Raw genomic sequence first — 133,058 nt, 5'->3', positions numbered from 1 at the left:
AAGTAGATAAAGCCTACTTCTATTCCTTTTTATTGTAAGTATCCAAGCAATAAAAAAATATAAATTAAATAATAAATTTTAAATTTATATACTATATATTTATGAATGATTAATACAAGTCAATATCTTGGTTGAAATTTCCTATTTGAATCAATATGATGAACCATATATTGCTATAATAGTTACAACTTTTTTTTTCTACTCTCTTAAATTTGATAAACTTGCCTCTCTCTTCAAAAAATAAATAGATTTTAGGCAAACAATACATTATACATGCATAGCTGTGAAATAAATATTTATGTTTGTTGACTTATTTAACGCTTAAGATTTCATCCATCATATTGTGCATGTGATAAGATCTATATACAAAAATTTTGCTATATCGACAGGCGATCAATATATGCCAAAAAAAAAAAAAAGCATTCCAATGCTATAAAAAATAGTCAAAATATATCAATATGACTTTGCATTGCTCTCTTGACTAATTTTTATATATTAATACGCTATTAATATGGCATTATTACTTTAATAAGAATTGTAGCTAATATTATATGTCACAAAAAAATAAAATACATCAAAAAACTAAAATTTCCATTATATGCCAGTAACATGTTCCAAAAATAATTTTTTTGCATTTGATTGGCTCAAAGATAATTTAAATTTGAACAACAACTTTTACCATTATCTTCAAAAATTACTCTATTTGTTTATATATAATAAATAATAGAAAAACGAGGAAAGGACAATGATATCATTTGTTTAAACCATTGTTTATTAAATTTAAAAGAATCATCAATTTTATGGAGGTTAATTGTGAGCAGTACTATATCTATATGAAGGGTGAAATGATTAAATAACGATTACTGTTTGCATTTAATACAGTTTTTATAATAAAAATAAAACAGCTGGCGAGTGGCTAAAATTATTAGTTGTGTATCTAACGGAACAGGAAGCCTCCAGAACCGTCAAAGCAGCCGCGGACAGAGGGCTCGGGAATCGAGAAGAGGAGCAGCGGCCGAAAAGGGTGAAAGAATTGAATGGATTGGGGCTAATGCCCGATGGGACATGTCCGAAGCATTTTGGGGAAAACGACAGCACAACCACCGCTCGATTCGTTCATCCCCTTCAGGTTAATTCCCCTCTCCTTTCATCTCCGTATATACTCTACGGCCCTGATCGGTGTACTCGGTATTATAGCAGCCACGTGTGATCCAATCGTGCCATAGATAAGTTGACTTTGTAATCGAGGGGCAAGTTCACCGTGCCGCGAAATACAAGCTCCAGAGGCAATCACGGCGAGTCTTCGTCGAGTAATCTCATTTTCTCTCAAAGGCCCCAAGCTTTTGATAGACCAAAAGAATATTTTTTGATTTTCCAAAATATTTTTAAATCAAATATGAATATTTGATAAAAAACTATAAATTTGTTTTAGTTTTATCAAAAATCTAAAATAGCTTTCCGAGAGAAATTTAAAATGAAGCTTATTCGAAAAAATACTTTTAGCATACATCAAAAAAATATTTTGGTTTATATTTTTTACCAAAATATCCATAATAAAATATTATAATTATACAAATATTATTTTTTTATATTTATTAATATATAATAATAATAATTATAATATTTTATACCTTTTATTATACTATAAATATAATATTATATTATATCATAATACATTGATATATTTTGTTATATAATATCAAATTATATTATATTATTATGCTATAGCATATATTATTATATTATAATAATATTATATTATATTACAATAATATTATACGATATCATATATTTATGTATTAATATATATTATATTTTATTATACTCTATTGTATAATATTATGTAATTTTTTTTACGGTCATTCTATCATGTCAAAAATATTTTTTAAATTTATTTATCAAATATATATTAAAATTTTAGGGTATTTTAGAATTGTAGTTGCTAAATAGTAAATAATTTCTTATATAAAGCTTTAGAACAGTACGTCCACCCGTTTCATTTGACCCTCACAGATTGATTACGCAGCCTTCCGTGCCGCTGGGTTTTTTTTTTTTTTAATGATGAAAACGGCATCTCAGGTAGCTCCAACTTTTTCTTCCCTTCCATCAATTTTGTGGATCTTGTAAAATAAAATTCGTGCTTTGATGATCCCTCATCACGATATTCTATTACGGTAAAATTGGATGGCGGCCCAGACTTCTCCGCGAGACAGCCGTCGGAAATTTGGACATTGGCTCCCTTGTTGGTCTGTCATTTCACGTCTAATCACGAAACTAGCGGCAAGGAAACGCCGCGGTTTTCTAATGCATAAAAATATAATAATATTGTTACCCATCATGTGTCATCATCATTAAAAAAAAGAGATTGAATTTCACAAAATAAAATTCTTGAATTTCAAATATTTAATTGTTGTCATGTAACAGGGAAATGGATCGACAACGTAGATATATTATTCATAACTAGAAAATATTCTTGTCGCGTATCGGAAAAATAATGTATAAACATGCTTTCCAGTGGCCGAAAATTTTAAAAAAATCCAGCATGAATTAACTAACTACAGTTCACCTTCGCAAAAAAAAAAATATCACCTTAAATTTAACTGTATAAACATTAAAGTTTTGCGAACCACATGTAATATAAAAATTATAGACCATATCGAATATTTTTTTAATGGCAAAAGTATAAATAAATCTACCAATTCTGCTATCCCGTGGTGACTTTAAGCACTAACATATCTATTAATTGTTGAGTCAATTTACTAAAAATTACATCATTCGTAGTAATATTGGTTCCATTCGTAATAGTTGCATTAATTTTACACCTTCAAAGAGATTAAAAAAATTATTTTAATTATGAGCTTTAAACCTTTTTTGTATTTAAAAATAATAATAATAATAAAGCAGGAACAAAATAATTTTATCATGATACGAAAGGGTGTTTTTGTTGCCACACTTATTGCACCAAAAACTCTCCATACATTTTTGAATTCAATTCCAATAAATTCTTGATTATTTTTCTATTAGCCATTGCTCTTTGTTGTAGTTCAAAAGGAGATATGCATCCTATCAATAGAATGTAAGGAGATCGAGACTCACCTCTCTACCTATCCTTACTCCCTCCACATTTCTCTCTATCAATCTCTGTACCTATAGCCGATCCACAGAGATCCTCGCGAGATCGATCGGATGGTGGTATCCGCGAGCTTAGTCCGGCATCCACTGAAGCAGCCACACGATGTAAAAATAATGCGGACATGCATTGCATAGAGCATGCCTTTGGATCACCCTTTAATGTAGTTTATATTTGCATCAAGATCGCCGGGTATGATTAAATGTGACCAAACCCAATATTTGAAAATTATGCATGAGGTTTAGCCCTCGTGGAATAAATAATGAAAGATAGATGGGCTAATACAAATGATTGGATCTAAAACCTGACAGCTTAAGCTTTTTGATTAAATTGCATTGAGTTCTAACTTCTATATAAAGTCTTTCTCATATAAAGACTTTCTTATCTTCCTAACAAGTAGCTGCATCAAAGTCATTCAGTGGAATAAAAACATGCTAGCCAGTACAGTCGTAATTTATCGATTTAGGTCTGGGTTTGAGTGAAAATTTCAACATGGTTCTTGAAAGAGCAAGCACCTGTAGGGATACTACGAAACTTAGCTCCTGAAGGGTGGGGCTCTCAATTGTGGCTCTTGGAGAGTAGGCACTCTGATTGAAAATGTCATGCTGAATTCTTCCCAACTAGTATAGCAGTATGGGTGGTCCTATCTTTATGAACCGCTCAAGATTTTGAGTCGCATAACGTGCAAGGTGGTATCGATCAGGGTTGAAAAGAGCTTGGATCTTCTTTATAATCATCAAATTTCAATCTAACATTCGCATAATAACAAAATATAAAGCTGGTATTTAGTCATTCGTGCTCAAGGATCATGTGCTTAGGTTTGAGCTTGGATCATGTTCTAACCACGAGTGGTTCTTTTGAGCAAAAAACACCCGAGTATTTTGAACTCAGAAGTGGGAAAAAGAAAAGAAATATAAATAAATAACAGAAGAAATTAAAGGTTATATGTTGAAGACATAATTGCTCGGCCGGTGTCTTGAAAAGTTGCCACGGTTTCTCTCTTGGTCTAAGAGCTTAACGGAGGAGACGGCGACAGACCGATCCGTTTTGTCGGCTGCGGTAATGTTTCAATCGTTCTGCCGGCGTCGGTATAACTTTTCCATCGCCACAGCCTCGCATGTCAAAGTTTCGGATCTCCGCCGGTGATTTCATGTTTTGTGGGGAAAGGGCTCGGACTTTGACTCCGTGTCTGTCGAAAAGTATTTATATATGAGATTGAGCTTAGAGTTGATTGGATTAATGTCGGATTAAATGTCAAGTGGAACTCGATGATAGGATCAAGGGTATCCACAGGATGACATGGGCTGCCAAGTTTCAAACCTTGTGTCAGATCCAGGGCTATGTAATTGGACTTGATGCTATTAATGGCATGTTTGGTTGGACGAGATGGACACTATAATAGAAATGAGAACGAGTAACTTTAATTCTAACTATTCGGTTGAGGAAATTTTCATTCCTATTTCAGTTCCAAAGGAAAATAAGAATGCTTGAGTCCTCCAAAATCCAATCTCTACTCTAGTATTAAAATCCTATTTTTGATTTTTGATTCCGGTCACGAATCAAACACATGATGATTATGGCCATTTCGATTTCTATTTCAATTCATTTCTATTCTGATTCCAATTCTAATTTAGACCGCGGACCAAACGTATCCTTATATTTGTATTTTTAACAATACAAATATATTTGCTATAGCCAAATATTTTTAAAATATAAATATGATGGCCGAGATAATCAAAATAGTGGAGATAATAGAGGCAATAATGGTGTTGCTCGCGACAATAACGATTGAGTGTCGGAGATGCAATGATATACACAGTAGCAATGGCGAGAATAACAGAACCTGCCTAACAATGGAAGAAATGGAATGACCGTCAATGCAAGCATTGACTAGTGCATTTTCTCACTGATTCCACTGGTTCTCGATTGCTGTACACAACCACATCTTCTTCATTAACCCTCGCGCGGAGGAGAGTGAGCTAGGTAAGAATGGTGGCGATGAAAATAATGACGGTGAGAATGGTGGTCGAGATGATGATATAGAAAACGTTAATAATGGTGATAGTTAAAGATATAAGAAATAATTCTTTTACTTTTGTTTTTTTAAAAAATAATGGATATAACTTCTGGAAGTAGCAATAAAAATAATAGCATGAAATATATTTTTTTTAATCTCAGTTTATATGATTCTATTTTTATAAAATAAAATAAAAAACAAAAGCGTTGTCAAGTAAAATACAATCAAATAATGTCCAAACCTCATCTGACAGGAAAATGGTTAACAACACATACCATGGGCGATAGATTCCGAACTATTTTTTCACCTATTCCTAGAATCCGTAAAACGTGTCCAGCTGCAGTCTTTTAGAAATTCGCAACTTTCATTTGTGAATGATGTTTAAAACCATAAAACATCATGATTTTGCGTTACGTTCAAATACATTGCCAATGTGATTTAACATTTTTTCCAAGCAAATTAATCTGTTCGTATCTGTCTGGATTTTTTATTTTCATTTTTTTTTTAGGCTCTTTTCTGTCCTTCCTCACCGCTGCTACCGTCAACCCTTCATCACAGTAAATAAGAAAAGACAATTAAAACCGAACCCATCGAAGAGGTATTTTAGGCTGTCATTATGGCATGCAAATTAAGGGCAGCAAAACTAATCGGTCGCTTTAATCCCGTCCAAATTTTAGGTGCAATCATGCAGTCTAATGGGCTCTAATCAAGACAAACGGTTGGTCCCCTCTTTTTCCCCCATTGTTTCCAGTCTTTCTCCGGTAATAGCTTAATTACAAACAAAACAACGCGGCAGATGGAGAGTTCCCATCCCTCACATCCTCTCTCTCTCTCTCTCTCTCGCCCCTGCGCGCGCGCGCATTTCTTCCCCTACCCCTTGCCTTTTCTCCCATGGAAGCAATGATGCTCCCTCACTCTCTCTCTGGGTGCATGCAGACTTTGGGGGCCTACTTCGCTCAAATGCACGGGGCCTCCATGTCTCCGGTTGCGTGAAATGGAGGGTTACGAGAGTGGGCCCATGAAAACATGCATGTACGGCGCAAAAAGCCATCCATCCAGGGAGGGGGAGCCGGGGAGGGCATGGCTCCCCAATAAATAGGATACACTTAAAACTCCCTCAAACAGCTGATTTACTCGTACTCATGTTTTCGCTTTGGGACCTTTCTCAGCTCCTTGATGATTGTTCGACACGCCTCCGGAATGTACGTCTCTTTCTCTTTTGCTGTACCTTTGATTGCTTGACACACTTCCAATATTTTGCACTCCCAACAGGAGGGTCACCTTGGCACGCGTACAATTAATGTGGTGCTGCCAAACTTATGCGTGAAGAATGACCTACATTCCTCAGCGGGTCCCGCGGTGGGACCATGCAAATTGACAGTACTCCCTTCCACCAAACTGGAATGATCCTCTCTCATATGTATAAATCTCTAGCCTGTGGTTGAAGTGCAAGGGTCTCGGTATTGTTTGTCCGTCCATCCATGACACGATCGATACACTGCCTCCTATATGGGCTAGTCCTGGCTCGAGGCTCAGTTGTCGCACCTCGGACAGCAATTGGCCCTCCGTGTTAATTCATGGGTCGCAACTAGATCGACAGCCATTGTTTGGTTCCCGGTCATGTCGGATGGGAGACATAGAATAATCTTTATTCGTGCTCAAATCATAATGGAGTGCTCTGTGCTATCTGAGATGGCGATTGACACAGCGAAGCTGCACCCGTCTTCTAGGAAAAAAGCTGGAAGAAATGCATGCACGCTGTCTGCCTCATGGCCTGAATTGATGGTACACTGCATGAGAAGTAAAACGTGCTACCAAACGATGATGAAACAAAGTCAGATCGACGGCCATTAATCTATCTGAGACGGCTGAATTGTACACGTTAACGATGATCGAACAACACGAATATTCTTTCGAGTCTCATGCATGGCTAGCTACTAGTTTCGAGACTTGGACGGTAATAAGATTAATTTCGTATGGTAACCCGAAGGGAAGATTTCCTTATGGCACGTTGCTCAGGGATGAAGTCTCATGTATTTTAAGACATCTCTCTGTGCGTGTTTGTGGTGGATTGTTCGTGCTTATGCCCTTTATTTCTCTCCTCTTCTACAGTATCATAGTTGCAGGGTCGAGTTGTCGTCGTGGCGGTTGTTGGCTCTTGACAATTGGATCGGGGGACAATGAAAGGAGACTAAAAGGACAGGATTTCTAATTGCACCATATGGACTCCGTCAGCGACCAGCTACCCGATTAAAACATCCTACCGAACGAGATAAAGCTAACGATCTCAGCATATATCTTGCCAGTACGTGCATGCTGGTCCTTGGTTGGGTAACGATTACGTCTGTGGCCACATCCTGTTTCCGTCTTTGAATTTTTAGCACACTGTAGCTGGAAGCCAGGGACCGAGCGTCATTACCGTTTTCGTGAAAAGATGGCAGAACCGGCGACAAAAACTGAGAAGTGTGAAACGAGCTTTTAGAAAGCGCGTGGAAAGCACAAACGATTGCATGGTAGATCTTGGGAAGCTACCATGGCAGTAATTACTCCAAAGTGGGTTCTTATGATTTTAAGCTTATCCACGTAGTGCCGCTAAATTCCGGCCTGGCTGGCGGGGTGCCTTAAGATTTGTGCCGATGAGGCCGCTCGAGTTGGACCCGCAAGGTTGGTCCAAGACGACTCCAAGTTTCCATTGTAGGGGCTCGTTCAATATTCATGTTTATCAGTCTATGTTTTACATGAGACTCATATTCAGCATTGATATTTTGTTAAATATTATCTATAATGTTCCAAACAAAGTGCAAAGAAACCCTTCACTTGGAGTGCCAAGACCAGCTAAAACTCAAATGACAAATCATATATTTAAGAAAATAGCATTCAACAAGGAATAGTAGGAATAATGCACGTACCACCTTATGCTCTATTATATTTAACCCCCCGACGAAGACAGATATTAGATATAAGTTTCTTGTCTATCTCTTCGCAAGATGCCAGTCTCCATTCCTCTCCCACTGTCCCTAGCTCTCAGCTCGAACTCGTTTCCCTTTCTCTCCATCCTCTCAAAACCCTAGGGTAAAAGGATCCGAGGGGGCAACTTGATCACTAGTTGTCGATGGCTTGAGGGCCACCTACTTGGCACCCTCTCTTCTCCTCAGAAGTTATTTTCCATTGGAGTTATTTTCCATTTGGTAGATGAAGTCGGAAGCTTGGAGATCTTTTGGATGCATCAACGCATTTCTTTAGGAATTAGAAATTGGAAATAGGGACATAGTAGTACTTGAAATTATATGATTAGATATGCATACTTATTTTCATAAGCTTATAGATGATAAGGGCTAGGAATCCTTGGTGCTGTCCTGCTGGCTTGCATCCAAGTCAAGCAAGAATCGTGTTATGGTCTCAATCAGTACTTCATCAATGCGTGTTTGTGTTTGTTGTGATGAATCTGCGGTCTTCCCTTTCGAGCTCTGCAAGAAAGAAAGAATAACATCATTTAGTTACGTACAGAAAGTCTTTCTAGTTTTTACTCACAATACACACCTTGTTGTTTTTTGCATTGTAATCCATTTTTGTTTCTCTTATATAGTATTTATTATAAGAGTGGGAAGGGAACGATTGGTGGTGGAATAAACAAGACAAATAGATGCTGAAAGTAATTATAATGGTGAAAACGTGAGAGAGTTGGAAGTGAGTTTTTTCATTGTACATCTTTGACAAGGTGATCCCTAGCTAGATGGCAAAACTTTTAGTGGATCGATTGCAAACAATCTTCCAAACACCTAAAGAAAATTTCTTTCGTCGGAGAAGTTTTTAGTTGCACGATTGCTTTAAATACGTTGCACAGTATCAAAAGGAAGCAGTAAACTATATTTCTCATAAAATATAAGCTAGCATGAGACTTGTAATTAAATGATCGAGAAATGCATGCCAGAAACGTGTCCTCACGTAGTTGGAATAGAATCCCTAACTCACCAGGTGTGCTATTATTTGAAAATTAAATCAGACTAGATAAAGATCCAACTCAGGTGACGACTCCATATATGGGGCAAGAGTTTAGTTGGTACGTAGCGTCGTATATAAAGTAAGTTAAGAGAATATCAACACACAGCATTCATATATAAAAAGATCAAAGACTCATCATGGAAAAAAACTAAAGGAAGATTAATTAACAATTTTAGTAATACATTATCTTTAAGAAAAGTCTTTCATGGATAATGAGATATCATATAAGAAGAGGCATAATACATAAAAAGTGTAATAGTGATGGTGGCTCTTGAAAGCATCATGCAAAACATTATCCACAGTGATTGGCTACATAATTTACAACATGATTTTAATCTAAGATGCTGTGAGCTTGAAGGAATCTTGAACTTTATTTGCAAGAGATAACTTACTGATGCTACCCTGCATCTCTTGGATGGCCTTATTCTTGTATCCACCATGCCGATTAGCTCATCAAACCGAAAAAAAAAACATAGACATCTAATCAGTTGCTTCAAATAGTAATCTTATTTAGTTTTCTTTTTGTCAAAAGAAAAGAAGTAGATAACAACCTTGTAGTCTAAGCAATTTTTATGCCATAAGAAAGAGGTACAACAGATGTACTTTTGTGATAAGACAGCCAGCTAAGATAAACAAATTTCAAGAATTGAAATGCTCTATTTCCATAACTTCATAATTATAACCTTCACAAACACATCCATCATTGCCTTCTTTTGATGGATTTTATGGATTGTCCACCGTACATTATTGTTAAAAATGAATCCCAACTTTTCTAGGCTAGTAAAATTATTCGGCTTGCGGAAGACATTAACTGGTGTCACCATGAGAGTTTGGTGATAGAAGCAGAAGCCCATATGAAACCATCCATGAAACATAGACCATTGATGCTCTCATTAAGTTGTCTAAATCCTTATCTTGGTTCAATTGAGTAACACCTTATAAAGGGCAAAGGTATGCAGGACATCATGAAAGGTTCATGCACTATATAAATTCTTCCTAAAGTACAAAAGTCGAGAAGCCTAGCAAATCGTTTTTTCTTCTTCTCCTCTCTAGTGGATGATATCCGTTCATTGCTTTATTTCTATGAAATCGTCTTTATAGAATAATTTTACCCTTCATTTTATGTGAAAGAAGATGATTTTGAGAAACTGTGCACATTCAATTACCACGATCACTTGTTTTATCACGATGGCTTGGCCCAAAACATAAAGATGAGCTCTAATGCAAGCATAAGTAGTCATTTTTTCCAAAGCATACAACATTTGGAATATGACCATCATTCACATCACACGATAACATATTCAGAAAACTAAGTGGGTTTAGTCACCATAGAAGTTATGATGCATGAAAACTTACTGCATAGGTTGAGGAACTACAAGAAATGAATAGAAAAATAATCTAATGTTTCATATATTTGAAGCAAGCTTTTAGAATTTCAAGGCAATTGGTCTTCAGCTAGTTTCCTTTGCATCCCCAGTTGTAGTTTCCAATCAGAAATCCACCTTTCTCCTATTTTTTACAACTTCTTTTCACCTTGCTACACAACATGGCCCCAAGTACAACGAAGTATGAGATAAATAATGCAAGCAAATGCCGAATTCAATCCACGAAAGCCTTTGAGGAACAAAAGCTGAAGAATAAACTAACGCCATATCAATTTAACTACGGCTAAAAAGTATGATACAAATTAGCAAATGATTATTAAATGCGACGGAAAGAGGCATGGGAGAATCCACATCCATTGCAGGCAGCAAGCTACCTGTTTAACAATAACTTCGTACTTTCTTAAGCACTGATATTGTCTCTTGTCATCCTCCATGGACATTCTTCGAAGGCCCTCTCTCTCTCTAGGAATGTATATATCTAGGTATATGGTGGGATATCTGCAATCTACCTTTGAGGATGAGAGGGTGCTTTATAGAGGAGGAGCCAAAAAGTATGGGATTGGCATGAGAAATGAGGATGCTGTTAGAATCTTCTTCTTCCTTTCCTTTTCTTTTCAAAGCATTTTTAAGAGGATAACTAATGTATGTCAACTGAAAAAAGGTGCCGTTATGACAGGAATGGCTTTTGGAGAAGGCTGCAGAAAAGGAAAGGAAACCGTTATTCAATGCTACATTTTAATTATACTCTCCTGGGAGCAAGAACACAACACGCGTGATGGCACCAGGTGAACGGAAGGAGAGGGAAGGGATAAAGTGATGTCAAAGAAAACTCCTTTGACGGGAGGTGCAAAAACATAACTGCTGCTCTCACAGCTTTTACCACCACTGCTTCAGAAGCAAAGGGAATTGAGATTGCTTGAACGAGAATTATCATGACAAACTTTTGATATCTGATGAGATAGACATTGAATGGAAGATTCTCCTTTTCCCTTCCTTTCTTCCTCTCTAAATATAGTGCAAATGCATGAAAGCCACCAGAGACCGTTGCATGAAGTGCCAACATGTACATCTATCTGTCTTGAGAAATTGCTGGGGAATCATGCACGTTCCATAGAGATAAATGCATGCTTCCGAATCTGTCACCTTGATCTTTCAAAACACATTCATTTTTGACGTACAGAGATTTCTGCAGTGGTGTTGGTACCTTAGATTTGTCTAGTTAGAAAATAGTTTCTATTTTTATTTTAGTAAATATTTTTAAAATTTATGGCAAAAGACTGTTTATGCTCTTTTATCCTCTGTTAAACACTATGGAGGTGTATTTCTGATGATTTTATTCGAAGCACTTTCTAAGTCCGTGTTTTCAACCTCTAATTTTGAATGACCATCAGCTTTGCTTAAATTTTGCATCGCCACAATAATGTCATTTCCTTTTTTGAAACATGATAAGCGTTAGTCATCTAAAAATGCTAAGCATTGAAAGAATGGTAAAAAATAAAGGCTAATTCTTGATGATCTTACTCGAAACTTATTTTAGACCAATATTAAAACTTACATAACCAAGTTTTGTTGTGTAAGTTGCTTTAAGTAGCTACCTTAAAATAAACTAGCACTCAGTTACTCCAGATACATGTTAGATTTTTTTTTTTTTTCGAGTGTTATAACATGGATGGACATGTGCCCTTCTACTATATGTCCTTCTTCTATATAAAAGAATTTTAGAAAAAGCAGGATTTTTTATGGGTACAAATTGGAAATCTTAAAGGACTTGATATAGGTACATTTTTAAAATCTTATGTTCCTTATCTCGCATTCTTGATCAATTCATGGCAGCTAATATAGTTGCTCTTATTGTATGAAATCTGATCCTTTTGCATATATCCTTGTCCGGTCTCCATGCTACCTATTTCTTTTTTTTCTTGATGTGAAATCCACAAATCCTTTTGATCAATCAAGAGATAGGTGCAGAGATGCAAGATTTGAGATTTATATTTTTGGATCACGCTAAATTTAGAAAGGTATTGGATTATTAAGCCAACTTTATGGGTTATATTGAATTCAATTTCTAATGAGACGTTTCTAGCTCGCAACCCAAATCTTTACCCATATTATTATGTAAATTGAACTTGCCCCTTGTTTTGGTCTGGGCAAATATGGGTATTTCTCGGCAGAGATGGGTATTATATTTGAGATGGGTTCAAAGGTGGGATATATATATCTTAAGATGCGGGTCTGTCACTCAATTATACATGTCTCAAGGATAGAAGGACCTATTCTTTTTTAAATATTTATTACTTTGCCTACTTATTTAGATCTTTATGTCGATATGACTAGTTAGGAATTCGATATTTTTGAACTAAATAAAGTGTCATTTTTTTTAAAAAAAAATTAGTGCTAGCAATATAGGGATGCATGATAAAATGGAGAAATAAAGATCTAGAACAGGTAAGTGGAGGTCAAGAACCATCAGTCATATGTATGCATTTGGATGAATTTTAATAATAAAGAAAATGGATGAATATGGCTGCTATGGATATAATCATATAGATGCAAAATAATAATATTAAAATAGTTCCGAGGCTTCTAGAACTTTCCCTATAATTTAGCCAGTTCAGTGTATAATTTATCAAAAAGGCTAATTATGTACCTAAACCTAACCGATGTTGTTTTTTGCGGTGAAGAAAAATGCGAAATTGATGTTCTCATAAATTTACGATCCTCTTTCTCCGCATTACCGCCGTTAATTTATAAATTATTTTTTTAGGCACGCGTACATAAGCACGTGCACCATGAGCAATAATAAGCTGGAAAACACGGTGGGCGAGCCCACGCGAAGAAGAGCGAAAGAGGGGCTAGGGTTTTGATAAAGAAAAGGTGGGGGTATCGAAGGGCGAAGGTCGGCGAAGATGATCGAGGTGGTGCTGAACGATCGGCTGGGGAAGAAGGTGCGGGTGAAGTGCAACGAGGACGACACGATCGGCGATCTCAAGAAGCTAGTGGCGGCGCAGACCGGGACCAAGGCCGAGAAGATCCGCATCCAGAAGTGGTACAACATCTACAAGGACCACATCACCCTGCGTGACTACGAGATCCACGACGGCATGGGCCTCGAGCTCTACTACAACTAATCGAAGGTGATCTTACCCGATCCCTCATCTCCGTGGTTGTCTATTTTTCTCTGAATTTCTAAGTATTTGGTGTGTTTGGATGATAGCCTGACTGGGTTTTTGAGAATTGGGGCTGGAGTATAGAAAATCTGGTCTCTTAGAATTAAATTACCCATCCTTCCAGACTGTTTCGGGCATTTTCTTTCAAGATTCTGCTTTTTATTTCGTGCAGTGGTATGTCTGGATGATGAACCGACTGGATTCAACATGTGACTAGAAACGTGGGTTTTCAAATTAATTTAAAACTTGTTTTAGATTCTTTTTCGTATTTCATCTATTTGGGATGAGGTCCTTTTGGATATTACTAGCTTCTGGTTTTTATCTTCTGGAACGGTGTGCTTGTTTGGATCGTAGTTTGAGTGGGTTCGCGAATTGGGTCAAGCACGGTTTGAAGAAAAAAAGAGTAGAAAGGTGGGATCTTTGTAATTAAATGAGCAAAATCCTGTCGTCTAACAAAATTTGAGTGCTGCAAGTTGTACCTTGCAAAGGTGAAGAGAGTATTACAGATGTCCATGCTAAGAGAGATGCGCGGAGCATAGTAATTGGAACAATGGCTATATGGTTTGATTTGCCAAAGTTGACACAATCAACCCTTGAAAGAATCATTTCATTGATCCATCAAATATAAATCCATATTTACCCAAATTACCATAACCATTACCATCAAACCTGATTTCTGTGAAGGGCTACTTGTGATGTTATTGCGAGCTTTGTATAAAATCCTTTCTCTTAACTTCCATCCATCTTATTCTTCTCTTCCGAACTTTGAGATTCAAATACCTTTCTTCATGAAATTCAGATAATTGTTTTTATGTGTTCATACCATCTCAACAGGAATTTTTTCGGGTTCTTTAATATGCCTTATTTATTAAAAATCCTGATTTTTCTAGTTTGATCACTCATTCATCTTGACTTTCCTATTTTTACTACACCTTTTTAAGCCTCCTTATTGCACAACATTTTGAGCTGTATATCATCGTGGCCTATATTGCCTTCCGTAGTTTTTTTAAATTGAGTTGCTGACATATACATCCATTACAAAAACACCCCAATAGCTTCTTGCAACTTCAACCATCCAACTCTAGTTTTATGTATTTCTCATTTATCTTTCCCTCTGGTTTTTTACTAATAGTTCCTTTAGAACAAATCAATCAAAACTCTTACTATTGTCATCCAAATTGCAATTGTATTGTACTTTCTTTATGTTTAACAGAGTTTAAACCATTAACATGTAAGATTTATTTTTATCTCAATTTAGCATTTATTCTTATTCTCTTCCTATCAATGAATACTATCACTCTGGATCGAGAGATTTTGTGTGTGTGTGTGTGTGTGTGTGTTGGGGGGGTGAGGGTAATGCTAGAACCCCTCATTAGGTTAGGGGGTGAAGAGAAAGTCAGAATCTCTTGTTTGGATTGTAAAATAAGGAGAGAAGAGCAACGGAGAGAAATCTCTTCTCTCCTAATCCAGCTTTTTTTAATTTCTTTGAGCCTTGTTTGGATTGAGGGAATTGGAGAGAAGAGAAAGAGACGACAGAAAGCAAGAATTCCCTGTTTGGTTATAGGAGAAGTGGGTGAAAGCAGGACTCGCTTGTTTGTTAGGAAAAGAAGAGAAGATCTAGCCAGTTTCTCTCATTTGTTTAGGAATTTAGTAAGGAGATAAGGGAAGAGAAAATTAAAATCCCTTGTTTGGATAGACAAGTTAGGAGAGGAGAAATAGAGAAGTGTTTTAACTCCAAACCCTCTTTTTTGATCTCTCCAAAAGTGGAGAGATTTGGAGAGAAGAGAAACTTAGTGGAGAGATTTGGAGAGAAGAGAAGCTTACTTCTCTTTTGTTTCCTCTTGCTTCTAGAGTTCTTTGCTTTTCCTTTCTCTTCTTGTCTCTTGGATCCAAAATTCTTTTCTTTTTTTCTCTCTCTTCCTTTCTATTTTCTCATGTTAGAAATTCTCCTCTCTTCCTTTCCATTTTCTTCACTTGTCCCTAAACCATCTGCAGATAGTAAATACTATGGTACATGCTCTTGGATATTGAGAACATTTCCATGGATGACTTGCATAATGATATGAGCTTACTGTTGATCCTTGATATAAGCACTCTGTGACTGAAAATACACACTGTTTGATAACTACTCCTAATGCTTTCCACTTTCCTAGCATGAATTTACTTAATAATTTAAATGTTGTAATTCTGCAAATGTAGGTACTTCGATACCCTGGCAAACAATGCATGCACTTAAATTATTGGAATTTGCTGGTGCAAACTTCTAATCACCTCATTTACTGATGAATGAAGAGGAGAAATGGAATCCTTTCACATTGTCGCATCATGCAATCTCTAAATTTGAAAAATTTATGTTAGAGGCACTTAGTTGACTTTGTGGTAACCTAATTCAGAATCAACCTTATGCATGAAGCCTGGTATTATCGTCCATAGCACACATCAAATCTTTTTTCGGCTTACAATGTACAACATATACGGAATACTTCTAGTACATGCTGATTTATTTACAGGATCTCTAGAAATTATTCTCTTTAAGGAACCACCTTTTCACGAAAGCATCTTATTTGCTGAAATGATGGATCTCAGTTTTGATTTCTCTTCCTTCAGCTTAACAATGATGCTTCAGTTATTTACTTATAAGCCTGTTGGCCTCTTACGTTAAGAGTTCCATCATCCTAAGTAGGCTTATTAGAGAAACAAGTGCTGAATTAATATACTAAGAAGGAACTTTCTTGAGACCACATTATGGTAAATAAATCGATGGCATCTTCAGAACATGAAATAATTTTTGCAGATCTTGGTTGGCACTAAAATAAGAAATGCTATTCAATTTGCATGACTATATCAAACTGTTGCAATTTTTTTAGCAAGCTCTGCTTAAAATGAGTCCCAATGCACTGTTATCATGCTGTTTCACTTGCCTTTGCAATTGTCAAAATCAAAAACTGAAAGACGAATTGCCAATTAAGGAGTCACTCATGAAAATTGTTTGCTGGAAGATCTGATATGCGACCATGTGTGGTATTAATAGTATAACATACTTTTTACAAGTGACTGTCAGATTACCACTGTGAACATTATATGCTATTTGTTGTCAACTCTAAAAGAAAAAATATCAATTCCAGTTTCCGAATGTGCTTGCAATGGAGATGCGATGCAATGTTGCTTCTAAAACAAATCTTTACAATAAAGTGTGTACATATAATGCATTGGCCAGAACAATACATATCATGGTGCGTGCCATACCAACACAAGGCATGGGTTGGCACCTGTTTGATCAGATGAGAAAAGGAGGGGAGGGGGGGGGGGGTCGCAGAAATAGGATGCATTGTGGTTCACCTGGAAAACAGTGCTGGGGTTGTTGGCTGACAAGTTGTAGTTGGTACTCAGTACTGCTTCGACTGGCCAGTAGAGGTTAACAGGGTAAGAAAGCTGAGTCCAAGGATGGAAGCTGAGAATAAAAACTACCAAGAGTAGCCTCTCTCACAACATTTAGGTGTTCACTTGATCCTCTAATCTTCATAAATAGTGGAATGGAATACCCCCCAGACTCTTTCCTGCATTCTCATCTTATTATTAGAATGCCTATCTTTCCAGCCACACTGGCCACGTGTCACCAAAGTTGTCATGTACTAAACTGGCTGAGCTTTAGGTTTTATCATATCCTCTCTCTATGAGGATGACTTTGAAGCAACTGTACAACAAACCAGCATTTAAAAGATTTATCCGTCCTAACTTGTTTCTTGGAAATAATTATGCAAAAAGAAAATGATGATCCTAAGAGGAGTATTAGCCTTCCAGATAGTTCTGATGTTTCTGCTTACCGCCTTGCTATAACTTAAGAATTGGTAAGCATTGAATTCCTATACTTGAAATATAGAAATAGGCACGTCTTGATTTCTTTTGAAGTTTTGGGTCTCAGAGATCAGCCATAAATTAGCTCGTCTTTCAGCTTTGAGTTCTTATTCAAGTGTTGGATCACACTTGTCGGGAGCAAGATAAGAGAATTTTTAAGGATTGCCTGTCTTGAAGCACGATTTCAACGAATGCATTAGTGTATACCAAAGGCGGAACCAGTTGGGCAGTAGATTAATAGGAACAAACCCAGGCTTGGTCTAGTAGTTTCATACCATCCTCATGGAGGACTTTTAAGGTTCAAGTCCCTTTGATGTGTATCCAGGATATCAACTGAGTGGCTGCATCAACACCCACTCAAATAGAAACCACATCTGAGTAAGTCAGATGGCAGATTGTCTGCTTTTTGCAAACTCCCTGTTGCGGTATGATGATTAATTGAGATATGGATGATTTGCTCATCACAGATGATTCAACAAGATCCGATGTTGATCTGAATGATGTCTAAAGAAGTTGATCCATGGGTTGAATGTCTAATGGATGAAAATTTGTCAGGCTAGGGAAAATTGCCTGGCTTGCATCGATGAATTGCTAAGAACATATTATCTGTTGAAAGAGAAGTCATTCACCAAACCAATGTCATAGGTGGTTGTGATGATTGCCTAATAATCAAGACGAGTGATCTTAGGCCTGTTAGAATATCTCCCTGCAACTTGCAGAATTTGTTGTAGGATGTGATAGTCATTTGTGCCAAAGCCTTGAGTGTCTACTGTTCTGTATTTCTAGTTATATCATCTGCTATCAATATATAAATAAAGCACTACTAACTGTTGAGAATTGATAATGTGGTGCACACTGGAGATCTTAAAATTTGTTGCATGCGGTGCACCGTTGGTCTCGTTAATTCTCTCTCTCTCTCTCTCTCACTCTCTCTCTCTCTTTCTCTCTCACTTGCTGGTAGCAATTGGTTGAAATCCATAAAATAGAAATTTGGCATGGCATGAATCCATAGTATTCAGTGATGTCATGGCTGTAATTATGGATGTTCATTTCTATCATTTGTTCGATTATTTCTGCATTAGCTTGTATTACTTTTTATAGAATACAGTTATTTGGCTTCCTCTCTCTCTCTCTCTCTCTCTCTCTCTCTCTCTCTCTATATATATATATATATATATATATATATATGCAGGGTGATTCAGGCCTTGTTGTTAGAGGAAGCTTCTGGTTTTTTGGTTTATAAAATTCTTACTGCTGTAAAAGCGAAATGTCTCACGCGATTGATGTGGTCTCGTATGCAGGTGAGTTGGTTGTTCCAAATGCATGCAGGCGTCGCTTATGGTAAAAATGTATGCAGTTTGGTAATTGATACGAGCCATGAAGTCGGCAACAATGACTAATGGGTACTGTTGTATGCATGTTCGATCTGGAAATTTAATTAAACATATGATTGATATCTCGTTTGTTTGTTTGTGGACATATGAGTGAGTACTGGTGTTCCTGGACATATGATTGATATCTAGTTATGAGGCATTTTACTAGTTTGCTTGTGGTAATGTCAGCCATGAAGTTTTGCAGTTGCCTAAACTGAAATGAAATATAGCTCGTGGTCTACTTGTGAAGCAGTAAACGACTAAAGGCTGCTATCTTGATATAATTCTTCTCGAGAAGTGTTTTAACTTACAACATGTGTATTTTAGTTTAGTTAGACCAGACTAAAATATACATGTTCTAATTTAGACTTATTTGCAACGTCATATTAAACTTGCAATATCAAATTTAGTTAGATGTCATCTAAACATGTAATGTCTAAATTGTGGTCAACTTCGACATTTTGGATTGGTTAGATGAATCAGCATGATTTGCCGCGTAGTCTGTTCGAAACAGACACCCGAAGGGTCTGAATTACGTTCCATTTAAATGTGGTCGTCATCTTCTTCCTTCCTTCTTTTTTTTTTTTCTTTTTTTTTTTTTTTTTTAATTAGACCGGATGATTCATACAAAACACATACGGATGCATTCAATAAAATGTCCTCACTGGAGCAAGCAAACGCGGGTTGTATATTTCTCTTACCATCCAGTTTTTTTTAACCGAGTCGATACCCTATGAGAGAATAATACTGAATCTTAAAAGCTGAAGGGGCAAGTGAGGGCAAACCCAGAAACCGCAATTCCATTAACAAAAACTCTGTCGAACGGTAGCATGCGATGTGGCAAAGGGGATCGAGTCTTTCGTATACCACTATCGTTCTTTTAATTTTTTGTGATTGGTACGGTGAAGTCGCTCCCTGGGGAAGTCTGAGGTCTAACAGCGCGCTGAGCATGCCACTCACCTTCACGAATTGCACCAGCTCTATTTCTAGGACCGTTCTCCTTGCGCCACGAAGCGGGGCAAGCTGGTGTAGGATAACATAGGAATCTCATGAAAAAAAGGAGGGGAAAAGCTAAATAGTTGATGGGTAACTATTCCAGTTGCATCACTTACAGTCACTCATGCATAGTTTGCAAGGAAAAAGTGAAGTACTTTAATCGTACCTGAAGCTTCATCTGCGACTCTCCCTCCTTTGCGAATCTTTTTCTTTTCCGGTTTTCATGAACATATTTATATTATAGTCGTGTAATATATCCACTTTATAGAAAAATTACATTACTTTACACAGCATGTTTATGGCTGTTGATGTTAAAAAAGAAAAAAGTATTACGTCTCTCCTGGTCTCAGATGGTGAGGCAGCTCACCGGTGCACGAGTACGATGACTGGACGTGCAGGCCACTGCTGTTTTATCCGCCTGTTCTGCAGACGAACGTCTGTCTCGTTACGCCCGCTCTGGGCCTTTCTTTGTGCAACAAGTACCAACCAAACCACACGCAAATTGATATTATTAATAATCTATTCCAGGCCCGAATGCTGGACTTATTCAAGCTGTCTCAAGCATGAGAATAGGATCTGGAATAGGTTTAACACCAGCAAACATGCATGTTAACAGGAGGATAAAAACTACATTTTTTCAAGGGTACACACGAAAAAATTTAACTCCTTCCCCTTTTTATATGGATAAAAAATATCCTGAAAAGTCACTCAATTTGCCTAGCCAAAGACAAAGTTATTTGACCAAATCTATTCTATTATATAATGCCAATTCTCTTGATATATGCATGCATGAGGTATGTCCTTCTACTCCTATCCCGCTTTCCATTACGTTTTTACTTACCCCGCCTCTTCCTCTCAGATATCTATGTTTTCTATATATATATATATATATATATATATATATATATATGGCATATTCTAGTATGGGAAGGAATATGTATTCTTGTTTTAACTTTTCCATATTCTTGTGCCAAATTTGGCCATAAATTGTGGTAACATTTTAGGATGCTTTTTAGTCTTTGTCCACTGGCTTCTCTTCACATATGGTAAGTTTAAGCAACTGACACAAGTGTTCGAATGGATGAACATTGGATCCCATCCAAAAACATTGATTTTTGTGATAATTAAAATAAAGCTCACAACATAGCGCTCTCTCTCTCTCTCTCTCTCTCTATTTTTTTTTTCCCCTTTGAAATAACAAAATTATTATCTTTACCTTTCATATTAGATGTGATCAATGAATTAAACCAAATTTCTAGCATCATTATAAGAGATTTTACCCATTTGACCAATGTGCATGCTTTACTCAAGCACGTCGACGTATCTAAGTGCAAAACAAGTACAATAGTTAGAATATTTAACCATAGGAAGAGACCAGAGTTACGTCTTTCATGCGAAAGATGCTTAGATCTCACGGCACTTCGAACTCCATCATTTATCTATCTGCACATATTTTAAAGCGGGCCGTGGATGATGCAAAGGTGAATTTGCACGAGCGAGGGAAGCAGAATCACTTTCTTCGCTCGAGAGATACATGCCCATCCCCAGGGGAATCAATAGACTGTAATAAGCCGGGAAAGGAGACTAATTAATCACGACCAAATGGCAAAAGGAGATTGATAGCCAGTCCGCTCCACGCCATGTTCCAAGTATTTGTTGTTCGAGCCGATGCGGAAGAAATGGCGGGTTTTAATGACCGGAGCGAGTCAAAATCCAGAAACCGGATCGGGAGGAACCGGCCTGCAGTGACGACACATGCCTCGAGAATCGCGTCATCTTGCCGTCTCTTTACAAAACGGTTGCACCCCTTGTTTCCACGAGAAAAATATATATTCTAATGAGCGCTGAAAGCAAGGAGTCCTTCCGTTACCATGAGGTCCTCGGAAGGCCGGTAAAACTCTTTTTTTAAAGACATTTATTATGTTGCATTTGATCGTTTTGACTGGATTTGTCCCATTTGAAGAGATATTGGAACGCTTTTCCATAACGAGGGGATTAATCTCAGGGTCCTAGTTTAATGCTCGCTAAGTCCCGGCGTCATCCAATTACATCTGAAATAGCAAGCATAAAACTGAAAAAAATTAGTTTTATTATTTCTTCATATAAGTAGTATAAGCATCTGCTTTGATATATTCTTATATAGCAAAAGCTAGGTGTGATTGTCATGCGGTCGCTCAATCCATAGATTGGATGTAAGAACTGGTGATTAGTAAACCAGAAGATGGGATCCGATCAATACTACTATCTATTCATTTATTGCACAAATCCTGAACTGCCATATGAGTTCATAAGCTTAGCAATAATCTGTTGGATGCTTGGTAATAATAATCCTATTTATGAGCTAGGCAAGAAGGCTCTTATATTTTAAAATACAGTAATTGTGGTAAGAAGTCCATCCATATGTGCTGGAATTCCATGCCAAACATTATTAAAATAAAAGGAAAAATGAAATAAACAGAAAGCATAACCTGTTTGCTAGCTTAGAAGAAAATGATTTCAGAATCAGTTAATAATAATCCAACCAGGTGTTACCGGCTTGAGAAATAAAAAAGTGGAGAGGTAAAGGCAAATTCGGAATTTCTTTTCTCCTCAACGTTCCGGTCAATAACAAGAAGGTGGGATCCACGAGATGGCACAGCAATGGCAAGCGTATACCGCACGTGATGGGGTTCATGGCAGCGTCTCGGACCCCGACACCCATGTGGGCGAATGTGTCACAAACGAAACTTTTTTTTTTTCTTGGGCCCTAAGGCCGACGGTGTTGCGTCTAGAAACATATTAAGCGTGCTAATTATTGAATATTTTTTGATTTTGAATCTAGCTTTAGATTTTAGTTTTGAGTCGGATTGGGATAGAAAAAAATCACCAAAACCAAAATTGTAGTCAGAATCGGACACGAAATAAAAAAGTTTTAAATTTTTAAAAATATTGTTCAAAATATTTCTATTTAAATTCAGTTAAAATGACTGAGGATAGGTAAAATATTTAGATATCCGATCCGTTGTGTCGTGGTGGCTGTCCCTCTCATCTGGTCTAATCTCATTTCACGTGGATCGACGGGCAGACCGGACAGGCAGTCGACCCGATGCTGCCCCGCGCTGACCGCTCCAAGTTTCTCCTTTTTATATCACTAAAAAAATATTATCCGTACGTCCTTAGAATTAAAATCCTTTTATGGTACTTGGGGTTTGTTCGGCAATCCCAATAACCACGTATCATAATCATATTCCTTTCCCCTGCCGCAGGGTGTGGAATTGTATACACATTGTGAGTCTAATGCACACGAGGGCGTACTTTATGGGCACTCACATGAGATGATTATTAATCTTTTTATTTATATATATATATTATTATTTTTATTTTAATACGAAAACACCTCATCAACCAACCAAACCCCGAAATAGGCAAGAAAAATTTGCCAGCTACCTTGATGAGATGATTCCCAAGGACTCTCATTGTATATATTCATAATAAATTTAAATAATATTTTTACCTGGTCATCATTCATAAGCACCAGTTTTCGTTTCAGCGATGCCATCGTTCCATAAAAAAAAAAAAAGGTCAAAAACTTAACTTTTCATACTAGGTATAATTTCTTTCTTTTTAAGCGATGAATCAATCGGGCAACTTATCCCTTTGCTTTCATCTTTCGAATCCAAACAAGTGCTGGAATGAGTAACAGTTTGATTTTTTGTTTCAAACAATTTGATGCACCACGACCATCCTGTTCGGCAGGAATAATAATGGATGCCGGAAAGACGAGCACAACGAAAATGCTTGGGTGCGCGACGCCTACCATTTGAATGCGACCGATGCCGACCAGCTTGGCCTTTTTGACTTGGAGGTAAAGGGATAAAAGAGCAATAATTATACGCGCGCCCAAAAGGAAGGGTCCTTTATCTGAATGCAAAGCAAAGCAGCACGCCTTTTGCTTGCTGGAAAAATAACATTAATTGCTTGATTTCTACAAGGATAAACCGACCAATGGTTTGATGAACCTTTGCATAGCATAAATTATATTAAGTTGGGTGAAAACTTGTTCGATCTAGCTTTGGGATTACATGGAGAGCAAGGATGCCAGTTTCCAACTATATTTCGTACATGAAGCAGGGGTCTATATCACCGGCTTTACCATTAAATACAAGTACAATAAAAGATGCAAATCCTGATGAATTCAGACAGTCACTGCACGCATCGGTACAAAGACGAAAAAGATCAACAATAACAATGGAGTGGCAGTTCTAAAATGTATCAAAGGAATCCGACTTTAGGAAAGTAAGCAGGCCCCAGTACCACACCACCAAGCGTCGGCTTTCCTCGCTGTAAATTGCAGCAGCTTTCGAGAGGCCAACTTCGTTCCAGTACAAACATCTAATGATCGCTCGTGCAATAATAGCTACATTGGGGACTCAATTCCACCATCGGTCGCTTTACCATCTTTGTTCCCAACGATCTAATTCTTTTGAATTATTATAATAACTGACTTCTTTCATTATGAGCATTACCTACCAGGAAGCTCGCATTGGCAAAAGACAGGCCACCAAATCCAGCAAAAGGAGGAAAAACCATTAATAAAACAATAAAGATATAAAGGTACGTCACCAAGCTTCTGCTCCTTTTTTTTACTTCTCATGATAGAGAATCTCTGATATACCAGCTACGGTAGAACCAAACCAGGACTTGCAAAAAATAGTCTTAAAAAGGGTTGGATGCATCAACTGCAGCACTGAAATATGCAACGAATGATGCAGGTAGTACTTATCTGAAAATAACATTAAATGTCAGTATCGAGGAACAAGACCCCAAATTTCCTTTCGAATCATCATCACCATGTTTATAACCACCTCAAACATGAACATAACCGTCGCGCCCTGTGCACAACCATTTAGGTTGGGGTTCATAAAAGACGTAATTAACTATGTCCATCTTCTTACTAGATAGGAACAGGCGCTAACGACCAGTCATACAAGTCTATTAAACAATTTCTGCAAAGGCTTTTTGCAACTCCATACTACGCGCATTCTGAAACATCCTTTTGGGGGCATCACTGCATTCATTCCTGATAAAAGTGCAAAAAGCCTATGAAGGGGTTGTGGTTCTGATGACAAATGCATGAAGCAGCAATTTCCAGGAAGAAACATGAGAAGAAAAATCCTTCTATTAATTTAAGATGATAAAACAAAGTCTAGAGCCAGAGCCCATTCCGGGCATTGAAATAACAGAGAAAACTGTCTCCGGGAACTTCAATCAGCATTCATAAACAAAAGGGTCCATGAAGATGGTGCTAAACAACACTTGCTCGCTCAACTGTACATTTGATGAGAGAGTTTGCCTACCTTCCTAAATTGTCGCTGCCTGAATCTGCTAATATCGTCAGCCTCCGTGCCGTTTTCATGAACTCGCTGCAATAGTAGAAACTAATAGCTGTCAGAGAAGTTAAATTAAATTCTCAGACACTCCAAAGCTTTCAAAACAAGTTAAGTTAAGTCAAAAGGATGAATATAAGAAAGATAAAGTGGTGGAAAGCAACATACTACCACCTACACCAATATAACCACCAGAAATGCAGGATTTCCGATTATCATAGGAATAGCTAAGGTCATTTTTCAAGTTCAGATATGCCATCGGAAGCAGACTGCCTTTCTCGCGAATGTGCTTATCTGAACTTCATGGTTAGACAGAATAAAATGGATTATGTTTAAGTCACAACTCAAAAATGTAATATCCGAGATGCAATTATCTAAGAAACATCATTTTACAACTACTAGAGGTCTACCACACAACATACACAGATTGCAGCTGGGTATGATATATTTAATATTAAGATAGAAGCCATGGAAAGCTTTATTTAGTTCATCTAAATATCAGGGAAAAAGGAAAATGCTACTAAAAGAGAGAAAGGCGCACTGCTACGGTATCTTGTAAGGGGACACACCGGACTCAAAACCAATTACCATAAATTTCCATCAGCAAGAGAGGCAAACTCTAGGAACTCCATATGCTATAAGCTCTGATTGTATTCCTCACCTGAACGGTTCATCTCCAGTTTGTTTAACTGCGCCCACTGCATCTCGGTAGAGCACATGGCTCATCATCTCCGATTTATCAATCCCAAACATGTCAGCAAGCCTCCCATACAGCTCTTCATATGAGCCAAGGACAGAAAGGTCCAGCGTGCGACCTACATCCTCTGATTCCATGAACACCTTGCAATGTCCAGTCTCCAGACCAAGCTCAGATGCTTGGCGATCCCTGTACCATGGAAATCCCTCACATGACGAATTCTCTGCAAGCCCGTTTTGATGAACTGCAGAGCCAGAACCATCTGATACGTTTGTGGTCCTTTCAGGATTACCATCCAGTGAACTGTTTCCAGTAACTCCAGGGGAGACTGTGTCCCCAGAATTGCTCAAAGATATCTGCTGTTCGGTGAGTATCGGCTGCCCAAAGAGGACCAACTGAGGTGACTTTCCATTGCATAATTTCTTTGTTCTCTGAGATGGAGTGGCAGTGGTTAACAAACAAGACACATTGTCATGAATGGCAGGATTGCCAATGATAAGTCCTGTAGAGATTCTAGAGTGTGCAGTGGCTTGATCAAGCCGGTGAAGCCCAGCATGGAACAGATCTGACTGCAGTTTGTTGAGGCGGAGATCTGATAGAGCTAAACCAAATTGAGCATGCCTGGCTCCCTGTATGCCTGCAGGAGTGCTGTCCGGGAAGCAGCACAAGGGGCTGCTGCTGGGCCCAAAGGGGTTTCTGGGGAAAGACGGAGTTGGAAGCTGGCCTTCAATGGGAAAATCAGGGCGTTGGGGGATGCAAATCTTCTTCCGCGGTGGTGAGAAGGGTGCTAAATGGATAGCCGGCATGTTAGAAACCAGTTCTACCAGCCATGGGCTCACACGTTTCACATTCTGCAATAAATCTGGTTCATCCCATGTCACCTGCAGGCAAAACCATTTCAAGGGAAGGTTACAGTCCAGCAATGAATTAGAGAAATAAATGAAAAATGAGAAACAAAAACAAAGTTTCAGAGGTTGTGATGCTGAAAAACAAGAGAGCCATTTGTACAATGCACAGAAGGAAAAAAACAGATACTTAAGGAGGTCATGAAGAAAGTATGTCTATGAAAATACAACCCATTAAGTTATTCATGTCTAAGGTTATCTTTTGTATAGCTCAGGAAAGAAAGGTACGCGTATCATCAGCATGTCGAATATCATATCAAAGCTTCAGTCAAATGTTGATTAGAACTAACAAGAGGAGCTTCAAAATAAATATTTCTCTCGTCTATTTTGTCTACTAGAAATAGTTGGTTTGTGAGTGAGCCATATAATTCACAAGGTTCAAACAAAATGAAGAAAAAAGAGGTGCAGAAAACATGGTAATGCAGAGACTTCAAAAAAATATTTTAATTTGTTTTGAATAAAATGAATCATTTAAGAGTTAGTTGTTCAACAAAAATACACTCTTACATTGAAAGCAATACATATAAAGCACTCATCTTTTGAAAGCAAATAATGCTAGGCTTCTGCCGGATTTCTATGCAAACACCTTTAGTCTATATCCTGCTTAGATATACATGTTCTTAGCCAAAAGCGCAGACAAAATCCTGAGCAAGGTCTTCCATAATTAAGTTGATGCTAAAAAAGGATATACTGTGATTATTCATGATGATCCGAATTTGGAAATAGAAGCAAGTAATATGAATAGATATTCTAATTTGGCAGGTAAGACAACTATTGATGCATGATTCCAGAAGAAATCAATCATATCAATCAAACTCAGAAGAAAAGAGGATTCTTTACAAAACATACGTAGCACAAATCTACAAATAGCAAGCATGATTTATATTCCAGAAGCAAAGCTCCAGGCAATGTCTCATTGTAGGGAAGGCAAAATTAGAGCAAAACATAATACATCTGCATGAGCACTAACAATACATACAAGCATACATCAGGTTTCATAGATAATAACTTGAGCATAGGTAGAAAAAATAGTACACAAATGATTGCGGCAAAGTTCCTTTGCAGCTCATGGTAGATAAGTAAGAACACATGCAGGCTATAAAAATGGTCGGTATACAAGTTCACCCTAAAGCTGTCCCTCTTCTACAATGAAAGAAGCAAGAAATCACAAGTAAAATGAATGGAGTAATGAAAGGGTAAACAGAACTAGATTGGCACCCAAAACGTAAGGTTTTCTTCTTCTATGCCAACAAAATTTGCTGGTCCAAAACCAACATTATAAGTTAAAAGGAGACCAGAGTTTAAAACATTGAGGCCAAACTATGCACAGATAAAGGAATTACTACATAAATAACACAAAATAATAGAATGCATAATAATTTCCACAGTCCATGTATGCTGCATAGAAAGGATACCTGAAGAAGCCTCCAAGGTGAATTAGGCCATCCTATCGGATCTGCAACCTGAACAGAAGATATCGTCCCCATGAACCAGCTGATCCTCGAGGAGTCCTCGGTTTCGAAAGCCATCTTAAATCTCATCCCCGGGCACCACCGGATTCTCATCGCTGCCTTCACCGCTGCAGCTTTCACACAGAACTCAGGTGTACCAGCTCTTGGGTAGTAGATTACCTCGAGAGGCTGCCCATTAGCGGCAAGTGTTGCCGCCTCAATAACGGAATCGGCCCTCACTCGACCCCTTCCCCTCATATTACCACCAGAATCCAAGTTACCACCATTTCCATTGCTTCTCATCAACTTATTCTCTTCTTCCCTTAGGAAGACAGAAAAACCCCCATAGGCTGAGACACAGTTTCCGGTGGGGGGATTCCACCCGGACGGAGACTCATGCCCTCCACCGACCCCTCTTTTGGCCCGTCTGATCCCCACACAGAGATCCCCATTCTCTGCTCTCAGGAACACGATCGAATCGCCAGCGACAAGCTTCTTCTGGTTCACAAAAGTGCTCCACCCAGTGGTAAGCAAGTGGCGGCGAGGGGTCCCTCTGTATATATGCCTGAACTTCCAAACCTCGCCATGCACATCCTTGGCAAGAACAGTCTGGACTGGAGGGTCCGCCGAGTAGTCCAACCGCGGGAAGATGGTCTCGGCGCAGTAGCGAGGAACAGAGAAGCCCCCACCGTTGTTGGCGTCCGACTGGGTCAGCGTCTTGGCAAAAGAAGCAGGCTTTTCCTGTACATCAGCCGCGTTGCTACCGAGGCCCATTCCATCATCATCGCCAGAGTCCGGCTCATTGGATCGAACTGGAACCATGTGGATCTTGGCAAACACCTCGTCCGTCTCCGGATCTGCCATGAATTTCACAACAGTCACCCGGCAAAGGACGAGCGCCGGGACACGGGGAAAGCTCCCAAAGTCCACGATGCCTTGGGCGTGCTCTGCGTGGCCCTGGGGGAAGTAGTACACCTTGGAGTTCACCGCCGGCATCTGAACCATCCCTCCGGCGCATGCGTGCCAGAGCTGGGAGTCCAAGCACTTATCAGCGTCCTTCATCGATTCTTTGACAGGTTCGCTGCTGAATGTGATCATGGTTCTGATTAGTCTCCGACTAATTTTTTCAGCGAATGCTGTGAAGGAAACAAGATTTCTTTTAGTTTTGGACATAAAAACCACTTCGCCTAACGATAATTCCGGCAGTGAAACTTAGAAAGCTCTCACCTTTTAACAAAGCAAAGCCATCGAATCTTCTACCATCAACAATTCCTTCTTTCGCAAATTCCTGAAGACAACGACTCGAAGCAAAGAAGAACTAAAAATTAGCTTTAAGGCATGCACTAAAAAAAAAGATCCACGATAAACATGAAGGTCATCGAAAACTCTTAAAAAATGGAGGAAATTTGCTAAAGAATCAGAGGGAAGCGAACACAATTTTTAAAAAGAAGGGAATAAATTAACGAATCAATCCAATCTCTTACCTTTCTACGAGAAACACCGCTACCAGAGAAAGAACCAGAGAAATCCCAATTCAGTTAAGAGAATCCGAGAAATCCCACCTGTCTGCAAGCTTCTTTTAGGAATTTCCTTGAAGATCAAAACCCAAACCCCAACTCGCCTTAATGAACACTAGGAAACCCTAAGCTAAATAAAAGAAACTTACCCTTTCCCCCGAGGAAACTTCAAAGCTTCGACAACAGACACCCTATACTCTCAAACTCTAGAAACCCAGTCCACAGCGCGATACAACCTACAGCCTTTTAACTGAAAAACCACAAGACCAGAGCACCAACAACGCAATACCATCTCCCAAAATCCCCTTTCTTCCCCCAAGAGGTGACGGGTTTCTCAGCAAATGCTCACCATTTCTATACCACCCAGCTCCAAATCCAATCCGCAAGCCCAAATCGCCGCAGAGACCTCTTCATTCAGCAGAGAATCCTCGCCAAGTTGGAATCTTTTCTCTTCTGATCCCCACTCCGCCCTCAGATCCTAAGAATTCCTGCACAGATTCAGAGGGAATCGCCTCATTCTCCGGTGGTAGTGAGATTCCCTCCAAACAGCAACAAAAGCGCAAGGAGAAACAGAGAGGACGACTACCTTCACACCATTCCTCTACTCCTCCCCCCTCCCCTCTCTCTCTCCCTCCCCCTCTTCTCAGATCTCTTATAACGTCTCTCTCTCTCTCTCTCTCTCTCTCTCTCCCTCTCCCTGACAGGCTCACACACTCTCTCACCACATTTTTCTTTCGTTTGTCTAGAGAAGAAAAAAAATATAAATATAAAAGGCAATGTTGCCGGTGCTAGTAGGTCGGGTGGACCGGGATCCGAAACCAACGCGAATCTGACCTGAAACGAGACCCAACCTCTGGCTCAAACCCGTCAAATCTTGCATCGACCCGACCCACTTGGGTCTTCAAAAAGAAAGAAAAAAAAAGAAGAAAGACCCTAAAAATAAATAAATAAATAAATAAGAATAAGTAGCGGTCATAATTTAGACTTATTCATGCGACATTGATCTGCTGCAGCGGCAGTAGGAGGATGGGTGGAGGATCGGATACATGTTGTGAAACAGAGCACATGGTTTTGATGAGGTGACACGTGCAGCGATAAACGGGGTTCGTTTTCGGATAAACCGGGGTTCGGAAGAAGAAGGATAGATGGGGGGTTTAAAAAGGCGGTTTACGTTGTACCCATAAAATAATAATAACAACAATAAAGGTTGTTTACGAAAGGAGCGGCGATCTGACCGGCCTCGTGGGTTTTCCGATCTTTTGGTCGGGCGACGGGATCCTCCACGCGGCGACGTCGCCAATTCATCGCCCACGAGATCCGTGCTGTTTGCCCTTACTGTTCCACTCATTTACAGGAGGGCCACTGCACTTCCTCGCCCTCCGATGACGGATATGCCCTCGCTTGAAGAGCAAATTAGTTTGCCGTAAACGGTCCCGCTATGTTGCTATAATGGTGCCGTTGATTAATGACGGTTCTGTCAACTTGCGTTACATTTATGGTTGTGTTGGGGGAATAAGATTTTTCCCCCCAAGTGACATAAATGCCCCCAAGAAGCCGCACAATCGCCGACCCTGAACGGCCAAAGTCGGCGTCCGACCTCGAAACGCCCGACCTCAAGACATCCGACCTCGAGACCTCCGACCTAGGAAAATCCTGATGCTCAAGGTCTACCCTTGTCAGCCACCTACTACGGCCGTACTCCTCCGAGGTCCAACTGAGGACCATACCCTACCGCTGCTTCAGCATTTATTGCGCATGGCTACTGTAAACCTCCAGTTCACTCAACAATCAATGCGGATCTCCGGCTTACTCGACAATTAATGCGGATCTCCGGCTCACTCCACAATTAATGCGCATGGCTCCTGACATCTACGGATCCTCGGCTCTCCACGGCAAGTTAGCCCAGCAGAGTCTAGTCAACCATGATAAGTCCCCGATCTCGGCCATACCTCCGACACCGATGCAATAATTCGCCTGGCAGCGCCCCAATTCAGGTCGTACGACGACCTCACCGCCGACATCGATGTAATAATTCGCCTGACCGTGCGCCGACCTGGACAACAAGCCAAGCCGTACTACGGCCTCGCCCCGTTACATCACAGGTACACCGACCCCCGCCTATAAAAGGGAACCTTGGCTTCTCAGGCGGGGGGGGGGGGGGAAATTACACGCTCTACAAACACTTTATCTCCTCTTCAACACTATTTGCCCCCTCCCTGACTTGAGCGTCGGAGGGCCGGCGCCGGAAGACCCAGCCACCGGCTTGTTTGCAGGCACACCGAACGGAGGACGCCGCTCGCCGACGGATCGCCGCCCCGCCGTGAGGACCCCCAGCTCCCTCTCTCCGGCCACCCCAAGCGGAGGACGCCGCCCGCCGACTGATCGCCGCCCCGCCGTGGTGACCCGCAGCTCCCTCTCCCTCGACCGAAGATTGCCCCCGGGTCCAATTTCCAGCAACGGTTGGCGCTAGAGGAAGGGCCCGAGTAGCAGTCATGAAGTTGAGAAGTAAGGGAGCCTCCAACGTCTCCCGGCGTCCCCCGCAAAGTCCTGGACGCTCCGTCCAGAATTCTCCAACTCCGGCTGACCCAATTCCTCAGGTCCAGCCGGAACAGTTCAACGCCTTAGTACAGCAAGTCCAGGCCCTGGCCGCCGCCGTTCAGGGCCTGCGACGCGAGGAAGCTTTACCAACGCTCCCCCCGCGGGCCCAGTTCCCGCTGGAATTTCCTCCCAACGGCCCGGTTCTCCCCGGCCAGAATTTACATGGCTCCTCCAGAGCCAATAACGAGGAGCGGACTTCTCCCCAGAGAGAGCTGCCGGGGGAAGATCTCGACAGAAGACTCCAGCCTTCTGAGGCTGAGTCAGCTCCGGACCGCCGTGAGCCGGTGCAAACCACGGCAACAATTCCGCAGGCAGGGGAGCTCGACCGAAAAGTTGAGCATCTGGAGCGCCAGATCGCGGCACTCCACGGCAAGAAGGAGACTTTGAGTTCACTACCAAGTCTCCCTTCTCCTGCCAGATCGAGGATGAGCCGGTTCCCGCAAGGTTCAAAATGCCTCAGGTGGAGCCCTACAGCGGAATCACCGACCCTCTCGACCACTTGGAGAGCTATCGGGCCCTCATGGCCCTACAGGGGTCCTCGGAGGCCATACTTTGCAAGGCCTTCCCAGCAACCCTCCGAGGGACCGCTCGGCTTTGGTTTTCTGGACTGAAGCCGAACACGGTGTCCTCTTTTGAGCAACTCGGCAGGCAGTTCGCCACCAACTTTGCTGCCAGCCGGCGCCAGCGACGGACGTCAGACTCCCTCCTCGACATCAAACAGAAAGAGGGGGAGTCCCTCAAGGAGTACCTGGACCGCTTCACCGCCGCCACATGGGAGGTCCGCGAGCTCGACCAGTCGATAGCCATGTCGGCTCTGAAGACTGGGGTTCGCTCCTACCGATTCCTCTTCTCCATCGAGAAGAGCTTCCCGGCCGACTTCACTGAAATGTTGGCCCGGGCCCGGAAGTATGCCAAGGCCGAGAAGGCAGTCGCCTCTAGGCGGGGAGCAATTGAGCCCGCCTCGAAGAAGCAGAAGAAGCACCGCGAGGAGCACGGCCAATAGAGGAGCCGATCCCCTCGCCATGAGAAGAATCTCCCCCGACTGAGGAGCCCGCCCCGTCAGCAGGGGCGACCTCAGCAGAGGACACCTCCCCGACCGAGGTCCCCGCTACGGCCTCGGACGCACCCAGGGAGGTACGATAACTACACACCCATCAATGCTCCCCGGGCCGAGATCCTGATGGAAATTGAGGGTCGGGACTTCTTCCGACCCCCGCCGCCTATGCGAGACACGGGATTTCTCCGTAATCCCAGGAAGTACTGTCGCTTCCACCGAGACCGTGGGCACGACACGGAGGACTGCTTCCAGCTCCGGGACGAGATAGAAGCACTCATCCGTCGAGGAGTACTCAACCGGTTCGTGAGAAACCGGCGCGAGGAAAGGAGGCCGGCGGAGGATGTCGTACCAACCGAAAATCCGGACGACAACAGGCCCATTGCCGGCACCATCAACATGATTGGAAGGGCCTCAGCAGGAGCAGCCGCCCCGGGAGCACCCCCGAAACGCCCACGCACTGATGAAGTCATCTCGTTCTCGGACGAGGACTTAGAAGGGGTCGAGACCCCTCACGATGACGCTGTGGTCATCTCAATGATTGTAAATAAGTTTGATGTAAAGCGTGTCCTAGTTGACAATGGAAGCTCAGCCAACATTTTGTATTATCATGCCTATCAAAAAATGGGGTTGACAGAAGGACATCTCCGGAGGATCAACGCCCCACTGGTCGGGTTCACCGGAGATTCGGTCCCGGTCGAAGGTGAGACCAGCTTCCTTGTCACAGTTGGCCTCGCCCCCCGGGAGAGCACTGTGAGGACGGACTTCCTGGTGGTCCGACTGCCCTCGGTCTACAACGCCATCCTTGGGCGGCTAGGGCTGAATGCCCTTCGAGCCGTAGTTTCAACCCACCATCTGCTTATGCGGTTCCCCACCGGCCAAGGAGTAGGCGAGGTCCGAGGAGACCAGCTGGTCGCCAAGCAATGCTACACGGCGGCCCACGGAGTAAAGCAACCGACCGAGGCGACAATTCAGCCAACGGGCCCTTCATTGCCCATGGAAACCCTCGATGCGAGGGACACCCTCTGGAAGAAGCAAGTAGAGCCCGGTGAGCTTCTTGTTCAAGTTCCACTAAAAGAAAATTTTTCCGAGCTAACCGTGCAGGTCGGCTCCGGCCTCGGCGCCCGCGAGAGGGATCGCCTCGTCAGCTTCCTGCGGGACAATGCTGACGTCTTCGCCTGGTCGCCTGCGGACGTGCCGGGAATTGACCCCGAGGTCATGGTTCGACGACTCCAGGTGAGGCCAACCAGCAGGCCTGTAAAGCAGAAGAAAAGGGGCTCCGCCCCGGAACGGCAACGTGCTGCGGCCGAGGAGGTGGACAAACTCCTCGGAGCCGGCTTCATCCGGGAGGTCTCCTACCCGGACTGGCTCGCCAACGTAGTCCTCGTAAAGAAGGCCAACGGAAAATGGCGTATGTGCGTAGACTACACCGACCTGAACAAGGCCTGCCCGAAAGACAGCTTTCCCCTTCCAAGCATCGACCAGCTCGTCGACTCTACTTCAGGGCACCAACTGCTAACTTTTATGGACGCCTTTTCAGGGTACAATCAATCCGAATGGCGCCAGAAGACGAGGAGAAGACGGCCTTCATCACCGACAAGGGCACCTACTGCTACAAGGTGATGCCCTTTGGCCTGAAAAACGCTGGGGCCACCTATCGGAGACTGGTCAGCCAAATTTTCAAAGACCAGATCGGCCGAAATATGGAAGTCTACGTGGACGACATGCTGGTGAAAAGCCGAGCGGCGGAACACCACATAGCCGATCTCGACGAGACATTCGCCAAGCTCAGAAGATACGAAATGAAGCTCAACCCGGCGAAATGTGCGTTCGGGGTCACCTCGGGCAAGTTCCTGGGTTTCATAGTGACCCAGCGCGGAATTGAAGCCAACCCGGAGAAAATCCGGGCACTGCAAGAGATGTCGCCTCCGAAGACAGTTAAGGAGGTGCAGCGGCTCGCAGGGCGAGTTGCCGCCTTGGGAAGGTTCGTCTCTCGGTCAGCCGAGCGCTGCCTCCCTTTCTTCAAAAGCCTCAAACGGCCGAAAGACTTCCGGTGGTCAGAAGAATGCCAGCGAGCCTTTGAAGAGCTCCGGAGCCTTCTGGCCTCTCCCCCGCTGCTCACCAAGCCCCAGAAGGGCGAGGTTCTTTATCTATACCTGGCCGTCTCCCCGGCCGCAGTGAGCTCAGTCCTCGTCCGGGAAGAGGACAAGCTCCAAAAGCCGGTCTATTACACCAGCCGGGTTCTCAGGGATGCTGAGACCCGATATTCTAAACTTGAGAAGACCATCTTCGCTCTCATCATCTCGGCTCGGAGACTCAGGCCTTACTTCCAAGCCCACACAATAGCTATATTGACCGACCAGCCTATGAAGCAAATATTGCAAAGGTCGGATCGTGCGGGGAGGATCGCCAAATGGGCGGTTGAGCTCGGAGAATTTGACCTCGAGTATCGGCCCAGGCCGGCTATCAAGGCCCAAATACTCGCCGACTTCATCATGGAGTGTACTCTGCCGGACGACCCCGAGTTGCCACCCGTATCCGCGGAGGAAGCCCCGAGGCAGCCATGGGTCCTGCACTCGGACGGGTCTTCAACCTCGGGGGGTAGCGGAGCCGGACTCATCCTCACCAGTCCAGACGGAGTAGTGGCCGAGCAAGCCTTGCGCCTCGAATTTCCGGCCTCGAACAATGAGGCCGAGTATGAGGCTCTCATCGCCGGGCTCAAGCTGGCGAAAGAACTGAAAGTGGAAGACCTGACGGCCTTCAGCGACTCCCAGCTGGTAGTGAACCAGATCCAAGGAGACTTTGAAGCTAAAGAGCCATCCATGCAAAAGTATCTCCAAAAGGTGCGGGAACTTACGTCTGCCCTGAATTCTTTCAATATTCAGTACATTCCCAGGGCGGAAAACTTCGGGCAGACCAGCTGTCCAAATTGGCAACCTCCCGCATGAGCGAGCTTCCCAAGGGAACAACGCTCGAGTATCTTCAGATCCCCAGCACGGAGGAACCCGAGCCCACCATGTGCATCGACTCCGAGCCAAGCTGGATCGATGGGCTCGTCTGCTACCTCCAAGACGGGACCCTACCTCATGACGAGACGGAGGCTCGCCGAATCAAGCGCCAAGCCCCCCGGTATGTCCTGTACGAGAATAGACTTTATCGTCGATCATTCACTTCTCCCCTTCTCAGATGCCTCCGCCCCTTCGAGGCGGACTATGCCCTCCGAGAGGTCCATGAAGGGATCTGCGGAAATTACATGGGGAGTCGGGCACTGGCCCACAAGATCCTGCGGCAAGGATATTACTGGCCCACACTCCAGAAGGATGCGACGGATTTCGTCCGGAAATGCGATCGGTGCCAGCGAAACGCCAATATCCAGCGCCGACCTTCGGCCCTGCTGACTTCTATCATCGCCCCCTGGCCATTTGCCCAATGGGGGATCGACATCCTGGGGCCCTTTCCCCAAGCCTCCAGACAAAGAAAGTTCCTGCTCGTCTCCATCGACTACTTCACCAAATGGGTCGAGGCCGAACCTGTCGCCCGGATCACCGAGCAAAAGATGCGGGACTTCGTGTGGAAGTCCATAATCTGCAGATTCGGACTACCCCGTATCCTTATATCCGACAATAGTCGACAATTTGACAATGTTCATTTCAGGAAATTTTGCTCCGAGCTCGGCATTGATCACCGCTTCACCTCGGTTGCTCACCCCCAGACAAACGGGAAAACTGAGGTAACTAACCGCACTATTTTGCAGGGACTCAAGGCTAGGCTTGATCGGTCCAAAGGACAGTGGGTCGAGGACTTGTACAATGTCTTTTGGGCGTACCGGACCACGTTCCGACTGCCCACGGGAGAGACCCCCTTCAACCTAGCATACGGCACTGAGGCCGTCATCCCGTTGGAGATCGGCCTGCCTTCTCCAAGGGTGGAGCATTATGACCCCGACACCAATTCCTCCCAGCTCAGGAGCAACTTGGACCTCATCGAAGAGACACGAGAGGTCGCCCGGGTCCGCATGGCAAGATACCAACAGCGAACAGCCCAATACTACAACTCCAGAGTCAAGCCCAAGCTCTTCAAAGTAGGGGACCTCGTCCTCAGGAGAGCCGAGGCTTCTCAACCGACCGAGCAAGGAAAGCTCGCCCCGAATTGGGAAGGGCCGTATAGAATCGCCCGAGTACAACGACCAGGGGCGAACAAATTGAAGTCCCTGGAGGGGACTCAGATCCCGCGAAGCTGGAACTCCGAGAATCTACGAATATACCACCAATGAAACCCCTAGGGGTTCAAGACAATTAGGACAATGGATTCAGCTTCCTTTTTGCAAATAATTCTCTCATTTTGATGACTGTAATTCTCTTCTAATGTTGGGTCGTCTGTGATCCTCAGATTCTCCGGCCAAAATCGGGATGCCCCGAGGCTCGACCGTAGAGTCCCAAACTCCCTCGACCTCGAGAAGTATCGCAGGACGACCAAACGTCGACCGGCGCAAGATTCCCTCGACTAAGGTCGGGATGCCCCGAGGGTCGACCGTAGAGTCCCAAACTCCCTCGACCTCGGGACGAAGCCGTGAGGGGTGGAAAGGGTGGTTCCACCCGGGGCGCCATAAAGTAGACCCCCGGGAGCGGTCGACGATCCCCGATCCCCTGACAAACGATTCCTCGACTAAGGTCGGGATGCTCCGAGTGTCGACCGTAGAGAACCAGACTCCCTCGACCTCGGGAAGCGTCGCAGGTCGGTAGAGCGTGCCCAGACCCACCGACCTGACGAACGATCCCTCGACTAAGGTCGGGATGCCCCGAGGGTCGACCGTAGAGTCTCAAACTCCCTCGACCTCGGGACGAAGCCGTGAGGGGTGGAAAGGGTGGTTCCACCCGGGGCGCCACAAAGTGGACCCCCGGGAGCGGTCGACGATCCCCGATCCCCTGACAAACGATTCCTCGACTAAGGTCGGGATGCCCCGAGTGTCGACCGTAGAGAACCAGACTCCCTCGACCTCGGGAAGCGTCGCAGGTCGGTAGAGCGTGCCCAGACCCACCGACCTGACGAACGATCCCTCGACTAAGGTCGGGATGCCCCGAGGGTCGACCGTAGAGTCTCAAACTCCCTCGACCTCGGGACGAAGCCGTGAGGTGTGAAAAGGGTGGTTCCACCCGGGGCGCCACAAAGTGGACCCCCGGGAGCGGTCGACGATCCCCGATCCCCTGACTAACGATTCCTCGACTAAGGTCGGGATGCCCCGAGTGTCGACCGTAGAGAACCAGACTCCCTCGACCTCGGAAAGCGTCGCAGGTCGGTAGAGCGTGCCCAGACCCACCGACCTGACGAACGATCCCTCGACTAAGGTCAGGATGCCCCGAGGGTCGACCGTAGAGTCTCAAACTCCCTCGACCTCGGGACGAAGCCGTGAGGTGTGAAAAGGGTGGTTCCACCCGGGGCGCCACAAAGTGGACCCCCGGGAGCGGTCGACGATCCCCGATCCCCTGACTAACGATTCCTCGACTAAGGTCGGGATGCCCCGAGTGTCGACCGTAGAGAACCAGACTCCCTCGACCTCGGAAAGCGTCGCAGGTCGGTAGAGCGTGCCCAGACCCACCGACCTGACGAACGATCCCTCGACTAAGGTCGGGATGCCCCGAGGGTCGACCGCTGAGTTCCAAACTCCCTCGACCTCGGGACGAAGCCGTGAGGGGTGGAAAGGGTGGTTCCACCCGGGGCGCCACAAAGTGGACCCCCGGGAGCGGTCGACGATCCCCGATCCCCGAAGCGGACGATACTTTCTGAAGCAGAGCTCTGCCATTGAACTAGCGCGCACCCTACTTCGGTAGAGCGCCCACAGGCCCGCCGACCTGACACAAGACTCCTCGACTAAGGTTGGGGCGCCCCGGGGTCCGACCAGAGGGTCTCAAGCTCCCTCGACCTCAAAAAGAACTGTAGATCAATAAAGCCTCCCCAGATCCTCTCAACTTCGGTGGGTGTCGTCGGGTCCGTGAGAAGCCCGAGCCCCCTTACAAGTCAAAAATGACTCCGGAGGACGACGAGGAAGGGAAGCAACCTACTCCGCCATGTGAAACACAACTCCGAGAATGCAAGAGGTACATCTAATTCGATGCCTTCCTTGTCAAATTTTATCTACATACCGCTAATCATCTAACGTTGGAGTCCTATCTCGCCCCAAAGTCGGGCTACTCCAATGGGTCGGCTTAAGACCGATCTCCTAACTACATTATGCATGCTCCGTTCGACAAGTCTCCACTCGTCAAGTCTCAACTTGAGCAAAGTCTTCGTAAGTTAGGGCCCAACTCGGCCCCCATACATAGACTCCGATGTCTAGCTGAGAAAGCGGTCCCGGCCGCAAGTGCACCAGCCGAACACAGATACTAAGGCGATCTTCAGAGATTCCAGCCTTACTCACTGAAATCTCGGCAGAGTCCGAGAACAATAACTATGAAAACCTTCGGCGATAATTCGACTATTAGCCCGCGCTCCCTACAAAGGACCCGGAAGTCAAGTTTGGAAACCCGACTAGACTCCCCCGAATAGCGGCACGAACAGACCTAGCCCGGTCCTACTCGAAGGGCTAAGGCCCGACCTCAATGCCTTGGGATTTTCCTAAAGGCCAAACGTGACGACTTTCGCGATTCTAAGATCCGAGTTATAGGACTTAGAAAATTTTCTGAAAACCTAAGCTCGGAGCTCCCTTTGCTCGGAATGACTAAGATCCGAGAAGGCTAAGGTATAACTCGGGAAAAGGGCAACTTCGTTAAGTAGCCCGAAAACTAAAATGCAAAGTTAGAGGTCGTCGAGGCGGTTAGCTAAGGCTCTAGCCTCATTCACGACAAGAAAGGGAAAGACGAACACAGAATGACAAAAGTATTTTTCATTGATAAAGGGCCGGAAGGCCAATTACAAAATTGGAGGTCGGCTATTCAAGAGCCGACCCCGGATACAATGAAAAAGGAAAAATACGCCAAGTCTTAAGCGGCGGCAGCAACATCCGCGGGGTCGTCCACGGTGATGGCCTCGGGACCTTCAGCCGGCATAGGCTCGGGGTCTTCTCCAACTGGCTTAGCACTTCCCAGATCATGCCATCCCCCTTCCCGTTTCAAGTCAGCACCTTTCTTTCTCCCTGACTTGTCTTGCCCACGCTTCCTTAGCATCTCTATCAGGGAAGGATCCATCTTCTCCACCTGTGCCTCCACGATCTCGTCCGCTGACATGAAAAAATGCGCCAAGCCCTAAGCGGCGGCAGCAACATCCGGGGGGTCGTCTGGCACTGTGATGACCTCGGGATCTTCAGCCGGCACAGGCTCGGGGTCGGGGGCAGGGGCCTCAGGTGCCGCCTCCAGGACGTCGTCCGTCTCGGCCGCCGGTGCCGCCTCCGGGACGCCGTCCGCCTCGGCCCCCCTCGTCGAAGGCTCGGCGGGGTCTTGTTCGTACAATCCCGCCTCGGATGTCAAAATGGCAGGAATGTCTTCCGTGTCGGACCTGTAGCCCAGGTTCATCTTCGGACGGATCGTCGAAAAGTCGTACTGGGGGCAGTACCGGATCAATAAATCGGGTACGAAATCGAAGCCCTGTCCCATCGGATCTCGGGGCCTCATTATGGGTCCGCAGAATCGAATCGCCTTGAAGAACGAACGGACGGCACCTCCGCTCCCCTCATTTAATAAGGCCCTGGGGCACGTGGAGCCCCGACGTAGCCTTCACCTCGCCGGATCCATGATCCAGTAATACGAGATCGGAAGCATCCGATCCTAGGTCATGCCGCGTGTCCGTTTTGAACCCCGTAACGGCACACTCATTCATGAGCGGAGAGTCTCGATTACGGGATCGAGGCGTCGCCTCGTCGAGCCCAAGGACCCTCATCATGGGTCCGCCGCACGAAGCGATCTTGGCGATCCAAGAGACGCCACCCCCGTTACACCCGCTCCGAGAAACGTAAAGACACGAGCTCCACCATAAGTTCGCTGAATAAAGCAACCTCGAAACGCCCAAGGGCGCGGGTCTCGCCATAAACACTCCGAGAAACACGAGGGCGCGGACGAGATTCGCCCCCCAACTTTAATGATAGACTTTACTTCCCACGTCCGAGCCCGCAAGCCGCTCGAACTCGGAAGTCGGGGGGTAGTGTTGGGGGAATAAGATTTTTCCCCCCAAGTGACACAAATGCCCCCAAGAAGCCGCACAATCGCCGACCCTGAACGGCCAAAGTCGGCGTCCGACCTCGGAACGCCCGACCTCAAGACATCCGACCTCGAGACCTCCGACCTAGGAAAATCCTGATGCTCAAGGTCTACCCTTGTCAGCCACCTACTATGGCCGTACTCCTCCGAGGTCCAACTGAGGACCATACCCTACCGCTGCTTCAGCATTTATTGCGCATGGCTACTGTAAACCTCCAGTTCACTCAACAATCAATGCGGATCTCCGGCTTACTCGACAATTAATGCGGATCTCCGGCTCACTCCACAATTAATGCGCATGGCTCCTGACATCTACGGATCCTCGGCTCTCCACGGCAAGTTAGCCCAGCAGAGTCTAGTCAACCATGATAAGTCCCCGATCTCGGCCATACCTCCGACACCGATGCAATAATTCGCCTGGCAGCGCCCCAATTCAGGTCGTACGACGACCTCACCGCCGACATCGATGTAATAATTCGCCTGACCGTGCGCCGACCTGGACAACATGCCAAGCCGTACTACGGCCTCGCCCCGTTACATCACAGGTACACCGACCCCCGCCTATAAAAGGGAACCTTGGCTTCTCAGGCGGGGGGGGGGGGAATTACACGCTCTACAAACACTTTATCTCCTCTTCAACACTATTTGCCCCCTCCCTGACTTGAGCGTCGGAGGGCCGGCGCCGGAAGACCCGGCCACCGGCTTGTTTGCAGGCACACCGAACGGAGGACGCCGCTCGCCGACGGATCGCCGCCCCGCCGTGAGGACCCCCAGCTCCCTCTCTCCGGCCATCCCAAGCGGAGGACGCCGCCCGCCGACTGGTCGCCGCCCCGCCGTGGTGACCCGCAGCTCCCTCTCCCTCGACCGAAGATTGCCCCCGGGTCCAATTTCCAGCAACAGGTTGTTTAGTGATTAATTAGCTTAAACGGCCGTTGTCTAACGATAACAACCATTGCTATGATATTTTCCATTATTCATCTGAATAGAATAAAAATCATTAATTCTACTCTCCATGTGATCACGTTTATTGAAAAGAAAATAACTCCATTGATTTATTCATTTTATTGTTAATATCTACTACTTTCTGTTACATAAATTAATTTAATAACAGATATTTTTTGTCTTTTTAAACATTGGCTGTTACAACTTACAAGGGTTGCCTTTAGTTGTAATCACAGGAAGTAATAGACAAACTTATTTTTCTCCCAAAAAACATAATTTCCAAGAAAATTTAGTTCGAGCTGAACTTGGTAAATAGCCATCGGAATTTCGTTGCAATAGAAAACAATGGCTTCAGAGGGGTGCATATATAGGAAGACAAATATGTTGTCTGATTTATCTTATTTTATTTGACAAATAAGCCAAACGCTAATACAACTTTTGTTAAGGGCTAAAATCTCAAATCATCTTATGATGTCTCAAAACATTCTAGAAGATCTTCAGAGAAATTAGCCGACTACTTTTCAGACACTCGATCAGCCATACCCTGATAAGCAAGCTAATGAGCAACTTCATGGAATTCGCTGATCATGAGATATACATGTCTTAAAGCCTAACAATATCGATGAAATTCTGCCTAAGAAGTCATTAACTTCATCATCCATAAATTTGAACTGGTTAAGGCATGAAGATTCTTTAGTAGGAACATTTCACGAATTGTTAGTACTGTATCCGATGATTTCTTAATATCATTCTTTTCCACTTAAAAACTTTTTTTTTGCTTTCTTAATTATTGGCTCGGAGATGTGCTAATATCGGCTATTCTCCAGCCATTGAACTGAGCTGAATTATTTGCAGTTGAAATGTCTCCCTCCATCTGCCGTTAGGAAAGCAAGGCTTGACCCATTGCTTCTATTTTGGCGAGAAGCTACCTCCGTGGAAGAGAGCTTAGGACCAGTTAAACAAAAACACCGAAGTCTTGTCGGGATATGAAGCATTCTATATCTTTGTCGTTTGATAATTTTTTGATGGAGAAGCCATCACTTCTCGACAAGTCCACCATTCACAAATAGTCTTGAGCTTTGTTTGAGTTTCTCTTTACCAGTGGCACTAACAAACCAGTGTAGATGTCTTACAATCTAAATCATTTGCTCTTACTGGATCGATGCACTTCTGTCTTCCTCCTCTCCTCTTCCTAACCTTCTCCTCTCCGAAAACAGATGTACCGACTCCACAATTGTTTGCCTCCTCCCCAAACCACATGTTAGGCCTCCTCATTACTCACTATCTTGCAACAGTCTTTCATGAAGGCCCCTCAATGGTGACTTCTATGGCGCCAGCTCTTTTGTTCTTATTCCCCCAGTAATAATACCTTCCGGGCTTGGAAGTCAGATGGACCATGAGATCGATAAATTACATAGGGAGTGTTTGGTTTGCGATTGGAATGAAATTCAGAATGATTATATTCCTCGATATGTTTGATTTGTGATTAGAATCGGAATCGAAATAGAATTTGAATACTATGAGAAAATCCAAATTAGATCTTGGAGAATTGAAGTATTTCTGTTCTCCTCTGAAATCAAAATGGGAATAAAACTCTTCTCAATCAAATAGCTAGAATGGAAGTCAGTCATTGCCATTTCTATTGTAGAACCTAACTCTCTCCAACCAAACATGCCTTTAAAGCTAAGTTTTCCTTTCATTCTTTCGTTACCATGGTCGCCTATGTCAACCTTTGGTCGGTCCGGCCGGTTGGGTCAAATTTGACTAGTATTAGAAGTAAAAGATTAACTCCACCCAATTATTGTCAAGTGGGAACAAATAGAACCAAATCCAACGTCATCATCTGAAAAACTCCCTACCTTTAACCCAATTATATATATATATATATATATATATATATATATATATATATATATATATATATATATATATATATATATTAAGCAAGTTTAAGTGTATGAATCACAGCAGGTCAGGTTCAATTTGGACCATGCTGCAGAGCTGTTCAACTATCCTAAAGACAAGCCATTTATAACAAGGTTTGGAACAACCAAACAAGCCAATTAGATTCCAATCCCATAGCAAGAGACCTTTATCCAAACCCAATTACTTTAGGTGCCGCCAAACATGTAGGCCAAAAACTGCAGCCTCTAAAATGAGGTTGGCCTTTGCGCAGGGGCGGCTCAATATATTCTGGGGCCTAAGGCGAATCCAATGAATGAGGCCTTTTTTTTAATAATAATTTTTTTTAATAATAATTTTTTTAATAAATATAAAATACTTAAAAAAATATATGAAAATAGATAGCTATCAAGTACACTATTTCAACCATGAATCTAACAAAGATAGACAAGAAGCCTTTTCAATTTAATATAATTCTTGAATGGAAGCACATAAAAGTAATTATTCTAAATGAAGGGCCATGAAACTGATTAAATAACTGAGATAATACTTGGCAATACTGTTTACCATGTCAAGCAAGAGTCGGATAGGAAAAGGTCATCTCATGGCACTTCATGGTCAAGGTAAAGAAAAGAATTTGTCCATAAAGAAACCTCTCAATAAGAGAAAGTAGGGTTATTATGGAAAATTCACTCCATCAAATTAATAAAAGTCCCATCCCACCATCTCCCCTTCAAGTGAGTACCCAAGCAGCAACTGCAACATCACGGCACAGCAGCCATTCAACCCCCTCCCTCCTTTTCTCTCTCTACCACCCAAGAGGGGAGAAGAAACCGAGAGGAGAAAACTAAAAGAATCTCCACCCTCCAAGACGTCCATCTCCAATCCCCCTATCTTTCTTCCGGATGGCCCAGCTGGATCAGGAGTAATGTGAGGGAAGGAAAACCAAGACCAAAACCAAAAAAGAGAAGGGATGAAAGGTAAGAGTGGCTTCAGGCGTCTATCAAGCCAACCAAATCCCTCCTCTCTCTCTCTCTCTCTCTCTCTCTCTCGCCCCCCCCCCCCCCCCACCCAAAACAAAACTACTGTCCCCAACTTCCAAATTGCCCCTCTGCAGGCCAGTAAACTCTCCACCGATGGAGGGGGGAAGATTCGTAGCCAGCTCCTGATCCCGTTTATATGGGGCCTTTGCTTCCTTTTGGTCAGCCTCCCGGGGCTTTAGGCGACCGCCTCAGTCGCCTAAGGCTCGGGCCGGCCCTGCCTTTGCGCATGGTGCTAAGAAAATCCTTCCAACTTATATGCAGGTTGGAGGATGTAATAGCTGTCGTCTTGTTGTTTTTGGCAGGAGGAATAGAGGCTTCCCGGTACGAACAGTCTACTTATCGCGGAGACGTACAGCTTAAGCCCTCTTCTCCCTCGACAGGTACAAGGAGCACTCTCATCAACGACGAAGTCAATGAATTCTCGGGCCATACGGAATTGAGATAAGATTAATATACCCGCGACACAGAGTGCTTGGCTGCACTAATGCCGATCTCGATAAGGCGTGTGCATAGATTTAAGAGGGGAAACGTGTAGGTTGGCCTCTCGACATCACATCACAGGTAGCACGACCGAGAACGTGATACAAGAGGCAGTGGGTCAACCATCGCTGTCCCGAAATTTCCTGGTGTTCTCCTGCATTGTTGACGCCCAAGTAAACTTTGGCGGAAGCCCCGGCATCTAAGAAAACGGGGACCGATTCAACGAGTGGGTGCATGGACGCCCAACGCAAGAATAAGACGAGCACGTAGCATGACGAATTTGCGTTATCTTCTAATCTGAGTCGCCATCGTGCATATTGGTAATCCGGCCAGCATTATACCAAGTCTTTTTCTGATTGGTTATGCAGGAATTAATGACCACTGTTTCCTCGAGCCTTGGCTGACAATGGACTTCTGCCTGCTCGCCCGAGCCTCGCTTGGTCGACGGCGATCGATATTTGTCGTCTTTAGACTCCATAAAAGAGACGAAACCGACGCATTTAAAAGTATAGATTTTTATTTCTTTTAGTGTGATAGCTGTTTGTTTGTCATCAAGACTGCAGCAGGCTCAAGTAGTATGTGACATCTTTTTGACATGATGGAAACGTCCGAGGGTAGCTACCATATACGAGCGAAGCTGGAAATCCCATCGTTTATCAACCATTCCGCTGTTCTAAACGCAGCCCATCGCGTGTCGCCATTGGCATGGAGAAGTTTGACCGAAAGACGGTCGAGGCGAACCTTTTTTTTTTTTTTTTTTGGTTCTGCAATGGGGCAGAAGCGTCATTAGGAACGAATTCCCATGTCTGTGCTCCGGCGATTTGTTTGCATGACTCGGCGATTAATAATCGGTTGGGTGTGGATCCTGCGGCGGAGGCGTCGGGGAAGGAAAGCGACCGCCGAACTCCGATGCCGCATCCATCGATCCATCCACCCATCCCGTTTAAACCCAACCCCCTGATTCACCATCGGTCATATAACTTACGGCCGTTCATGTACCGTCGATACAGATTAGCTGACGTCCCATAGGCCTCCCGTACAGCTGAGTTAGCTACCAAATTTGTTTTTATTTCTGGAAGCCCTCGCCGCTTTTCTTTCTCGAGATAAATTTTGATGGTAGTATTACTGAGTGAAGTAAAAAAAAAATATAGATTTTTATAAGTCATTGCTCTAGATTGGCGGCGGCTAGCGGTCGACGGATCTTCAACGTCTCTATTATTAGAGTGGAGCTACAGGCGGCATGGAAGAGACTCTCCTATGCAAGACGCGCTTTAGGTGCAAAGTATATTCATCTAGAGGGCGACTTAGCCTCGGTGATTTGAGCGATCTGTGGGTGATTATTCAAGTCAGATGGACAGTCCTTGCTCCTTTAACATACGGATGGCAGTGGACTGTGGCTCCTTCAGGGCCATATATGTGTATCGAGAGATCAATACAACTGCTGATTGGATGGCCTCCTATGCAGCGTGCCACTAGAAAAAAAAAAAAAAAAAAAAACCAGATGGTTGTTCTCTATTTACTTAACCAGGTTCTTTTTCCTAATTTTTTTTTGACGGTACATGATGTTCCGTGTGAGTAGGCGTTGTAAAAAATAATAATAATAATAACCAAGGGTTTGATAACGCGGGTTCCTTTGCAGTATTCAGTCCCCTGATATTATTAATTTTACTCGCGGCAGGGGCAATGGCTGTCCTTAATTCAGTTCAGCATGAATGCACGTGGACGAAAAAGACTATTAGATAACGACAAACGGCTGCCGTCATGTTTTTGTTGGAATGATAATAGTAATAATTACAATGACAATAATGACGATAATGGAAAATAAGGAAAGGAGGAAAAGTCGCAGTTGGATAACGGCATTGCTCCAACCATTTCCACGTTGAGCTGCCGTGCCTTTTCCCGTTGTTATTCTTGTCTCGTTTTGACAGCTACCAGACAATACGTCAGCCACAGTAGCCGTAGACGTCGGACATGTCACGGGAAGGTATCAGCATCCAGTGACGCCACGTGTCGTGTTGTGGGTGGGTGGCTCGTCGGGCACGTGAGGTGGGATGTGACATTCGCGGTTTGGGTCCCGCCCACAAGAATCTCTGCCCCTTCGGCGTTTTTAAGGGTATGAAAAGAAAAAAAGAAAAAGAAAACTGGCAATTCGACTCGAACCGTTCTCTCGGATTATATCAATTTTTTAAAATTCACTTTGGCCTAAATTTGAGAAAATTTTGTACTAAAAAAAATAATTTAATTTCGATCTGACTTTTCAAATAAAATGATGCATCGGATTCTACCCAACCGTGTAAGTATATATATTTAATCGATCCAACACAATCCCACCTATATATATATATATATATATATATATATATTTAAACTTAGTCTCTCGCATTGAACATCAATTTTATATAAAATATAATTTTTATATTTAGATTTAGTGTAGTGCATGTAGCCGAATTCATTGAATATTGACATGACAAATCAAAACGAGCTGGGCCAAATTTTTCAAGTTAGTTTGAACTCATTTTTTCAATGGATTGGTGCGGTTTTAATTACAATTTTAGAAAATTGGTTTAACTCAGCTTAGTTCCAAAAATAATTTTAAATTGATCGGATCTGAACTGTGCACGACCCTACTCTCTTCTCTTGCTTCACCGGAATACTTTTGAACATGGAAAGAAGCACCGGAATACTTTTGAACAGATTAACATGGTTCATCGTGATCCCATGACCCGATTCCCCCATAGGTTGGGGATTGCAAATTCCAGATTGATCGATTGGCCGCTTCCTATCTCTTATCTTATAGTTTGAAGATTAAGCAGAAAAGTTTATACGGATAACAAAATGAACAGTTGCATCCTTGGATGTATGCAACATTATTTGTAGATAGATCCTTTACAAATAGATCTACAAGACATTCTTGGACGCAACAAATTATTCTACCAACAAACGGCATTAAAGAATTACATTGGAATCTCTAGCATGTACATACCTGCTCTTCCATGTAATGGAAATGGAAGGATTTTGGGTAGATCAAATTCATTTGCCGTTGGTATTTCTCTCCAGCATATTTCAGCATTTTTACGTTAAAAATATCAACCAATAGATTAATCATATTTTCTTTGTTTGAACTCCCCTTCTAGCAATTAGTGAGAAAGTTCTTTTGCAATTTTATAATCTAACCGAGCAGAAGAAAAATCTTAATCTTCTTCCCTTCTTTTTTCTTTTTTTTTTTCACTAGCAAAAGTTTTCTTTTAGATAGCCAAATAGAAGCTAAGTATGTTATAAATTTCTTTCAATTTGCTACAACAAAAATATTTGAATGTTTCAAAATATCGATAGCAGAGCAAGCAAGAAAAATGAATTAATGCCGCCCAACACCCATATAGGAGGTACAAATATTATACTAAGGGACTGTTTAATTGCCTACATTTCTAGATGCAGAATTTATCCATAAATGTTGCATTTGTATTTGCAAGCATTTTTTGGCTTACTTGCATTTTAAAGTTATAACCATAGTTCCTGTATCTAGTTGTTGAATATGAGGGATGATGATAAGCAAAAAGAACTAAAATTGGAAATTTTTTCTAGAACCCCTGTTGATTTGGCTTTGCTCCAGTGGGGAGTTTCTCAATTAAATAAGTTTTAATGTGTAACCTTTTTTTTTCTTTCAAATTTTGTAACCAGCCGCTGTAAAAGATTTTAAAATATAAAACTGAGGCACTATCAAATTTGTAACCAGTCAATGAATAACGTTTTAAAATATATAAAACTGAAATTATTATACAATTATTTTGAAATTTGTAATCGGCCAATAAATAAAAAAGCCGGCACCATTCTATTTTAATGACTGAAGTTCTTAAGGTTCAATTTTAAAAGAGTGAAATCAGCCAACTTTAATGTAATAATTGATGCTAGATGGCATACAGTGGAGCCTTTCTTTTTCTAAAAAGTTTTACTAAAAAATATATTAACAGGTGCGAGTGGAGTGTAGTATTTGCCGGCCCCAGGCGGACGACCTCGTCCGATTCTGTTGGATCCAGTGCCAGGTTCAGGATGGTTCAAGGCGATCGATGTCCAAGATCACCCAAGCCCAGAATAATTAATTCTTGGCTTTCTTTTCACTGCCTGACACTCGATCTGACATAGTTCAAGCAAAGCTGCGAATGTTCACTCTTGCTTGGTATAGGACAGCTTGTGTGCGGATGAATTCATCACTCCCTGGTTAAAATGGTGGCTCCCTGGAGGATAAGCTGCCTGTCATTGCATCATCAATTAAACTATGGGAAGAACTTCTTTGCCACACACACACACACACACATAAAAAAAAAAAAAAAAAAAAAAAAAAAACGAGGGAAAGAGATGCATGTGATCGTCGCCATCACATAGGTTGACACAAAGGAAAGCCTCACGCGTGCTGATGAGAACTCGACACCCTTTCTTCTTCTCATGTCTTCATTGCTGAGAATATTATATCCACCCCACCTCTATCACCACCCTATTTCTAATTGCCGAAGACCCCATCCTTATGCCGCAAGCGTGGGAAATCCTGGCATCGGGATCGACATGGAGTTGGCTTCTCTCTCTCTCTGTGTGTCCTGTGTATATGGATGCGCTCGCGAGGAAAGAAATTAAATATGGATGCGCTCGCGAGCCGATATTTATTATTGCTTGATGGGTGTTAATGTAGCGCGAGAAAGATGCAGAGACGCAAGTGTGGATTAATTTAAAAATAGTGCGGAGCGGGTCATGTGGGACGGTCTGTCGTCTCAAGAACAAAGATTCCGGGGCCAGAGCAGGAGCACATTCCAACCCGCGTCACACGTGACTTGCGTCGCACCTCGCGCGCCCGGGCTACCCACCCATCCATGGGCTTGGGGACCCGCACTAACCTTCCTCATCTCTCTTTCCGCCAAATACAACATAATTCTTGAAACTCTGGATGGCTTGAATTGTACCACTAAGATAATTAAATATTACCAACAACCTACAATATCTGCTGTCCCATTAATGTCACGTGGCAACAACATTTATCCATTAAATATACAAATACATCAAATATAAATAATTAATAATCAAAGAAAAGGCTAGCCCGATTGCAATCCCTAAGCCGAAGCTCGGTGCCTTATTTCTAGGCTTAGCTCGGTTGGCCTAAGCCTTTGCCCCCGGCTGTCCAAAGAGATTAAAACTCGAGTAAGTTGGACGAGCCGTTCGGCGTGAATGGATCTATTCACTATCACCGTCAATGCATCGTCCATCTCTATTGATGATCTCTACCACTGCCTGCTATCGTCGACGATCTCCACCACTACCGCCTACCATTGATGATGTCTCCACCGCTATAATAATAGATAAAAAGTTTGTAGCTCGGTTGTCATGTATGGTCTAACCTAAGAAAACACTGTTCCGGCACTCGATACATCGAACGAGTTGGGATAAGAATGAATCATAACCTGTCGACCAATGGTTATGGAACAACGCTCTCCCATGTGGTTATAACCTGACGCTAGTGACTATGAATCTTACTGCGTTACAAAGGCCAGACCTCAGCTTCCCACATTGACGAAGGTTTTCTCCATGCAGTCCGACTTAATTGCATGGCAGATGGTGAAACCCCAGGTAAGTATCGCCTACCTTTGTGGCGCCAAACTAGCTTAGTAATTTGTTATTTAAGATGCCCAATTAAGGAGAATCCAGAGAGACTTTAGAGAAGACATGGTTCCAAGTGCGCCTCGATAAATTTTCGTCTCGGGTTTTCCAAATTTGACCTAGCCAAGTCAGAGACCAAATTAATTGTTTGTCTTTATTTTATTTCACATAGAGAGGTTTGCAAGATATGGTAGAGTTATAAGATTAAGATACGGGAAGTATACTCGTTGATAAAGACATTAGACTAGCTTTGATTTCAGTTAACTAATGGCCTGAGCCTTAGTTGTAGAGGCCCAGGGAACACCCCCTTTGGATATGTTTAGGGTTCCCATTAATGGGGTTGGCGTTGAGCGGTTTCTTTGTTCTTTTTTTTTTTTTAACTTCTTTTGCTATGATGTATTTTAGATCAGCTGCTGGGGTTTGCAGATTGTAATGTTTGTTGACTTACATATACTTTAAATCCATATACTATAAATCAGTAGCTATGACCTGCTAACAAACTACGGTGGTAGTACGGCATGCCGTGTTTCTCACTTTATTAAACTGGATTGAGTCATGACCGAGTCATGGTTAATACTAAATTCTCACTTTATCATATGGTGGAGTCGAGTCATGTAAAATGATTTGACTCGGCCATGCTTGATTGATAATCAGCTCTCTATCATTTGTCCCTCAAAATACATTTGATCCGAGCTTAAGCTTGTGAATATGCATGCATTACAGTCGAGCCCTTTCAAGCTTGGCCTGCTTCATCAAGCTCGGCTCAGTTACACCCTCAAAGGAAGCTACGTTCCAATGGAAATATCCTCTTAATCATGCTTCGGAAGAGAGCTCAAGTGATGTCATAATGGTCCTCTATAACTCGTCAAGGAATGGTATGCAAGGGCTTGAGAGCTCTTCCCCTCAAAAGTTGTTATCATATTTTCTGCTTGTATTCTAGTTTTGTGCCACCTTTTTTTTCAAGAATTTCTAGCCTATGTTCTGGGTGATAAGTTTTAACCCAACCCATCGAACCTGACACGTCAGTTTCGCAAATCGGGTCAGATTTGGTTCACGAGCCCTCAACCCATCAAGGCGTAAACATAAATAAAAAGAAAAGGTCCAGGTTGGTTCTGGTCCAGTTCTGTCAGATCCAGACTGGATTTAAGTTCCAATTTGGTGACTAGCTTCTTGTTTGGTTTGGGCTTAGTTTGGATGCAACTTCGGGTTATCTGGTATACTTTATTTTTTTAATGATAAAAACCTAACAATTCATATTTAAATTTGAAAGGAGCTACAGTTAGAGTTTAGAAATTTGAAGATGCTCAAAAGGGCTTTACAACTGAAAGTATCCATCTGATCAAGGTTTTTTCTACATCTCGTGTTTGTGTAGTCTAGTTTGTTCATCTTAAATTATATCCTGGAAGAGTGTAGGCAAAGAAGCTTATGAACTGTAAACATCATTTTGATGTTCGTCGGGAAATAATTAGCAAGGAAATATCTCCAAAATACATGTGAATTTTAGGCAGTCCATCTGCATCCAATCTCCTTCAAACAATCAAGGGATTGTTCATGATATTGGGACATGGTGACCTAATACTGATGCCTACATGCATTGTGACAAGCGCCTATTGGGCCAGGGTGTGCATTGATACATGACTATGATGCTTATCACGTCTCCAGACGACTGGTATTCAAATCAGCGGACATAATCTTCACATACATTAATCTCCCATAAATGGAGGAAAAAAAAATCTTCAGATGTGGTGATCTTGAACAAAATGAAGGTAAAAGCTCTAAACACAAGGAATTATATGGCATATTCCACTCACCTGGTTTCGATGCCATGCATTATTTGCTGGATGAACTTTTCAGTTGAAGTACTCAGCCTCTGGATTTGTGAGCTTGGTCGACTGAGATTGTTCAAATGCTGTGACCTGACCGGCTTGATCCTTTGGTTTTGAGAAGTTTTCTAATTAATTTTACAAATATAAATAGGAATCATTAAATGATTTTTACTTTTCTAAATGATGGCCAAATTATTCAATAAACATTATTTCTCTTAACCTTGGATGTGACATTAGTCTGGTAAGAACTTCTTGTTCCACTATTTGGAAAAGTTGTATTTCCATGAAAATATGATTCCCACATTTTATGAGAAAGTCATGAGCCAGAAATCACTCTATTTTTATTTTTTTCCAAAAAAACCATTCAACATTAAAGAGGCATTAAAGACCTAATTTTTATTAAGGGTATAATAGGAACTATACATAACTTTTCCAGAAAAGTTGATGGTCAATCAAACATAAGGACTCTGAAAATCTATCACTTTTCTATTGTCAACCAAACATGCCAAAAGTACTTTTTCAGGTATCCTCTTTCTAGGAATATGCTTCCCAATAATCATATTCATAGAAGAGAAAATGCTTTCCGCGAACCAAACAAGCCCTTGAAGAACTCCGATTCCAATTCCGATTCCGATTGCTGCTAAAAGAAAAACTCGACCATGCAATAGAGTTCCCTTTTTCTTCTTTTTAGAAGAATTATGAAAGAGAGGTCCTGGCAGCTGCAGGAACCCCGTCAGCTTTTTTAGTCTCATTGCCATCGTTATCCTGATGATGCCCCAAACTTTTGGTGGCCAAAAGAGGTGCATTCTCCTTGTCTGCCATCTACAAGAAACGCCGAAAGGAAACAAATCTGAGTCACAAAGTGTACAAAGGCATAAAAGAATGTGAGTGTGCGTGTGTCATTAATTCTAAAGCTCATTCAATTCTTGGTTATGAAATAATTACCGCCTTTTACTACAAAAACAAAGGTATTTTGGCTATTTGATTGATCTGTCAATATATTGACTGATAAAAAATTTTTACTAAAGAAATCCAAGTAGAAAGTGTATGAATTAGGCTTTTTGTGGCACAAAGAAAATGTTCAGAGAACATCTTGAAAAAACTTGTGAAGTTTCAAGAAACGCGAAGTTAATATAAGCTTCCTTCAATGAAACATGAGGACAGACTTCTACAATTTACACATTGTAAACTAATGTTGTATCACTCATCTTCTCATGTTAAGAAGATATCAAAATTAAGGCTGCAAACAAAGTCCGAGCTGTTTGTGAACAGCTCAGCATCAGCTTTATGGTAGCTCATTCGAGCTTGCATCATCGAGGAAATGAGCTGAGCTCAACCAGATTCTAGAGCTTGAACATCGGATACTTGCTAATTGTGCTCGAACAGCTTCTTTCAAGCTTAGCCCGAATTCGAGTCAAGCTCGATCAGGCCTACTATATAGTGAGCCGAGCCTGAGTAACCAACTACTCAGCTCCGCTTGGCTCTTTTGCACCCCTAGGACAAATAGAAATTCTCTAAGCTGCAACTATGAAAAATTGAATTAGGGAGTTACATATCGACGCATGCTAAATATATAATTACTCATAATCAAGTTGAGATATACGAGATGAATCAAACCTGCAAGACGGGCAAGACATCATTGGCTGATTTCTTCTTGGCCTCGCGTACGCAGGAGTAAGAGTACAGAGCCATGCCAAAGATGGCAATTAGGATGCCTATAATGTTCCTTACAGTGAAGGGGTCATGCAGTAGAATGTAGCCAAAAGAAAGGACGAGACATGTCTTCAGGTGGCCGAGCACCTGGTATGTCACTGGCGACGTCGTCCCGATCACCAAGAATGTGCTGAAGTTTACAGACACCGCAATCAAGCAAGATAGGATGATGAATCCCTGCAGAAGGTTCACCAAAGATTTTAAGCTGTAGAGGCTATTTAAAAAACGCCTACATGGTGATACTAATAAGATATCACATGATTAGCTGTTTGCATAGAATGGTAATGACATTGAATATTGGCCTAAACATCGATAATTATTTTCTTAAAACTAAATACTATTACAGCAATTCACTTATTAGATGATACAGTAATTTACCCATTTCCCAGCATTGTATGGCGATGTTACATTGGCATTTGCCAAGCAGGAAAGGAAGAAAAAAAAAAGAGAGAAAAAAGACCATGGTTCATTCGGCGGACACTTAAAAAATTCAGTGACTCCTCATAGAGGTATAGGATTTATAATTTATCACTTCAAAAGATGAATGGATTTGCCTTAGGACATGGGGAAAAAAAGCAAATTTAAGCAAAATGTCCACCATAGAAGAGAGGTAACTCATTTCTTATTATGAAGTGCTGCATATTTTCTTATTATGATGTCTTCATGTACCAAAATACAGTATTAGTGGAGGCACTGAAGTAAGTTCTATCAAGAAAAAGGGCTACATAGTTCATTTAAATGAGTAGTTGTTCACCACCATTTTATTTAAAAAATAATCGTTCAAAAGTATGTATAAGCAATGATGTAAACATCGCTTATGCCTGATGTGTTAGTATGAACTCATGGGTGGCCTTGCTATGTGGATTTATGACATATTAAGCACTTTTCAGAAGAGGGGCATATACCCAAGTTAACATAGAAAAGTTGCAACTAATTTTGTAGAGAAATAGCATAGACAAATCAATGAAAGAATATGTAAATGTGCGTGCACGACCCATTTGACTTGCATATCTTGAGAATCACGTATAAGGTTTAGTCCCACGGGAATAATTACTGCAAGGTAGATGTTCTGGTATATACGTTTAGATCCAAAACCTAATGTTTAAGCTTTTAAGTTGAATTAGGTTCCGACTTGTATATTAAGGCCTTCTTTTGTTTGACTCAAATTCCCCAGCACGTGACATCGGAGCTGCAAAAGCATCAGAAGGCTCTTATAAAGAACAATAATATGTGGGCTCATAGAATCGAGCCATTGTGGCCGTCTGTGCCAACTGATGCAGCAAGTAGACTCAATAGAGCAAGGAGCTAGGTTTGAACATGAGCTCAGGCATAATTCTTGAAAGAGCCTGATCTTCAAGATGTGTGGTGAGGTGCGACTCTTACAAAGGGTGATTCTTGAGCTTGAAAGGTGACACGATGATGAAGTGCAACTCTTGGAGAGTGGTCTCTTGGATTAGTGGTAGTATATGGTACACTCAGAGGAGTAATTGGGTACGGAGCTTGAAGAATTGAGTCGCGGTGTCCGCAATGTGTTGAGTTGATATGGCAAGTAGACTCGATGGAGCAAGGCACTGGTTTGAAATTGGACTCAAATAGAGTTGAAATTGGCCCACATATGAATGGGGTGACTCTTTTGGATCATGTTTGAGGTCTAGGTCCACATGAAATAATTAGTGGGAGGTAGGTAAACTGATACATGGGACATAAACTTTTAAGTTGGATTGGGTTCCAATTTGTATATCAAGATCATCTCCTAGTTGGACTCGAACTTCCTTATTTCTCCCTAACAGTATATATACTAGACCCATGTAACCACATACACGTACATATAATCACCATCACAAAAGCATTCTCATATGCAATATGAGCCACGAGATGCTTGCCTAAATGAATGTGTAATAAGGAAAATGCAAGGTTGGATGCAGTAATAACATACCAAAACCACAAGAGAGTAGCTGTAGGCAAAAACACTGCGCTTGGTGAGCAATTGGTCCACGAAAGGGCCAGTGAGAAACAAGATAGCCGCCTGGTAGGGTGAGGACTGGTAGAGGAGCTGTGTGGAGGAGACCTTCAATCTCTTCTGTATCGTGCTTGTCATCTTTGTTCCAATTAAGGGTCAAGGAAAGCATGCTAGCATCATTATAATATGTAATGGTAATGAGATACCACACCAAATTTCCAAGGGCTAATTTATTTATCTTGCTAATGAAAAAAGAAAAAAAATGCTTCAGCCTGGCTCATCGCCAAAATTGACTGTAGGTGGAATCACATAAACAGAGTGTAGCTTGGAGTATTTACTAAGAATTAAGAAAACCGTAGCCTTAATCAAAAACTAGTAGAGTAGAAGTAATTCTACCTGTGCGCAACTTCAGCTGATCAGCATTCTTAGTTACTAGCAGCCATAAAGGCACTCAGTGCAGGATACAATTTGGCCAACACATGTCGTAGCAATGGCAAGGAGGGAAAGAATGGAGCCGAGAAGATTGAGCTTTAGATCAGTGATAGATGCAATGCCAACTCCAATGAGCAACACCAGAAGAGAGAGCTTGATACTCCGGCTGCAAGTGAGAGCAGTTTTAGTTTTCCAACTAAAAGTATTCGGTTTTGATGAGCATCAAATCAATCGGCTTATTTACAAAGAGTTCCTCTCTACCAGGTCCAAACCTGGTTTAATTATGTTTTAGGTTCATCCTGAACCAAAACCTACATGTAGATCTCTAAGTCCAGTTTGGATCTAAATTTGATTGGTCCACTTTGGTTGTATGTCCATTTAATTCAGGTGCAGCCACGCATTTAGAAATTAGACCTATTGGATTTAGTTTGGCACAGCCAGGATAATGGGCTAGATACAACTTACATCTAGTATAATTCTTAAGGGGTTACTTTGTATGAATTAGATAGAGAGAATCCCACATGGATGGTCCGAGTCGCTGGATGCAATTTACTATGACTACAAACTAAAGATCATGGGATTTAGAGACCTCTAGCCAATCTACCACAGGTCAAAATTTGGATACATTTTGACCAATTGATGCATAAGTCAGAAGTCTTTAAATTACATGATTTTTAATGTGTAATCAATTTAGAAATAATATATCACATCTAACAGGTCGAATCATTGATATAGAACTACGATCGACCAATTCAAAAAAAATATAATTTTATAAGAATCATACTAGGTATAAGCTGATCCTGACCCTATATATATATATATATATCTTTTTTTTATGTAAAGGGGAGGCAAAAGAGACACCTGGCTTTTATTGAATCATATTTACAACAGAGGTGAGGAATAGAGATGAGTTACATTATCAAGAGAGGAGAGGAACAGATGCGAGAAAAAGAAGCTAAATGGTTCCAAACCAAGTGTCTGATAATCAACACAGAAAATGTTAATGCTCGTAAGAAGAAGCAATGGAGCATTCACAAAAATTCTCAGAAAAAAGCACCAGAATCTAGAATAGCCACAAGCTCCAAATTTCACAGAAGCTTGACAGAATTTTTGAAACAAAAAAACAATTAATTTTTCACCACCAATTATATATATATTATTTGAAAGAAAGAATTTTTATATGAAAAGTGTATGGTTGCAATGATAAATTTTTATATGAAAAGTGTATGGTTACAATGATGTTGAGATTTTTTGTTAGGGTTGAGTACCATCCATTTAGCAGTCTATTTTAAGACTTCAAATAAATCCATCTCCAGCCCATCGTAGAAAAAAGGGCCAGTCGCGTCAGTTTTAAATCCGATGCCCTCCAAATCAAGTGATACATCGCATGCAACCTGTTCCTTGTTTTTTTTTAGTGACGGATAAGAAAGAAAGAAATCGCGAGGACTCGATGAAAAGTGGAGGAAAAATCGTCACCGGTGGTTTGTATGACCTGAATTTTTTCTTTAGGAAGATGGTCTCCAGCAGCACCGTGAAGGGTATAATGGCGAGTTTAGTCATCTGCGCAAGTATCAAAATGCAATGTCAATTATTTTTCTATTGAACAGATTTTTTTTGAGAGAAAAAAAATATACTGAATGGAAATTGAAACGTTTAGGATGATAAAATTATCATCGTTTGATTATAACTAAAAGAACAAGATGATGATGAGGAGCAGATGAGGTGCCAAGGTCTAAGTAGTAGCAGCAATACTCGCCTGGTAGAATCCAATGGAGTTGAAGCCTAGGCTGAGGTTGAGGAAGCCAATGGAGGTGCCGTTAAGCAAGCCAAAGACGACCACCGTCTTTCCATCAACGGAGTTAGGCTCGAAGAAGTGCAGGCATTGCGCAGCATGGAGCGTGCAGAATGTAACCATTAGATGCCAGCTTGTCAAGGTGGTTGCTGTCCAGACCAACCCATACCCAAATCAGGAAAGCAAAATTAATCTCTAGTTATTAAATCATATCCAACTATAATCACAACGGTTCATTTATATGTATGCAATGTGTGTATATATATACATATTTATATGTCTATGCATATTTTGAAATAAATTTAAAGTAATATTCATGCCAAGAGGAAAAAAAATTCATTAGGTGTGTAATGAGCAGTATATAAGACAACCATATTTTTGTTATCTATATTAAAGATTCTATCATAATGACCAATAATGATGGTCGAAATGATAACTATTTTAATTTAAAATTATGAAGATCTGTGCGAGTGCATGTTTAGTTTCATATTGTTTATATATTAAGAAGATGTTTGGTACTTATTTGACACTTGTCAAGAAATTCAAATAATACTTTTGCACATATTTTTTAGGTAAGGTCATGGGTCATTATATAAATAAACATTGTTATGGACTAATAAATGAAAAGTACCACAATGTGAGTGAATCCTAGATCAAACTTTCACCCAGACCGTAACCAAAATGGCTTTCGTTTCAAATTGATCCAAGTTTTTAAGTCTAGGTCCGGATTTTTTTTAACAGAGCCTTTTTTTTATCAAATTACGTCCATTCCAGTTTAATTAGACTAGTTCAAATGTACAAGACTCATATCAAAATCTCTTTGGGAGTTGAGCCCTAATGTAATGTGAGACCCAATCGTGACAGACTGGATTTTAGTTTTGTTGGGTTTAAATTGGATGGGCCCAGCAACCCACTTGCAACAAGCGGCTGTTATTTCCTTTTTTCTTTTTTTTTTTTTTTTGCTTAAGCGGGCTGCTCATATCACCCAGGTACGAACACACCCAATAAAATCGAAAAATAAAATGTCCCGGAGTGCCCTAGGCAACTCACCCTCAGTTGTCCACAGCGTGCCCCCCGTGTGGTTGGCCACATAAGCAGCAACCCAGTCTGCGGCCTTGTGTGCCTCTCTATACACATGTTTGGCCTGGAAGGTCATCCCATCACTGCCCATCTTCCAAATGTCTCGGATCAGGGGGTGGTCCGTCTCCATCCTGGTCGGGCCCCCCTGGATCCATCGAATTATTGTGGCCGAGTCTCCCTCCATCAGGATGGAGCTCGCCTGCAAAACACATCGCGCATATCGGAGGCCGGCCCATGCAGCCCTCAACTCCACACCAGGGACCGAGGTATCAGATAACGGATAGCCCCCAGCCGCCAAGACCCTCACTCTAGAATCCCTGATGACAAAACCCACTCCCCCTCTATCCCCACTATCTAAAACTGAGCCATCAAAATTGACCTTGAGAAAACTCGGGGGTGGGGGCTCCCAAGTGAAGAACACCACACGTGGCGCTAGCTAAGCTGAATGGGAGTCCCAAATGTTCCGAGCAATTAAAGGCTCTCCAGAGATGACAACACGACTGAGCTCAATTGCCTGTACCCAAGCTCACTCCACCACAAACCTTGGAGACGTCCTGCGTCCCTCAAAGATCTGAGCATTTCTGGCCAACCAGATCTAGTAGGCTATGCAAGTAGCGGCAGTAACCAAAAAAAATTGCCGAGGGTTATCTACCCATCTTTGAATGGCCTGAACGAAAGAATCCCTCTGCCCCCAGGTCCCCTGAGGGAGATCAGAGAGCTGCCAAGTCCTCCTCGCCCACATGCATTGAAACAGCACATGGTCTACCATCTCGTCATCCCCGCAAGACAAACACTGAGGGGGGATCCTCACCCCACGTCTGCTAAGTACCACTGACGTCGGAAGACGGTCACGAACCACCTTCCACATGAATAGCGCTTGCCTCGGGTGTAGGCCTGAACGCCACACCCATCCGCAATCCAGGCCTACATCCTGGTCCTGCTAAAGAATCCTGGCAATATCCCCTACCCTAACCCTAGTTTTACACGTAGATCGCCATACCCGGACGTCCGGTCCCCCGCAACCCGGCACCGGAAGAAGCCGCACCCGCTCCACAAGTGGCTCCCCAAACAGCAGCCTCAGTCTATCACCATCCCAATCACCCCCTCCTGAGATAAGGAGGTCGCACATCCGTGCTCTCTCATCCACCTCCACCTTGACCATAGTCGGCCACCGCCTCAGGGGTAGGGCCCCTACCCACGAGTCCTCCAGCACCTTGATACTCCTGCCATCCCCGATTAACCATCTAGTGTTGGCCCATGCGGTTGGCAGGTACCTGCCAATCTCACGCCACATGAAGGAGGGGTTCCGTCTGCTCCGAATCGCCTCAGCAGGCCCTCTCGACCATATCTAGCAGCCATAACCTAATTCCAGAGCCCCTGTGGCTCAAAAAGGAATCGCACCGCTTGACGGGCGATGATCGCCTCTCGCCTCGCCCGGAGGGACTGCACCCCGAGGCTGCCCTCCTGGAGTGGCCGATAAACGCTCTCCCAAGCCACCAGGTGCACCCCACAGCCCCCTCCATACGATCCCCAGAGGAAGCTCCGAAGAAGCTGTTCTATCCTAGTTAACACTGTCTGTAGGACCCCCGTGTTGGCCATAAGGTAAACCAGCATGGAGCTCAGCACCGTCCTGACCAACATTAGTCGCCCCATCATAGATAGCGACGCTGCTCGCCAGCCCTTCAGCCTATTTTGCACCCTCTAAACCAGGCCCGAGCACTCTACAACCCGCAGCCTCCCACCAGTAATAGGCACCCCCAGATAGCTCCAAACTTCCTCCTGCTCTGACATCCCGAGGATACCTCTGAGCTCTCGTCTAACATTGTGCTCCGTGCTCGGACTGAACATGATGGTAGACTTCTGAAGGTCCACTCTTTGCCCGGAACACGCACAGTACTCCCTCAGAACCCCTCTGAGAACCCGTGTGTCCCTCACTCGCGCCCTGGCTACTAGAAGACAATCATCCGCGAACAGTAGATGCAAAATGGGTCGGGCCCTCGAAGGAGGAACATATGCTTCCATAGCCCGGGAGGCACACGTAGTCTGCAGGGTGCGCGACAACACATCCGAACACATGATGAACAGAAAAGGGGAGAGAGAGCATCCCTGCCTCAATCCCATAGTAGACTAGAAGAAGGGCGATGGTGTGCCATTGATCAAGATAGAGAATCTTGGCCCCTGAACACAACCCATAATCCACTGAATCTAGGTACTATAAAAGCCAAAACTCTCCAGTGCGCTTTTGAGGAAGCTCCACCTGATCTTATCGTAAGCACGCTCCATATCCAACTTGATTGTCATGAGACTGCGTCTCTTCAACGCCCTCTGAAGGTCCCACATCATTTTCTATGCTAACACAATATTATCAGAGATGCTCCTATCCCTCACAAATGCCCCCTGTTCTTGGTAAATAACAGCTGATAACAGGGTTCCACCCTATCAGCTGTTATTTCCTTCACAAAGAATGGTAATTTACAGTTTTGGAGGGGATATTTCTTTGGGGGACATTGGCATCACTGAAACCTTATATTAAATTCAATCACATAACAAATTCCAATCTGACCAGGCCTGATAAATGTCAGATTACGGCCAAGTTTCAGACACGACATTATGAACTCCAGCTAATAATCGACTTGGCGTCACGCTCTGTTTGTTAAAATTTTGGAATTTGGACATCGCATGGTTAGCTCTTCTCTTCTTAAACATCAAATTGGAAAATGGTACTAGAAGAGAGAGAGAGAGAGAGAGAGAGAGAGAGAGAGAGAGAGAAACCGAAAGGGAAGCCCAGGGAGCTAATGAGAGCTTTGTTGCAGATGACAATGGAGACCGAGGATGCAACCGAGAGAGCCAGTGACCCAATCACAACCAGCTGAAAGCCTGACCCCTCCAACATCTCCTCAGGTGTATGCTAATCCACAGTGCCTGCAGTAATTAAAAAAAAATAGACTTAAACTTTCTGTTTAATGCTGGATCCCTACTAAGGTTGGATTCAAATTATAGAAGCATATAAATTACAAATATATGTGCAACCAATTTTGAATAACTTACATGCCAAAAGGAAAAACAAAGTAAAGTCCACATGAAAAGAGATACAATCAAAATTATTAAGAAAAGAAAGATTTCCAACTTACTACGAATTTCTTAAGTTATTAAAAGAAGTTTCATCCGTAGAACAATACTTAAAGATATTCCTGAATAATCATATTATTCATGAATCGTTTTGATAATTCACCAGTTTTAGAGAATGACTTATTCACATAGTATCGCAGATTAATTATTAGTTGATGGTTGTCTTATGATTTTTGATAAACTTACTCATGTCATTTTGAAGAATGAGTTTCACAATGTATTGCGAATGCTGCTAAATGTAGTTGGACCGCTTGCTTACCTCCAAGGCTGAGGCAGTCGAATATGATGAATCGTGAGTTTCGAATGATTTTAATCTCTTTCTAAATGCAAAGAAAGTGCGAATTAACTAACATTGCACAAGCACTACGGATTGATGCACTAATTAAATTAAAGAATGCATCTCCCTAAAATTGTGGATGGCCTAGACCACAAATGGTGCTAAGAGATACATGATGTTAAATGTAGACAGGCATGTAGCTGGAGGCAGCCTCCATGCATGGTGAGTCACCACCATCTAGTCAAGGAGTGTAACATGGGCAGCTGGGTCGATCCAAGTCCAGCTTGACCCATACTCCACCCAACTTGTTTGCTTAGAGTCAAGATGGGCTAATGTATCGCTCACAAAGATTTGCTTGGATTCAAGGCTGATGTGTGCTTGGGGTGAAAACCCACGGGTTCCATACCTGGACTTTGACCTCCAATCAGGTCAGATATGGATCTCCAGAATTAGTCTCCACTCCACCGACTCCAAATAGACTTAATTTGACCTGCAAAAGTTAGTCCTTAGATCCCATTCCTGCTTTCTGCTGAGGGAAAAATCCCATTCTAAGTTTAAAAACTCGAACCCAATCTTGAGCAGGTTGGATCGCGGTTTAAACCTAAAGGCAATTCAAATCGGCTGCAAGTTCAGCAGCACCCAGACAACCGCATCCATCACGATTTGATGATCTGAGAATACCAAAGACGCCGCCGTAGCATCAACCCCGTCGAGCTCTCCACCGCGAGGAACCAAAAAAAAACGAAAGGAAGAGCAAATAAATGAGAAGCAAGCTTCCTCGAATGAATTCGTTAATGGATATATCATCGATAACGGCAATTTAACGTTTCGCGGAATTATTCATCTTCAATAAAAAAATTGGAAAACAAATTCGGATAAACACATCGAGATTCGGATAAAAAAGCGAATAATTCAATCAAAATTACCTTAATATTGCGAGATTCCCCTTGGACGACTGCACTCTCTTCTCCCCCCCTCTCGTCCGGCGTTAAAGCTCGAACAGCTTCCGGCGAGACGGAAGGACGGTATCGGCTGAGATCAGCAGGGATTGGAAAAGAAGTGTGTGGATGGAGAGAGAGAGAGAGAGAGAGAGAGAGAGAGAGGAAGAGAGAAAAGGCAAGGCAGCTCTGCTCCCTAATATAATGGTGGAAGCGAGAAGGCGACCTCTATGTTTTCGATTCCCGAACGGTCGGGTTCTTGACGCCGTCACCCGTTCCCGCCCCAGCCCCCAGGGCTGGTGGGCGTCGGCAGGGAAGAGCTGACGGCGACGGCAAGCAAACGTGGCATTTGCCACTGAAGTGGGCCTACAGACCGACACACTTGACGCTCGATAATGGGTGGGATTTGTCGTCTCTCGGAAGATTAATTAAGGGGCCGTTTTGGGCCGTCCGTATCTCTCAGCCACCACCTACCTTGTTGGCGCGTCACCGTGCAAAGCCTATCTCCGGTTTATTTGCCTCCATCTACTTGATTCTGATGTATGCAAATCTTCTATCCATATGATTGACAAGATAATGTGAGACGGGAAATTATTTCCTGCACTCGCTTTTCACATGAAACACACTTCTAACACAAAATTAGATATTAATCTTCATAGATAGGTGCTATCAATTGAGATTTTACATATTTATACAGAGCTAACTATGCAGCTGTTTGGATACATGGAATCTATGTTTTGGAATCCTTGGGCAGATTTTTCTATTCAGTTTTTTGATGTATAAATTTAAATCATCTAATTCATCAAAAATAAAAAGCCGTCATTCATTAAAGAGCTTCCTATTTTTCGGTCTTCACTTAAACAACGCATCTTGTTTTGCTTTTGTATATTCTAGATGTCTTTTCTAAAAATAAACGACAATGGTCGAATCTCGATATTTTTGGATGCTTCATAAATCTTATGGATATAGTCTAATTCTGAAACATGCACCATCAAAAATGCATATGCTTGTTGGTATAGGATGCTTGATTTGATCAACTAGGTTAGGCGATCTCGACCAATTAATAGATGACTTGTTTTTAATGTGAAAAAACAAATTCAATGGACCTTTATATCATCAAGTACATTTTTCATGCAAGCTTTTCCTAGAAATCAAGGTAAAGAAACAGAGGGGCATAGAGCAGGGAAATTAGTTCTGGTGGAGAGTAAGAAACAATCTAGGCGTGGTGATTCTGCTAAAAAGGGTGACAGGTTTAAGAAATGGTGGCCCTTCCCATGCAAGCCTAGAAGGTGGAGTGGTTGATATACCCTGAACTTTCTGGGAGTACAAGCAAAGGCAATGGGCCAACAGAGAGGATAAGGGCGTTTGGTGAAAACCTTAGAACTCACTCCAGAAGGAATGCTCATACTAATCCGCCATTGTGACGTTATAAGAGGTCCCTCCGACCAGCTAGGATGGGCATGTGTATTTCGTGGGCGTTGTGGTTGCAATTTAACTTACGGTTCGCCCCGTGGATAAAGGTGAAAATAGTCTGTGGTGCCTAACTAATGCATTTGATGTTCGCACTGATTTTCTAAAACCAAGGTTGCATGATGCAGATGCGACGTAGGACCGATATTTTCATACCAGCTATGCATTGAATACAACTTAGGTATTTACACAATGCAAAGAACTCAAATAATACCTTCTGACTAGCTATTTTAGATGAAATCTTGAGTTATAACAAATTGTATCAAAGTAAATCCGCGCCATAGCCTATATAGATCAGAGGATATCGCAACACAAGTTTATTGAGGCCAACCATGGGCTAACTGTGGTGCCTGTGATTAGATTTAAATAAATTTAAATTTCTAGTTGGCAAGAATGCTGGGCTTAAACAAAAAAAAGTATATAGAGATCTGTGTGGACGTGTTTAGTCCTGTACCAGCTATATACTGGATAAATCTTGAATAAATATATAAGGCTAAAGTACCTAAACAATATCATTTAGCTAATTTTTTTAGATAAAATTCTGGATTGTGACCCAAAAAAAAAAAAAAAAAAGACTCTGGTTTTGCAAAGTAGGACCGTATATGCTGACGATCCTTGTCTATCATTGTTCCCTTTTTAAATAGAGGGCAATTTTTTGACGATCCTTGTCTATCATTGTTCTATATACACCCCCCCTATTGCTCAGGACACCCCCCAAAAATTAAAAAAAAATTAAATACTCTCTACACCCCCCCATTTGCTAAGGACACCCCTAAAAAATTAAAAATTCCTAAATTACCCCCCACCCTTCCCACCCCCTCACCTAAATTGCTCTCTACACCCCCCAAACCCCCCCACCCCGCTCTTCCCCTCCAAAACACCCGCCGGCTTCTCCCTTCCGCCCAAAAAACCTCGCCTCAAGCACCTCTCCGGCCATCTCCCGAGCAACGAGCACCTCGCCGGCGGAGGAGGAGGGGGGAGGCGGAGGAGGAGGACGGGGAGGCGGGGGGAGGCGGAGGGGGAGGTGGGGCATGGGGAGGAGGAGGAAGGAGGACGGGGAGGTGGGGGAAGAGGAGTGAGAGGAGGTGGCGGAGGAGGAGGGGGGAGGCGGAGGAGGAGGACGGGGAGGTGGAGGGGAGGTGGAGGGGGAGGACGGGGAGGTGGAGGGGAGGACGGGGAGGCGGGGGGAGGCGGAGGGGGAGGTGGGGGATGGGGAGGAGGAGGAAGGAGGACGGGGAGGTGGGGGAAGAGGAGTGAGAGGAGGTGGCGGAGGAGGAGGGGGGAGGCGGAGGAGGAGGACGGGGAGGTGGAGGGGAGGTGGAGGGGGAGGACGGGGAGGTGGAGGGGAGGAGGGGGGGGAGGTGGGGGATGGGGAGGAGGAGGAAGGAGGACGGGGAGGTGGGGGATGGGGAGGAGGAGGAAGCGGGCGCAGGGGGGAGGGGGGAGGAAGACGAGGCGAAGGGGTGATGGGGGAGGCGGAGGAGGAGGAGGAGGAGGAGGCGGAGGAGGAGGACGGGGAGGTGGGGGATGGGGAGGAGGAGGAGGAGGAGGAGGGGTGATGGGGGAGGCGGGGAATCAGGAGGGGTAGGAGGGGGAAGGCGGAGGAGGAGGACGGGGAGGTGGGGGATGGGAGGAGGAGGAAGCGGGCGCAGGGGGGAGGGGGGAGGAAGAGGAGGAGGAGGGGTGATGGGGGAGGCGGAGGAGGAGGAGGAGGAGGCGGCAGTGAGGAGGAGGGGGAGGGGAGGAGGCGGAGGAGGAGGAGGAGGCGGCGGCAGTGAGGAGGAAGGGGGGGTGTACTGAGAAAATTTCAAGGGCAATATGGTAATTACACTAAAGGTTAGTTTGGGTATTTTTTTTTTGGTTTTTGGGGGGTGTCCTTAGCAATAGAGGGGGTGTATATAGAACCACCCCTTTTTCAGGCATGGACGATAGAAAATATTTGGATTATAGGCTATACCGGCCCAACGTCATCCTAACCATCCGTTGTCCATTCAAATACAAGGAATTGAAGATCATCTTGTTAGCATTTAGCTCTATTCAATTAGAGTCGATCCAATAGCACAATTTTTGTGGTGGCCTGCAAGAGAATTACAACCCAACAAGAGAATGAATTCCAAGTTCCAAATGCAAGACATCCTCCCTCCCCTTCCTCCTTTCTAAAAACATTTCCATTCTTTCTTTTAGAATAATCCTTTAACCGAGTTCACAATCATCAAAGATACAAGGAAACGACAATGTAAATCTGCCCTACTGTATTAAAGGAAAAGGTCAAGTTTTACATTTGCTGCTTCCCGACAAATCGAAAATTCTAACTATACATCTATTTTTTTTCCCCTGTCAAATCTTTTTTCCCCTTTCTACAGATTCCTGCCTGCGAGCAAGAGAAAGAGCATGCTGCAAACAGCAAGAAAGCCACCGTCTTTAACGTAAACCGGGCACAGCGTTTATTTCCTATTCTTTCCCATTGTGGAAAATACAATCAAAGAATTCCAACTTGCGAAACTTGATGATTCAAGAGACGGGGAAATTGCCTTTACATGGACAATGATCAAACGAGACACTGAAGAAAACCAGGAGGTCATCCAGAGGGCCTTTGGTAAATATACTTTGTTCTTGGATCAACAATTAGACCCTTTCCTCCATTCACCTCAAGATCATGTCTGCAACAAAAAAAGAGAGAGAAAAGAAAACCGATTCAATAACCAAATTCTCCATGCATCAATTCATTAGAGCATAAAGGTTATGGTGCACTCACTGAAACACGAAGTCAGGAATAGTCAACTGCTCACGAGGCACATATCTGAACAGCTGCAAAAGTTGATCAACATATACAACCTTTTTCCACACCTATGTACAATGATTAAAAAATATAAGCATTCAGCTGAACAACCAATACAATGTGTGTGTGTGTGTGTGTGTGAGAGAGAGAGAGAGAGAGAGAGAGAACTTCTCCATCAACAAATAGCTGCAAAGAAAAGAGTGCAGCCCTCAGACCCAGGGTTGGATGGAGAACATAAATTGCCTGCAAATGCCGAGAGAATGATCACTTTGAACATGGCCATGGGTCTTAATGAATCCGAGGGGTAAAAAAAAACTGAGCTCAAACTTGGTACAAACATGTAGATTACGCTGGTGTTTTCGACCAAGTATCTGCTGCAAACGCTTCATCCACCCTAGATCTGGTTGCCTGTTTATTTTACATAATTAGCACAAACGAGACTCAACAAAGAAATAGAAACAATACTACCTCCCAAACGAAGTTAAAAACCTACAAAGCAAATTCATAAATCCAACCTAAAATATAAGTTGATCAAGACAAAACTCTGCATCAAATTGTGGGCAACAGAAAACCAGTTAAGTCTGTCTCTTGGCGACCACAATCGGTAGATACAATCCAAGATCTCCAGCCTCAGGGAGACTGGTCGAGGGGTCAAATTTAAGATACAAAAAGGAGCCAGAGCACTTAACTATGCAGACCTTTGAGCGTAAAAGATATTTTAAGATTGCTTCTTTTGAGATTCCAATCAATCATAACATACTTACAATTGTAAGTTTGCCGCAGAATGAAAATAAACAATTGTGTAAGGCTTCTGGATCAGGGGCTCAAACTCCTGTAGATGGAATATAATGTTAGTTAAACCCATATGGATATTACCAGGCGATGCAAATCAAGCAAAGAACTCCAGCATAATCTTGATAGCATCATAAGATAAAGAAATACTAGATTCCTCTTGCAATGATGATATCCACCAGATGTACAAACATTAGAACAATATGTTATTCCCATTGTTAGTGGTTGCCATAAAACCCACCCAACTTTAATTAGCCAGGACTCCCTGAAAAATGTATGGGTGCTAAGGAATCATAACAAATACTAGACTCCTCTTGCAATGACGATATCCAACGAATGTACTTAGAACAATATTTTATTGCTATTGTTAGTGACAAAGTTGCCATAAAAACCCCTTGCCATAACTAGCCAGAATGCCCTGAAAAATGTAAGCATGCTGATGAATCACAACTGTAACCATCAAGAGTTAGTGCTTGAGAACTCTTCTAAACATCGGTTCATGATAAAGCAGTAAAACATGAACTAATTTAACTTGGGGCCACAGCTAGTATGGCTGATAAGAAAGTTCGCAACTTTGAGATTAATGGTTTAAGTGATCAATCATTGCCTTGTGCAACCATGTGGAGATGATTGCTAACTTCGGGTGTGAATGGAAAGGTATACAATCGCACATTCTATGGTTAATCTAGTTACTAAGGTTTTGATTTTTGTTCCAAGATCCATTTAGATTTGAATATTGTAAAGTTTTTGAAAAACAATTTCTGATATCAATCCCCACACACAATATTATAGAGATAATTTACCCATTTTCTACTAATTGTTCTAAACTTTTTTTTTTTGGTAATATCAACTCAAGGTGAATCATCCATCATGATCTAATAAATTGGAAGAATTAATGTGCTGTTTTTGTTATATCCAGAATAAGAATTTCAGAATGATGTCTTTTTGACAAAGAGGAGAATATTTCAGCTGCATTTAATAATTCAAAATGTTAATGTTCCACCTTTAGTCCAACCTTTGACCATTTAAGCACAAGACCAGCTACCTTGCAATCAGCCTGCTAAGCACAGGAACTTGCAGCCAAACTACCACCTTATCGGTTTGAAGTCCACTGTTTAGTTTATTCAGTTATCTTCTCAGTTCATGAAAGTTATTGTGCACAACTTATCCTTTTTTTCTCATAGTAGTTAATGCATTTTTTAATTTCATTAGTGCCTATCTTGACATTCTTAATAAAGCCTTAGTTCAGCTAAATGTTCACAGGTTCCATTGAAGGTTAAAATGTTTGTAATGCAATTCCAAATATTATAAACGAAACAGAGAAGTCATTTAGTGGGGCTGAAGGTTTGTCTTCAATTTCCTGTTACCTATTCACACTTTTTCAAATTGAAATAGACCATTTGGCTTATTTTGTACAGTTCCTACTGGGCTGCTACAGCTGAAGGACTCATGCCTTAGAACCAGTATTTGGCTTGCTCTGCTTGAGCACTTCCTGATTAGAAGTAATTATCTTATTTCATTGGCCCAAGATGGTCGACTCATATGTTGCTTGACCAACATTTGTGTTTGCTATGAATATCATCCCTCCCCAAAGGATTAATGGTACAAATTAACAGATAGCAAGCCATCAGTAATTCTGTTCCTCCAATTTTATCATCCACCTAAAACCCATATTTGGAATTACACTATGACATAATGAGAACCCCCTCAAAGTATATTCTTCATTCAGTCTCATTGTTCCATAGGGTTTTGACTATTATATGGAATTTCTACACTGTAATGGTGTTAGATGGCAAGCTGAACCTCCTTACGCATTTCTCACCCCATTGTAAACTCCAAAGTTCAGCTCAAACACATAAATCTTCGATAGCCCCCAAAAAAGCCTGCATATCTTTCCCCATGAGAAGGACTAGTTCATCTGACATATGCTCAAACTACAAAAAGGTGCAAGAAGCGAAAGGGAGAATCAAGGAAACCATAATATTGAAGATTTATTAGTTAGACCATGATGTTCGATTGTTTTTCCAAAATTTAAGTGCCAACATGCTGAACCTTAAAAATTTTACTTAACTGGGTAAGTTTGATCATAAGGGCGCTTTTTGCATTTTCTCAGCAATAGTAGTTGCCCTGGCTTATCAGCTGAAAGGGTGTCTTGCCAGACATCATATGCTGAAGCCTTCTTTCTTTCTTCTTTTTCTCCTGTTTCCTTCTTCATTCTTTAACACCATCTATATCAAATCTCCTACCAAACCATCCAATTCCCTTTCAAAGTAAAACACCATATCAGATTTCTCCTGGGCTGAAATTAAACAGCCAATGATAACAGCCTTTAAAGCCATTTAACATCAAACTTTCACCCCTCACAGTAAGCCCTTCACTTTTCTCGAACATGATGTAAATCAAGTGAAATTATTCAAAATAGTTTGCCTACTACACAATTTTACCAAATCTCGAGACAATTATATTACCAGACACCCTAAAAATTTGTCTAATGTACAATTTTTGCAAATGTCAGGATAATTATATTACGGAAGATTGCTCCAAGGGTTCTACCAAACTCATCAAAATGTCATCTTTTCACAACCGCTGGAGCAATTACATTATGTAAGATTTCTTCAAGGGTCTACCAAACTCCCTAAAGGGGTCCCCACATCAAAAAACAATAAATGCCGCCAATGCATGTTACAACTAAATTTCAAAGAAATGCATTAACATTCTAAATTTACTTGTGCAATATAATATCCTACAATGTGTTGTTCGGAAAAGCAGTTGCATAGGCTGTCTAGGTGGTTACAGTGGGCTAGGGTTCAACCATCTAGGTGGTCCATATGTGCAGGCTTGCTGCCCAGCGGACACCTAAGAAGCTCGCTAAGCGTAGGCAAGTTAGGTTTGGACTGAAATTTCAAAAGTCAGGTACTGCACAGGATGGTCATGGTATTGGTGGGGATGTGGGCAGATTATTAACCATATTCTCCAATGCCCAGATACTTTATTTAGTTAAACTTTCAAAATGATGTTGGATTAACTTTGCATAGGTTCTTGTTGCATTAACCCACCTAAATTATTGAACTTTTTTTTGATGAACACTTAATATAGTTGTCTGGTTTGTCGTGAAAATTGCATTTTACTAGTTAACATGCATGCCATACTTGGATAAGTACTCGAGTAAATGCAAGTGTTTTAATTTGTATCTTCTTCTTTTAATATCTTTATTTATTTTATTTTGATTTGTTTAAATTCATACATATCAATGTTTTTATTTATTCAAAAATTTCATCGTCTACATTTTGCCTAAGCACGTTATGCAGTCCCTTGGCCCCTTGAAAACCGCAATCACCTTTCAAAACATTGCTAGCACTTATCACATAAGATGACTGAGTTTTCAATATGAATCATGAAGATGAATCATATAACCTTTGCATTTATGTGGGATACCAGAGTGTCTGGTAGACCTGACTATGTTAAACACTGACCTACTTTGAAATAACCAAACACAATATCTGGATTTGGTAAGCCTTTTCTTCCCCAAACCCAGGCCTTATATATCAACCCAGGAAGTTGGGTCTGAAAAACTAAACTTGGACAAGACCCGATAATTAAGTTTTTTACATGTCAAGCTGAAATTGGACCCAACCAACACGAACCTAATAAATGAATGGCTAGTGATTGGTTCCAAAACCTAGAGCTTAACAAAAACAATCTGGCATTGGTCATGCATCTTCTATATTGTGCTGGTTTTAGGCCAAGCAACTTGATGCAGAAGTATAAAAGGTCAAGTTCTAGTAATTACAAGAAAAATTTAGGTTAAGCTGGCCTACTTAACCATAGCCCGTGTATAATATCCCTTTACATGTATGCAGACCCACAATATATTAAAATCTAATTCACAACACCTCTAATCTTTCTCACAATATATTGCCAGTCCAGGCATCCTTCCCTCTTTCCACAAAAACTTACCACCATGGTATGCCAACAATAAACTACAGCGAGATATTCCACAAAACCCAATGAATGACTAACCAACTGTGCTTCTACCCTCCCCACCTCTCACACTTTTGTGAAGCAGTGAAATGAGATTCTACTCGTTGTACTGGGTACAAGAAATAAGCAGTCGAGGAAAAAAAATAAACTAGGTATTGTCATAATCTGTGTAACTCTTATTCTTTGTTTGCCAAACAGTTTAACATTTTAATGTGAGAAGCTATGGCTTCAATAGACAGAGACATGGTAAGGTTTGTTCTTTTCTTGAAGGATTTTACCATTTAAAATTTTGGTTATCTACTATTACTTTTTCTAACAGACATATACACATAAGGAGGTGGCCAGGTCAACTTAGGTGAATGGTGGAGCCTACTTTTTTCGGGGCAAATGGGCTGGGTCCAGTAAAGCCTATGCAGATGGCTATGTGTCCAACAATAATAAAGTGCTAGTCTCACTCTGATTACTTAAGCCTTTGCTACGGTGAAATTTTGTGATTTACATGGTAATGGAATCAATGGGTAATTCATATGGCATTAGTCAAGCACCCAATGTGTATCGACTGAAGAAGGAATGATTTTCAAGGCCATCTGAATGAGGAAGATGAAAAGGACCAACTTGTTGCAGAAAGCTTTGAATAAATTATTTTGATTTTAAGCATGAAATTTATGGATTATCAGCACTTTGAGAAGTTTCATAAATCATGTTGCTGAGTATTTTGTGGAAAAGTATATTGCAAATTAACAATCTAAAGTGCAAAACATAAGAGAAAACAGATCTAGAGAAGCAAATAATGTGATTCAGCATATGATTTGATACCTTCACTACATAGAGAACAAACCGTTCCAAATCAAGACACCGTAAAAGAAAGTGAGCTCCTACTACAACCATTACAGGACGTCCCTCACTGTCTACTCCACCACGATAGCTGAAATTAATAAGCAAAGACTACTAAAGATGTGATAATGGCTGAAACCAACTTAAGTCAGAATACAAGCTTATGGATGGAAGGTTTCACTGTGCAAACACATAAATTTTAGCATACGCATTTACAACCAGTATAGAAAAGAGAAACTTACACAATTTTCATTTCACCAATCTCTGAAAGATTAAGAGAATTTGCTTTAGAAAGATATCTGGAATGAAGTGAGTACTCCTCAGCTGCAGATAATGGAGGGCCACCTAGATCACCAAACCCCAGCAGCTTAGCACAGTTAAATCCACTTTGTGCTTGGGCCACCTTTTCCCACTGGTCCCTGCTTCGCTGATCAGGGTCCTTAATCAATGACATAAATGCAGGATCCAGATATGAATCTAGCTTGAAAGAATTCCTGCTGACATAGATTGATTAATGTTCTTTTAAGCATCAGTAATATATTCAGTAAGGAATCCAAATCTAGTCAGCCCCATCACCACCACCACCCCCCCCCCCCAAAAAAAAAAACCCCAAAAAATAAGAAGAATTCAGTGTATTTCCTTTGTTAATTGCAGAAAAAGCAAATTTACTGAAAAGGTCATTATCTTAAAACTAGTCTCCTTGCTTCTCCAACAAATTACACTAAAAAGAAAATATGCCAGAGAGTGCTGAAGCAGACCTAACCAACCTCATTGGCACACATACAAGAGCAAAATGCAGATAAAAAACTCGAAAGCAACTTACTTATACCTGTAGTCTAGTTATGTTATAATCAACTGCAGCAAGAGTCAAGCAGCTTATATCTATCTTCAAAGGCATATATAGACTTTCCATCACTTCAAGGTCATTAGTCTACAGAAGCAAAAATTAACCAGGGAGAAACCTTATAGCCCAATCATCCAGCTAACAAGGAGTGAACCACCCCTAAAAATAAAACTGACACATCACACTAGGAATTTAGTAGCAGACAAGTAAGCAAAGATACCTACCTTGCTATACTAACAGAATAGTGAAACCACCTTCATGGTTTCTATCCCACCAAGTGGCTTCTTGTTCCTACACTGAGAACTTAATCCATACAATAAATTACAGAACTTTTCAATTATTGCAAATAATATATCACCGGGAAAGCCTCCAACTAACAAGATAATAAATGTCTTTCAGACCCTCCATACTGGTTCCAACATTAATAGAAATTATTTTACATATTAGCTTTCTTGCTTTCAGTTTTTTCCTGGATACTAGTAACATTTGTATAACAAAAAACATGATATGTAGGTCATATTTTTTCTATATATAAAGACAAGGACACTTGAGGAATTACTGTGAGATTCTTCAAGAGAAAAGGTTTGAACACATATTGCTGACCAACTAACAAATGAGTTTGCATATAAGACAAGAATATTCTCCATCTCATGCAACTCTCACTTGCAAAATCAGATACAGTTGCTAGAGTTTCAAATTAGCTCCACCATATGCGCATTGTTTGGTACAAAAACATACTGAACAAGACCAATATATAGAATGGTCATAATTTAAAGGCTTCATTTGATTTCCAGGATTCTATTATGTATTGATATTTTATATGTACAATAGGTAATGTACAATAATGTTTTAGTTAGAAACTCAAGGGTCAGTTTTTATCAAAAACAGAATATAATTTGCCCCCTATTTTGTCAGAACATTGAATTACAGTAGTCTTTCAACTTGTGCACTTTCAAGCTATGATAATATTACATTTTAATAAATTGGATATGATGCCTAAGCTTCCATAATGAATTGAGCCATGTCAGCACAATGCATGGCAACTTTTCATACTACATTCTTGGCATGAATGATCTGCTTAAATGCATAGGCTTGAAACATCATAAGTTCATAACTCAACTGTACGTATATGTAAGACTTTTTCACTGCACCTTTGTAAACTATCATCTTTCACATAAACCCTTGTCAAACCAATATATGTCCATTAACCCTTGTAAAGAAATTAAACTGTGCACATCCAACCCTTGCATTGGCCTCCATTAGCTATTTTCAGTTAGGCTTGGCATTAAATAGATGAAGAAATCAAAAATTGAGCCATGTCAGCACAATGCATGGCGACTTTTCATACTACATTCTTGGCACGAACGATCTGCTTAAATGCATAGGCTTGAAACATCATAAGTTCATAACGCAACTGTACGTATATGTAAGACTTTTTCACTGCACCTTTGTAAACTATCATCTTTCACATAAACCCTTGTCAAACCAATATATGTCCATTAACCCTTGTAAAGAAATTAAACTGTGCACAACCAACCCTTGCATTGGCCTCCATTAGCTATTTTCAGTTAGGTTTGGCATTAAATAGATGAAGAAATCAAAAATTGAGCATCATCCCTTGTGAATCAAGTGTTACTACTAGCTTTGATTTAGCCATGGCCGAACTGCCTAGTTTTGTCGGCATTGTATCGTATCAACCATGAACTAGGATGGTTGATGGTCTCGGTATGATAGGCCTGAAGAGGTCCTAATCGGGCCGAACCGCTCAGAACCAAGCGGTTCCAAACAGTTCAGCCAATAAGGGCCTCATTCAAGCCTGACTGCCCGAGTAACCGCTCCCCCTCAATAATTGGGAAAGAAAAGGTCACCAAACCCTTTTTTCTCTATGTTCCACTTGTAGGCAACATAAAAGAGGATAAAGAGAGGGAGAGAGTTGAAGGGTGAGTACAATAACAAGGTTGGAGTCGAGTCTCAGGGCTCGCAAAATGTAACACAGATGTGTATCTACTTGGAATTGAACATATGCATGTACATTGTATTTCCAAATTCTTAATATAAGTATTTAACATTTTCAATGTTATACTTAATTTAACATGTATTATATAATCACACTATTCTTTAAGCATGTAATATAAAAAATTAAAGTATATTACATCCAGACATCATAAACGAACACAGAAAACCTTATTTTCCTCTTAAAACAAAATAAAGGAACCTTAAAAACCTTGAAAACAAAAAAAAAAGGATTTTTTTTTTTATGTATCATACTGATATCATATCGGTCTCCAAATGGTATATACTCTAGTAGCAAGACTGCTAACCTTGATTACTACTGTTTTCTGAGCTATGAAATCAAAAATTGAAATACATAAGATGAAAATTTAAATCACAGTCTTGGTTGATATTGTCAAGTTCCATTAAATTATGATAGGGGCAAGTGATGCATCACCTATTGCGTAACTGGACACTCCTAATAAGTCTTGCAGTATCGCATTAGATAAGACAATGAACTCCTTTTTCCTGTCACATATTTCTATTATCACTTTATTACTAAAGGAGAAGAACCTTAGGAACCGCCTCCTTATTCCCAATATCGGAGACTCCAATTCACAAGATCCATTTCCATTTGCACAAAAAATTTCCTGTCTTATACGACGATTATCCTTTTTTACAAACACTTGGCTTGAAGACATGTTTTAACCATGTAATTCATTTAATCCACCTTCGATTCAGGATCATCAAATATCTCATCACAATTATAACTTTATAACCCTTCCAACTACCCAGAATCTAATTATAACTCGGCAAAACCATCAACCAACAGCGCTTCCTTCTATGCTCCTCTTGTCCTCCCGAACAGAAATCCACTTTCAAGTAATTTATCTCCTCACAAAGTTGAAAAGTAGCAAAAATTTAGGTTTCATTTCTATCGCCTTTAGCCAAATCAAACCCCTTGCCCCTCTCGCACAACCTCACAACCTGACAAGTCATCTTTTGACACTTTTCCGATATTCATTCAGCATATGGGTCAGGATCTCTCAATCCACCAATCCTACAAGTAGGTAAGCAACAGGCAATGGTGATACTTATTTGTGATCAGACTCAAGCACAGAAGATAATTTTGGTATCCATAAGTTGCTGAGAAATAGTACAGGACTTTGCAAACGTGTATCACTTTCTAAAGCTCATTATGTACAAATAATGGAATGGGTGGTTTGAATTTGACTTTCAGGCATTGAGGAAGGGAAAACTATTGCAAAAAAATGATTTATTGCAATGGTGAGACGATGCCCAAGTAATCAGTAATTTGTTTTCGTATTGTATATTTTGACGGATTCCTAAAAGCAGAGCTCCTTGAGGATCCTCTGCACTTTCTCGTCATATCCATAGTTTTCTAATGTTTTCTGGTTTGCTTCCTAAATGAAAGTTATGCTTTATAAATAAGATTAATATCAATGCAGAGCAATCTTGAGCATATGAAAATAGTTCACTGAGATAATGCTATATAATAGGAAGCGGCTGGAATACATCTCTCAAGTTTTCGAATTGAAAAGAACAACTAAGAATGGATTGAGTTCCTTGCACTATTGTCATGGTCCTGGGGATCATGCTGAGGCCTGTCTTTTAGATCAGAGAGTTGGAAACTGACTTAAGGTTAGCACACCAAAATAGCTACCAGAAAAAAACTAAATGAAAGATTTTTGGAACTAACCATCTTGTAAGCTACCAAAAATGAATCAGACTTGGTACTCACCGTCTCGCTGTCAGTCCAACATCAGCAACAGGAGAAGCAACTGGGGATGCTAAAGGTTTCGGAACAGACACTGACACTGCAGGCAATGGTTTTATTCTGATCTTTCGTTCATCTATTACTGTCTCACCATTCTCATCCCCTACATCTGCTGGAAGCTTAGACACTGCAATCTCTTCTTCATGCTCATCCCTAGGGAAGTAAAGTGGAAGTAATCTGCATAATGAACGGATATCAGAATGGAAACTAATGAAACAAACCAAGTATATTGTCACATGATATTAGAGACTTCCAGAGAAAAAGACTAGTTATGGCATACGAGGCAGATCACAGTGTAGAAACTTCTCTTGGAACCTTCTCTAGATGCCATATTTCTTTTTCATATACTAGGCATGGAGAAGCAGGTACCTTTTATATATTTCTGTATCAGATGATGTGGTAGTACAAAAAACAACTGCAGTTATTTTATCCTTCTGCTTCTCCAGAAACCGCCTGACAGTCCCTAACCCATTCTCAGAAGACAACTAACATCAATAAAAATAAAATGGCAAAGAAGAAGATGTAATAAAAGCATATGCAGAATGCCGCACCACATTGAGCATGAGCAGGTCTGTGGATATCCACGAATAGAGATTAGGTTAAATAAGTACAAAAAGGCAGCATGTTCATGATAAAAAGCTGAAACCCCAATGTTAAAGCATCTTGCATTACTCACTTATTGCAACATGTGCAGCTGGCTCGCGAGGATAGTTCTTCCCCTCTGTATATATACAGCCTGTGGCAATGCTGCATAAGGGTGTCATGGCCTATAGTTAGTTTCATCTATTAGAAAAAGGTACAGGCTAAGCCTCTAAAATATCCAGAGTTTAAAGCATTTAAACATTTAAAGCATTCATCACACGGCACCTTCGAAAACCACTCTCAATCAGAAGCTCCAAGCAAGAACGATAGCAATGGCTAAGTGCATTCTCGGCAGCAGTATGATACTTGACAGCATACTTAGGACCAACGGTATGAATAACCTTTCTGAAAGATAAAGTTGAACAAATGCTAACCTAGTTAGTGTGCACCCAGAAAGCAAGATTACAATGGATAATATCCAGAATAACTAAAAATACATAGGACCAACAATATTAAGCAAGGTTCGCCACATCGATGCATACCATCCCATATCGGACATGCCATACTATACCGGTACCAAACCGAGACTCGGTACGGAGGGTATACTGAGTCTTGGTATGCCGAACCGACCCCATACCGAGCATATTGACACTATACCAGCATGATACCAATATGGATCTGGTACTGAGATTGCGATCCTTGGCACTAAGTATTTGATAATATATCAATAAAAATAACCTGAAGAAATCACACAAATTGGGAATCATGTGTTATTTAAGATATTTTAGGGGCATCATTTTTACTTGAATTGGCCACATGAGATGCCTTACACACTGTTCCATGCAATGCCTTGTTAGCGAGAGAAAGGAATAGAATGGGAATGGGGCAATTTGTGGATATAACCGAAACTATTTCAACTAGAAGTTGGGTTAGGCTAGAACTAGAGCAGTGGTATAAGGTGGGTCCTATATCTCATTGGACTTGTGAAGAAATCTTAAGTTTTAGTTTATAATGTTTGAGGACATATTTTTATGGTAAATCGATGTAGAGGGCATAATGCAAGCTTCAAAGTTACCAAGCGGAAGACCCAAACAAGCTATGGTATAGAAATAAATCTAGGCCTAAAATTTTGAATGCAATAATTACTCTTAAAATCTAAAGGTTAAAGGATCTAGATGCCAAGGACAAAAAAAAACTAGAAAAGGGATGACTAGTAGCTTCTTGCCTCACTACCAGAAGGGTCTCATCATCGCCAAGGATTCCACCAACTTACACCTTTGACATACTCTATGACTAAGAACTCTACCAACTAGCCATCACTATTCCCCCGAGTCCACCAGGGTCTTGCAAAGTCCATCATGCAGAAAGAGAACACCATAGTGCAGCCAATAAAGAAGAAGCTTTATTAATTCTTCAATGATTAAAATTGAGTACATAAGAGTATTTGCAAGATAGGTCTCCAAGACCCATAGAAATCCCATTTTTAGGTCTTGTAAACCGATTAACAAGTGTTTCTAGAAGAGAAAAACAAGAAAAGTTGACAAAAAATTAGAAAAATCATTCTTAATTCAACAAGGCTACAAAGTGGCATAGTAATTAAGTTGAACTTCGTCAGCAACACGAATATGACAGGTTATCAATAAAGTGCCCATAACTTCCTCATCCAATCTCTGATGAAGATGATTCAAGATGCGTTGAAAAGCTAACTCGATGCCAAACATCTTCAAAATAGTTTGAGCCCGAAATTCAACTTGTGCCGATTGTGATAATGCTATCTTTAGGATTAATGTGCACTAGGCTGCAAGTTGACCAAAGCTTAAGCTTATTGGACACTTGTGAGTCAAGTATTACCTTTGTGTCTTTGCTTCATCGAGCCTTAGGGAGGCCATCCAAGAGACTTGCGATAATAAAAGGTGCAAGCTTGGCCCTCGATCTTATTCCAACATGGTTTTCTATGCATCCATGACTCTCTTCAGTTTTGAGGATGTTTGGCAATGTTTACCCACCCTTTGAGGCCTTAAATCGTGAAAATTGTTGTAGAAGGGTCTAGAATCGAATAATCATAGGGTCAAGTGTTTCCGGCCTGCATCATAAACCTCCAAGTGTGTTCAAAGTCCTCAAATTGGTTGTTTATGATGCACGATGTATCCATCTTAAAAATTCATAGTGTTGAATTAAAATACAACCTCAGTTTGATCAAAAAGTCATTTGCTGAACCAAAGTATGCTCAAAAAAATACTCCTAGGGAAACTACTAGTAAGATGAGAGCCCTGATAGGAGTAGAAAGCATTCTCTTTTCGGGTAAGAAATCATTTTTTTAGACCCATTTTGATTTCTTTTAATAGGTTTCCATGAAGAGCAATGTTTTTTTAAAAATAAAATTATTAATGCAATAACTTTTTGATGATAAGTTTCCGTGTAGAGTGACATTTTTTGAAAAAAAAAGAAAACTGTCAATACAATAACTTTTTGATGGTCCAATAAACACTACATGCAATATTGCTCAACATCTTGCGCCAAACCATTCAACGTAGAATTCATGGGACGCAAACCTATCATATTTAATTACCTGGCTAGGAGAGATGACCAAGCTTGGAACGGATGGGAGGTAGCGTTGTGGTTAGTTGCAAAGAGGCAATCATGGCGGAATATGTTTGTTGAATAGGACTTGTAGGTCAACCTCGTTGTAGATTAGGAGATATAAGATTATGGCCAGTTTGGGAACCAAAGTTACTAAAGAAAAATATAACCGGAAGATATTGAGCTCAAGCAATATCAAGTCTTTCAGACCTAGCAGCTGGAAATTTCAGACTTGGATATCATATTCACTTCACAGTATCTCCAGAAATCCCCTCCCTTCCACTTCTTAAGCGTTTACTTTATTTTTATTAAGAGCCATGCTTGTGCGCACCCAAATCTGCACCAGGTCCAGCTATAGCTTCTGATTTTTAGCATTTATGCTCGAGAGTGATGTTTTCATGAGCATCTTTGTAGAGACAAAGTCCATTAGAATTTATTACCATGTTAAGTGGATAACAAGGATGATTATAGTGATGGAAGTGCATTAATACTTAAATAAACAAGCAGCTGAATTTAGAAAATCATGCTGACCTCCATAAAAAATGATTTTATCCTATCTATTGACTATGACGGCTTGACAACTTTTGCATAATGAGTACTATTGTTGCGGGACTGCAGACACCAACCTAGCAGGGAGATCATATGCATTGGTCACTTTTGCCATTCCAGTTCGACATCCACCCTGCAAGGAATACAGAAATCTGATCACTGTCAATTCTCCATTCAAAAGAAGCCAAGATCAGTTGAGCTGATTAGAATTTTGCTACAGTATCCCGAACTGACCAATGTAGCGCATTCTTCTGCAAGACCAGGTCCAGCAGCGGCATGCAAACCAGGGCTGCTATGTGCTTCTTCCAGGCTCTACCAAGCAATTCAAATAACAACTAAGTCTTGAATCCAACTGAAAGCATTATACCCTCCATATTTTGGAAAATTGATAAGCGGAAATTGATAAACTATATAGAATTTTAAAACTGGTTTTAGTCAGAGCCAACCCTAGATGAATTCAGAGTACATAGGAACATGACCCGATGCTTTTTCAATCCTTAGAAGTGCTCACCTCATTAGTGGAATTCACAACAGCATCAACCTCAAGATTCCACGGGTTCCCACGCCACAGATATATCTTCGAATTGATTTCATGATCCACGGGAAACCTCGAGACCACCCCATTACCCACGGTCTCAGCTCCCGAAGACGAAGTGAGAGGATCCGAAAAGTAGGAGAAGGGCGACGAAGGATCCCCACCGCCGTAGGCTCGCTGGTCCGCATCGCTCCACCTCGGCACCTGATCGAGCGTCACCACCACATCTCCGCTGTCCGTCGCCATCCCACCCCGCGTGGCACCTACGTCCCCACGCTGGTACATCTCTCAAGCCCCAAGATCAAATCTTTATGCCTCGTCTCAGCAGATATCCCCAATTAACCACAAAAATCGCCACAAGATTCAATCTTTTCAAGGGAACTCCAGTTTAAATGCGAGAATCTGAAAACCCGAATTCCTCTCAGAATATATAAAAAAATGCATCAACTTCTACGTGGAGAGCGCATCGCCTCCAAACCCTAATCTCAGAACTGGGTGAAATGGATCGAGACGTAACCTTGTTGAGCTTCGGATTGAGAGAAGCGAATGAACCCTAACCTCAGAACTGGGTGAAATGGATCGAGACGTAACCTTGTTGAGCTTCGGATTGAGAGAAGCGAATGAAATTTGTGAACACAAAGCAGGGCCTTACTCCTTGGGAAACGCCTTGTTGCTCTAATCTCCCCAGATCCGGCAGATTCGGGTGATTGGATCCAAATTGAGCTGGAGGTCTCCACGTACTCACAGTTTCCGATTGATGCCGGAACCCTAGAATTGGGTTCGCGGTGCAGGAGCAAATATAGATACCAAGAGGAAATTAGATAACAAGCTTTTCGGTATGATTTGGTCCGAAAAAGATGCACCGCATGGCTTCCCGGATGTTTCTTTACAACCCTAATAATTCGCGAATACAAACTAAGAGCAGAAGAGATGTTATCACTAGCGTCTGGTAAATCCTTATTACGAGGAATTTATTTATATCAGAAAATTTTGCACAGCGAATTTCGTTTGGGTCATTTGATGAGGATTGTGCCGATGATTGGATGAATATTTCCCCATAACCTTGTAGCTTCCTTGAAAATGATATTTTTAATCAATAGACTTCAAATTGAGTGTCTTAAGTAATTGGTAATCTTATTGTTGTATCAGCCAAGATTTTGTCGCGATCTTGAAAAAAACTGAAATGTTTTTGAATTTTCCAACATGTCCAACAAAAATGATTCACCCATAAGGATGCTATCAAGTCTAGTAGGATCCGGGCATCGGACTCGACTAGTCGGAAGTTGTACATCAATTTTATATTTTAAGTACAGATCTATTTTGTATTTGAATCTCTCACCATTCAGAAATCAAATTTATATTTAGATCAAGTAGAGATATGGATCAAATAAGATATGAAGTATCCTGTTCGTATTTGCTAAAGTTTAGTTTCTCAAGAAATATTTTTTAATATGCTCGATGGAATCCGGTAGGATAAAATGCCAAGGAAAGTTTCTAATTCAACGAACTGGGATGATGCTTCCCAAAAAAATGAACACGTAGAGCCCATGGAACTTTTTCATCGCGATGATCTTGTGGTCATATATAAAAGCAATGATGAAAAACAAGGCCCTGAAGTGACCGAAGAATCCCTACTTTGACTAGATACAGATATGTAATTCTTGAATCAGATCATGATGGCCAAAAGAATAATAAAAAGCAAATTCAATGAGCCCTTAATGGAAGTGTGGTTGCTCGAGTAAATGCAACTTATTTTGTTGGCATTTTTTATTCTCAAGAAATCAAGAGAAGAGAACAAAGGATAAATGAGAATTAGGTAATTCAAGCTACAGAAAGAAGCACAGATAGCACTTCTTTGCAGCTAGTTCTAGAGACCAATAACAATAAAATTAGGTGACCGCACAGCCTGGACCAAGAAGGCAAAAATCAAATAACTTCTATTTCGAACATGAAATGCTACAGAATTAACAACGGCCGCTTTCTGAGAGATGGCGGTGGGGAAGAAAAGAAGAGAAAAAGAAAACAAGAACGCTTGGCGGCCCTAACTGATTCGATGGGGAAAACACTCCACTTGCAGTGTATAGCAACCAACCTGAATAGGAACTCTCTAATTTTGTATGTATTAAGATATAGATCATCTACCGTTGGCCTTATCAATTTATCTGCAGACATAGAAGTCAGTGATTGGCTGAGCAATAAGCAGAGTCCAGCTGACACTACCAAACTCATATGTGACACCAATCCTGCTACCATATTCCTGCTGAATCGAATGGTGCGTGATTGGTGGCAGTACTTTGATATAGTTGAACCTGTTAGAAACAGTCTTCCGGGTGTAATGGATTAAAGTTTTGGGTCCTGCATGTTACTAGGTTATGGAAGACTGACCTTTGAAGGAGGAATAACAAAATGATGATCAGAGAGGAAGTTTGTGGGGTGGAGAAGGTAGAAGAAAACAACACAAGCTCTACACCTTGAATTTTTAATCGATTTATTAATCTTACTCCATAGGAATTTGCTCTTCTTTTATCAACTTTACATCAATTGGCAAGTTACGCTAAAGCATCTTGAGATATGAGAACATTTGTATATATACAAGCTACAATTTCAGAAATAATATGGGTAAAAACTACTGTATAGAACCAGAACAGCAAAAGCTGCTTTCAGACTAGTAGACAGGTACTTGGATCTCAAGAATTTGCCGGACTGTTCTGTTGGTAGATAGCTTCTAAACATTCTTTAGCCCTGTGAACCTTTGACTGAAGGTAGAAGCTCCCATGCTGAGCATTCCTCTCAAACAAAGTATCATACTTCTGCACGTATAACATTAAGCTACTGTTATCGAGTCCGTAAAACAATTATATACACTGCATAAATAGCATACAAAACTCATGGCTAATTACAACAAATGGGGAAGAAAATCTTTAAGAGGGTGGAAGAACCTGCATGACTTCTTCCCATGTTGCATGCTCAGGGATTCCTAGGATCTGCCTGGCTTCCTGTTCAGTCATAGCTCGGCTTGCTCTGCGAATATTATTAATGGTTTCTTGTGCAACACCAGTTTTGTTGGCATCTACAGAAACAGGAATATAAGTTATGTAGGACATATATGTATTCTTGGGCTTAAATTTAGAAGGTAGATAACTCGGTTTAAAGTAAAATTTGTTCCCTCTGACCATCCCAGAGGATGTATCCATAATTTTAGTGTCACAGAGCTAGAATATGACAAAGTGAAAGAATGCAGATCAGAAAATAATTAATCATATAAATAATAACTCAGTGAGTACTCTGTGAATTACTTTCCTTAGGAAGTAGATTGGGAGCTTTCATATATATATAAATATATATATATATGGTTTCAAATCCTAGGATGCCAAGACCAAGCATCGGGAACGGACCGTCGTTGTCCCAGCATCCATATTAACACATCCTGGGATATCCCCCATTCCAAGTGTCGGGGCGAAACGGGGACAGCAACACATTCCATTCCACGGAAAAACCACGACAACCCAGTCCCATGAGATTTAAAACCTTGTATACATACTTGCATGGTTACAATGCATAAATATACATAAAGGGAGGGAGAGAGAGAGAGCACTTGATGCCTTGCCAAAGGCATAGAAAGGTTCATTGGTTTCACCAAATCATCGAAGCTGGAACATGGGATTGCACTAGTTCCATCCAAATACCTTGGATTGGAATTTAAATACTACTTCAAAGCTATGATTCCTTCGTAAGGAAAAGTTTTCTAACTTAAAACAAGAGCTACGTCCATAGAATAAAAAAGTAGCAAAAGTTGATAAACTAAAAAGCCACCATAAAAGCATGGAATTAGCAAGTGCCAAGTCTTAAAGACATAAGAACAAATAATCCAATATGGACACATTTATAGCACAACACACCACAAAATTATTCAAAACAAGTAAGATAATGAAAGGAACTAAGGAGCCAACAAAAACTTCCAAGTTAAATGAATAAAACAAATATAAACTAGAGTTTTGCATGACAATGCGGCAATGATACGTGAACAAGAGGTTTTTGCTAAGTCCAAAGATGTTGACTCCATGAAAGATGTTGAAAACAAACTTATCTTCTAGGTAGTATTTGGATGTAGAATAAGTGGGAGATATCCCCTGGCATCCCCCACTTATCGTGCCAAACACTCTTCTTGACCCCCCCGGAATTGAGTAATGCTGAATAAGTGAAGGATATCCCTCACCATCCCCCACTTATTATAACAAACACTCTTCTAGAACCCCCAGAATAGAGTAATGCAGCGGGAGGGGGGCCATCTTCCCATCTCATGGCATAAAACTATTCCACCAATTGGGTTAGATTTGTGATGCGGAACTGGACGGAATCCTATTCCACATAATTATGCTTTTGCCATCAGCTATCATTATTGGGTATGGGAGGTTCAGGTGGGCTTATATCTTCACCTTCTCCTCACCGCCTTCCTCTCCTCCTATCTCTCTTCTTCTTGCATGGCATCTCCTCCCATCATCCATGCTCTGGTGAGCACCATAGGGTCGGTAAGCTGCTACCGGTTAGAAATCTAGCATGGGCTATTCGCTTAGGCCTCCTTTGTGGTCATCCTCTACTCTGTCTTCATAGTCATCTACTCCGGTGACAGTTCCTTCCCAAGGAGCAACACCTTGAGACATCCACTAGCCCAGCTAAGCCACCTCCTTACTCTCCAGCATGCATACCCTACACCCTATTATGAGGTGGTTGATCTCATATATGGAGATATATGGATTCTATGCTGGGTTTTTAGTCCGAACAATTTGATCTCGGAAAATATTGCAGCTATTCTATATGGATCTTATCATGGATGCTTGCATCTATTGAAGGTTTTGCGCTTGCAGAGCTAGATTTACAAAGTTTTTTCAGTGAAAAATTACATTCTTTGGAATATGTATTGGTTACCGGCCACATTTATGCATTTTTGCTGCACTATATCATGGTTGTGGCTCTTTCTGATGATTATAATGGTTAATTTTTTCCAAAATGGACGTCTAATCCAAATCTATAGATGCATGTGAAAATAATGGAAGATGGAAAATATTGAGATGTTTTTGTGTTTTGATTACTTTGCTTGAGCTTATTTGCTCCCTTCTAAAATGATTGTGCCTCCTTTTGCAATTAAGCAACTTTACATCAACTGGCAAGTTACGCTAAAGCATCTTGAGATATGAGAACATTTGTATATATACAAGCTATAATTTCAGAAATAATATGGGGAAAAACTAGTGTATAGAACTAGAACAGCAAAAGCTGCTTTCAGACCAGTAGACAGGTACTTGGATCTCAAGAATTTGCCGGACTGTTCTGTTGGTAGATAGCTTCTAAACATTCTTTATCCCTGTGAACCTTTGACTGAAGGTAGAAGCTCCCATGCTGAGCATTCCTCTCAAACAAAGTATCATGGTTACTGGCCACATTTATGCATTTTTGCTGCACTATATCATGGTTGTGGCTCTTTCTGATGATTAGAATGGTTAATTTTTTCCAAAATGGATGTCTAATCCAAATCTATAGATGCATGAGATGTTTTTGTGTTTTGATTACTTTGCTTGAGCTTATTTGCTCCCTTCTAAAATGATTGTGCCTCCTTTTGCAATTAAAATGGATAATTCCATCTAAAATAAAGTCCATGGGTGATATTCATGTTATTGTGGCACAGATTGAACATCTACAATTTTAAATTATTTGTGCTCTCTAGCTTAGGCATTAGGTTATTAGCTGCCCCGGATCATGGTAGTTCCTTGTGTTGTAATTAAAATGGTTTCTTGCTTATATGATAAAGCCTAATCTGAGATCTGCCTGGTTACTCTAAAAAAGATGGAGCTTGCATAATTGTTAGTTCTTTTGTGTTCAGATACATTTACACAAGGGCCTAACTTCATGGTTGATAGTTCTAAATCGTTGCACCATTACATGCATGCTTTGTGAAATATTAGGCTATGATATTGAAAAACCCCATGGCATTATGTGGGATTAGTTACCCTACAAAACTTTGGTAGAAATTTGGATTTGTTATAAAGTTTTGGGAGGTTAACTACATACTCAAAAGTACTCATGAGATTGCTGATAAGTACTTTTTTTTCAGACTTATGGGCTCAACCTATATATTGTCTAGTGTTTGTTGGTATGCATTATTGTTATATGTTTGCCTGATAACCTACTTGGTTTTACCCTAGAATGCATCAAATATGAACTTGTAGGCTGTGCTTGCATTTGCTTTCAGTTGGATCCCATTTTGCAATCATGTGGAATTCCGTGTTCCGTTCGCTAGGTTAGTTAGGAGCTCGCTAACTAACCGGGGACAGAATGAAACGACCATAATAAAGACGCTATGCCGGTGATAAGCCGGAGGAAGGTGAGGATGACGTCAAGTCATCATGCCCCTTATGCCCTCGTCGGGATCTTTTTTTTTCCCTATATTTACATAAACATAGGAAGGATGCTGTCCATGTGCAACTACTAGTCACAAGCTATATGCTAGGACACCTTCTCATTGGCCATAGGGGTAGGGAGTAGTGGATACTAGTGGTCAAGTCCTACAACCAAGAGGTGGGCACATGCTACATCTGGACCTAACTAACACGACAGCATATGGACCGATGATGCAGTGCATGGTGCAATCAGCAAGTATTATAACCAGCTGGCCCATACCAAGCTTCGCAAAAGCCAGCCGATTTACAGATGAAGACTTTAACATGCAAATATTTGATTTGATTTGGAAGTTTTCACCGGATTTTTCTATGGATTTTCTATTGGAGATGACATCAAATTTTAGCCAAATTTCTATATTTATAGTAAAATAATTCTAGCATATTTTCTTATTATTGAATCCTATTTCAAATATGATTCTGTATCGGATTTAATGCCTGAGTTAAGGTTAGAGGCTTGTGGGATTGACATGATACAGTAAGAATGGTTATATTGCTTGGAGCGAACTCCAAGCTAATATGAAGTGCATGGATACAAGTTATATGCCTGAGTTAAGGTTAGTGGTCATGTCCTATATATGCATCTAATGTATTGTATGAGGCTGTCTTTTGAGTTAATAAAAATTTCTTTAAGAAAATTTTCTTCGCCGAAGGAAAAATTCTTCTACTTTGCTTCTATTTGTGTGCCATTTTTCGAATTGTAATTCTGGCAATCAAATCACCCCTTCACCCATGCCTGCTGCATCACCTGACCCATAATTTCGCATGTATCATGAGCCTGTGTTGAGAGTGCTGGGTATGGGATAAGCATCATCACTTCCCTATAGCACCAACCCCCAGGTGGTAAGAGGGTAAAGTTCATCAACCATTTTGGCTTGTTGCCACATCACTAACTAACACCATTGCATAAAGTGTCTTCACATGGAGCCACACACAAGATAGGTAACTTGACATCATCATGACGGAAGAGAAAGCATGGGGGTTCTGTTTAAAGTGTCAAATCTACAATCTACAAGGGCAACAAGGCTACTGGGAAGGATCCATATATCATTTGTATGAGTGCTTATTCAAGATCGTGCCACCCCCCCCCCCCCCCACCCCAAAACACCCAAAAAAATGCAAAACAATCATTTGTTGGAGGCTAAAATAACGCTTACGATCCAAATCACATGCTCATGAAAAATTAATTCACCTAAAAGTTACCGAAGGAAACTTGGGCATTTATTACTTGGGACCATATTCATGATTTATTCAGCATTAAAGTATACAATTGTGAAATGATGCAAACCTAATGAGTAATGAGGCAATCCAAGGTAATCAATATACCCAGTTTGAATGTACATGTAATGAAGTTAGTACCAAATAGTTGTTAGCAATTTGCAAATATAGATAGGCATGATGAAATGGATAAGAGAATAGCAAATGCATAACACATAGGCTGACTCATAGGTAATATCCAAAAGATGAACTCCAAGCAAAGCTCTCTAAAGAGAAAAAGGGCTCAAAAGAAGATAAAACAAAAAAGCCAACAAAATAGAAGTGACCGAGAAAAGGCTAAAAAGAGAAGATAGGGGGTTTTTGAGTGGCTGACAAATAGGACAAAGGAAATGGGTTTAAGAGCGGGTTATGATTAAGATCATGCAAATCTGAGCAAAAACCTATATGGTCCGTCCATACAAAATAAAGTGGGGCTTCAAGAGTAAAAAAGAGGGGAAGGTAGGAGCAAGAAGAACATGAAGGGCAGCCATAGTTATGAGGAAGAGAAAGGATAAGATAAGATGAGTAACGGTGAGGTAAAGGACTGAAAATGGGCCAAGACAGGCCTAGAGACTAGATCTCCAAATCAATGAGAGCTAAAACAAAGAGATTCACCAGAGATGATGATCTCTAGTACCATCCACCGAAAAGAAGAATTACAAACAAGTCACACCAAAATAAATAATTGAGACCAGAAACCATTTGCTGGTTTGACATATGCAATCAAGCAAAAGATTTCTGCATGAAAAAAAAAGAGGGGTTGGCTTTGCAGCCAAGCTCAAAAAGATGATGAGAAAGACCAAAGAAAACCTAAAAGAATGCTGCAAGAATTTATATGTCATGGTTTGAGATGATATAGATTGCAAAGTTTGAAGAATACAAAGGTGATATAAGGATATATGAAGCTAACTTCTGATATATGAGATATAGGCTTAAAAATCATGATTACAAAGTTATAATGAGACTTAAAAAATGTATATATACTTGTCAATTACTATTGTGTTCAATCACACAAACTGGCTCAGAGTATTTGAAAAAGTGCTTTCTTTTTTAATATATACCTAGAACCAATAAATTGAAAAGGTATGTATTTACTTTCTTTATTTATACTAAAATAAGAAGAATGATGATAGCATAAACTACAAATATCCAAAAGCATGGAGAAGAGGAGGAAAAAACAAACTTACTCTCAATTGCTTTGCGATACGCTTGCAATACAGCCCTTCCCAATATTCCAGAACCCATTATAATTAAGTTGGCAAGAAGTTTTGCAGCCTAGTTAGACAATAAAAACAGAAGAAAACAAAAGAAAGAATTACTCTCAATAGGATGTGATGCAAAATAGTTCAACCTAATAAAAAACAAGTTATCTATTACAGGAAACAGGAACACGAATTTTCTACTGCGAAGGACATGTTTCACAAAATAAAACAAAGATATGACCAATATTCTACTAAAGCAGAATACAAAATATGACATGAATTACTGAAGGCAAAGATTGTGCTCCTTTGAAACAATCAACTTTATCCTGTTACGCTCTCACTTGTCAAAATTTATCTGTGTAAATATTTATAAATCAAGTATAAAAAGAAGAAAGATTATAAAATGTCGCATTACATCCCCGTGCCACACATGGAATATGTTGACAATAATCTACTTTCAAATAGGCCAAAAAAGAGAACCAAAAGTTGACAAATCCGTAAACACTATATATTTCAAGTTTCGCCTATGTAATTATGAATTCATCATCCATATTAAGTTTACAGGGAGAAAACGAGTCTAATATGTATGCGACTTTAATAGGTGAAGTTTTTAGTTGATTTGTTATTTACCACTATAAGCTTAGGCCCTGTTTGGATGCAGGTTAGGTGATGGCTTGGGCTGGGTTAGCAGTTTAACCAGCCAAATTAGAGCTCAAAATAGCACGTTAAACTTAAGTGGACAATGCCCCAAGAAGCAGCCTAATCCAGTTGATTTTATTTCATGGAGAAGGGAGAAATAAAGTCATGTTAACTATCTGGTGTCCAGTTGTAGCCTTAGTGAGTGCTGACATACACAAAGAAAAGCCTAAGCCTAATACAGAACTTTAAAATATAATTCTTGCAAAACTATCACAAAAATATAGGGAAACACAATTTATTAGAGCAACAATGGGGATCAATGACGTTAGCCTTATCTCCTTTATGTTGTTTCAGGTTTGCAACAACACAAACACCGTTGCCAGAATTATTGGTGAACACTAAGTCAAAGTACTGGATCTTTATGTTGAAGAAGGTTGATTTTCCACTTTAACAAGCCTTATCCAATCTATATAAGACTAGTTTGATGGATGAAAGTTTGTCAATAAATTTGAAGAACTTTCTGCAGCTGCCTTTGAACCCAACATCAATCCTCAATGCGTAAAGGCAACAAGGCAAGATAGACGCCTGCACACAAGCTAGATGGCCATTTGAAGGTAGAGATGACAAGGTAGGAAACCAGAAAAACCATATCATGCGAACAGACAGATGTTTCTCTTTACTTGTCATGATCTCCTCCTAAGTTACATGTTATCAATGGAGATATTTTACCCCCTATTTCTACAATGCTTGCAGACATGATAGCGAGGCTTCCTAATACTAGGACACTAGTCTGAGGTTTAGTTACCAGAAGCAGCTGCTGATGCAGGAGCGCACATATAGGGAACCAAACTCTCATATAAAAAAATTTTAATAGGAAATGCTTGAGAAGGGGGTGCAGCGATGAGTTTCCAAGGAAATTTCAAAGCAGATGCGCCACCCTGAGTGAATAATGCCAGCTACTAAAATCTAAGGGTATCACATCAATACTTAGTGCAAGTAAATCATCACACTGCCAATCTTTAACACATTATTGCCTGAATCAGGCATTTTTATATGAATTGATTTTTCTGCAGATCAACAAAAAGCTGCACAAACATCTTGTTCGTTAAAATTAATATGTCAAACACTGATATTTTAATAGTAACCCAAGGGCATTGCATAGATACTCAGCGCATTCTTCCTAATAGTATGTTTATACATTCAGAGAACTTCTCGGCCATGGAAATGCTACATCTCATCATCGGTTCCAAAGACCTGATTACCCAAATTCGACATCCCTAAACGAGATTCCGCATTTATGTATCAACTCAATGGTTTCAAAAAGGCATTCTTTTATCAAAAGTATTTGTCAAATAAAAAGGCAATAAAGGGTATGAGAGCAAGATCTGGACTTCATCTATTTGAACAATTGCTAATAAGCAAGAAGCGCCACCAATAACCACGAAAAGATAAAAGCACCGACTTTGATCATCAAGACTCGCGCCATCCATATGGGACCGGCTTAATGGATCAGAGAATGACCTATCAAGATTTGGGACCAAATGCCTTGCCAAAGCCCATGGTAAAACCCAAAGAAAAGATTCCACATCCATCAAATCAAATCACAGAAAACGAATAACAGAAAAAACGAAGAAGGATTTAAAGGAGTAATCGAGTGAAATAACTGACCATCGTCTCTGGATTCTTGGAAATCGATGGAAGGAGCTCTTCTCTGTTGACCAAGAGCCGAGAGGGAGCGAGGGAATCCCCTAGGGGCAGAGGAGTCGCTGAGGTTCTCGGAGGTCGCTCGCCAAATTGGGGTCGATGCCGGTGAGTTTCTTGGGGCCAAGGAAATAGAAAAGACCACGAGATTTTAGGAGGATCAATGAAGGCAGTTCCTATTATGGTGGTTCCTGGTCTGGGGAAGATGAAGGTTCCAGAAACAAGATTCTCACCCACATGAGCCAAGCTTTTAGATAACGGCCGTTGTAATGGTTTTACAGGAGTCCGTTATACTTGACGTATGCTTAACGGTAATGTAACCAGTGACCGTTATCTGGTCATTACTCTATTACAACGGTTGTTATGCTACCGGCATAGCTGCCTTGATTTGCTGCATACGTAATTCACCTGATATTTTTTAAATTTAAACTCGTTTATTAGTTTATTTTCAAATAATTCGAATCTAGGCAAGCACAGGCAAATAATAACTGTTGACGCCATTGTAATGGAATCATGATGTCACAGAAAACTTTAGTTGCAAATGTAATAATTTGCTAGGTTTTTTATTGGTTATGACTAATATAAGTAGCACGTAGCTATGTATATATTATCATGATCCAAAATGATAATCTCAATTTAAGTAGGAACACATTTCGGTAGATAATGACTATTATTAACGGCTATTGTTGTAAATGGATTCTCAATCTCATCCTCTCTCCGACTTCTACGGTGAAATATAGCTTTAACATTGATGATCAATTAGTTATAGAATAATCGTTGTTATACGCTTTATTGCTATGATTGTCTCAATGTACCTCAATCTTTTTTTATTTTTATTTTTTTAAAATTTTATTTTTTCTACCATCTCTTCACATTATCCACTCCATCTCTTTCTATCGTGAGCAAATCCTTTATCATCCCTAATCCCAAAATATTGGAATTTAGTGTCAATGGTAGTTTTAAGACAACCGGAATTGATTGTTTTCTTCGTTGTTTTCTATATAATACGCATAATTTATGAAAAAAATTATATTTTTATATCTATATCTAGGCATTTGCTTTCCCCTGCTACAAAATTGAGAGCATTTGAATTTCTTAACTAAAGGTTAAATCTTTTGGTTGGTCAACCGTGAAGAGATTTTTTTTTGATTTTGCTTAATAATTCAGACTTCTTTCATGATATAGTTCCTGTGCTTAGGATTAGCCTACATATTACTTCGAAAAGAAACAATAAACTATCTAAATGGCCAAATTTTTGTATTTGAAACTCTACTGATATTATTGATTATTTAAATCTAAAAAGTGAAAAATTCATCCAAGTCTTTGTATTTCATCAAGTAGGCAAACATGTATAAGGAAAGAATCTTGCATAACACAAATTTTCATTATTCATCGCAAGACTGAGGGCGTGATAGTGAGTAGCTCGATAGACATGGAGCTTAAGTTCTACAAATTATTAAACAATATTTTCAAATTATTACTAATTCTCGCTGGACGCAAACAAATAATATTAGGATTGTTCTTGACAAACAAATTAATTCAAACTCACCATAAAGAAAAACAAATTAATTCGAAGCTATTCAACCACATTATCGGATCTGTGCAGTTACAACACACATGATCTGCTCTTTTTTTTGGGACTACACTGGCAGCTCATACTAATCTCGTGTGAGCGCTGTCTACGAAGTCAAAGAACAAAATACTCCAGAGACAGAAGGACAAATACAAAATGGGTTAGAGAACCTTTGCAGAATGATGAAATGCAATGGAAGCGACTCAATCATCAGTTTTATTCGCATTTCAAAAAATATATGCTCAGTTTGAAAGACGTCACACTTCTATATAGCTGCCAGATGTCCTCTAGAAGTGAATGGTTGAAGGCCTCTGGCTCCTTTTGTAATGTCCCCTCAATCATCCTTATTGGGTGCCCCTTTAGGATGATGCACCCCTTCATCTCTTGTTTTGACGGCGTCCGCGGCACGCAAAGTCGCGTTATCGAATAGGCAAGACGGCGTCGTCAGGCGTCACCCTCTGTTAGTAATGTCCGTCGCTTGCGTTTAAGCTGATTTAAGCCCGCGGCATCCTGAGGACGAGCTCCCGCTCCAGCGTCCGCCACCCTCCAAGTCTAGGGTTTACGAAAAGAAAGGGTCGGCGAAAGGAGCAACAACCCGAGGTGCGCCTCTCCTCCTCCCTTCCAAATCCTGAGGCTTCTCGTATTTTCCCCGTGTTAGGGTTTGAGCCTTTTCTTTTCAATTTCGATCGATGGGTCTGTGTTCTGGTGCTCTTTATATGGTACAAGAACAGAGCTGTAGGACGGTCTAGTTTCTTTCGACCTTTTTCTTTTCCTTTTCCCTTTTGAGTATGTTGATGCATGGATGTATGTGTTAGCCCTGCGGATTAATTTTGCTGGGGTTTTGATTAAGTGGATCGAGAGATTATTAGGAAGAATGCTTGCAAGTTTCAAGTCTTATGGCTGCATCACGAGATCGTTCGGTTCCGGTAATGATTTTCATGAAAATTTGATACCTGGTGGCGTTTGTGAGGACGGAAAGGGTTCAGATCAGGAACTTTTTGGCAAGAAAATTCCAGTTGTTTCTTTCCAAAAAAGGAGTTCTTCTCGATTCTTATGAAAGAACGAAAATTTTGATGGTAGAAAGGTTATCCTGGCTTTAGATGTTTACAAAGACAGACAGAGAGAGTGAGTGAGAGAGAGAGAGAGAGAGATCAACATCTTATTCCTTGTGATTCTAATTGAATAATTTTATCTGGGTCGAAGATGCTAGGGTTTGGGTCACAATAGTTGGGATCTGTCAAGAATCCCTATACGAGTGCCTTCTTGAATTTTTGCCATTTGGAGCCATGTCTTAACTGTTGAGAAGTTCATGTCGTAGGGAATTCCTATTTTAGTATAACGTGGGAAGCTCACATAGAAAGCTTACCTTGATTTCCATCCCTTAATCGACGTTGAAATATATTGCTGACTTGTTTTTGTGACTGATCTCAAATCCTAAAAGGAAAATGCAAGGGGGAAAAAAGAGTGGGAAATGATCCAGCTGTCCTCAGTAGAAAAAAGGGCACTGAGATTGTCGGGCATTATTTAGGATTTAAATGGAAGTTGCAGGCATGTATCACAATTTATTAGCTTTTACTGTTTAACAAAGTGCTTTACAGTAATATGGTTGATATGTGGTGACATGGGTTGACAACTTGACATGAATGGTAACACACCCTATGCCATACTAATAACCTGCCATCAAGGCACACATTAATAGGGCTTTGATATAATGCAAATTGACATTTTAATGATTGAATGTAGTTTTATAATAGGTTAAGTTTTGTGATAGATTAAGTCCTGTAATAGATTATGTTCAGAGCTGAAACAATTATTAGGATAAAGATTGTAATAGATTTTGGAATTTAAGATCGTTTCTAGCTGGAATAAACAAATTTAGGATTGGAATAATGTGAAAAATCATCATAGTATTAGGAGTGTAATTGAGAACAAGGTTGGACTATGATAGACATCACAACAGGATCATGTCATGATTGAGTGATTAGGAGTGTAATTGAGAGCAAGGTTATGATTGGCATCATGGAATAATCAACAACGGTTGATTTAGTGATTATGTTATGCTTATGCACATTTCACGTGTATGTAATTTTTTGTATAATTATTAGGTAACTTGAAGGAGTTAAAATCAGTAGTTGAATTTGTGAATGATAAGTTCAAAATTTTATTCTTGAATTTGCTAGGAAAGTTGTAATTTATATTTGGCTATCTTGTTAAAATAAACTAGTTCCCAGTGCCAATGTTAGTTCTGTGATTGTTCTTTCTTATATATTGGAACAAAATAATTTGTTGCAATGAGCATCAGGGTTTATGTCCTGAAAATTCAATTATTGAATTGGAGTCAAAAATTTTCTCTAGCATGAGATAGCATTATTCTCATTATCATCAAAAAATTGTTGCATCATGTTTTCCTTTTTATTTGTATTGTTTGTTGGAGATCACTTTTGCTTTTACATAAATGTGCTTTGCTTGATGTGATTTTTGAGCAAAGTTTGTTGATCATATGAGTTCTGAATAATTATGTGACTGTACAATGATGGGATTTGTAGGTTTTAGGAAGTTGGGTAACTATCATCATTGATCTCTTGGATGAAAATTCACGATTGGTGATAATCTATCGCCACTCTTTATATGTTAAATCAATGAGGTTACCATGGCTAAGAATCTCTAGCTTAAATTTTGCAAATGCACAAAGAACAGTATATCTAGGTAAAAATGCTTGGTTTTATGGAATTAAAAGATAAAAAGAATTGTTTTAAGGGACCAACCATCAATGCATTCTAGAATTTCAGATTGAAATTATTCTGGCATGTTTGAAACCCTAAAGTTTATGGGTTTATTGTTGATGAAGGCTCATATTGGTTTTGACAATTTTCTATGTTGGCAATGTGAATTCGTTAATAAGCGGATTTATTAGTCAGAATTTTTGCGAAGGCTGAGAAGTTGATTCAAACTTTGATTCTATGATTAGGTTGAGTTACTGCCCTAAAATTTTAAAACACTAAGGGTTGTTTCTTCTAGTCATGAAATTACAATAAACCTCCACTGGATAATGCTTGTGGCATGATATTTGATATGCTCTTCTCCCTTTTTATAAGAGACCTTGTATGGCATGAAAGTCGTATTTAATTGTGAGTGTGTTTGATGAGACAAAATGATGTCTTGCAATTTGTGATTCGAAGAAAGCAACACATGAATACAATTGCCAAAAAAAAATCTTGACATAAAGTAGCTGTAATATTAGCACACATTACACAGATAAAAAAGTTATCAAGCAGTTTATTGGGAATTGGTTTCATTTTGTGTTAATGCCCTTGATCAGTGCATGAGTATATTTTTGATGGTTTGGAGGGGGTCAAATGGTGCAACCCTACCTCCCTATCCGGAGGTCTCCATATTTCGAACCCGTGACCTCTAGGTTACTATGGAGCAACCTAACCGTTGCACTAAGGCTCTCCTTTTGTATCCAATTAAGAATAATTTTGACACTTAGTGCCTTAAGATGAGATTGCATTTGCTTAAAATTTTTAAAAGTATTAATAATCTAAATATAAATCTGATGATATGCAAGCTTTGAAATGATGGAACTTGATATTCACAACCCTATGTAGTATTTTAAGACTTTTGGATTAGCTCAGTTGTCAGATTTTTGTGGGAACAGCACAACCAAAGTTTCCATCCTCAAGTTTAACTCACTTTAATCTGCAGTTTCTTGCAGAAACTTAGGCCTTAGTCTCTCTCTCTCTCTCTCTCTCTCTCTCTTTCTAAAGGTATATGTTTAGTTAGATAGTATGAACTAGGTTTGGTATTAATCCAAGATTTATGAGGTTTAGGATTTTGGTAAAGAGCAAATGATGGAGTACGTCAGTTGAAATAATTTTACATGCACATTTTTGAGTGTATGGCTGCATGCATTTGCGCTTTTCTGAGTATTGTGGTTCTGTTTAGTAATGGTTGGTTTCTTGTTTCTTCTTCCTTCCTTTAAATCTTTTAGATTAAATTTTGCCTTGTTTTCTTCATGTTCCTTGGATGAATTTCGTCAGATGATATCAAATTAACAGCATTATAATTCCATGAAGCACTACATATAAAGACCTCTAAATCCAATTATTAATGGCTGTTGGACTCGATATAAATAAATAATAACCAGGGTAGGACTTTTTTTTGACACTATTGTTGCTCAATTAAAACTTCTAAGGCCACCAAGTTTATACTGGCCCAATAGCAAATTCTAATTTTTATCTAGAATTTTCTTAACCAATTACTAGAAACCTGTCATGTTTTTCTACTTCAAAACATTCCTAAAATATTTAGAAGTCTATGTTTTCAAATTTTAAAACTTCTCTAAGATGCACAGGATTGTTCCATGAAAAGTTAAGTTTTAGGCTACCTGTTTGTATAGCTGGAATTATTTACAAGACCTTGGTGCAGAATGATAAATATTCCTAGTTTCCCCTTTCTTAAGAATTCCTTATTGAGAATAGTGTATGACTAACCTTGTAAGATTTTATGGCCATAACCCTTCTTTAAAAACATGAACAATCGAAAAAGCATTTAGATTTGAGTTATTATATTTATAACTATGAGGAAACAAAATTTTTGAGCAATTTCAATTATAATGCTAATAGGCATTTATTGCTTGTTCATTTAGATGTCAGAACTTATTTTCTTTCATATCCATTTGTTTAATTCTTTTTGGAAGCTCCCATTTTAGTTTTATTATGCTTAAGTTTTAGTTTCATGATCATCTAAGATACTAATATTGTTATTATAGTCATGCAAGATACTTTTCCATTTTTTGTTTCCTAATGTGCTAACTTAGGTTCCTGTTCTGTTTTACAGTAAGACAATGGAGGACGACACTAATGTAAGTTTTATAAACCCAACTTCCAATTTGTATGTTTTGGTAATGTGGGAGTGGTTGAATGTTACTTCTTAGGCATGCTTTTGAAACTGAACATCATGACTATGTAAATTTGGGATCCAAGAGAACTAGATATTCCTTATCAGGATGTAATCTCTTTGCTAGTAATCAAACAAGTTACAATTATTTTTTATATGTGCAAGAATAAGAAACCTTTATTATTGTAAGTGGTAACCATGAATTGTGCTCCTCCATTACGAGTAAATTACACATGCTTTTCTACTCTCTTCCTAGTTACACAAAACCATTTGCTTGATTCATGAAGTGGCACAATTACCAAAAATTCATTGAGTGGATTTCTTGTGATTGAGAGCCATCATAATAAAATAGGCTTCAAGAGGATAGGGATCGATAGAAGTGACATTACTTCTTCTTCAAGTTGAGATGTGAAACTAACGGCCTTGGTTTGAGACTCATAGGGCTATTATTCTTCAAAGTAATAGAAGCTTACATCAAGGCTTTCATAGTTTGAACTTTGAAGTAAGAATCATCACTCTAAAATAGGTAAATTCTGGTCATGTTTGCATCAGGCTGGTTTCATCCCTTAATGTAAACCAAATTGATATTAAATTTTCGTTGTGAGCCTGTAGTCATAAATTCAAAATGTACGCTGCTCTGTTTGACCCATTTGGTTCTGTTGGGGCTTGGGTTCATCTGGTTTAAGTTGCAACTTGCAAGATTAGATCCTTCTGTTGATGCAATTGTGATGTATTCTTCTGTATGATTAATTGTTTTGGCCTGTGCAATTGGACTTAATTTGCCTGGGATATTACACTTAGTAAGAACCTGATTAGGAAGTTCCGGCAGGATCTGGCGGGATTGTCTGGGAAGAGTACATGGGGGTGCGCAAGAGTGAGGGAGCTGGAACAGTAAAGGGAGAGCATGGGAGCCTTCAGGGCCAATCCCTGTGGGTTTATAAAAAAAAGACTTCGAGGGGCCTTTCCTTAATCTCATGGGATTGGGCCTGGAAACCCCTTGCTCTCCCTTCCTGCTCCCTCCCTTTCTGCTGCACACTCTTTCTCCACTCTCCTAGATCCGACAGGATTTTGCCAAACAGGCTCTAAGTGTTAAGATAATAGATTATTTGCAAGATATAATAGCTTGGTTCTGGTTTTGACCTTGTGAGCCAGAAAGAATTTTAGTTTGGCAGTTTTGCTCTAGCCCAGGTGGTTTTTGGTTGAAAGAAAATCTGAAAGAAGGAAAAAATTAGGAAAAGTGTAAAGAAAGATTATTAAACTTCTAGAAAATAAATTAGAAATCATTGTAGTATTGTCATGTCGTTTAGAACCTTGGCTGCTTCATACTGAAACAAGAAAAAAAATATTTTCTTTTTTTTAAATAATTGGTTAAGTTGCCTTTCATATTATTTAATAGTGCAATACATCTTTGTTAATATTTGACAATCTAGTAAAAACAATTCAATGTAGCTGAGATAAGAGCACCAGAGTAGCTGCATCCATATCAAAATAATTCTCAAATTACTTTATAAGCTAAATTCCAATTGCTTCAAAGTCTTCTTGAAACTAAAAGAATCTGAATTTAATCTTGATAAAATGCTTTTTGGAATTAAAAGAAATGAGGAAACGCCAAAAACAAACACAGATTACCCATACACACTATTTTCCGTTTTAGTCAGTTTCTGCTGAAATTTTGACTTTACACAAAATTGAGTTGGTTCAGAGCAAAAGTCAAGTTTTTTTTTTTGTTTTTGGAACTTTGGCACAAAATTTGTAACGTGGTTAATTGGCTGGACTACCCTCTTTAGTAGTGAGTTCCAGAACTGACTGGAATTGTGATTTAACTAGTGTGGAGATAGGATTGACTCGACAATACAGATGCCACAGTAGCGGTAATGTTGTTCATTTTGGAAGTGCTCCATGAACCTTCTTCACTGTTGGAGATATGCAACTTTTGAAGGTACCTATCATATAGGAATTCAGAGGTTGCATCTCATATTCATACTTGTTGATCTTGATAGTCGCAGGCTTCCTTGTCCTAATGCTTGGGAGTTCAAGTTGTTAACCTCAAATTAAAGTTCTTTCAATGCTTATTAGTTTCTGACAAAAAAAGAAAGAGATGCACTCATCCTACCTTTAATGTATCTTTGATTTTTTTTTGTTAAATTCTTTTCCACTAAAGGCTTATGGGCACTTGTCACCCCTCAATGCCTTCTTTGCTCTTAATGTACCTGTTTGGGTTGCGTAGGATGCTATTTATAAGACGATCTAGCTGAAGATGCTTTGTCAACTGCTTCTTTTTGTATATCCCCCTGATTAGCCTATGATTGTCAATTGAATGGCTTCCATTAAGTTGGATTCTGTTTATGATTGAGATGAAGAGTTCTTATAGAACAAGAGCTTGTTAAAGTGGGATGTCAAGCATTTCTAAGGTGGAGCTTGTACATGCCAGCTTTTTCTCATCCTAGTTTGCTGAGGTTGGTAACATCTGTATCATGGCATCTCCACATGATAATGGCATGTATTCCTTGCATGTTTTATGGGCAATGGTACTATGTGTTAGAGGGAACCTGTTAACTGGATTTGAATGAAAATTAACTAAGGTAAGAAGGTTACACATGCAAACCTAAGGCTTCTGGTCTGGCATGCACTTTCAACTTTTTGAAGGGTAAATATGCAAGTAAGGGATTTTCGAGGGATACATTTGAAAGAATCTCAATTGTACATATGTAAACAATTGTCGATTATGGACTTTGGTTGAATTCAAGTTGATTTTGAATCAAGAGAAGTATTATATCTGATCAATTGAAATTGGGCCAGTTTTGTTGGGGTCGATATGCCCGAATCTCTAAGCTTGAGGCTGCAGAACTTGAATTATGTTGGTGTTTGCCCTCAGATGACATAAATTCCAGCCTGAACTAGTGTTGTTGGGTTGGCTGGATGCTGGGGGAGTTCTTTTACTCGCTCGGTGTTGAGGAACAGTTCAAATTAAGGACAAATATTTGAAATTGCATCATAATATGGAGAGTTCACCAGATACTAAAAAACTGAGATGGGTAACAGAAACGGATTCTGAAATTATTTTTTCAGTTATTCATGGAATAAACATGCCTTGAAGAGGCAATAACAATAAGCAATAGCAGGAAACATGATGTGATTAGAGCAAACAGATGCTATGGGGTGAAAGTCCCTTATCCATATTGCTTTATTTGCTGTCATCCTTATGCTTGAAATTGATCATTCAATTTGTCAGGTTTAAATTCTTTGTATTCTCCTCCTTACAATCCAAAATTAGAGATGCTAAGTTCACATTTTCTTCTTTATAAAACATTACTGGGTAGCATCATGGTTTGAAACTCGCTGGAAACAGTGCTGTAAAGAACAGCATATAAAGGGTTTAGTGGATGTAAACCCACTTTATGTTTTTTTCAGCTAAGTAGCGATGATTCTTCTACAAGTTATATTACAATTTTGTTGACCAGACTGATAAATGCTTGCTTGTTCACTTATTTGTGATAGGCTGGAAAGAAAGAAGAGGAGGAATTCAACACAGGCCCTCTCTCTGTTTTGATGATGAGTGTCAAAAACAATACTCAGGTGAGAGGCCTATACTGTCCAGTAGTGTATGTCTAACAATATGCTCAACAAGAGGGTTATAGCCTAATTGCTGCGGAATTTTACTGTAGCGGTTTCTTTGAAATGAGCTATTCAGTTAATGACATCAATTATTAGTAATTTCTGCTTCTTCACAACTTTGAACCACTAACATAAGTCCTACAAAAGGAGGATCCCTTTTGGTTATCTTTGAAGAATTTAGTTTTACTTGTAGTCTTCTAGACATCAGGCAAAAAGTTTTGTATCTATTTCCGTATCTTTTGCTCCTAAATCTCCAAGAGAGAAAAAGGAATCAATAGATTTGGACTAAAACTATTGCCACATCAGGTGCTCATTAATTGCCGGAACAACAAGAAGCTACTTGGCCGTGTGAGAGCATTTGATCGCCATTGTAACATGGTTCTCGAAAATGTTAGGGAAATGTGGACTGAGGTAGTTTCAACACATAATTTATTTCTTTTTTTCTTTTACATTATTAGTGTATCTACCATGATTATGATTGTATTTTTCTGCAGATACCCAAGACTGGTAAAGGCAAGAAGAAAGCTCTTCCCATCAACAAGGATAGATTCATCAGTAAGATGTTCCTTCGAGGGGACTCTGTCATCATTGTTCTGAGGAATCCCAAGTGAGGTCCAAGTTTTCTCTTTTGATGAGTAGGCACCTCATACGTGTAATGCAGCTGTGAGCTGGGTCTGTCTTTACTAATGCGACTCAAAGGTTTACTGTCTACCTTTCTTGTGGGATGATTTGTACCTTTTGACTTGCATATGACTTTGTTACTGGAATTAGATTGAGGCTTTTGACTGCTTGCTTGATTCTCAAGCTCCTTACAAATTTTGTACATGGTGTACTTTTGGCTGTCTTCATGGTAAGGGATATACGCTGGATCAAGGATGGCCATGATACAGTTCTTTCATGGTTTTGCAGTTGCAAAGAGGTTAAGGGAACTGTCACCAGCTATGAACTATGCCTTTAAATTCATGTTTGAACGGGTTCTTTGCGTAGAATCTTGTATCATAGCTTTTTGTTTTTCCTACCATGGAATGATAAAGTTAAGGTATGAATTTACTTGCTTGCATGACCTGATTCTGTGGACCTGTAGGAATCATGATATAGAGAAATGCATTTTATTGAATGCAAAACTATTGTTTAAAAAGTTTTATTGGGAATACTTAATAGCCAAAGCTGAATTAAAGTCCGTTTCTTACTAGGAAATGCTGAATTGAAGTTTGAACAACTCTGCTGCGCTAATGAGGTCTGAATAGCTGATTTGGTTGTTTTGGTGGGTGGACGGGTCCCTAAGAGATGATGCTGTAACTTGTTAGGATCTTGAAGATCTCAGAGGAGTTGAGATTTTGCAATAGAATGGATAGCGAAATTGATGACTAGGAAGATCTACCTGAGTTGAGATTTTTCAAGTAACCGTTAGGTTTTGCAGCTTTATGTGGAATATTGCAGTAATGCTGTAAGAACAGGTATCTGCCTTTGCCTTCGTGGATGGCTGTTGATAAAAGTAACTTCTAGGGACTGAGTATTGCAAGAATTCTGTTCTATTGTTCGATTGTCCTTCAGGGTATGAGAGACATGGAATTTCAACTTGTAATCTTTCTTGCAAAGGAAAACCAGGGAGCTTGTGTACTCTGTTTTTGATTCTTGTAACATCCATGTCAAGCTCTACGGCGATGCCTGGAGCAACTTGTGTGGGGCATGGGTGTAATCGTGCCAGGCTTGATCAAGCTTGGTTTGAAATTAATTTTAAGCTTTTGTGCTTGAATTCCAAGACAACGTTCATTTGTTTATCCTTATTTCAAGCTTGAGTCGATTCATGTTCAATTTGGAATCAAGGTGAATATGAGCTTGGTTGATCAGCTTAGCAATCCTAAATGAAGTAGAAATTAACTTGAGATTAAAGCCATTTTAGTTCAAGCTTAAATGAAAGCTTGATTCTTGATTTTGAGTTTTGCTTTGAAGTTTGGTTCTAGTCTAAACTAACATTTAATTGATTCAAATAATGAAAAAAATACACCAATTAGAACTTTAATCCGAATGAGACTTTTTATGTAAAATATGATGTATAAAAAAAAAATTGAGTCCTATCAATCTGGGTTTGGTTGAGGTAGATTGATTTTTGGCTCGGCTTGAGATTAATTCTGAGCCAGTTCTACTGGTTGGAGCTTAATTTGGTTGGTAAGCTTCAAACTGAGCTTGATTCGAGGTTTTTTTGAGCCGAGCCCGAGTTGAGATTGAACTGCTCATTTGGTTTGACACCCCTAGCAAGGAACACAGAGAAAATTTTGACGCTCAGTTTCATTAAGGAACAGTTCAAAATTTTCTCTGTGTCAAAATTTTCTCGGTGTTGAGGAACAGTTCAAATTAAGGACAAATATTTGAAATTGCATCATAATATTTTGAAATATTATGATTTTCTCATAATATGAGAAAATTATTTTTCAGTTATTTGCAAGATATAATAGCTTGGGTAACAGAAACGGATTCATGTGGCAAAATTTGATTGAAATTTTGCCTTTAATCCCAGGCAAACACTGCAGCTCTGCCTACAGTGTACTGGGATTAGGCTATGCAGTGTAAAGGGCACAGAAAATTTCAATCTTACAGGCAATCATTAAATGGGCAGCAACCGATGCAACCGATGCAAATTTCAATCATGAAATACTGGAATGATATTCCAGTATTTAATGGCTTGCTCATGGACCACTCATTAAATATCAGTATTTAATGGCCGTGGAAATCCAAATGATATCTTATTCCAGTATTTCATTTGGATTTCATTTGGAATACTGATATTTTGGCCTACCTTCCACGGCCAAAGAGCATATTTCCAATGAGCAAGCCAAAGAGCATCAGTCCAAGAATGGCGATGATAACGGCAAAACTATTTTCCCCTACATAAGCGCTTGTTGAGAGGTTTTGCTCCAAAATATACAAAATATCAGGGATACATGAGTTCAGATTACACATTTCAAGGATGATCCAGATATAATGCTTACCTTAGATTCTTCAGTTCCCACCAGAAGCAGCAGCAGCACTACTGGAGGAACGGTGAAGATGTGACGTTAGTAGAGAATAGATATTGACACATTAGTTTATCATCACAAGTTTGCACCATTCTCAGCTTTTGGTAGCTTGGTGGTTGGGGCTGATTCAACAAGCAGAGCCTCTAGATGAAAACCATGAGAAGATCCTTACGCACTCTGTAACGGTAGGCACGCTGACTTTAGAGCTGAACAAAACGAAGAACACACTCTGGAACGCCATTCACTTCAAACAGCCACCAACTTCGTCAAAAGATCATTCTACCAATTATCTTGATTTCTTTAAGAAGGTAGGCGTACTCCAATTCTCTGTTATTTAATCCTCGTACAAAGGACTTCGTTGTGTATTTTCCCTATGAACTAAAATCAAAGGAGATACGATATCTATAACTACATAAGAACCACTACAGGGTCTACTCACAGGTTTTCCAAGCATGTGTGCTATATGCGTACAAATATGAATACAGTGCCTTTGAATTTTTCTCAGTAAGAACAAGACTATCAGATGAGGTAGTAAATTAAAATTTTATCCACAGACATTTCTCTTACATTCTCTACTAAACATGTTTCTGCTTCTTGATAACAGCAGTCAAGAAAGAAATAGAAAACACAAAAAAGAAAATGGCAATAGGTGGGAAAACTTCTCATCTGAACTACGAAGTCTACCCTCAGTGTGATTAGAGCCTGCTATCTTAGTTGCAGAACTACCAGATACTAATAAATTTTGTCACAGTAAGACTTGGAAAAACTCCACATGCTGTACCCCTAAACTAGAGGTCCTTCAGGAAAATGAGATCATAATGGTAGGGGTCGCATTCAAACAGTCGTGGGCAGCAGCTTGCGGATCATCTGCAGCAGGAGAGAGACCGTAAGCTGCAGTATGTATAAGGGGGAAAAAAAATTAGGGGCAAGCCAAATTAGTGTACAGTTCTACTGTAAACAAGGAAGCCACATTTCTTTTTCTTCAGAAGGAAAATAGGGAAAAAGAAGAAAGCAGTAAGTGACCACTCACCATAAATCCAGGAAACCATCTGGTGGTGGTGCAGGTGCTGGCAGGAGAAGCGGCACCTCAGCAGGAGCGGGAGGAGGAGGGGTATCTAATCCAGTCAGTAAGAATGACGAAGAGAAAAACAGGTGGTTGCCCCCTCAGTTGCTTGAATATAGCTCCTGATCAACCACCAACTATCACTGAAATCATCAGTATCCAGCTGATAGTCAGCAACATGACAATCATGATTCGAAATACATAAGGAGTAGATATGGATTCTTAAAATTGCATCGAAATGTATCATATAACACATGAGAAGCAAAGAGCCAATATAATAACATCCATAGCAACTAAAATCCATTACAAAAACAACATATAGCAAATGAAGTGGCTTTAATGCAAATAACGAGTTAAACTAAATATAAGCATGGGACAGTATTTGCATCACAAACCTTCTACCTTGAGCTGCTCATGAAGCTCAAGACCGTTTTATAAAATTTCACATAAACCTTTGGATAAGCAGTCTGTTCAACCACAAGGAGTCAATTAAACAAACAAAAAAAAATTGCACAAGGTTCTTTCCTTAAAATCAATACGATCAATCATCAGAATTGATAACATGACATGGGCACCAAATTTGCATCGGTTGCTGGTAAGGATACACCTCTCAACCAATTGATGCCATCAACTTATCAAACCAATTTGTCCAATTTGCCAACTCACATTTCGAGTAGGTAACAAAAGCCTAATATATGTGATAACATGAAAATTTAACTTGTCCATTTTGAAATGATCCCATAAAGGGTACATGCACCACCATAAAGCTTAGAGGCAGTGATTGGTATTCGAAGTAAACAAGTAAAAACAAAGATTCTAGCAATCAATTTCATGACAGAAAGATTCAATTGAAAAGCATGGTACGGGTGATGAGCAGGTGGGTGGGATCTCTGCTTTTGGAAAAATACAAGCTTAGATGAAAATTTTAAGCAAGCGAAATTACTCATAACATAGCATCTTTTCTAAGGAATAAAGAAGAGGGCAAAGTAAAAACAGATGGAAAAATCTCAGCACCAAAAACAGGTATGCTTGAATTTTCTTTTCAAAATTATTCTCTACATTTAAATCTCAGCACCAAAAACAGGTATGCTTGAATTTTCTTTTCAAAATTCTTCTCTAAAATATAAATTCTTGTATATTGAATAACCACGGCGATGAATTTTGATCAGCTTATTTCCTCGCTCTCACCTTACAGTGAGCAAAGATTTATTTCAGAGAACAGACAAAATGGTGAAATGAGCAACAGCTACATAAAAAAGTTTGACCTGACAAAAGCATATCATCATCAACAGGAATACGTTGCATACGATGTTTATCATACCTTGACCTCGCCGATATCTCCTGATGCGACAAATTTCCCCTCAAATATTGAGGTCATCATATGAATCACTAGACTACTTCATGCTTCAATTATCTTTCCTTGCTAGATAATTGTTTCGAAATAGATAATTTGAACCCCTACAAGATTGATAAGTAAGTTATACACAGAACAAAAATGATAGATGAAGCTTAAGATCACAGCATATAAGACAAAAGAACTAACAGTCAGTGCTCGTGTAAAACTAACTTTTGTTGAAAGACTTTCCGGGTACAATAGCTCATGCATATAAACACAGTGCCATCAAGCTTGAACATATAAACTCCCTTGAATTTGCTATGCTTCATAAATAAACTCCTTACTGGATATCCCAGGCAAGAATACCACTTTTGACAATCATGGCTTGCAACACAAATAATGACTGCAGCTCTTTTTTTTTGATGAAAGCACTACATATGACGGTACACAACTCCTCATCCGGGTATATGCCAACATACAACATCATCTTTAGAAATATTGTTGCTTCATTTACAAAATTTCCTTTGCATAATCGATTGATTGCTGCACTGAAATCTTTGATTGAAACTTCAAACCCAGATCTTATAATTCTGTCAAAGAAAATAATGGCTTTACCCGGCATTCCTTTTGCACATTGTGCTTTGACTATTGTGGTATAAGCAAATTTACTCAACCTGACACCCTTATCCAGAAGAGAATCTAGAAACTTTTCAGCACAGTCTACTTTGCCTTTCAAGCAAAGAATATTAATAAGAAGATTATATGTTACAGGAGTAGGCATAAGATTGTGTTGTAACATTTCGTCATGTATGCGAAAAGCCATTTCTATGTTTTGCACTTCACAAAATCCTTGCATAAGTGTATTATATGTAATTTGATCAGCATATATACCTGATATATGCATATCCTTGAGAATGTCAATAGCTTTTTGTAGCCTCCCTTGCTTACAGAGCCCCTTCATGACTACACTGTATGTAATAACATTGGGCATGATTGCTTTCTCAATCATTTCATTGAACATTCTTAACATTGAATCAGTATTTCCAGCTCCAACAAAGGCATCCATAAGAGTGGTGTAGGTCACTACTGTTGGATTTATTCCATTAAGCTCAATTTGCCTAAGAAAGTGCTCTGCCACAGTTAACTTTTCAATCTTGCAAAAGACAAAAATTAGGGTATTATATGTGACAATAGTTAGAGATAACCCTAGCTTAAGTATCTGTTCATACAACTCAAGTGCACCATCAACATCACCAATTTTTGCATAGCCATCAATCACAATATTGTACAAAATGATGTCCACCATCAGACCACTACCGACTAGATTGTCCAAATACCACCTTGCTTCCACCAGCATCCCTTTCTTGCACAGGCTTGAAAGAGTTGCCCCATGAGTAAATGAATTAGGCATCACTTGTTTGGAGCACATCATTTGGCACACTTGAAGCGCCCTTTCAATTTCTCCTAGTTTGCAGTACCCATGGATCAGAATGGAATACGCTACCAAATCCATGTGCAAACCAATAGCTTCTATCTCATCAAGCAACTGATGTACTTCACCAATTTGCCCTTTTTTAAACAGAGCATTCAAAAGCACACTGTATGCAACAATGTTCAACTGAATCCCTCGAGCAATGACCTCCCTCCGCACCCTCAACCCTTCTTCAACATCACCCTTTTCACAATGCCCTGTAATTAGTATAGTATAAGTAACAAGGTCTGGCTTCAGCCCTTGAAAAATCATCATCTTGATGAGCTTCCAAACCTCACTCATCAGCCCAAGTAAACGGTATCCATTTATGAGAATGTTATACGCCACAACATCAAGCAATATGCCATCTTTCTCCATGTCCTCAAAAAGCTTCAAAGCTTCCTCCATGGAACCTGCTGCACATAGCCTATGTATGAGAGTAGTATAACTGTATCTGTCCGGACGCAACCCATATTTAAGTATCAGAGAGAGGATAGATTTGGCAACCTCTACCAAACCTGCATTACATAATCCAGACATGAGGGTGTTGAAAGTGATAATGAAAGGTTTGACCTCTTTTCGACCATGCACGTCTTGAAAGAAGGATATGGCATCCTGCAACCTCTGCTGCTTGCAAAGACTGTCAATGAGGATGTTATAAGTGTATTCACTATGAGTAACCCCACGGGCTCTGATTTCTTTGTAGATGTCCCAGACCATGTCTGTATGTCTTAAATTGTACATTAAACTGTCATAAGTGGATATTGAAGCTTGCATGTTCAGGCTGTCCATCTTGCTGAGAACATAAAGGGCATCATGAATCATTTCCAATTGAGCATAAACATTTGCCAGCACGTCCCATACTATACTGCAAGAATCGCAGTCTCTGAAGTTATTCTGCAGCAATTCACAAAGGGATGGTGCCGAACCAGACCCTAAAGAGAAGCAGACATAAGTAAGTTGTTTAAGTGCAGCTATTACTTTTAATTTTTCTGAGCAATACCTAGGATTTGAAACGTGGACCTCCTTAAAGGAAAGCCCCAACTGAGCTAAAGTATAGTTATTAACTGCAATGCACAGGGCATATCAAAATGCAAATACAAGATATGTAAAATACAACAAACTAATTTCTTTTCTTACAACACCTATCATCTTAGGTGGTTTTCCCCCCTTCTTTGTGTGTACTTGCATCAGTATTTTGATTTTTACAGGACCTTTCCGCTTGGAAAAGGCTAATTGCCAGGCATCTAGTAAATGACGAAGCAACCAAATATTTAGCATGAAAAGACAAGGAATTTAGATTAATCTAAGATAGGGTTGTATGCTTCTATTATCAAAATCAAGCAATGTTGATGCCAAAAATCGATCTGGACAATTGACATTAAAACAACAAAAGGTAATCCGAAAAAGTGATCATAATATGCAAAAATCGCAGTAAATAACAAAGAAACAGTAATTTAATAGAACATTGGGAGAATAGGGGGTCATCAAATCCAATGTACAATAGAACCAAGACTATCAGTGTTTTGAAACTAAAAGTTTTAAGTAAAAAAGAAAAACAATCAAACCTTCTTCGTGCAGCATTTGCTTCAAAACGCTGTTTATCTCCTTCAACCTCCCCTCCCGAGCCAAAGCATGGCAAGTCTCCAGACGAGCAAGCCTGGCGTCCTCGAATCTAGTTCTTGCCACCTCCCAGTCCATAAAGTTTCCATCTTTCCCGGCCCCGCGGGATTGCCTATCGACCCGCGTCCGATTAGAGGGAAGAAACAGTGGCCGATTCCCTCGTTTCGCTAGGGTTAGGATTTCTCTCACCGGATTCTTGGATGTCGACGAATCAATAAGGAGCTCGTCCGCCGCTGCCGCCGCCGCCGAGGAAATCGCGGGCTTGGGGGCTGGAAGCTGAGGAGGGAATTGGCCGAAAGGACGGAACTTCGATCGGAAGAGCATCGAAGAGGGAGGGTTCTCATGGCGTAGAAGAGGGAAAAGACAACCCTAGCCCTTCCCCTTTTCTTTTGCCAATGAGAGCCAATGTCCCGGGCCAAGGCGAAGCCCCGGCTGCAAATCGCGTCCAGTTTGATTTCGGGTTCGGATTTGGATGCAGATCTTTTTATTTATTTTATTATTATTATTATTTTTTACATCGACAGCTCATACTAAGCGCTAGCACCATGCTTTCGTACTCACCCATGGTCCTCCTCCATATGCCTTTGATCCCGCACATTGTTTAAACTCGTGTCTCGGGAGAAGCTCTATTAGCTTGGTAGGTTGGCTTGAGTTAGGATTTATACCACGGATCACACTTCTCTGTTTAGCAACCAAAGATGGTAGATTCAAGGGTACATCTCAGCTATTTGGTTTTATTAATAATAGTATGGCATGTCCAAAGTAGCACATACTTAGATGTTTATAGCATATGTATATGATATTATGATGCCTCCCAAAATATGCATGATGTTGTGAGCTTATACAACTGAGGAGAATAATTTTGGTATTAAAAGAATTTCTTACTTAAATAGTAGCAAAGATCTAGGCTCAACATAGATAAATATCAAGTTGTTTTTTAGCTGGTCATGCATGGCAGAGAGAAAGGGGTGGGGGGGGGGGGGGGGGGGGAGGGAGGGTTGCCTAAGGTGGGCCGTAAGGGATGCTTGATCGTGAGGGGATCGCGAGGGGGAGGGGGCGTAGCCTTTGCGGGGGGGCACGATATTAGCATGCCCCACCAATGGTGGGCCCCACGCTGGCTTTTGCGGTGGGCCATAAATGGTGGCTAGCCAAACGATGAAAGTCGATGAGCCAGCTCTTGCACGTGACGTGCTCTAAAAATAACGCGAATGGACTACCTTTGACGGCTAAATGAAATTCAAATGAAAATAAAATGTAAATGAGAAATGAAATACAAATGAAAATGAAATGCAAATTCGCAGCGGATGGATCTCATTAAATTTGACCATTAAATATACGGTTGGGTGAAGGTAGAAGCTTCCGATGAAGCGAGCGCAGTGCCGCGAGGCAAAGGGGGCTGTCATTGGGTGGAGGGGAAAAGTTGGGAGGGAGGAGAGAGAGAGAGAGGGGGAGGAGAGAGAGAGAGCCGCATCAAAAAGTGTGCGGTCAGTGGGGTATTCTCTCGAACGGGAGCTGGGAGTGTGTATGGACGACAAGAAGGCGCAGGAGAGGGAGACAAGGAAGGCCGGTAGGGTCGAGGGGCTAGGGCATCTCCCTCCCCGGGCCGAGATGAAGGAGGCGACATGGGCGGCGGTGGCGAAGGGCACGGCAAAGCAGGGAAGCTGGACTCGCCACCGGATAACTGAGCGGGAGTTGGGGAATTTGCAGAATCGGTTCTCTGAGGTTCTGAAGGTCCCCGAGGAGCGGCTGGAGATGACCAGAAGGGAATGGCAGTCCACAACGGTCTTTATGCAGAGCGTAGGACGGAAGGTCCCGGTCGACTGGGTAGTGAGGGAGTTGAGACGGGCGGGGAATATGGACTATAATGCTGAGGTATTTACCATGGCAGAGGATGTGTTGGCGGTCCGCTTTGCTTCCGAAAGAGATCGGGAGGCGATGATGATGAGGGGTCCGTTCCTGGTGGCTGGTCAGCTATTCACCATGGAACGTTGGCGGCCGAACTTCGTTCCGGGCTCCGGCGGCGCCGGCCGAGTCGTAGCATGGCTGCGTCTCCCACGGTTGCCTCTGGATTTTTGGGCCAGGGAGACTATTTTGCAAATTGCTGCGACGGCCGAAAGACCGCTTGCCTTGGATGCAGCTACTGATCAGGGGACGAAACGAGGCTTTGCGAGGGTTAAGGTGGAACTTGATATCAAAATTCCTCTGCGGCCCGGAATATTCATGAAAGGGGTTGAGGAAGGCATTGAAAGGAAGTTTTGGCAAAGCTTCGTTTATGAGAACCTACCTGACTACTGCTACAGGTGTGGTCGCATCGGCCATGGGGAGGCGGCATGTGATTTCTCCCCTCCGGTGACGGCAGGAAAGGAGCTGGGGGCTGACAGCTCTGCAGGACGGACGGAGACAGGGAAGGAGCCTCGGGATGAAGAAGAACATTTGGTGTATGGCCCATGGCTGTCTACGAATTGGATAAATGGCCCCAAGGATCCTAAAGGGGGAAGCCGGAAGCTGAAGTCGGGTGGGGCGAGCACGAGCTCTGCTCCGGCTCTGGTGGCCAAGGCCCCATCCCTGGGTCACGACGAAGGGGGACCGAGGATGCCTATTTCCCCGCCGGACCTGGAGGGTTGGCAAAAGCCAACCAAAGTAGCCCGGCGGAAATCGCCGGAGCTGATGAAATCGGGATACCCAACTGAACGGGTGGTCCAAGGGCTGAGTCAACCCGGAGGCCAAACCGAGACAAACTGCGAATCGGTGAGGGGACTCGGCGGGGGGCATAAGCCCTCTGGATCGGTTTTGAGCAGTGGGCCGTGTCCAAGCCCACTGAAGAGGGCCCGTAGTCCACCGAAGCCCCAGCGAGTTTCGGCAGCCTTCGACTCCGGGTCGCTGGGAAGCTGCCCGGCTACACCTATCCGGGCTCCCTCTCCTAGTGGAAGTGTGGCCGGAAAGGTCGGAAAAGGGCGCTGGAGAAGCAAAAGCTCCCCACCCCCCCTCTCACCGGCGATCTCATGCATGGCCGGGCAAATGGAGGAGAGGAGTGGTCGGCGATTCGGGAGGGGCAAATCGCCCCGGCGGGGGCTGGCACGGGCAGCATCGGTGGCGGCGGATCTACTGGCGAGGGTGACTGGTGAGGACGTATCCGCCAACGCTGGGAGGAAGGTGATGACCGAAGACCCTGTGGCTGTGGAGCTAGCTGGCTGCGGGCAACCAATTCATGATGGAGGGAAGGAAATGGCCAGTGTGAGCTCTACAGGAGGTGGCTTCGGGACAAACCAGGTAGCAGCTTCCTCTTTCCCCTCTGTTTTGTGTGGACAGCTGGAGACTGTGTGTATGGAAGGTGAGGATCTCCATTGTGATGCCAGTGAGGGGGGACTGGAGCATGCGTGCCAAACGGCACAGGTGAACAGTGACCTTCACTTTCAAACTCTGAACCGATTGAAAGCTTCGGTGAAGAGTGTGAGTCCCAGCGTTTCGAGCATTGCTAATGACGTAATAATTGGCGATGGTGGGAATTCGATGACTACAGGTGGCAATGACCCTGGGGGTGTGGGCGGTGCCGGTGATCAGTGTGCATCATGAGAGCACTTCTTTGGAATTGCCGTGGCGCGGGGAAGCCCTCTTTCGCCCCGGCTTTCCGTAGGTTAGTGCATCTGCACAAACCGGAGATATGTGTTCTGTTCGAGACCCGGTTATCCGGGCTGAGCCTGCAGAAGGTAAGGAAGATGCTTCCGAAATCATGGGGGTTCTATGCTGTGGAATCTCAGGGATTGTCAGGAGGTATTATTGTGACTTGGTTACAGGGTGGTTGTAAAATTGATGTCTTTAATGTTTGCAACCAAGAGGCGATCATAGTGATCTCTGAGGAAGATCGCAGACCGTGGGTTCTTGCAGCTGTGTATGCTAGTACAAAGTTTATAGAACGGAGGCTTTTATGGGAGGAGGCATCTCAGCTCATCAGTCAGGGCTATCCTATGTCGGTGGCAGGGGATTTTAATTGTATTGCTCATCCCCATGAAAAGATGGGGGGGAGGGCTTTTACTTACAAAAGGGAGATCAGGGAATTTCAAGACTTCATTATGGAGAATGGCTTGATTGACTTAGGCTTCTCGGGGCCAAAGTTTACATGGTGTAATAACCAGCAGGGGCAGGCTCGGGTCTGGGAGAGATTGGACAGAGTCTATGCCATAGCCGGGTGGATCCAATGCTTCCCTGATCATCATGTTCGTCATTTGCCAAGGATTGCATCTGATCATAGTCCTTTACTGGTTAGTACCGATACACTTGTCTCAAGTCATTCCCCTTTTAGATTTGAGAAGTTCTGGTTATGCTACCCACAGTCTTGGGAGATAGTGAGGGAGGCATGGGGTATGCCGGTCAGAGGGGATGCTATGTATCGGGTGTCACGCAGACTGGAGTTAACTAAGAGAAGGCTAAGGAGGTGGAACCGTGAGGAAGTGGGGAATATATTTAGGCGGATTGAGGAGTCTGAAGTGGCCATTCTTAGTTTACAGTCCCAGGAGGTAGAGGGGGGCTTGGAGGATGAGGAGATGGGGGAGCTTAGGTCACTTCTATCATTACATGACTCTCTTCTGAGGCAGCAGGAGATTTTTTGGAGACAGAAATCACGGATACAGTGGATCCGGGAGGGTGATCGGAACACCAGTTTTTTCCATCAGGCGGTGGTGATCAGGAGACATCGAAATAGGATCAGGGCTATCAGGGATGAGGCTGGGCAGATAGTGGAGGACCCCGACATGATCCAGAGAGTGCTGGAGGGGTTTTTCAGGGCCAGGTGGTCCGAGCAGTTAGGCAGTGGGAGTCCAGAGGGTTTTGTCCTGCCCTCGGCACGTGTGGCAGAGGAGGATACTATGGCACTGATCAGGCCGGTATCGGAGAGGGAGATTCGGGAGGTTGTGTGGTCTCTTGAGGGGGACAAGGCGCCGGGGCCGGATAGTTTTCCACCGTTGTTCTTTCGGAGGTACTGGATGATAGTAGGACAGGATGTGACGGCAGCCATACAGCAGTACTTTAGCACCGCAGTTATGTCTACAGATTGGCAGAGGACCTTGATCACTCTTATACCGAAGCGACAGGATGCTTCTGAGCCTAGTCACTTCCGCCCGATCAGCCTATGTACTATCATGTACAAGGCGACGGCGAAGTTACTAGCAGTCAGACTGAGGGTCATTCTTCCGAGGATTATCAGCCCGGAGCAGGGGGCTTTTGTGGGAGGTCGGAGCATTTCTGATAATGTTCTTATTGCTCAGGAGTTTATGTTTGATCTTCGTAGGGCATCGAGCAGTAGGAGTTTGATGGGGATCAAACTTGATATGGAGAGGGCCTATGATAGGATGAGATGGGACTTTGTACAGCAGTCCTTGCAGGAATTTGGCTTTCATGATATATGGATTAGATGGGTGATGGGGTGTGTCAGAGCTCCTTCTTTTGCCATCTTGGTGAATGGGACGCCCTCCCGGTTTTTCGAGTCTTCCGGGGGATTACGTCAGGGTTGTCCTCTATCTCCCTTATTCTTTATTATATGTGCAGATGCTCTCTCTAGAGCTCTTAGGCAGGCAGTGAGCAACCAGGAGCTGGTTGTTTACAGGCCCGTGCCGGACGCATCACCGACCTCCCATTTGCTTTTTGTCGATGACTGTCTACTTCTAGCCCGGGCTACGAGGCAGGATGCACGGGTCATTCAGAGGATTCTCCGGGACTATTGTTCGGTATCTGGTCAACGGGTCAACTTATCCAAATCAGCAATATGCTTTAGCCCGAAGATCAGAGTGGCGGTGAAGACTTCTATATTGGAGATGTTGGGAGTGGGAGAGCAGGAGGGCATGCTGAGGTACTTGGGTGTGCCACTTTCGGTTACGCAGCAGGGAGTGTTCCTCTCTTGAGCTCAATATTAGACACAGATTGGAGGGGTGGCAGCTACATTCACTATCCATGATGGGCAGGGTTACCTTGGTACGGTCAGTTCTCTCTTCGATCCCTATTTACTTACTGTCCAATTCCCTTATGCCAGTAGCGACTGTGCGAAATCTTGAGCGGATCTTCAGGAATTTTATCTGGGGAAGGAATGGAGGTAGAGGGGGGATTCATCTGATGGCGTGGGAGGTTGTATGTCAGCCGACCAGGTGTGGAGGATTAGGGGTCCAGTCCCTAGTGATGAGACGGGAGGTTTTGTTGGCTCGACAGGCTGCTAGAGTAGTACTAGAGCCGGATGGTATGTGGGCTGCTTTGATGAGGGCCAAGTATGGTGCTCTAGCGCCTGGGATCCGTGGCGGCCGCCGCCATTCACCGATATGGAGAGAGATTTGCACTAGAGCAGGGATGGTGCTACCGGCGATCAGGTGGGCCATTGGGGATGGGCGGTCCATAGATGTGCTGGAGGACAGCTGGTTGACAGAGCAGCCTATCAGTAGGTTGCCGGTGATGGTGGACACGGCGAGGATAGCTGGGCTTAGGGTCAGAGACCTGATCGAGCTGGAGGGTGGTCGTTGGAGGGAGGAGCTGATTCAGGAGGTGTTTGGGGCGCAGCTGGCAGAGATGGTCCTGGCCCTACCAGTTCCTGCCAGGGAGAGGCCAGACAGACTAGTCTGGGTGCCGACAGGGAGGTCTCAGGTGCGTGCCAGGGATATTCATCAGCTGATGATTAGTGAGCCAGGCCGGCAGATAGAGGAGGGATGGATTTGGAGGATGCGGACTCATCCGCGGGTGTCGCTTTTTATCTGGAAGGTGGTATGGGGCTGCTTACCGACCAGGAGTTTATTAGCACGGCGTGGGATGAGGATCACCCAGGGGTGCGAGGTGTGCATAGATACGGAGGAGACTATTGATCATGTTTTATTGCAGTGTCCCAGAGCCAGGGAGATTTGGAGGAGGTCACCGGCCCTATTGCCCCACTCAGTTGAGTCGACACAGGATTTGATTCATTGGTTGAGGGTCTCTATGCGGAGGCCCAGTACTGTTGATGCGGGGATTCGTTGGGCATACATGGCTTATCATATATGGTTGGACAGAAATTCTGGCGTGTTTGAAGGTAGAAGATTACCGCCGAGGATGGTGGTGGATAGAGCGATTCGTCATGCGAGGGAGATCATCACAGCTACCGCGAGGTTCTCTTCTGGGATGGCCGGGGACATCTGGGGTACTTCTTCCGCTGTCACAGCGCCCAGGTTCGTCCTTGTTTCTTGGGTACCCCCACCCTCTGGTTATCTCAAAGTGAACTTCGATGGTAGTATGTCGGTGGACGGAGTGGCCAGAGGCGTCGGTTTTGTGATCAGGGATCATCTTGGGAGGATGATAGCAGCTGGTGGTCGTCGCACGCCCGGACTTACTGCTATTGGGACGGAGTTGCGGGCAGCTTGGGAAGGGATATCCTTTGCCAGGCAGATACTGGGTACTGAGCGGCTCTGCCTTGAGGGGGACTCCTGTGTGGTGATTGACTGGGCTCGTGGATTGGATAGATATGGTGACGGCCATTCCCTTATCCGTGATATCCGTAGGTTGGCTCAGGAGTTGAGCGATTTTCAGGCTCTACACATTTTCCGGGAGGCAAACCGTGCAGCTGATTGGGTGGCCTCTTATGTAGCCCGACATTCCGGGGAGATCATTTGGACATCGGTAGGAGGGATACCCCCTACCTTGTACTCTTTTTTTGCTTCCGATATGGCTGGATGTACTCAAGTTAGAGCTATATGAAATGCTGTTTTTACCCAAAAAAAAAAAAAAGGGGCTGTCATTTTAAGCAGAAAAAAAAGGGGGCTGTCATCTCGCGATCGTTATCTGCGGACCATTCGATCAAACAGATCTCGTTCCATCACCGCCGTACTTCTACCTTGTTGCCTCCCCACGTTCTCCTCCTTTCACGTGTAAATTCTCTCTATACACACTTGTGGGTAAACTTTCCAGATTGCTGCTATGTTGGTTTTACACGGCACCATAAATCATACCAACAATTCGGAACCTTGTGAGACTTGAAATCACTCCATTGTTGTCAGAAAAAAAAAAAAAAAAAATTGTATCGGCCAGAATTGGAGTTAAGCGACGCTATATTCACAGGAGTGTGTAATTTATGTTGCATTTGTATTCTACTTCTTTGTTTCGTAGAAATGTTAGGCACTGATTACATCATGGACGTATATGTGATTTATATGCAATCTAATTCTTGGTTTTTTTTGGTACAAATCTAGTTATTGTTTTTTTGCAGAGCACAAAGCCAACTACAATTGTAATCAAATACAAATTTTAAGCCAACTAACCAAATTAGTTTATATTATTATTTTCATATGATAGAAAAAGATGATCTCCAACTTATCCAAGCTTTTGAAATTCAGAAAAGGAGGAAACTTAGGGTGACGAACAATGCTGGCATTCATATATACTTGTTAGTTTCCATATCATAACATGGGCAAGTAGGTCTAATAAAAGCCAACTATTTTATTTGACGCCATCACTTATGTCATGAAAAAGATTTGATACACGCCTTGTGATTGATTTAAAGTTGTTCTCTTAGCAGTTGATGGCTTGCATCAGTACAAATTCAAGCTTCAAGCACTCAAAGTATTCGCGACATCAATCACGAACCGATATTTGACATCTGCCTTGGCAAGCCGCTCCATAGCCGTATTGATGTAATTCATCGGAATAATCTCTATGTCTGCTGTTATGTTATGCTTGGCTGCAAAATCTAACATCTCTTGCGTCTCTTGCATCCCTCCTGTTGCACTTCCTCCCACAAGCTTTCTGCCTGCCAGATTAAGTTGAGCAAATTTGTTATCAAACTAAGATTCTTGTTCTCTTGCCACGTGGAATGCTAGTAGTTTTTTTTTTTTCCGAAAGGAAATTAAAGGGATGGGAGAGGAACGTCAGTATATCTATTGACAAAAATTTCATCTTAATCTGCATGATCTACTCCAAATTTGATTATATAGGTCAAATGCACAACTAGCTAGATAGAGGTACTCTTAAAACCGAAGTTCACTATAATAAGGATTTATTACCTACAAGTAGAGGAAATGCTGGCAGCTCGAGTGGCTCCTCGGGTGCACCTACCAAAACCAGCTTACCATGAGACTTCAAGAGCTCCATCAAGGGCAACAGATAATGTTTCGCCGAGACTGTGTCGAGGATACCATCCATGGTACGTGCGGCAGCCTGCACGCATGTAACAGAAGGGGGAAAACCACCCATAGTTGGCAAATGAAGATTATTAATAAGCTCAAGATGAATCCAACTAGATCCTATTATTCAAGTTTACGAGTCAGAAAAGGTGGCGAAAAGGCTCACTGACACAAAATAGATAATAATAATAGGAATTTCTCACGACAAATATTTTGCAGAAAGAAATTAGTGATAAAAAAGAAAGCTATTATGTTTGAGCAACTTTGACCAGACCAATAATAATTAATCTGGATCTAATCTGGATCTATCACAAATTAATATTCCGTACCTTCATTTGCTCAGCATTGCGACTAACAAGAAATGCATCTGCTCCGAGATGCTCGATTGCTTCCTTCTCCTTGCTCGGCGACGTGCTGATGACCGTGACCTTGGCCCCAAAAGCCTTGGCGAACTTCACGGCCAGATGGCCAAGCCCGCCAAGCCCAACCACACCCAGGTGAGTCCCGGGCTCAGCGAGCCCGTAGTACCTCATGGGGCTGTAAACGGTGATTCCGGCGCACAAGAGCGGCGCGCCGGCATCCTTGGGCAAACCGTCGGGAAAACGCACAACGTAGTGCTCCTCGACAACGATCCTGTCGGAGTATCCACCGTAAGTTACCGTGCCGTCGTGGTAGATGTTGCTGTATGTGAGAATGGTTTTGGGACAGTAGCTCTCCCATCCCCTCTTGCAATCCTCGCATTCGTCGCAGCCGCCGACCATGCAGCCGACGCCTACGGCGTTGCCCACCCGGAATTTCTGCACCATGCTGCCGACTTCCGTGACGATGCCCACGATCTCATGCCTGTTTGTATGAGGAAAGGAAATCATGTAAGAGAGAGATACCACTTCTCGCCAAGTAATAACTACTCTTGCATCGAGTTCAAGGTCAACTATGCCGTTCTCCCCCGCCTGCAACGATGCATGCATCTAAACTAGCTCAGGTGCGAAGCTTAGTTAATAGGGGAAATTAATTCCCCACCCTCCAAAAGACTCCGGCCAGTATAACAATAAATCCCTGTTGACCTCCTAGTTAATATTCTTAATCTATCATTGTGATGTTAACGTGATACCTAGCTGCTGTATATCTTATGTGAAATATACGTTTGTACATAAAACTGAGATCATTACGTGGTGGTTGGCTATTCGTGGTTTCTATTTATAGCGGGCCCGGGCCCCAACAGGGCTTGAAGCTGATTTTGACTAGGTTTTACCAACGTCATCTCGGCGGCTCGCAGAAAGGATAGAGTTAATTTGATATAACTCTCAAGTGACATGTCGACTAGGAAATACAATAAAAAAATAAAACGATCGTTTATTGAATGAAAATGATCGGATAGATTCTCAATCTACCGGCCCACATAGGTTTCTAAAGAAGAGAAGAAAAGAAAATGATGGAATTCCTCAAGTAATTAATGTCTTCAACCATAAATGATAGGAACGAAGTGCCAAAAATAGCTAGATATGTAGAAAGAAGAGCGATACTCAAGAAAAACAATTTGGAGCCACCAATTTCTAACGCTTCTTGTTTAGCTCAATGACAGTTTTCTTTGAATAAATTCTTTTTTTTTGGGCAAATGAACAAATTCTTTTTTTTTTGAGCAGGTAAACAATCTCTTTGAACAAAAAGTTATGCAGGACCTGCTTGAAAGATGACTGTGCAGTATGCACCTCAATGACATCAACGAATTCCAACTCAACTACTAATTGTCTTCGTTGATCGCCATTCTGTCCAAAAGCAAATCACGGACCCAGAAAGATCCCCTAGATGTTAAGATGGCTCAAGGAACATTTAACTTAAAATAAGAGCATTTAGCTTAGAGAATATCATAGTCGAACACTGAGAAATACTTTGATAGTGAAAGTTCACATTATTTTCTCAAAAAAAAAAGGAAATTTATATTGATAATGCAAGATTTTTGTTCTCAGATTATGGTTAAATACTACTAGAATATACATTGCCTATTAAATTTAATATATATATTTTTTTGTTTTAACTTCGTGAGATGACTCGGAGAGCTATCGGTGCACTTAAATTAAAATATATAGGAATCAACCAAGCTCGAGGCTTTGAGATTTCAGATTCAACAAAGCTTCCTCCTGAATAGGGTGTTCTAGCGGCAGAACAATTACTGGCCGACGGTATTCCTAACTCAGGGAAGTATACAGTACCCAGGTACGATGGGGTAAATAGACATTCCCCATTCATTTTTTACGAAGTGAAGATCCGAGTGGCAGACTCCGCAATATAGTATCTTTATGTTAACATCCTTTGGCCCTGAACTCCTGCACGAAGGAAAAAGAAAAGAAAAGAAAAAAGTAGTCAGTAAAATTACGTGCAGTGCTAGAAACTAGCAGCAGGTGTGCATCACAAGAGAAATTTAAGATCCGAAAAGTAAGAATAAAAAGCCATAAATTAGAGTTAAATTTCGTGCAACGAGGCAGGATGGACCTGGCTGCCACCTTTTTGCTAAGAAAAAGCATTCGGAGTCGAAAGTACCTTCGCGAGAATTTGAAGGGGGAGAGCACACCGTTGGAGTCGCGGGCCGCCCAGCCGAAGGCCTTCTCGGGGTGTTCCTCCTCGGGCAATTTCGCCATCGGAAGTTCCTCTTTCTCCTCCTCTCCTTGCTAAGCGGAAACAAACTAAAGAAACAGATCACCTCCTTTCTTAGTTCTCTGTTCTCCTCTCCCAGTTGGAATTTAAGGAAAGGTTTGCTTGCAATTTTTCAGGACGTGCAGTGAAACCTCTCGTAATCAGTGACGTACATTTTGAATGACTTGTCGCTACGCTAGCTGTACATTTTCTACGCAGCAACGTCACGGCAATCGTGTGGCTCAAAAATAGGAGGAAGCCGAAATGGGGGGGGGGAGCCAGGCGGCATGTGGTATTGATAAAAAAACACATAAGAATCGTGCAGCAGAGCTCCGTTTTTGGGCCGGCATCAAGATTTCAAAAGAAACGTGGGACTGGGAAACAGAAGGTATCGGAAAAGAATAATAATAATAAAAAAAGGACGAGCACATTATTAAAATATAATTAAAATTAGAAATGCCAGTGGTGCACTAATTGTGTGGGGTCAAGGTGTTCGGTATTACGGTTCCAATAAAAAAATTGCATGCTGCGTTATTCTGCGTAGAAAGAACCATAAAAATTTTAAAGATTTTCTACATTATTTTTGAGGGTACTCCTTAACGGTTCTTAGATGGCTGTTTGCTTCACCATCTACACAAACCAATTCCCGTCCTCCAACACAAAATTACTGTTGAACAGGAGCAACCCTACTTTCTTATCATACATATCTACAGAAAACTAATATTTGATGATGATATATATGGCAAATCATATTAGGTTTATACAGTGGACTTTCGAGACAGCTGCTTCTTCTCAATTTTTGAATATTTTATGTTTTAATTATTATGAATGTATTTACACTCGATTGGTATAATATATCCGATTTACCCTCCTCAAGAAAAAAAAAAGAAAAATTAATGGTGGATCCATCCTTAAACCATATCTTAATTGTTAACCCCTGTGGATTGGTTTTATAACACCTGGTCTACAGTTAAATTGGTTTTTAACTATAGATTCTTGGGGGATGAAAATACCTTTCGTATTTCTTCATCCCTAAACCCTTCTTCCCGATTTGAAGAGATGCTGCAGATTTTATTTTTTAATATTTGTTGTGAAGGGAATGGTGAAATAGAGTGCGGAGAGTATTAATCTCTATGAACTCCTTTTATGTATTAATGGACTAAGAAGAGGGATTGTTTTCGGTTGAACATTGCAAGAAAGAAAGTAACCAAACGGGGAATAAGAGATTTGGCAAATAGGAAAACTAACAAACATTAATTGACTATTTATGGTTGGTGACATAAAACATTGAAATGGGTTGCTTTCTCTAATCAACAATGGGCTGTCAGCTAATATGGTTTTTATGTATAAACGTTTCTTTAAAAAAATGATTTTTGTTCTATTTATCTTTTTTTTTTTTTCTGTATTCCTTTCTTCTTTCTTATTTTCTACACCCTTTTGTACATAACTCAATTTCCTAATAAACAGGGGGAAGCTTTTTGCTTCCTCCGTTTCTCACTAAAAAAAAAGCATTATAATAAGAATGTAATGGGAAAAATCAACAGTAAATTCATCTCATTGGGGAGGTTAAGTCAAGGTCATTTTTAGAAGATTGGTCAACTAGCCAAAACGACGAAAGAATTAAAAAAGAAAAAAGAAAAAAAGAGTGTAGACCATATGAATGCCAGGAGCAAGCGAACCAACTCCTATTTTAACACTTGGCTGCACTTTCTCATTTGCTGCTTGAGATATTAAAAGATTTGCGTGTGAACCCTGTACAAGCATAAGCTATTATTTTTAAGATTTGGCATCTGCATTCGAACTGTGATGCTGAAAGATCGTTTGTACAGTATATAGGGCTCTCTGGAGATAGGGTTATGTCATGGAAGCTGAAATTTCTACACCACCACCTAAGAAAATTGGTTAGATGTAGGTTCTGCGACAAGGTAGGGTTGTACTAGAGTCAATGTCAATGACGTGGTTAGCACAGCTTGAAAAGTTTCTTGGTCTCTTGGCTCAGCAAAAATGGGTCGGCACGCATTGCCATGGTTCGGATGAGGGGCTTCAGCTTGTTTGAAGCGTAATTTTGACGAAATGGTGGACGTGATATTTGCAATTGGGGCACGTATTGAAAGTTAAATCATTTCTTTGAGAAGGATGGAGGTAAGAAGACCACCCGGCCTTCGTTGCAGGTTGAAGAGGACTTCACAGAGATAGGAGTTACAAAGATCTTTCGAGTTACAAGAATTGATAAAAAGGTTAATTACCCACAACAGGATAGGAGTAGATAAAATAAGAGTTTTATAAACGCCGGCAGAAATGAAAGCCATAGGATAAGTAAAAGTCCTATTCAAATAGCGAGCTGCAACTTGGCCGATGAACTGCAGTAAAGACCGAGCCAGAGGAGAATAAAACTTGCATTAGAAACAGCATCTCTAAAATCCAAAAAGATGATCCTCAACTGAATCAAACTTTGTCATGTTCCGTCTTCTGAATTTCAAACATTAAAAAGCACGGCAGCTAATTTTTTGGTCTTGGGTCACGCTCTATCATATTCAATCAGTTATTTGTTACTACAAAGCATCGACCAGTCGTTGAACAACTTGAGGCTGTTGAAGTCAAGGATTCCTACCTAATCATTTCATATTCAAGCACTTGTACAGTAACTTTATAGAAAATTTTTTTATTGGCAAGGAGAGTTTGTTTGACTTTCTGTTGGGCCTCACATTGATCATCAACATGCACGGAATTCATCTCTTCTCAAAAATATATTTCAAAAAACGCTACCACAAAATCTTCTATAATTCCTCCATTTTAACCACCAACCCATGCGCCTGTCTTTTTTATCACGCACAAATGCCTAAGATTCGTTTTAATGAAGATATTTTAAAATTATTATTAAAATAAAATAAAGCTGGCTTGGCGAATCTGTACCTTGTAATAATTTAATCTTCAATTATTGTTGACACCTCATTTGAAATCATCAAGGTGTCATATATTCTAATGAGTGCTCTATGTTCAGAGTTAGGATAAGTGGAAAACCCAGCCAAGTAAGGGCGAGATTAGATCCAAGTCTCTTGTATATGTTACCAACTTGATTTACTAGCACTCTAATGTTCTAGGCATTCATTTACCACATCTTGAATAAAATGGAATGTGATCAGTGTTATGCTTGTGCACTTACTATATAGCTTTAGCATTTTTGAGCATCTTCGCATTCTATTAGTTACCAATAGTTAGAAGCAACTTCTTTCTGGTAAGGTATAATAATTGATAGGAGGAAAAATGGATCGTCCAGCCCACAACTAAAATGCCGCCAGTAAACGTCAACGACAATCAACTGAATCTCCACTTTAGCCCAGGGTCAGCTCATCTTCAGGACCCTTGCCAAAAGCTCTACCAACTTTAAATATCCGCCGACTCCTCTGATCAAGCTCGGGGCACCTCCAGACATTCACCGACCTGCCCCGAACAAGCTCGGGGTGCCTACCCTAGTAATACGCCCCAACTCTCGAGCTCGGGGCGCTTCACCAAGCATGCCTCAGAACCTGGGAAGCCGAACTACTTCCAATACCCGCCAAGCCGACCTTGTCAAACACATGACGCAACTACTTAACGAGCTCGGCCTCGCTAACGACCGCGCCAATGTGCGGGCCTACGTCCACCTACGTGGCCATACTTTACAACACTACCGTGTCACGTCTCCATAACCGACCTTCAGCAGTCAGACAACACCTTGACTACTCCGACCATATCCTGCCGTGACTATCAACATCCTACCGTTCTCAAGAACGAGCAGTACTGCACGCCATCAGCCAGCCTAAGCTGCGCGCCATCCGGCTCAGAGCCACGCCCCCTCATGATGAGGGCTGACAGTGTTTCTGCCACCTGGGCTACTCCACCAAGATTATAAATAGCACGTTGAGATAATTTCTAAGGGACTTTTTGGCTGAACCGAATTTACCCCACTCTAACTTGATCGTCGGAGGGTCCTCACCAAAATTGTGTAGGTCCGCAGCCGTCTCGCAGGAGGTGGCTCCCGTCTTTTTCTCCCAACCACCGGCGGCTCCTTCGACTCCACCGGTGTGGCCACCCTCGGGCCAAATATGAGAGCTTTGGTTTCCTCTCATCGAGATAGAGGCAGGCAAAAGAGGGATTTTCGTAGTTTGTGGATCACTCGAATAAATGCAGTAATTCGTGAGAATAAGGTATTCTATAATTATAGTAGATTAATACCAAATCTGTACAAGAAGCAATTGCTTCTTAATCGTAAAATACTTGCGCAAATATCTATATCAAATAAGAATTGTCTTTACATGATTTCCAATAAGATTATCAAATAAAGGATATGATATTATAAAATATAATACAGAAATGATTGAAATTGAAACAGAATTCCCCAATAATAATAATTTACGAAGCCTTTGAATTCAACGCACATCCAGGAACATTTTCAAGTCAAAAACAATGCAACCCACCCATCTCCTCGACCACGAACATAAAAATAAAAATAAATAAATAAATAAGTAAATAAAACGGAAGGGGGCACCCAACAGACACCCACACGAAACGAGGGGCTCCACGTGGACAACACTTCTAAATTCCCGGGGTGCGCGGGGAATTAAGTAGTTTTCTCAGGTCCTTGTAACAAGGGGAATGAAGAATTGATGGTATTATTAGATTCCGAAGAATCCATATTATTTCCACCAAAAAAAAAGATTCCATATTATTATTTCTCGGCTTCTCTTCGCCTTCCCTTCCCGACCAATTCTGGCCGGCGACGTTGACTCCTTGAGAAGAGATCGAATTCCTTCGACTCCTCTAACTCGCTATCTATTTCCATTCTCTCTGAAGATTAGAGTCATCTCCCCTTGCCGATTCCATCGCCTCTCTCTCTCGATCGCTGGGGTTCGGATCGAATCGGAGAAGGCAGGAAGGGAAAGAAGGGAAGGATGAATTGGATCAGCCGCAAGATCCATCTATACAACGTCACCATGGGCCTCTACATGCTCGATTGGTGGGAGCGCTACCTTTTCAGTATCCTTTACTCATCCAACCAATATGTCCCTACTTCAATTGGGATTCATCCATCCCTTACGGGTTTTGTATCAGATCCAGAAAAGCTTCTTTCCCCCTGCATTCTTTTTTCTGTTTAATTTTATGCACGGGCTGCACAATTGCATGACATATTGCAATTCTTAGGGTTTCTCATGCTATAAAATGATTTTTTTTTTTTAATATTATGGAAATCTAGTGGACGTGCTGATCTTTATTTTGCTCTGGTTTAGGTGTTTCCTTCCTCTTTCATAACATAGAATCACCACGATTTCCTTAATAGTTTTGTTAATGGGTTACGGAGTTGCATGTTATGTATAGTTTTTGAATTTTCCCTATCACGCTATGTAACAAGGATTCTTTGAATTGTGACCTTTCTTAACTCTAGTAGACATATTGATCCTTATTTTGCTCTGGTTCATCTGCCACAATGGATCTCGTTTCGCAACCGAGTTCTATCAAAGGTGAAATCCCTAAATTCTCTTCCCCTCCTTTTATCTTCTTTGTTTTATAAAAAAAATAAAAGATTTAGGAGTAATATTAGTCCAAGGAATCACTGTAAGAAGTATTCTGAGATTGTGGAGGCAACCATTTGATATGTACTGTAATTTGAGTTGATTAATAGTAACTACACCATAAATGATTTCTCAATAGATTGCTCATGATATGCTGAATGACCATGCTAATACCACCAGTAATCAAAGTGCACCGCCTCTTGCAGTAGATAGACTTAACGCAAAGAAGTCATCTTGAGTCTCTAATAATCACCAAGAACTTGACATTGTCAAATGTATAACCTAACCATTTTACTTCTGATAAAAGTGGGAGTAAACCATGAATATTCCAGTATATTAGGATTGAGATGGAGAAAATCATAAAAATCTGAAGAACCAAACAAAATACACCAAAACCATCTAATGAAAATGTAGCAAGTAAAATCTAAACATCTTGTCAACACCATTTTCTCTTCCTTTCTGTTTATGTTCCCTTTTATTATAGCTGGCTGATTTCGACCTATTAATATCTAATTGATCCCCTCCTTTTGAAATGGAGACTTAAGTTTAAATAAATATTCTGAAGTCGCTCATAGAGTACCCGTACAATAGTTAATTTATGTAACAAATAACTATTTGAAACTCTAGACCGTTTATATACTAACCTTAGAGACCGTTCCAGAAAAGATATAATTCAAGGAAGTGATGAACACGCAAAGTTGAATTTACTCTTCTAAATCAAGTTCAATGTGAAACCATTATACTCAACGTTGGTCCTGGATTGCTGATGGAAATTTCTAGAAGACATCAGAATGGCCTGATGTGTTCCCATGATTAGAATAATGGACAATAAAGAGGATCTAAGCACACACAATGAGCATTTTAGATATTAGATTGCTAAGGTAGATAGTGGTAAGAACAAGAAGAGAGAGTTTATCACGAACAAATCAGAGCAAACACTAAGAATGGCACCAGTCAGGCTCATGATGGAATACAGATGGGACAGTAGGAGCTACTAAGGTAAAGGGCTTTGATTTATCTCAGAATAGCGAGAAATAAACAAGCGAGGTTGGTAAGAAGTTTTTGGAAAACCTTATGCTGACAATGAAGGTAGGCCTTGATAGGAATGAGCAAAGAGGGATTTGTAAGACTGACTTGGATGTGCGGTTGTACTGACTCTGTCATGCATTTGTACCTTGGTATTGTTAATCCCGTTTCTGCTTGGCTGCTCTGCCTTCCTAGCCATAGCAACTTCATTTTCTTGGCTTACTTCAAAACATGTCTCGCATGGAATTATCTGTTGTTTTTAAACTTGTTGGTCATTTCTTGGATGGACCTCTCCATGTTCTTCAAACTCATGTACCTTTCTCAGAGAGATTCATTTCTATATTCTGATTTCTATTTAGATAATACATGGCTCCATCGAAAAGTCAGGTATATAATTCAGGGGATGTTATTTTAAATGCTATGCATGTTTCTTTATTGACAATGATTAAAAGCAACATGGTGTTAACTGATGGACCTTCCTTTCTTTTTTCAGCCATCTGAAGACTCGACCCTTGGCGGGTGGAAACTTTCCAATAGGAGGGAGTGTACCATCCTAATCGATGATCAGAATATAAAAGAGCAGCAGTGAAGTGTCCCTGCATGGTGAATAATTCGTTGCTTTGAAATACATTTTTTCTCTCCCTTTTTCCTGTTAAACATCTAAGCCATAAGCTTATTTGTACAGTAGATTGCGATGGGATGTTTGTAGCAGTATTGTTGCATTAAGTATGGCTTTCCATGTGGAAATATTTCCTCAATACTATGCACTGTCTTGTATTCTAGTTTTTCTTTGCTTTTTTTCCCATTTGGAGTTATGCTAGCGGCTTTATTAACCATACTGGACTTCCAATTGAAGCGTAGATTATCACTTTATCGCTACATGCAAAATCCAGGGTGGCATTGCAAAAAACATCTACAAGCATAAGTTGCAGGCTTAATTGTTCTTTTGGCTGTAAGGCAATTGTTGCGACATGCAAGTTAGGAGACGGTTATCAGCAAATAAAATTGAAGGTGCTTCTGACATAAGCCTACGCTAAGATTTGTACTAGAGCTTTTGAGTAAATAGTAAACTGAAGGATATCTTTTGGCTTCTATAATATTCTCAAATTTCTTCTGTATTAGGAGTGATGCCAAGATCAAACTTTTTGGTTAAGTGAAGTCTGATCAGGTATTTCAAAGCAGAAAACAAGCTCAAAAGGCAGTGGAAATGGTCCTAAATTGGCTCCACTTAATTGACCTGTTCGGAGTCTACCTGTTAATCTAGTTGTTTTGGAAACTGAAGCTTTGGCCTCT

General features: G+C 41.3%; 9 protein-coding genes across 29 annotated transcripts; 3 read left to right on the top strand and 6 right to left on the bottom strand.

Moving 5' to 3' along the window:
• The first annotated feature begins 13,335 nt into the window (after positions 1 to 13,335).
• On the top strand, positions 13,336 to 19,121 carry LOC103703961 (ubiquitin-like protein 5). Its single transcript, XM_008787058.4, has 2 exons — positions 13,336 to 13,668; positions 18,858 to 19,121. Exon 1 carries the CDS (start codon positions 13,441 to 13,443, stop codon positions 13,660 to 13,662), a length of 222 nt encoding a protein of 73 aa, XP_008785280.1. The 5' UTR covers positions 13,336 to 13,440; the 3' UTR covers positions 13,663 to 13,668; positions 18,858 to 19,121.
• A 5,598-nt stretch (positions 19,122 to 24,719) lies between these two features.
• On the bottom strand, positions 24,720 to 30,473 carry LOC103703960 (auxin response factor 18-like). 6 transcript variants are annotated; one of them, XM_039126465.1, is made up of 7 exons: positions 30,011 to 30,470; positions 29,829 to 29,910; positions 29,572 to 29,632; positions 28,309 to 29,480; positions 25,953 to 26,869; positions 25,262 to 25,327; positions 24,720 to 24,984 (listed from the first exon to the last, which is right to left on the bottom strand). In XM_039126465.1, the coding sequence occupies exons 4-7, from the start codon at positions 29,440 to 29,442 to the stop codon at positions 24,900 to 24,902; spliced, it is 2,202 nt and encodes a 733-aa protein (XP_038982393.1). In that variant the 5' UTR covers positions 29,443 to 29,480; positions 29,572 to 29,632; positions 29,829 to 29,910; positions 30,011 to 30,470; the 3' UTR covers positions 24,720 to 24,899. The 6 variants fall into 6 exon arrangements, 4 of the variants coding, with proteins under 4 accessions (XP_038982393.1, XP_038982394.1, XP_038982392.1 ...); XM_039126466.1 differs by having other exon boundaries at positions 29,829 to 29,906; XM_039126464.1 differs by having other exon boundaries at positions 29,829 to 30,470.
• Positions 30,474 to 53,898: 23,425 nt separating this feature from the next.
• LOC103703958 (UDP-xylose transporter 1-like) lies at positions 53,899 to 65,152 on the bottom strand. Of its 6 annotated transcripts, none has more exons than XM_039126458.1 (10): positions 64,842 to 65,143; positions 64,484 to 64,631; positions 64,322 to 64,405; positions 63,282 to 63,431; positions 59,394 to 59,578; positions 59,130 to 59,197; positions 57,671 to 57,803; positions 57,182 to 57,343; positions 55,150 to 55,422; positions 53,899 to 54,354 (listed from the first exon to the last, which is right to left on the bottom strand). In XM_039126458.1, the coding sequence occupies exons 4-10, from the start codon at positions 63,400 to 63,402 to the stop codon at positions 54,229 to 54,231; spliced, it is 1,068 nt and encodes a 355-aa protein (XP_038982386.1). In that variant the 5' UTR covers positions 63,403 to 63,431; positions 64,322 to 64,405; positions 64,484 to 64,631; positions 64,842 to 65,143; the 3' UTR covers positions 53,899 to 54,228. The 6 variants fall into 6 exon arrangements, with proteins under 6 accessions (XP_038982386.1, XP_038982388.1, XP_038982387.1 ...); XM_039126460.1 differs by having other exon boundaries at positions 64,517 to 64,631; XM_039126459.1 differs by having other exon boundaries at positions 64,484 to 64,586.
• A 3,321-nt stretch (positions 65,153 to 68,473) lies between these two features.
• LOC103703957 (protein GDAP2 homolog) lies at positions 68,474 to 84,792 on the bottom strand. 7 transcript variants are annotated; one of them, XM_039126455.1, is made up of 15 exons: positions 84,148 to 84,696; positions 83,566 to 84,073; positions 83,289 to 83,366; positions 83,132 to 83,187; positions 80,211 to 80,330; positions 80,020 to 80,090; positions 79,713 to 79,806; positions 79,308 to 79,520; positions 74,952 to 75,206; positions 74,692 to 74,800; positions 69,867 to 69,934; positions 69,441 to 69,510; positions 69,271 to 69,345; positions 69,079 to 69,170; positions 68,474 to 68,983 (listed from the first exon to the last, which is right to left on the bottom strand). In XM_039126455.1, the coding sequence occupies exons 2-15, from the start codon at positions 83,872 to 83,874 to the stop codon at positions 68,902 to 68,904; spliced, it is 1,692 nt and encodes a 563-aa protein (XP_038982383.1). In that variant the 5' UTR covers positions 83,875 to 84,073; positions 84,148 to 84,696; the 3' UTR covers positions 68,474 to 68,901. The 7 variants fall into 7 exon arrangements, 6 of the variants coding, with proteins under 6 accessions (XP_038982383.1, XP_038982382.1, XP_038982384.1 ...); XM_039126454.1 differs by having other exon boundaries at positions 83,566 to 83,991; positions 84,107 to 84,695; XM_039126456.1 differs by having other exon boundaries at positions 83,566 to 84,106; positions 84,181 to 84,695.
• A 1,262-nt stretch (positions 84,793 to 86,054) lies between these two features.
• On the bottom strand, positions 86,055 to 95,085 carry LOC103703956 (mitochondrial import inner membrane translocase subunit PAM16 like 2-like). Its single transcript, XM_008787047.3, has 4 exons — positions 94,808 to 95,085; positions 92,486 to 92,573; positions 86,529 to 86,659; positions 86,055 to 86,399 (listed from the first exon to the last, which is right to left on the bottom strand). The coding sequence occupies exons 1-4, from the start codon at positions 94,808 to 94,810 to the stop codon at positions 86,277 to 86,279; spliced, it is 345 nt and encodes a 114-aa protein (XP_008785269.1). The 5' UTR covers positions 94,811 to 95,085; the 3' UTR covers positions 86,055 to 86,276.
• Positions 95,086 to 96,976: 1,891 nt separating this feature from the next.
• Positions 96,977 to 105,887, top strand: LOC103703953 (small nuclear ribonucleoprotein Sm D2-like). The gene is made up of 5 exons (XM_008787036.4): positions 96,977 to 97,013; positions 101,253 to 101,277; positions 104,811 to 104,888; positions 105,234 to 105,338; positions 105,422 to 105,887. The coding sequence occupies exons 2-5, from the start codon at positions 101,260 to 101,262 to the stop codon at positions 105,536 to 105,538; spliced, it is 318 nt and encodes a 105-aa protein (XP_008785258.1). The 5' UTR covers positions 96,977 to 97,013; positions 101,253 to 101,259; the 3' UTR covers positions 105,539 to 105,887.
• Positions 105,888 to 108,386: 2,499 nt separating this feature from the next.
• LOC103703954 (putative pentatricopeptide repeat-containing protein At1g13630) lies at positions 108,387 to 113,777 on the bottom strand. Of its 5 annotated transcripts, none has more exons than XM_039126450.1 (5): positions 113,383 to 113,777; positions 110,575 to 112,749; positions 110,329 to 110,465; positions 108,975 to 109,150; positions 108,387 to 108,835 (listed from the first exon to the last, which is right to left on the bottom strand). In XM_039126450.1, the coding sequence occupies exons 1-2, from the start codon at positions 113,759 to 113,761 to the stop codon at positions 110,684 to 110,686; spliced, it is 2,445 nt and encodes an 814-aa protein (XP_038982378.1). In that variant the 5' UTR covers positions 113,762 to 113,777; the 3' UTR covers positions 108,387 to 108,835; positions 108,975 to 109,150; positions 110,329 to 110,465; positions 110,575 to 110,683. The 5 variants fall into 5 exon arrangements, with proteins under 5 accessions (XP_038982378.1, XP_038982377.1, XP_038982380.1 ...); XM_039126449.1 differs by having other exon boundaries at positions 108,387 to 108,811; XM_039126452.1 differs by having other exon boundaries at positions 111,235 to 112,749; positions 113,383 to 113,776.
• An 8,015-nt stretch (positions 113,778 to 121,792) lies between these two features.
• LOC103703952 (8-hydroxygeraniol dehydrogenase-like) lies at positions 121,793 to 125,285 on the bottom strand. Its single transcript, XM_008787035.4, has 5 exons — positions 125,098 to 125,285; positions 124,770 to 124,883; positions 122,889 to 123,402; positions 122,440 to 122,593; positions 121,793 to 122,186 (listed from the first exon to the last, which is right to left on the bottom strand). The coding sequence occupies exons 1-5, from the start codon at positions 125,193 to 125,195 to the stop codon at positions 121,987 to 121,989; spliced, it is 1,080 nt and encodes a 359-aa protein (XP_008785257.3). The 5' UTR covers positions 125,196 to 125,285; the 3' UTR covers positions 121,793 to 121,986.
• Positions 125,286 to 129,880: 4,595 nt separating this feature from the next.
• LOC103703951 lies at positions 129,881 to 132,569 on the top strand. The gene is made up of 3 exons (XM_039126448.1): positions 129,881 to 130,206; positions 130,616 to 130,688; positions 132,259 to 132,569. Exons 1-3 carry the CDS (start codon positions 130,122 to 130,124, stop codon positions 132,320 to 132,322), a joined length of 222 nt encoding a protein of 73 aa, XP_038982376.1. The 5' UTR covers positions 129,881 to 130,121; the 3' UTR covers positions 132,323 to 132,569.
• The last annotated feature ends 489 nt before the right edge of the window (positions 132,570 to 133,058 follow it).

Source organism: Phoenix dactylifera, chromosome 5 (genome assembly GCF_009389715.1).
Source record: "Phoenix dactylifera cultivar Barhee BC4 chromosome 5, palm_55x_up_171113_PBpolish2nd_filt_p, whole genome shotgun sequence".
NCBI lineage: Eukaryota > Viridiplantae > Streptophyta > Magnoliopsida > Arecales > Arecaceae > Phoenix > Phoenix dactylifera.
The sequence above is the reverse complement of the archived record's forward strand: the minus strand, read 5'-3'. Positions and strand labels throughout refer to the sequence as shown.

Coding starts and splice junctions, on each gene's coding strand:
- LOC103703961 (XM_008787058.4), top strand. CDS start 13,441: ATGATCGAGGTGGTGCTGAACGATCGGCTGGGGAAGAAGGTGCGGGTG.
- LOC103703960 (XM_039126464.1), bottom strand. CDS start 29,442: ATGATCACATTCAGCAGCGAACCTGTCAAAGAATCGATGAAGGACGCT. Junction 25,328..25,952: donor ACTGGAGATGAACCGTTCAG/GTGAGGAATACA, acceptor CTACTATTGCAG/CGAGTTCATGAAAACGGCAC. Junction 24,985..25,261: donor GGCAGCGACAATTTAGGAAG/GTAGGCAAACTC, acceptor CACTTTTATCAG/GAATGAATGCAGTGATGCCC.
- LOC103703958 (XM_039126462.1), bottom strand. CDS start 63,402: ATGTTGGAGGGGTCAGGCTTTCAGCTGGTTGTGATTGGGTCACTGGCT. Junction 59,579..63,281: donor CTCCCTGGGCTTCCCTTTCG/GTTTCTCTCTCT, acceptor TGGTCTGGACAG/CAACCACCTTGACAAGCTGG. Junction 57,804..59,129: donor TTCCTAAAGAAAAAATTCAG/GTCATACAAACC, acceptor TCTCACTTGCAG/CCGGAGTATCAAGCTCTCTC.
- LOC103703957 (XM_008787048.4), bottom strand. CDS start 83,874: ATGTACCAGCGTGGGGACGTAGGTGCCACGCGGGGTGGGATGGCGACG. Junction 83,367..83,565: donor TTGTGAATTCCACTAATGAG/GTGAGCACTTCT, acceptor ATTGCTTGGTAG/AGCCTGGAAGAAGCACATAG. Junction 69,171..69,270: donor AGCTATTTGTTGATGGAGAA/GTTCTCTCTCTC, acceptor CATTGTACATAG/GTGTGGAAAAAGGTTGTATA.
- LOC103703956 (XM_008787047.3), bottom strand. Junction 86,660..92,485: donor GTATCGCAAAGCAATTGAGA/GTAAGTTTGTTT, acceptor CTGTTTCTGTAG/ATGCCAACAAAACTGGTGTT. Junction 86,400..86,528: donor CATGGGAAGAAGTCATGCAG/GTTCTTCCACCC, acceptor TTATACGTGCAG/AAGTATGATACTTTGTTTGA.
- LOC103703953 (XM_008787036.4), top strand. Junction 104,889..105,233: donor GTGTCAAAAACAATACTCAG/GTGAGAGGCCTA, acceptor TTGCCACATCAG/GTGCTCATTAATTGCCGGAA. Junction 105,339..105,421: donor TTAGGGAAATGTGGACTGAG/GTAGTTTCAACA, acceptor ATTTTTCTGCAG/ATACCCAAGACTGGTAAAGG.
- LOC103703954 (XM_039126450.1), bottom strand. CDS start 113,761: ATGCTCTTCCGATCGAAGTTCCGTCCTTTCGGCCAATTCCCTCCTCAG. Junction 112,750..113,382: donor GCAAATGCTGCACGAAGAAG/GTTTGATTGTTT, acceptor GCTTCTCTTTAG/GGTCTGGTTCGGCACCATCC.
- LOC103703952 (XM_008787035.4), bottom strand. CDS start 125,195: ATGGCGAAATTGCCCGAGGAGGAACACCCCGAGAAGGCCTTCGGCTGG. Junction 124,884..125,097: donor CCCTTCAAATTCTCGCGAAG/GTACTTTCGACT, acceptor TCCTTCGTGCAG/GAGTTCAGGGCCAAAGGATG. Junction 122,594..122,888: donor GCAATGCTGAGCAAATGAAG/GTACGGAATATT, acceptor ACATGCGTGCAG/GCTGCCGCACGTACCATGGA.
- LOC103703951 (XM_039126448.1), top strand. CDS start 130,122: ATGAATTGGATCAGCCGCAAGATCCATCTATACAACGTCACCATGGGC. Junction 130,207..130,615: donor GTGGGAGCGCTACCTTTTCA/GTATCCTTTACT, acceptor TAACTCTAGTAG/ACATATTGATCCTTATTTTG. Junction 130,689..132,258: donor GCAACCGAGTTCTATCAAAG/GTGAAATCCCTA, acceptor TTCTTTTTTCAG/CCATCTGAAGACTCGACCCT.